Source organism: Lytechinus variegatus, chromosome 4 (assembly GCF_018143015.1).
Source record: "Lytechinus variegatus isolate NC3 chromosome 4, Lvar_3.0, whole genome shotgun sequence".
NCBI lineage: Eukaryota > Metazoa > Echinodermata > Echinoidea > Temnopleuroida > Toxopneustidae > Lytechinus > Lytechinus variegatus.
In genome coordinates, this window is record NC_054743.1 from 15,896,282 (window position 1) to 16,008,935 (window position 112,654).

Here is a 112,654-nt window from a genome sequence, read left to right on the forward strand (position 1 = left end):
TCTACCAAACATTTGGTCTAATTGACATTTAGTCCATTTATTGCTTTGTCCAATTTCTAGTTAGGTTGTACCCATTTTATCTGATATCCACTTGGTCTACCAGCATGATTAGATCAACTGTATAGGAACCAATTCTTCATTTGATAAATTGTTAAAGGGAAGTTCACCTTGACAAACAGTTTATTGTAAAAATAGCACGAAAAATAATAAAAAAATATTGCCGAAGGTTTGAGAAAAATTCATCAAGTAATTAAAAAGTTATTAGAATTTAAATTATTTGATTTGTGACGTCATATGCGAGCAGCAATCCTACATAGCGAATGGTAAAAAATTAGTGAAATGTCATTTTCTCAGAAAATTGAAAATGATTTTTTATTGTTCCCTTTGTATATCAATAGACAAATCATTTCACACCCGATCATGAATAGAAAACAAAATTAAGTCATCAGGAACCATACAAAATTTGAAATTCATGCATTTTATATTACATAACACATGGGGCAGCTGCTTGTTTCTTACTCTTTAACAGATTTTCCTCAAACCTTCACCAATATTTTTTACTATTTTTTCTGCTATTTTTACAACAAATTTTTCTTCAGTGTGAACTTACCCTTTAAGTAATGATAAAGTGGATTCTCTAGGCATTATAATAAATTAATGTTACACCAAGTGGAATTTACACCAAATGATGAGACCAACCTTATAAGACTAAGTGGGTTTAGCCATGATGGTGACTAATTATGTGAAAATTCGACCAGCTGCATGGCGGCCAAGTGAACCCCAAGTGAAAAGAATCCATTAGTCTCGGTCTCCATGTTGGCTGATTCGAAAACTAAGTCTCTACAACCCTCATAAAACTTGGAATGGGAATCTATCATTTGTTGGCTTCAAGGAATGTTGTTCGGAAATATTTTCCTTGTTTACGATTAATGAATACTTGCGTTGATGTCATTTCCAAACATTTGTCCCCTCCCAGGGTTAATACAATCAATGAGTTAATTGATTGTTGGCTGTATCACCCTAAAATCTCATTTCACTCTACGTGTTATGCCTTGTCTTATTTGTATTCTCATAAGTTTTCTGATATTGTTTTCATAATTTTGTTTGTACTTGTGAAATATGTAAAATAAAGTCAAATCAAATCAATGTAGGCTTTTGTTTAGAGTCAATACAGCCCCAACACTTACTATCATATTTCATAGGCTCAATAAGTTACTGTAAACGCTGTTATTTTCGCGGGATTAATTTTTGCGCTTGGCGGCTTCAAAACATATTCGCGGGTTCTTAATTTCGCGCTGCACACTCTACAATCACAAAGTCACTTCCTTCTTGCCTATCTGTGAATGGTTTTATCAAAATTTCATCAACAAAATTGTATTTTATGATCATAATTCTAGCTCTACGGTGGCATAATTCAGCATTGTCTTGATATAATCATGAGCTTTTGTGAAATTTAGCGCAACTTTTCTTTGCTGGGCGGACATCGGGGAAGGCAAAACGGTGGCGCTGCTACATGTAGATGCTGGCCTGGTATGGACAGCCCAGCACCGGGTAAAGACTCGGGGATTACGGCTATTCAAAGTGCATGGGATCAATCAACAAACATGGGTGATCACCCAACGTCTTCTCAAAAACTAAATGCCGCCCTCTTAAGGTCAAATTATGCAATCTCTTTGCCACAACGATACACGCGGTTCAAAACTTGCATTAAAATAGAGTTCATAAATTCACGTGTTTTTAAATTCGCGCTCGCCGATCTTGCCGCGAAATACGCGAAAAATTCCACTTTTACAGTAATTGATTGGTGAATATATCTTCCCTATTAATTGCGGGCTTAAACCAGGGTGACCAGACGTCCCGTATTTCCCAGGATTGTCCCGTATTTTGCTTCTTTGTCCCGGCGTCCCGACAAACCCTCCCCGGGACGCCTAATTGTCCCGTATTTCAGAATATTGAACAAAATGTATTTAAAAGTGACGAATTTTCAAAATAACCAACAGATGACGAAGCAGAGACAACAATAAAATCGAAATAAACTTTTGCAAGTTCTGCGGTGATTTTCTTGCTAACCCAGTACATCGCAAACGAACTGGCCTCCTGCCACTGTGTGGCAAGCTGTACTAGCTAGGCATGTAGGATCGGAGCAGATTCTCTCCACCAAACATGCCAAAATAATCACAAAATCGGCGGGAAATTTGTATAATTATATTATGGGTTCTCAGATTCCTTTTCTTTCTTTTCTATCATTCTTTCTTCATCCTTCTATCCTTCCTGCTTGCCCGTTTTTTTGTTCCATCTATCTTTATTTCCTATTTGTCAATTTCCTGATCCTTTCTCTCTCTGTGTTCATTTTTCTTTCTTTCCTCCTTTTATTACCCGTCTTCTTTATCAAATTTCCCTATTTTATTTACTTCATTCTTTCTTTCTTTAAACTTTTTTCTTCTCCCCCTCCCTTCCTGTCCTTTTTCTTTTAATTTTTTCTCTTCTTCCATTATGTTTTCACTCCCTTCGTAGGCTTCATTCTTCCTCCCTCTTTCCTCCTTTCTTTCATTCTTTATTTTATTTTTCCTTCTAATTCTTTCCCTTACTCTTTCTCTCCCCCTCCCTGAATTTCTTCCTTCCTTCCCTCCTCCCTTACTGTTTTCCTTCTTTCTTTCAAAGAATGAAGGAAACATTTTTCTTTCCTTCATTCTTTCTTTCCTCCTCCTTTTTCTTACTTTTTTTTCTTTCTCCTTTATTTTGTCTTTAACGCATGTATTTTTCTTCCATTCCTTTCTTCAATTCAAAGAATGACGGAAACTTTTTTCTCTTTTATTCTTTCTTTCATCCTTTTATTCTAATTTTCTTTATATTCTTTTTAAAATTTTCCTTCATTTTCCCCTTAATTTCGTTCTTTCATTATTTCGTTCACGGCCTCGATCCCTTCCAATTCTTTATAATTGTTCACAGGTGTAACACTGTGTAGCCTTCTTTGTTGATTTTTTTTGTCGATTGTCCCGTATTTCATTTTGTGAAATCTGGTCACCCTGGCTTAAACGCTTTAGATTCAAGTTAACACAGCCCCAACACTCCCTATCATATTTTATAGGTTCAATGAGTTAATTGATTTGTGAATATATCTTCCCTATTCACTGCAGGCTTTGGATTCTAGTCAACAGAAGCAGGTTCAAGAAGCTCTCAAGGCTTTTGTCAAGAAGGGTGAATCATTGCAGCTCAACCTCAATGTAAGTACTATATTAAGTTGACCTTCCATATTATAATTGCCTAAGTCAAAGCAGTTTTTCTGACCAGATTATGCTCAGAATGTGTCCCTTAGTTGAATTTTGCCTCAGTCAAGATTTTTTTAGTCCCAATTGGTTTGGCTGAGGCAGATTCAACCGTATGTACCCTTAGGAACAGAGTTTACTTTCTAGTCGTAGTACCACAATGAGTAGCTTGATTAATTCATAATTTTCATTCCTACTCCACTTTGTAGAACTTTTTACTTTACCCCAGTCTCAATGTATTTATCCTGTCATCTTTTCTAAATTGCCTTTTCCCATTTTCAAATTATTCCTTTATTGAGCTCAACATTGGACCTTTATGTGAGAGATAAAACATAGGCAACAGAAACCAAGTATACTCTCAAATTAAATTCTAGCATTGATCCAATTCTATTGTGGACTATATGCCTGAGTCTGGGATTCTGGAACTGGCGCGACTAGTCATATTGGTCTAACTCTGTACTAAACTTATGGGGAGCCAAAAATTCAAAATTTTGTTTATATTGTATATTTTTTATGTGTACTATTTTGTTTCATTTTGTTTTCATAACAAAGAAAAATACTTCAGTTCTCATTCCCAGACAATTATGAACAATTTGTGTGTCAAATGAGTTAATAAATTGAATGTGTACTGTAAGGGATTTGTGCTCCAATTGGCTCTCCATCACAACTTTAAACCTTAAGTTAAACCCGACTTCAGAATACGGGCCATAATGTCTCACACTAATGCCTGTTCATCGTTATTTTCTTTCGTTCCCAGGTTGACCCAGCACTGATCGGAGGTATGATCGTGGAGGTCGGCGATAAGTACGTTGACATGTCTACCGCATCAAAGGTCAGGAACCTCACAAACCTCATCAAGGAAGCAGCATAACCTTTGACCTTCGAACCCTTGTAAATGAATATTAGAGAATTTATAGTGATGAAGTGTGTATTCCAGTTACACATTGTGAGGGTGACTTTGCTTGGGGCAGAAGTTGTACTTCATGGTTTAATGGGAAACTCCGAGCAAATTGGGAACTGTATGATGTGTTCATATATACATCCTTGGTATGATAAATTTACTTGAAACCCATTCTTTAAATCACCCAGTTCCAAGTCACATGGACCATTATCAATAAGAAAAATAATTGTTTAAACCAAAATATCCATGTATATCTTACAAGAAAGATACTTGTTCAAACCCAGAAGACCCATGTATACTATACATGTATTACTTTCATTAGTATGTATTCACATACAAACTTCTTTTTAATAATCCCTTGCTGATCACTATGAGTGTTATTTGAGATGTATTTATGCCATTGAAAACACTTTGCCACTCTGATGCGATGTGGAATTTTCAGAGCTTTGCTGGAATTTGACCATATATTTGTGTATCTTTGAATAGAGAATGTAATAAATACAATGAAAATTTGACAAGTATATCGTTTCTTTTTATTGGTTTTAAGGTAGTTTCAGTGTAGGATAATTCTCAGAAAAACGTTACAATTCTTTGTTATGACCATCTTTTGACCTATAGCCTCAAAGTCTTGCACAGTATCTTATGACATTTTTGTCAGGACAATAACTGCATTTGTGCTTGGTGAACCCTGATGTTTGATCTATAAACAAGTTTGTTAAATCCATACCATCAATTGTTTGTCATCTGCTTTTATATTCAAAATGGAAGTTGGTGAGCATGGGGAGAGCAGGTGCAGTGTGTGCCTTGTCTATTTTGTATTCATTCTTGAATGGGTTTATCAGAGGCTGGGGGTCAAAGGAAAGTTGAGTTTATAAATTGAGACATTTTTTTTAATGACCATGTATTTTCTCTCTCTAAGGAATGTATTTGTAAGTACATAGGAGCATTGGCATCCAATTTAACATTTCATCAGACCACTTCTGCAGCCTGTATACAATCGGAATAATCTATTGCCCACTAAAATAGTTATTTTATAGGTTTAAAACGTGGATTTCTCACAAAGTTGAATCAATAATGTTACAGAAAGGGACAATTGCATTGCACGTTTTAAGTGGAAAGAAAATGCAAATCTTTACCATTTTATTTAAGTCTTATCAGATTATTACTATTTTTTTTTTTTGGGGGGGTGATCATTTTTGATCTGGCTCAAGTAATGCCCAATGATACTTTTGATACTGTCTTCGTGAAAATTATAAAAGTAACTAATGAAAGTAAATGTGATTTTAATGAGCCATATCTGCACTGCAGAGTGCTGAAGGCACAAATGAAAGATAAATATATACTTCGATACAATTTCATGCAACACGCCCAAAGACGATAAAGAGACAATGAAAATCATTTTTTTTATCAAGATAGCAATTTTTCATGAGACATTCTTGGACTGGGGTATAATCAGTTTGAACATATTGAAAGATTGTCATCGTTTAGATGTGTATATAAACAATCTGAACACATTTTAAAGTCAAATTGACACACACATTTCACTCTGACCAAAAGTTTATTGTTAAAATAGCAGAAAAAATCATTAAAAATATTGCCAATGCTTTGAAAAAATTCATAAAAGAATTAAAAAGTTATTAGAATTTTAATTATTTGATTAGTGATGTCATATGCGAGCAGCATTCCTACATAAGGAATGGTAGAGTCCATGAAAAGTCATTTTCTCAAAAAAGTAAAAATATTTTTTACTGTACCTTTTGTATATCAAAAGACAAATTATTTCACATCCGATCATGAATAGAAATAAAAAATAAGTCAATCACGAACCATTAAAAAATTAAATTAATGCATTTTATATTACATAACATATGGGGAAGCTTATGACGTCACAAATCCACAACTTAAAATTCTAATAACTTTCTTAATCTTGAACACATTTTCCTCAAACTACCAATATTTTTTTATCATTTTTTCTGCTCTTTTTACAAAAAAAATATCCTCAGGGCGAACTTCCCCTTTAAAGACGATTACCGGGGGGGGGGGGGGGTGGGGGTAATCAAAATGTAGAAATTAAGGAAATGTGAGTGGCAAGGGAAGGAGAAATGAAGGGGAAGTGGAGAAGAGAGAGATAAGAGGGAAGAGAAAATATGAGAGTGGGATGGAGAGAGAAAGAGGAGAGGGATTAAAAGGCAGTTAAAGGACAAGTCCACCCCAACCATAAGTTGATTTGAATAAACAGAGAAAAATCCAACAAGCATAAAAACTGAAAATTTCATCAAAAATCGGATGTAAAATAAGAAAGTTATGGCATTTTAAAGTTTCGTTTAATTTCACAGGACAGTTAGATGCACATCCTGGTCGGTATGCTAATGAAAATACTGATGACGTCATCCACTCACTATTTCTTTTGTATTTCATTATATGAAGTATTCTAATTTTCTCATTGTCAAGTGAAACAAAGATTAATTCCTCTGAAGTTCTGAACACGTGGAATTAGCATTGTTCTAATACTATAGTGATTAGTCAAGTTGGTTCTTGTCAAATCTGTAAAAAATGAAATATTGTTTAATTCAAACAATAAAAAAACAAAAGAAATAGTGAGTGATGGACACCATCGACTGGCTCATTTGCATATCAATGAGATGTGCATATAACTGTTTTGTGAAAAATAAGCGAAACTTTTAAATGTCATAACTTTTTACTTTACATCCGATTTTGAAAAAAAAATTGCGTTTTGCTAGTTTGATATTTCTCTATTCATTGAAATCATAATTTTTCTTCGGTGGACTTGACCTTTAAAAATAAATATTGACTAGTATTGTATTCACTAGAACGAAGCCAAATAGTATGTGTCTCTTATGCTTTACAATTCCAAAGTCTAACAACTTCATCGTGTTCCCTGACTGATTGTAGTGATATACAGTGCGTATCAAAAAAAAGTTTACCTGGGAATTAAAAAATATACAACACGTGGGTATTTTTTTCACATATAATCTTGGGTTTGGGTCTCATCTATCCAATGAAAGTAAAAGTTTTGACAGAATGTTACACCTGAGTGAGCACTGTCCATTTTTGTAAAGCTCGCAGAAATCTGTTTGCGCAGAAATGCTCGTTTTCAAGCTGTGTCAAAGGGAAAGGGCGAAATCAAACTTACCCTGCGAAACATTTCTCATACATATCCCTTGCACTTTAGTCAATTGAAATAAAACTGATACATTCAAGCATTTTGTAACAATTTTGCCACCCAAATTGAAATTTCAACACATAGTAAGCACAACCCTTTACCCTTTTTATGCCAGCTGGATCTGAGGACATAACTGAATCTGAACAAAAGTTTATATCAGACATCTCCAGCATTTTTCACAAAGTTTTTATCATTTAAAGTGGGTCAACGTTTCATTTTTCATCATTTAAAGTGGGTTAACGTTTCATTTTTCATTTAATACTTGTTTCTCCACACTTTTCCAAAGCTTGACAATGATGACAATGAAAAACAAAATGAAAATCAAGCCTTAGCCATTTCATGTTAATTGCAGCTCAGTGTAAAGCAAATAGCGTCACGATGTTCTCGGTGTGTGGGGGAGTGTGGTGGGGCGCAATGCACTCTTCGAAGTGTTTTGAGCAAGGAAACCAGTTAAAAGGGTAAAAGATTTCTTCAAATCAATTTTACTAGCTAAATTACACGTGTTCTTCATGATGAAGGTCTACTTTTATTCGATAATTATTTCAAAGTTCTGCGCAAATCATTTTTCACTAACCTTACAAAATTAAGTGGTGCTCACTCAAGCAGAAATATTTTTCAACAGTTATATCGTCATTTGCTTAAATGGATCTATATCAATGTTAAAATGTGGAAAAAATCTTCAGGATATTGCAAATGCATAATTTTACAGGAATTTTTCTAAGTGTAAACTTTTTTTGATACGCACTGTATAATGATCAAAGGCCAGAGGGGAATGATTCAAGATGGCAGAAGGCAAACCACGTCTAACATATTTCGCAGGTCGGGGGTTAGCTGAACCCATTCGACTGGCTCTCTCAGCAGCGGGAATCCAGGTAAGTATGGGGGCAGGACTAGGACTCAAGTTAAACACCAATCACCAAAGCGATATTTATATTTGTTTGACACCCCAAGTCGGTGTTTTATTTATGAATGGATATGAAACTTGTCAGTCATTTCCCTTCAATCTCAAAACTGCAATCTTCAAGGAGGGGGGGGGGGGGGGGTTAAATTTCTGATTTTTCTATAATCTACCATAATCAAAAATAGAAACCCCAAAGCTTATCTCTGATACCTATCATACCCATAGGCGGGGGGGGGGGGCAGGCCCCCCTAAATTTGAGGTGGGGGACGGTCCCCCGCTAAACTTTTAGTTCATAACCCTTTTTTTTTGCTTATCAAATTTTTTACCTCTCTCCATCACAAATTATCTGGAAGACAACGGTATGGGTTACACTTTTTGCAAGTTAGCAGGTGTAACAAAAAAAAGCAACAAAAAAAAAGAAAGAAAGAAAAGATTTAGTGAGTGGTTACTATTATGGGAGTGCGTTCATTATCGAGGCAGACGAAAGGGCTAGAGGCCAATAAATAAATCAATCTGTCATCTGACACTAGTGGTGGAGTGCGCAATGGAAGCATTTTGAATTTTAAAAAAGGATAGAAATTGCACCAGCTCCCATTTCCCCCACATATATAGGAAATAAAATTGCTTAAAGTTGCCAGTAGTACACTAAAGATGCAGTCATCGCGATTTTGATGTTTGTACGCAATTTTTAAATTCTCTCACTTTGAATGTCATATCATTGTTTTCACTTTTTGATCTGCATGTGTTTTGTTTTCAGTATGAAGACGTTTACCTCGAATCGAGAGATCAGTTTTTGCAGTTAAAACAAGGTAGACAAGAAAATGCTTGATAATACAAACATACCAAAACGAAGGAAAATGGAGGAGGGAGAGGAGCTGATCACTGAAAAGAAAATAACCATCAGATTGTATTTTTTTACGTGTTTATTGAAAAAAAGTGTGAATAAAACTATAGGTGGGTGAGGGGGTAGACCCCACCCTACTTTAGTGGCCCCTAGCTCTTAAACATGACATACATCGAATATACCCACCAAGATACAAAGTCGCGAGGGTTTGTTAGTTCTGGATACATGCAGTTTCATTATTTAAAATTAAGACTTTCGTTTCGTTAGTAATTGCTATTAGTCCAGTCAATCTAGCCAGAATAGGGGGGTGACCCGCCACTAATTGCAACACTTGATTTTCCACTGCAATGCTTTCCAGGAAGGTCCCCTTAACAACATACTAAAAGTCCCAAAAAATCCAAGCAGTGGAAATTTATGAAATTTGCATATTATGCAAATTAGCCATAAAAAGTTAGAAAAATAAGGAAAACAGTCCAAAAATTACAAATTAAGTGTTCAAAACAATTTAATTTGAGCGAAAAGTAATGATAAATAACTGTATTCAATGTTTTTATTCAAAAGCGCCAGCGAATCTACCTAATTTGCATAATATGCAAATAAGCATCCTTATATGGAAAAAATGTCAAGATATTGTGATTATTCTCATATAGACTGCTTGAAAACATTTCATTTATGTAGACATTTTTGCTACTATCACTAAGCATGAGAATTTATCACAATGCCTGAAAATTAATTTGCATATTATGCAAATTAGCCATTAAAAATAGAAAATAAGGAAAATAACCCAAAGATTATAAATTAAATGTCAAAAGCAAGTAATTTGAACAAAATTTCATGATGAATAAATAAGTACAATGTTTTTATTTTAAAAAGCTAGCCAATCTGCCTCATTTGCATATTATGCAAATAAGTATCCATATATGGAAAATGTCAAGAAATTTTGATTTTCTCACATTGACTGATGTTAAAATCAATATGCTGCTATCACTAAGCATGTATATTTATCCTTATATAATTTGTATTTAAGGTAAAATACTGGAAATGTGTTCTTCACGTCCTAAAGTCATGTTGTTCTCTGACAAGATGATGGGATTGGCAAGAACAAAGCACAGTATTTGAAATTGGTGAGTAGTTTGTTAGAGCTGACATCCCTTTCTTATATGGATGGGAACGACAGAAGGAAGGCCAAGAAAAGCAAACTTATGGCAGGTGAGATCTGACGAGTAGTCTCATTAAGAAGTGTAGCAGAGATTCCATCTGGCCTAGTAGCTTCATGCAGGTTGTTTTCTTTAACAATTTCTTCAGTAGTTTGGCTACACCCGCTTGACTAAAAAATATGTTTTCTGGCCATGTCTGGGTCAGAACAGGGTTCCAGGACTTGCAGAGCAGCGTCATCATCACCATGATCAGTGGTAAATACTAAGACTAAAAATCAGTTGTCTTCCAATGTAGTCATAGCGCATGATATTAAGGGCTTCCAACATGCTAGTTGTTACAGCCTGGATCATTGCCAATCCGGTCAACAAATTGTGTATTATAGGCTTGTCTACAAACCATTCTATGGTCCTAGTGTAGCAAATCTGAGCTTCAGCTAACTGATGCTTTAGGAGCTCAACATGCGCAAGCCTTCCTATAGAACTTTTCTTCCAACACAACTTATGTCAAGTGTCTAATTGAGGCATCTTGTGTCGGAGGAAGACATGGGTAATGGTTTGGTTCTTGTCAAAGTCCTCTTGATTGACATTCAATCTCCTATGCTCGACTTGTCGGATTTCAGTACAGGGAGTTGTATGATTATCCAAAGTACATCTGCATAACACTATGAATGTCAGCATTCCTCCAGACTAACATCCTTAGTCGTACCATAATTTCTGAAAGGTTTATTCCTCTGTATACCCTCACAGTATACCAATGAGTAACACAGAGTGGCAAACAAATCCTGGAATGGGTACACACTGTTTAATCAATGTTGGATGGTATTTGATGGTGATGTTAAGGGTGTTCCGTTATGTTGTGTCCTCTTGTTGGAAAGGCAATAATCTGGCTTAGTCCTTCATCTGTTAACGTCTACTAGGTTGTTCATTGTCTCACTGAGGAATTTCCATTTGCCATAGATATCAGGAAATTGATATTATTTGCATACGATTTGCTTAGAAACTATAGCTACAATATTTGGAGATAGTTGCCATCCTTAGGAGATTCATCAAAGAGGAAAGAACAGAAAATGGATGCTTCATCCTGAAGCAGCAACTGGATTCAGCAAGAACGTCTAATCATGATTCCTGTATCTGGGAAAGATGTCTATATACACTTTAAGCCTTTATAATGACTTTATGAATGACTTTCATGTCGCTTGTATATGGGCAAATACTCATTGGTACTCTTATAAACCATGCCCAGAGATCTCGTGATTCAAGCAAGTACTCATATTCACCACCAAGACAAGTGGTGTGCTACAAGGACCAAATATTCGAAGCTAACGAGCTTTTATTTGTACTGGGTGTGACATCTTGTGCTGATCACTTGACAATCAAGGAGCATGCTAGCGTGGACTATACTAGCAAGAAACGCAAAGAACTCTGAAAGACACCTGTCCTATAGAGATCTTTCAATGATCTTTCAGAGATGTTTATGCATCAAGTGATCTTTCAAAATTCTTTCCATAGACTTTGCCTGGTCTTTCAATTATCATTCGATGATCTTTCAATGATCTCTCATGAGTCTTACAGTAATCTCCGAAAAATCTTGAGAGACTGCCGAAAGATCATAGAAAGTTCATTGAAAGACCACTGAAAAATCATCAAAAAACAATTTTCCTGTAAGACCACTAAAAGACTGTTTTGAACCATTTCAAAAAGTTTTGGGACTCACGAGGAACATGAAGACCATTGAAAGATCTATCAGGAATCGTGAAAGACATCGGAGATCTTTGAAAGTTCGTTGAAAGACCCTTGAAAGATCAAGCAAGTTTTATGGTCTTACAGCAGTCTTTCAGAGGTCTTGCTCTCTGTTGAATGGGGGTTTAACTGTTTGTGTGAGAAAAATCAAAATTTCTGGGGGTTTTTTTCATACAAGGATGCTCATAATTATATATGCAAATGATGTAGATTTACTTACAATTTTTTTATTTGAAGAATTATTAAATTTGTAAAGATTACCATGAGCTTCCGTTCAGTTTATATTGTTTTCCGCACTTGATTTCCAAATTTTTGATTATTTTCCTCATTTGCAAATTATTATGGCTAATTTGCATAAAATGCAAATTTTGTGATTTTCCTATGCTTGTCTGTTTAATGACTATTAATATGGTGTTATCTTCCTGTAAGGCATTGCCATATTCCAATTTCAATAGATAATCTACTTGCAATTTTTGAGGAATGTATCACCAGCGTGTTTTCTTGAATATTTATTACATGTTGGATACTTATTTGCATAATATGCAAATGACACTACAGACATAAAGCTTAATATAAATGTATTCAACGTCCTTAGTGATATATAGGAGCATAGTAATTTCAACATTATTGAAATTTTCAAGCAGTCAATGAGAGAAAAATCACAATATTTTCCATATAAGGATGCTTATTTGCATATTATGCAAATGAGGTAGATTTGTTTGCATTTTTATTAAAAACATTGATTAAAGTTATTTATCATGAATTTTTGCTCAAGTATAATTGTTTTGGACACTTAATTTGTAATTTTTGGACCATTTTCCTTATTTTTCTTAATTTTTATGGCTAATTTGCATAATATGCAAATTTCATAAATTTCCAATGCTTGGATTTTTTGGGACTTTTAGTATGTTGTTCAGGGGACCTTCCTGGAAAGCACTGCAGTGGAATATCTTGTGTTGCAATTAGTGGCGGGTCAAACCCTATATTGACTGGACTATATAGAAACCATGCACTGAAACATTTTGGAGCTGCAATTTTATCATGTAAAAAGATATTCTCATCCCTTGTATTATGTAGGAACCTAATCTTTTGAACTCCACAGAAGCCGCGATTAAATTGAGGATTATTTATCCATATTTAACTATCACAGAAACATTTATTATATGAAAGTATGGTAGTTAACAAAATGGCAAGTTACCACAGATGAAAGTAAATTCAAGTGAACTATGGTCTTATTTTAATTCTTTTTAGATGGAAAGTTGATGTTCAAGCAGGTTCCGCTGCTTGAGGTAGATGGCCAGTGCTTGATCGGTGGTGAGGCCATTCTCAGATATGCATGTCGGGAGGGAAACTTTGAGGGAAAAACAAACGAAGACAAAACCAGGTTAGGTATTACTGTACTCTGTATTTTCATCGTTCAGAGAGGAAGTAGAAAAATGTTTTATATCTTGGGACTTAAGCTCCGCTAAATGCACAGATTATTATCACATTTAACTAACTAGGACCGCCAAAGTTAGGATGAAAAACCAATTAAATAATTAAAAGACGGAAATTTCTATCAAAGTCTGATTTGGAATAATATACATTTTGACACCCAGACGTTACGTTATAGTTTTTTGTTGTGCATGCACAATTATTTTTGTTGCACAACTTTCGCCGCAGATCCAATTTCATTATCATTTGTGGAAGAAATGTTTATTATATGACTGATAAATTTTCGTTAAGAAGATCGAATGTGTCTTTAACTTTCAGACAACATGGTTCCCTATAATCAATGCTCTGTTGTTTTTTTGTGTGTGAATTTTGTGCTATAGAGTAGACATGCTGTCGATGGGGGCGAAAGACATGGTATTCCCAAACCTGATGTCACCTACGTTTATCGAGTTAATGACATCAAAGGAAGCCGCTGATGAAGCACGTGAGAAGGGTGTCAAGGAGTCCAGAGAACGGTATCTACCAGTCTTTGAAAAGGTACTTAGAAAAAGGATGAGAGGAATGCAAGGAGGAGGAGGAGGGGAGAACATCGGAGAGGAAGAAAGGCGAATTCAATGAGGGGCTTCATTATTGGGAAGTAGGCCTATGAGTTGATTTTCATAGCTGGATATATGGATAGAAACTTGCACGTAATAGGAGAGACATGTATGTAGGAGGGAGGAAATTTCGGCCAAGGCATATTTGAGAAGGATTTCAGAGCCAATGTTGCTAAAATTGAAAGACAATTTTTTTTTATTCATGGCATATTTAATCTATTTTTAATCATTAAATTTGACGCCCCCTTGAAACTGGATGCAAAGCAAGATGAGACGAGTTTTAACGGAAGTGGTGATTTTTTTCCTCATAGATGTATAAATTCTATCGATTTCGTCACTTACTCCAATCATATAGCTTTTAGATGAGAGTACATCTGGTTTTCTAGTTGGGGATTCGATGACCATGGCTGATATCACGTTTTTTGATGCTCTTTGCTATCTTCATGAAGATCCAAAACTTAAACCAGAACTTGAGAACTTTCCTCGATGCTCGGTGAGTACACTCTTCAAGTCTGGTGCCTGTTGCATGAACGAAAAACTCTGATAATTTTTGGCCATAGTTTTTCAATGTGTCAGTGGCATAATTTTGTTTGCCAGAGTTTTGCTTATTTGCCAGATTTTTTATGTCAAAAGTTGTATGCAACAGGTCCCAGATAACCATATACTGATCGAGGTAGAGATGGGTCGGTGGCTGGTGGGGGTACCCCTAGAGGACACAATCATTTTACTTTAAAATGTAACAAAACACCCGTTGGCTCCGCTCCTGGATCCGGATTCACACCCTCCTGTCCTTTTGCTTGCAAGCTTTTTTTCTTGATAATGCCATAATTGTCTTGCCAACACGCCTCCCAAAGAAAATCACTGAATCAAGAAAAAAAAGAAAGTTTATCCCCCTCTAGGGGAAATAGCCCCTCCCCCCGAGTAGGGCCCTTTGTTTCCTTAAAGATCATTACCTGGTAACTAAAATATACATTAAAAATACCAATACATAACTTCAAATTATAAATTACGTGCACTTCAAAATTCAAATCAAATGTAGGCTACGGTACACTTAATATGTTCAATTAATTTTAAATATTTTACAATAGATGCTTCAAAAGAAACTTTTAACTACGGTTTTTGTTCTTTTATATTGAAACTTCTGTATTAAGACAATTTATCCCCTGCTTTAGGAAGTGTTACATTCTTATCAAAACGCTCTGATTTTTATTTTTATCTTTATTTTGTAGGCCTTTATTGACCATTTCTCCCAGCAGCCTGGCATCAAGGAATACCTGGCCAGCCCTCGTCGAAATCCACTGCCATACCCAGAATATGCCCAACATTGCTGTGAAGTACTCAACCTGACAGGAAATTAAAAGTCCAATGTTTGAAGTACACCGAAGTTGATTGACCCTTAAAAGATATAAAAATTCTTGATAGATGAGAGATAAACAATGTCATAAGATTTGCATGCAATTACATGTACATGTATATTGTTCTAGCATGTATGATACTGATGATTATCTATATAATGAACAAGTGTATTAGTGAGGCGGCATCATTATCATTATTGTCTTCTCCCTGATCTTCCGGGTTTTGATCCCCGGCCGCGATGCCCGTGAGCAACGTATTTAATCTTTAATGCTCTTTCATCCTGCTTTCAAATAAATGGAAATGCTATATGCATTATTGGAAACTAGGTGTGAATTTGTTTAAAAAAAATCAACACCACTACCACCACCACCACCCAAATCAGCATTATTATATACATGTATCATACAAATACATGTATATTCGTATTCAGCCACTCGATAAACACTCCCTCAAAATTCCACAATTTTAAAGGTCAAGTCCACCCAAGAAAAATGTTGATTTGAATAAATAGAGAAAAATCAATCTAGCATAATGCTGAAAATTTCATCAAAATCGGATGTAAAATGAGAAAGTTGACATTTTAAAATTTTACTTATTTTTCACAAAACAGTTACATGCACAACTAAGTGACATGCAAGTGGGACATTCGATGATGTCCCTCACTCACTATTTCTTTTGCTTTTATTGTTTGAATTATACAATATTTCATTTTTAAGGATTTGACAGCAAGGACCAACTTGACAAAACCATATATTAAAACAATGCTAACTCCAAATGTTTAAAAAGGAATAATCTTTGTTTCACTTGACAATGAGGAGAAAAATAGAAAACATTATATTTCATTTAATAAAATACAAAAGAAATAGTGAGTGAATGATGTCATCAGTCTCCTCATTTGCACACTGACCAGGATGTGCATATAAGTGTTTTGTGAAATTAAGCGAAACTTCAAAATGTCACAACTTTCTTATTTCACATCCGATTTTGATGAAATTTTTAGTGTTATGTTTGTTCAATTTTTCTCTTTTTATTCATATGAACTTATTATTGGGGTGGACTTGTCCTTAGTCTCCAAGTAAACACAAAACTGAGAGACCACAAATTATTCTAAAACAACACATGTTCTAACATAGAACTATGTTTATTCACATCGTGAACAACAAGTATTTTCTACAATAAATATATAAATGTATAACAAACATATCATGTAATTGTATTTATATCTACTCTTCCTAAAGTGGGCAAGTACATGTAACCACGTACACGTATAACCATGATAACTCTTGACTTCTTTGCAAGAAAGAAGTATTCTCGTGAGTGATTCATGAAACTTTGCGTGTTTATGACTTTAAGGCTTGGTCCCACAGTCCTTACAGATGCAGAGAGGATGTATAACGGAAAAAAATCTTGCAATCTGTTGGAAAACGTTATGTATCCGTTGCGTACTCTTTGCATACCTGTTTATACACTCTATATCCATCGAGTATTCATCCCATGTGATGTCATTGCTCGCTTATTATGCCCATTGTCTGGAGCGGATGAAAATGGATGGAGCCACCCATAAATTAACCGCTGTATCTGTTATGAATACATTTTGTGTCTGTCGGCCAGTGGGACAAGGCCTTTGATGACAATACTTTGATAACAATAAGAATGGACAACTGTAGAGTGCTTGTATCTGCTATGTTTGGATGCCGTTTGACATTACACTTAGACATTGTTATCCATGCCATATCCGTGATACAAGCTGCCAAAGTACTACCACATATGTTCTGGTAAATGTATTCATTTACACCTGGGTGGAGAGTGGCAAACATAGACATATGACGCTAGCGTCGAAGGCCATTATTGCTGTGCTGGGATTTGAACACAGGACATTCGGTTAAAAGCCCACTAATCCACAATATACCTCAGCCAATCAGATCAAAAATCGACAGTAGCTTATAACAGTTGTTTTTGAAAATCACTTCAATATTCTTCATGATAAACATGATTTCAAGGAGCTTGCCATCACTAACCGTATACTGTAGTGACAGTCAAAACCAAGGATTTCACTATCATCACTGAATGCAATTTTTTATGACATACAGATGTAAGAAATTAGATATTCATTTTTCTCAAAAAATACCACAGCAATAGATTTGAAATCAGCCTGTGAATAAAAAAATATCACAGGTAGACCTGGGCTCCAAAACACAAAGATTATAAATTAATCGTTTATTTGAAAGAACAATTATGATAGGTTCCTAGTCAGTCTACGGAGCAAATTACGCATGAAAGGATGATCTTGATTGGTCATTTCATTTGTGTTGCGGAGACCTGGGGAGCGTTTCATGAAAGGACTTGTCAGACGTTTTATCTGACATTTACCATAGTAACATTGCTTATCAGCCGATCAAAATCAAGGAAAGATGTCAGATCTGACATGTCGGACAGAAATGTTGATGAAACACTCCCCAGGTGGGATTCAAACATCCCCCAACAAATTAATTATTCCTATGATTTCATCCTGATGTAGTTCATGAAATGATGACTACAGCAAAATAAGCATCTATTTCTGTGTGATCATCGTATGGTATATCTTGAAATGGGGCATATAGTCAAGGCATGACAAAAAAAAGAAGTTGAACAAAGGGAACAAATAATATAATTCAGGAAAACAAAAATAAACTGATAGACAACACTCTATTCACCTGATTAACAATCTTTGGACTTACAATGCATGAACAAGCTGAATATAAAAATACACAACCCACAATATTGCATGTACAAGCAAAACTACACTACAAACTGAACAAATCTGCCAACATAATACAACTCATGTGTTCTCCAAAGCTGTGCATTAGCCTATTTTGTGCACCGTTCTGAAAGTGAATTGAAATAGTGATAATTGAGGTCCAAGATAATTCATGATCATATGACGTGAGAAAAACTGTGACGAGGAACTGGTATGGTGCTTCATGTCACATGACCATGGATAATGCAGATTATGTAATGTGCTATATGTTTTCTTTATAGGTCTGTCATGAATCAAGAAATAAAGACATGTTGTCATTTGGCTTTACCAACATTTCTGAATGGAAACAGAAAAAATATGAAAAAAATAGCTCTTCTTCAGAATTGTGGTCATAATGAAGTTTATTTTTTGACAAAAGGATTGTTTAATTCATCCAAGTACTTTGAAAAAAAGAGATGCTGAATTGAATTCCAGCCAAGGTACATGTAGAAACAAAACTGAAGTATACTCATCCATGATACACCATAATTCTTCTTGATGATAGCCTATTACCCTGATAAACTCTAACCTGGCAAGATAGTGACTATGTAATACTCAATGACACTTTAAACATGCTACACATATAAAGATGTGGTAGTACAAAAACTGTTTCTTGTAAAACACATAGAATACAATCACCACAATAATCTAACAAGTAATTTTTGAAATTCATGATCATACTATTCTGTTTCTTTTTAAATAAATGTGTCTAGCAATAATAAATTTGAATAAATTATGATTTTAAAAATAAGAATTTTTCAATGTTAACAATTGATTAAAAGAATATGAACAGTTGGTCCATTGATAACTCAAGTAGAACTATAAGCATTCATAACAAAAATTTATATAATTTTTTTCTGAACAGACTGATCTGAAGAAACAAAGACTGATTACACAGTTAAATCCATAATATAATCTGTTAATGGGATCATAAATAATGAGTTGTACATTGATGTAATAAAGTTACCTACAAAATTGCAATCTAGTAATCTATTAATACTGATCCAGCAGCAAAATGATCTAGTACTTACTTTCTCCAAGTAAATATAAGTTTAACATTTCTATTTCTGATTACATGTCACAGCATAATCGTTAAAAACCCAACTGAAACAATAGAATATGATTTTAAGATGAGTTTAATGATTTTCTCCATATTATATCGATGCCAGAGCTGTCAACCTGAACAAGAACATTTCATTATTTTCAAGGCTGAAAATCAGTATTTTGGTGAGGAAATTAGTATTTTCACAGGAATACCATAGGAAACCACACAAACTGAAACTTAAGAAATCAGTATTTTGCGTAAAACCATCAGTATTCTTCTCTATTTTCAGTACTAAATACGGAAAATCAGTACTACTTGGCAGCTCTGCAATGCCAATTTCCCCTTGTGGATTGTCAAAAACACACCATAAAATACAACTACTTAAAAAAAATATTCCTACAATTCATAATTCCTGTTACAATCATTCACATGGACAGTCATATACATGAGTCATGCACAAATTTTAGTAAAAATAATTTATCTGTAAAAACCAAAAAAGGAAAAATGTCTGCCTTGTAAGATGGACAGTATCAATCCTGTCATGTTTCTTCACATGCGCTTCATCAATATACTGGATGAGATAAGGATTTCCTCAAAGAAATATTTCATTTTAAAATTGATACACATGACTGCATACTATTACCCCGACTTGAGCATGGCTACTCTTATTTAGCAATCAAACATTCCAGGAATTTCTTCCTACCGGGTTTGTGATGGATTGCAAATATGAAAGAACTATTCATGAACCCAGGTCAGTTTTTTTTAACAAAATGTGTATGCCATTGCAAATATGATCTTGGTTGGCCATTGCAATTAGCAATCAAACTTTGGGTACGGGGTCGAAGTATGCACCTTGTATGGCTTCTTAACTATCTTTACTTCTATTAAATACATGTATAAACACACTGTATGGCTGCCCCTAATTACATTTGCATATTTTGTATGCATTCACTAGCAATCTCAACATTTATATTTAGCATCCCAAGTATAGTTGTAGTACTTTTTAAATAAAATTTTATGTCAAGGTAATAAAAAGAGCCGAATGTTGAGTTTGAGTAGCATATATTATTCACTGCATGAAAAGGAAATAATCGTAGAATACACTACATAACTACGATTGTACATGTCAAATTAAAAATGAGATCATGGTAGTATAATACAATTATCTTATGAAGATTGTTTTCATCTGTGTTATTAATTATCCTATCAAAGGAATGCTTTTGAATACTGTGATTATGTGAAATAATTCCAAATGTGTTCTTATTAACAAGGAAATATAGAGAATTGAATGATAAAATGAGAATGTGTAACCAGTCCCAGTGGCTTATCTCGTAAAACTTTTTGCACTGGGTAAGCACTAAAAGCAAACCCTTTTTAATATTTAACCGCAGGGTAAAGTATTGAAATCATACCCCCTTCCAATTTCAGGGGATGTAACTTCTTTGTTTGCTCATTGCAGCACTGTAGTAATAATTCACCCCAATTATCCCCTTTTTATGCCTTGCTGAAAGTGGGGCCAGGGGCCCGTTTCATGAAGCTGTTCGTAAGTTACGAATGACTTTACGCAGGACTGGTGACCATTCCTTGTGCTATATGATATATGTAGCTGCCCCTAGATTTCCTACTGTGGTCATCTGAACTATTTTAGTCACATTAGTTCATTGCTTTCAACCACACAGTTGGAAGAGATGTTGAATCACTCATCCTCGCATGTGCCAGGAGCCGTTTCATAAAGCTGTTCGTAAGTTAAGAGTGACTTTAAGAATGACTGGTGAGCCTTTCTTACACTCTAAATAATCAGCAATGAACATGTAATGGTCAATGTCATTTACCACAAGAAAGGATCACCAGTCATTCTTAAAGTTGCTCTGAACTTCCAAACAGTTTTATGAAACACCAACCAGTTTAGCGCGTAAGAAAGAATCACCAGTCGTTCTTAAAGTCACTCTTAACTTACGAACAACTTTATGAAACGGCCCCCTTAAAGTCACTCTTAACTTACGAACAGCTTTATGAAATGGCCGTCATAAAGCTGTTCGTAAGTTAAGAGTGACTTTAAGAACGACTGGTGATCCTTTCTTACGCGCTAAACCATCGCCTGTGGTGTATACCATTTACAAAAAGAAAGGATCACCAGTCGTTCTTCGAGTCGTTCTTATCTTACGAACAGTTTTATGAAACACCAACCAGGATGAATTATCCCCCTCTATTTTCAATAGAAATTCATATTTTCAATAGGGAGGATTTGAATAAACAGCAGAACGTAACAAGAATAAACCGAATCGTATCCTACCAAAGGGGATGTTTTTTAAACATGCCTTGCCATTTAGTGGACTCTGCTTCATGCATCCGTGTGTTGAGGAATGTCATCTTTACATTCAAATCAGTCATACCCTACATATTAAAATACAAATGAAATTAAAAGTCATTCGTTGATTTTGAACCAGATAGGGTACACCTGTATATTAAATACTGTCCATTAATTTCAATTTATTTTAATTTAATCAACAACAACAAAATATAAACACAACAATCATAACATACATTATTATAACATTAAAAATATGGCTTGGACGACACAAAAAAGAGCACATTGTCAAGGCATGGAAGGTTCCCTAATGGTTGAGGGGAGGGGGGAACTATTCATGGGAAATACACCATTTGTCTTTTAAACGACAGGTGGTCACTAACTAAAAGCACATTGGATTGAATCTTCCTTGGTCATATATTTACATAATACACAAGATTATAGCTGTTACCAGATTAGATGGGATTGGAATTCAAGGGATTCTTGACACCTAGTCTAGATATTCAAAGATTGAACTTGGAAATGAAATTAGATTCCAAATCTTTATCAAATTAAACAGACTACATTTTGTTTTTCATTTGAGATTTATTAAAGGCTGTGAGAAAGGACCCAAAACCCAAGAAGAGAAGCAATCTTATTAGAAAGAGTAAAATGAGAGGAACAATTTACAAAAAGTTTCATCAAAATCGGTTATGAAATAAGCAAGTTATGGACGATTAAAAAAGTATTGTTATACTTACTATGTGGATCCTCAAATTGGCAAACAAGCTTCAAAATGGCTGATTTTGTGGACAACTCTCCATTTGTTTTGTACATATTTTCAGATTTTCCCCTTTATTTTACATATTTCACAATATCTCCTCCTGACCTTGACATATATGGTGTGGATTTTATTTTCCCATGACATATGTTGTGCTCAGAAAGAAGCAAGATGCAATTTGAAAGATAATGAGGAAAATCTGAAAATTTGTGTACAAAACAAATGGAGAGTTGTCCACAAAATCAGCCATTTTGAAGCATGTTTGCCAATTTGAGGATGCCCATAGAAAGTACAACAAGAGTTTTCAAACTCCCATAACTTGCTTATTTCATAACCGATTTTGATGGAACTTTTTTAAAATTGTTCCTCTCATATTACTCTTTCCAATAAGATTACTTCTCTTCTTAGGTTTTGGTTTCCTTTAAAGGGGTAGTTCACCCTGAAGAAAACTTTGTTGTAAAAATAGCAGAAAAAATAGTAAAAAATATTGGTGAAGGTTTGAGGAAAATCCGCTAAGGGGTAAGAAAGTTATTAGAGTTCCAAATTTAGGATTTGTGACGTCATAAACGAGCAGCTGCCCCATGTGTTATAATGTATGAATTTCAAATTTTGTATGGTTCCTGATAACTTAATTTTGTTTTCTTTTCATGATCGGGTGTGAAATAATTTGTCTATTGACATACAAAAGTTACAGTGAAAACCATTTTCAATTTTCTGAGAAAATGACATTTCATTGATTTTTTACCATTCGCTATGTAGGAATGCTGCTCGCATATGACGTCACAAATCAAATAATTGAAATTCTAATAACTTTTTAGTTATTTGATGAATTTTTCTCAAACCTTCGGCAATATTTTTTATTATTTTTTCTGCTATTTTTACAATAAACTTTTTGTCAGGGTGAACTTCCCCTTTAATGAGGTAATAGAAAAGTCTGGATTACCTTTGCAATGGTGGCTTCCCTTTTGGTTTTCATTTCAGGGACAGCTTGCTCTAACTTGTCAATCTGTAAAAAGAAATATATTGATACATTTAGTTGATGGTACAGACCCAGTCAGCAATCTTTGAGCATAACTATTGTTCTGGCTTGGTCACAGTTGTTCTGGACTCGAGTGTAAATTCGAGTGTAAACCATGCTCAAAGGTTGCTGACTGCCACTGTTGTTCAACTTGAAAAGCGTGGCTACGTAAGGGGTGCAGTTGAACACCTAGACAATGCAGATTAAACAGTGAATCGTTAATAACATCAATTGCTGCACTGTATACTTGCTGAATATATGGTACTCTTGAAAAAAAAAACCCATATTGGGGCCAATTAATGAAAAATACTCTTAAAAAAAAGGTTAAAGCTCTATCAAAAGAAAAGCAATGAAACTAAAGTAATGGAATGCTCTTGGACTTGATACTCACTCTCTTAACAATCTGCTGCAGCCTTTGCTTGATAATATCATTGTAACCATTTATCTTCACTGATCGCTTCATGGGCTTTACTGTTTGGGGAAACAATACAGAAATTTGATTTCATATTGATGCGTTCACTGATTTTGATTTTTCAAAATTTACTATTTATTAGGCATTCACTCATTGAAGGCTCAGACTGACACACATTCATGTTTTCACTGTTACATACATTACTTACACACAGAGTTGTGAATCAAATTCCATGCATATTTACAACTCATTAGAGGAGAATTAGGCTTTTAAAATGTATATTCATTTTTCTCAATAATTACTTCCAATTAAATTTTTGAATTCCTTTCACATAAAATTTCCAATTTACTGTCAGCAAAAGTAATGTGATGGAAGAAGTTTGTATTACTCATCATGGACATGATACAATAATATTGATACTGCAAATTATTCTATATTAATATAGAATAATTTAAAGTTCTGCTATGATGACATACATGTAGACAATCCAGTTTGAGTTTGAAATGAAAATAGGCTTATACCTTGGTCAAATTTGCTCTACAGCAGCCGTACGGTGAGTCGAAAACAGACGTTTGATTAATTTCATATCATTCCACCGATATGTAGCTGGTACAAACAATGTTAAAACGGCTGTTTTCAACTCGCCTACGGTCTCCGTAGAGCAAATGTGACCGGGGTATTAATAGGCTAAAATAGCAAAGTACACAGATATATACCGTACCACACTACCAGTTCAAATGAATAATAGATTTACTAATGATATGAATTATAGATTTAACTTATGATAAAAAAAGAGATATATCAGATCAGATTAATACATACCATTCTGGTAACGTCTTGTAACTTCAAGGACATATGGTCTGTTGGAGAAATTGTTAGAAATAGAAAATGTTGGAAAGAAATATAGTGCCATCACACATTCTAGATAAATAAAAAATATTCAAAAACTGTTAACAAAAAGAATTACCGGTAAATATAATTGATTAGCACAGTGCATTACTGTCCAGCTAGAGATCATGTTTGATAACATGTAAATAATGTTGATTTTCACATGGTATGTGTACTGCAATTTCAATAATCTGATGTAAACCCAAAGTATTCTTATGGTGCATATAGCTTTACAAACATGAAAAGTAAAATACTTACTGAAACTTTGAATTTGGTGTGATGAATCCATTGATTGGAATGAGAGAACCACGGTTGTTACGCAGCTGTAAATAAACAGAATTCGCCTTGTTATAAAAAACCATTAAACTGATTATAATTATACTTGCTTATATAGCACTTAAAACTTACTTTGTCAGAAGTCTCTAAGCACTCTACAGTATATGCAGCATAATTACCCTGGCTTTAGCAGTGCAGCTGTTACGCGCGCTGCATTTCAAGGAATATATTCCTGCCAGGTACCCATTTACCTCACCGTGGTTGAGTGCAGCACATTGTGGATCAATTTCTTACTGAAGGAAATTACGCCATGGTTGGGATTCGAACCCACGACCCTCTGTTTCAGAGTCCGGAGACTAATCCACTGGGCCTTATATGCTCTAATGTTCAATAATTAATCCAAATCTATTCATTGAGATTAACGTTAATGAACCAAAATTGCTACAAATCTGTAAAGAAAAAACAATCAAATTATTATAAATAATGTAGATGATTGATCGAAGCACTAGGATGTAAAAGATTGTTGAAAATTGGTTATTTAAATAAAATTACAATTAAAGACTGGAATGGCTCTCAACCATTAATAGAAATCAATATACTGAGAGAGATCTACACCACTTAAAGATATAAATTTCTCTCAGAGCAGAGGCTTCCAAGTAAATCCCAATAACTTGCTTCATACATGTACTATTACACATAAAAATGTAATCACTTATGAAATCTGCATCCATTTTTCTAAGTCTCAATATTTTTTTACCTCTAAAATAAATACATTTTGAGAGATTGTCTAACCATCACATCTTAATGCAACCCCAGGATGCACTTCACATTGTAGAGACACACAACAAATACATGAATTAAACTTGAAAAATTTTGAAAAAAATTCACTTTAAAGGTAAATGCCAGTTCTGGTAACGATATCAAAATGAGTTCGTACAGAATCCAATGAAATGACCACCAAAGTGTCTGTTTGTATAAATAAAAAAATATGTGCCAAAGGATTCTAGAAAAAAATTGCTGAGAAATTAGCAAATACTAGTAAGCGCAGGATTTAGGTCAAGCGTCGGGCACGACATTCAAAGCAGTAATAATACACTGTCCCACGTGCGCTTATCTGTGTTGGTGATCTTCAGTGTGAATATATTTCAGTGTAGATTTCAAGATTTCACAAAGTTCAGTTTATGTGACTGTACCAGATCTAGATCCTTGATGATATACTGACAATCAAGCCTGGTTTTACAGACTTTCTCATGAAATCAGTGTTTACTGCAACTACTGGCATTTCTCTTTAAAAATCTGAAACCTGTTGAACTTTCTATCATTACCTTCAAAGAAAAAATTTCATCATGATTTCCGTATTTCGGAGACATGTGGACTGACAGATTTGCAACTTAATTTGCAAGAGATTAGTAATTTGAAGCCAGGCCCTGATGGACCTTTCTTACCTTCATAACCAAGTTTTCATCTTGTAATGCAAGACTAACCCTGAAGATATCTTGAATCTCTGGGGTGGGGCTCTCTTGAGGTAGAATCACACACCGTGGAACAGATTTTGATTTGTCTTCTATCTCAGCTATTTACAAAAAAAGTTTAAAAGTCATGAAAAAGAAACATTGAAGGTACTACATGTAGTAACTTGACTTGGCTCAAGCTGAAAATCGGCATTTCAGCAGAATTGCATGTCAGTAAAATGAGGAAACTGAAAGTGAAACACAGCTTGAACCTAAACCATAAGAACTGAACATTTTGGTCATGACTCATCCATGTGTGTAAAGAGGCAAAATCAGTCTAATAATTAATTCTCCTTCATTACTTGACCTTTAATGTCTTTAGTTCTAACCATAGAGTCAATAACATGCCTTCCATAAAGCATCAGAGGAATTTGTCTGCGATTTTTAGTGCAACTGTGGGTTTACTTTTGCTTTTTTTTTTACTAGCCCTTCCCCTTTATCAGATCTCAGAACCTATTTTATTATCTGCTCTCCATTATTTTCCCCACCCCTGCCAAGTTCAAATTACAGTCACAAAATATCTAGAATACATTGCATTTCACTGTCATAATTAAGCAACATGACCACTTGTTCACTGCTACCATCCTGCCTGTGGTGAATCTACAGGTAGGACTATGGTATGCCAATGTTGTACAGAGCACACACTTCAAAAAATCATTAAAATATCACTTTTGTGACCAAAATTACAAAATTACTAATTTTCATACAGTTTCAATTTATTTTTCATTAGTAACTTGGGAATAATTTTTGTATTCACCAGAGCGCTCAAAAACTTGACTTTTGGGCATATTTTGTGTACGCCCACTATTGGTGGAAAGTAATATAGCAAGAAAATTTTCATTTTTTGATCTCTATTTTTAATTAAGAAAAAAATGATTTAAAGTATCAAATTTAAATAAGAGTCAAGTTGTATAAATAATAGGTGTAATGAAAACTGTCAGTGTAAAAAAATCAAGCATTTGCCCCAAAGAAAAAGAGAAAATAAGCCAAACATTGCCACCCTTATTTTGCCACACATGGAGATATAACTGAGAACAAGGTTATATTATAACCTTGTTCATTGAATGAGTGAACATGACTAAGCTTTCATAAATATAATTTGTAATATGCGATGACATCAGCCAACATCAAATAGGTATGTTGCAAAAGCGCCCTCTAGGTGCATTCTGAATGAGGCATTGAGTGTGCTGGCTAGAATTGCAGGGCGACTGTGGAGGCATTGCTTTGTATTGTTTTTGTATGTCCAAGGAAAAGTTATTCCCCATTGCATCATTGTTTTTACGTAGTTGAATGTTTATGGCAGCTATATATACTTGAAAAAATTCTCACTTGGTAATCTTGCGACTCTGTGTGCTACTGAAACTTTGGCCTTGCTTTCAACCTCTTGCTATTCACATTTACAGGTATCATACCACTCTAAAATGTACTATTGTGGTGAAATTTGAATGAAATCTACTGACGCTAAAGATGTTTTTTAAGTCCCTGTTTCGGCGGCGTCTGTTGCTTAGGGGAGTGTTTTGGGGCACTTCCATATGCAAATGCATGCGCACTGCTGTTTTCTATTATTAGTGCACCTGTCCTTGGTCCCAGTTAAGATCACAACTTTTGGCTTAAAAAACAAAGAAATACATAAGAATTGAATAGGCGATTTATATGACCTTAAAACTGCAATAACTTTCTTATTTCTGGAGCTATTGAGATAAAAATGAGGTGTTAAATTAAAGGTCTTGATGAGCTCTAAATGATGCCATGAAGAAAACACCTTATTTCTGAGATCTATTTTTTTTTTGCAACATACCTACATCAAAGCGAACGCGTGGGGCTGGCCACATTATGTTACTCAACACTGCAGACGTCTGGCAGTAATTACGCTCGTATTACATCATTTATCTCACCAAAAATCACTTCCAAACTTCATCAACAAAATTCAAACTCACTATGAAACATCGAGAGTTGACAAAAATACTCACATGACAAATCATTGCGGTGTATGATGACCCAAACACGGTTGAGAGAGGATGCCTTCCTGTCGGTGGCCATTGTTTATATGCAATTTCGCACAATAAATAACAGGAGCAATCGCGCGCACTGCACTGTACTGCATGCTGCCCACGCAGTCAGTCCGCAGCCCGTCCAAAAGTGCTCTTTTTATTGTTTCTCTAAATGGGAAAACTTAAATATTAGACCATGTACCGGATAGGGGATGGGGGTGTTTAAGGGATGGTGTGTGTGTGTGTGTGTGTGGGGGGGGGGGGGGTAATGACAAGGGCTGAGTTTGTGTCCCAGGTTTGTGTTTGAATTTATTTGGGTGAAGAGGCCGAGGTGATGGGTTAAAAATATATATGCTGATGGCTTCAATTCGTTTAGGTTTTATTAATGATTTATTTATTTATTTTTGTATTTGGAAGATTTCTCTTATGTTTTTTATTTGACACTGGAAAAAAATCAATATGTTGGAATTTTCTGTATAAGTTTCTTCTTGATGCATATAATTATCATCAATGTTATTTATAATTATCTACTGGAAGATGTCTGACATTGTGTTTTATTGTAACATTCATGAAAATATTTATGTTTCAAAGTTCTATTTGTTATATATATTTCATTTTGTATATGAATTGAAGTTGTCAATAAAAACTACTCAATACAAAAAAATATTTTAAAGGTGCCGTGGCCGAGTGGTCTAAGGCGCCTGGCTATACATGGAAAGTCCAGGGTTCGATCCTGGCCGTGGCACCCATGAGCATGGCATTTAATCTATAATGCTCTTTTATCCTGCTTTCAAATAAATGGAAATGCTATATGCATTATTGCTAACTAGGTGTGCACTTGTTAAAAAAAAAAATTCTGAGGTGGACTTGACCTTTAATTATTTTGGGTCTTTGCCCCCAAAACGAAAATATATTCCACCGCCCCTGTGGAAGACTGTGATTTGGTAGCGGCTATAATTATGTATTTGTTTAAGATTGGTATATACAGTGCGTCCCAGAAAAAACGAAACCGAGATTTAGCGATGATTTATCATACCTTAATCATTAATAAAATAGACAAATGACCTACCAATGTAAAGCTTAGAATCTCTTCTTTCATCTGATATTACTTAGATTGTTTTTTTATTCACGCATGAGTGAGCAAAAACAATTTGAAGAGGGGATACCAAAAAGTCACTTGGCGGGCTGTATCTGAGTTTCAAAACTAAACCTCATTTTTAAAAAGTTCAATATCTGCCCTTTAATTTGATACGTCAATTACAGAAAATGGTCGAGAAATAACGAAGTTCTGGCTATTTCAAATAAGGCTTGAATTTCAATAATTTCATAAAATGAACCCAGGGGGGGGGGGCACTTACATTGAGGAGTGGATACCATGCGCGACCAAAAAAACACTTATCACGTTACGTACGTAACGTGATAAGGGTGTCAAAAACACAAAAATAATGAAAAAAAGGGTATCTATTTCGCTAGGGTAATTACGTGTTTAGGGTCTAATTTGCGGGGATGATAAAACAAATTAAAATGTTTTATAAAGGATGTCCTTTTTGCCCCAACACTTCGTGTTTAGAGTCCAATTTGCGCGAGGTGTAGAAGGTGGGGTCGTATACCAATCCAAATAAGGTCAAGCCGACGACCGAACGACCCGTAACAATAAAACATTCCTGTACTTGTTTAGGGGTTCATTTTTAGGGAATATTTGCCAAGAGTATCATTTTGTTTCCAATACTTGTTAAGGGTAGGGTTTCACACCCCAATACTTGTTAAGGGGTGCATATTCAGAATATGGAAATTACGTGTTTAGGGTGCTTTTTGAGACCCCATGGTCGCGCATGGTATCCACTCGTGAATGGAAGTGGCCCCCCCCCCAGGGAAAATGAAGAGGTTTTACCGGTTAGCGTTTAAACTCACTCGACACTCCGTTTTGTTGACGATCAACCATGCATTGAGTCTTTTGTAAACCGTGCGATAGCTTCTGTGGAAAATCGGTGAAAACATGTTTATTTGATTAAATTATGGAAATACAAGCATTGTTTTGAGGGAGCCCGGAGGAGCATAACTTTCTAACTTCTTGACCATTTTCTGCGATTAAGGTATCAAATAAAAGAGCAGATATTGAACTTTTTAGGCATGTGGTTTTCTTTTTGAAATTCAGATACCCCCCGCCAAATAAATTTTTGGTATCCTTTCTTCAAATTGTTTTTGCTCACTCATGCGTGATTGAGGAATAATCTAAGTAATATCAGATAAAAGAGGAGATTCTAAGCTTTACATTGGTAGGTCAATAAATTGTCTATTTTATTAATGATTAAGTAATGATAAATCATCGCTAAATCTCGGTTTCGTTTTTTCTGGGACTCACTGTATAGGCCTATTATAGACAATTATATATAAATGATGGGAAATTGTTTAACATTTTTGACAGTATGGTCCTAGAATGGTCTTAAACTCAAATGTGACATATTGCACCCCATATTAATACCAATGTTTATTTTATTTCTGGCACAAGGAATACAAGAAATTACATTAAAGACAAGAAAATTTAAAGACCCATCGACCGATGGCCCAAAGGACATTATAGTTCCTACTTAAAGTTATTTCATCACTGGTCAAACAAACATCATCATCATCGTATCAGTATCATCATCATCATCAGTATCATCATCATCATCTGATTCGTGGCAGGGCTTAATTTCTAGGATCACAAATATCTTCAATCTTTCCCCATTAACAAGTTATTAAAGATGACCCGCCCGTCCCACCTCTTAAACCTTTTAAGAGAAAACCTTGAGAGGGGATCGGGGATCAACACCGCGTGGACCTCGAAACCTATTACGAATAGGTCCATGCTTATACCAATCAATCAATCAATCAATTATCATTCCCACTCGCGAGCGAGCTCCCCATGCCAAGCAACAGGTCCTTTACCCCGTTGTTTGCCTATCGCGTAGCAACAGTAAACGCTCATTGGTTTTACGTGCACTGACCGCAAACCCGTGCTCTCGCGACTGAAGTAAACAATATTGTTACCTTCATTACATTAGGCAAAATATCACATGAATCATCAAAGGGATCATCCAAATATTCTTTTATCTATTGGAAAATATTGGATGCTAAATTGGAACCTGCTATTTTTGTGAGAAAACTTGTGAAATTGTCATTAGTTTCCTCGGTTGAAGCACGGAAGAGATTTTTTCTGTCAGCGGTTCACGATCAGACTTTGAGCCTGGCCTGCCGGCCTAGGTTTTCGTGGGACGCCAAGGTCAGCCTAACGCCCACTGTGCTAATGAGATTTTGAGGGTGCTTGCCTTTTAGTTTTACTAAAACTTGAAGAAGCAGCCTTGGTCTTGGACATGGCAGTTCATGTCACAACTGAAGTTGGAAAAGTCGGACGTCGTGGTATGTATTTTTTAAACTGATTATAATAGCATAGATCTAGATCTATCATACCATGAATAATGATAGACCTTCGATCTCTATTTTCTATCTCACACTGTGGGGGCAAAGTCTGGGGCTCTGTCTGTGACTCACAGACACAGAGCCCCAGACTATGCCCCCATGGCTGCCAGGGTCCATGAATATTCAAATGCCTGGCAAAAGATGAACATTTTGTCATATTTTATTTGATTGCACTGAATACACCTTTTTATGAATATTTATGGTAGTAACGGTACTTAATGATCCCTTTTCAATTCAAGTCTAAATATAAATAAGTTGTAGCAGTTGCACATGAAATGAGACTCGAGGCTCACTGAGCTTTTTTCTTTAGTGAAGTTGCTCTCTCAGCCCCTCTCTATCGTCCTCAATGGGTAGAAATTTGGTTTTTGTTTTATGATTATTTTGATGAAGAAAAATTTGTCAAGACTTTAAACTTGAGACAGTCAACAGAAAAAAAACATATGTAAATGAAAGGCAATAATTGTTTACAATGAAATACCTTTATCAACTTCTTAAGTATCAAGTTGATATATTTTCTGATCATATTATTTGGTTCATACTTTCAGATATACAACTTTTTTTTTTTATAAATCTTTCATCATGCAGAGAGAGAAAGAAGACATTTCAATGAACGTAGAGGTTATGAAGAGGACGAAGTGAGAGGAAGAAGATACATAAACCCAGGCTATGGAGATCAACCTGATTGGCATCCACATGTAACAAAACAAGAGGTCAAATATACAGAGTAAGTAGAAAATATTCTCATTATTTTCAGATAAACTGCATGGTCTGAGCTGAATGAGCTCCCATGACTGGGATATTCTGAAATTAAGTAATCTCATGGAGTAGTTCTTAATTTTTTTTTTACCAATAATAGCCAGAATGGAAAGCTAACAATCAAACAGAATAAATACTATGTAGCTTGTCAGAAGCACAAAACAAATTCAATTTTAAAATAGGTACAGAAAATAAGCAAACTAAGATATCGACCAAAAAGTACTGCCCTTTTTGTTTAAATATTGTTACTGTGTTAGTTTCTTTTATTCTGATCACTTGTAAGTATTGTAATGTGTTCTTGGATTATATAATAAATATATACAGTACCGGTAAATAAAAGAAAAAAAATTGAATGAAATTTCACAATACATAATCAGTCCCCTTTTCCTTTTTTGATAAATAAGGTGTCATTTCTTTCAACTCTGAATAGCAAATTATCTTTGATAATACCATTTCATTATTTTTTCTAACCAAAATTGGTGAAATTAATACACCAATATTTCATCTATTGCTTACACTATTTCAATAATTGATTGATAACTTAACTATTTTAAATTGGCTCATACATTTATTTTTTCATTTATGTATTCATTTATATATATACATGTATGGAATTCATCATCTATTCATAGAGCTAAAATAGCTCCATGATCTATTTGTGCATACAAATCAGATTTATTAAGATAAATTGGCCCGTATACTGAAGTCGGGTTTAAGTTAAACTCGGGTTTAAAGTTGTGGTTTAAGTATGGGAAGCCAAAAGTATAAAATTTGTTATTAAGTTGTGTGTTTCTTATGTTTACTGTGCTCTTTCCTGATTCATCGATGGTGAAGCCAATAATCTTTTTATACTTCCTAGACAATTATGAATGATTTGAGAGCCAAATGAGCTGAAGTATGACATCTCTACTGTTAGTGATTTTTGTAACAATTGGCTTGCCATACTTAAACCACAACTTTAAACCTGAGTTTAAGTTAAACCCGACATTAGAATACGGGCCTTTGGCTTTTATACACATTTTCATTCACCTATATGTAAATCAATTGTTTAATCACTATTGCCCCTTTTAAACCCAACAGTCATGGTCTTGATTGGTCATCTAGAGCAAGATTTATTCCTCCTCCTAAGACCTATACAGGAGAGTATCCAGAGGAAGTTACATTGCCAAAGTTACGCTGCTTTCCAGGTAAAAAAAAACTTGTCATTAGTAACGATATATACACTTTTATAGTCAAGTAGATTTTTATTATAAATGATTCCATATCATGATAATTTAGTGCAATTAGATGTGACGTATGATGTTCCAATCAGGGAAAAAATTAATAATTTATTTTCCGGGGCTATTTTTGAGCTCACTAGCCCAAATATCCTAATTTGTGTTAAAGTTTACATTGGACCCTATATGAATTTCAGGGGCTCCATTTTAGTTTTCCAGGGCTCTTTAGGGCATTTCGGGGGCAAAATCGCCCCGAGCCCCCATGTATTTTTTTCCCTGGTTCCAATTTTACTTTACCTTTTCATTTTTAGGTGAGGTTAAGTCATAATAATGTGTTTATATTTATATTTTTAATCATTTGATGGTATATGGATGCCAGTTTGCTCATTTCAAATAGAACCTAACCTCTTCATTATTTTATAGAAATATTTAAGCACTCTACAAAAATGTAGCCTAATTTATCTGGCTTTTCAATTTAGCAAACCAGCCATTACGTGCCCTGCAATTCAAGCTGGGAACACATTCTTCAAAGTGTCCAGTCTAATTTTCAACTCCTTCAGGTTACTCTCTATCAAGTCTCATTTTTTTAATTAATTTTTTAAAGACATTTTGAAATTGTCAGTTTACTTTATAACTTTTTCCTCTTCCATCCAGGTAAAAATTCTTCTGTGACAACAACAACAGAATGGACGGCATACCCTGAAGGCTATCATATAGGAAGGAGATGCAAGTTTGTGAAGAGCGATAAAGTAAAGCACCTAGCCAGTACGACATCAACAGCAGAAATAACTCATTCTATGATGCTAGGCAAGAATAGAAAATGTAAGACTTCTATTAAGTACAGCTATTCGGATAAAGTAACATGATCCAAAGCATTGTTAGCAAGAACAATTCCCTGCTTAATCCATGGTCATTTTTTTTTCAATGGGAGAAGTAAAAAATAAGGAATTTCTAATATATCTTAAAAAAAGGAGGGGCAGAGCCAGGGTATTTTGATGGGGGAATGGTAAGGGAGGTGGGGGGTGTTAAATTAAAGGTTACATCAATTTTCTTAATTGAATAACCGTTACTCAACCCATATCACTATTGATTTGAATTATGTGGCCTTCATCTCCCATTCATGTTTTTTTTCACTTCTTGCAAGATCCTAGGCAGTGGGGAATTTCTCGTCATTCATTTGTAATTCAAAATTAGAAAAAAGTATAATCAGAGTGTATTCATTTGAAGATCTTGCAATCAACAAAGCTAAAAAAAAATCACTCATTTCCTTTTTAAGAATCAATACTTCATCGCAGATATAGATGTAACCATTGGCAGCGTAGGCCAAAAATTTAATAAGGGGGGTCCACCTGAAATTATGATGGACACAAAGAAAAGGTTATCAACCTAAATTTTAAGGGGGACGAAAAACATTTTAGGGGGGTTCACCGGAATTTAGGGGGACGCAGGAAACAAAAACTGGAATTTAGGGGGCGCAGGAAACATAATTGAAAAGCCAAAAAAAAAAAACAAAAAGGTGATCAACTAAAAATTTAGGGGGGGAGGACCTGTCCCCCCCGTTTCTGCCACCTATGGATGTAAAACATCTATTTCATGTTGGGTAAGTGTACAAGTTGGCAATAGAATGAAAAGACTTCACTATTAATTCATCCAATTAATCTTCAATAACAAGGCATTGTATATGTAAAACATATTGTCTATTCACCATTCATTTTCAATTCAAATAAGATTTAAAATGTGCATCGAAAACAGAGGCGTTAGGGAAACTTCTCCAATCTTATTCACACTTTGTTTCTATTTGTTTGTTTCTTGCAGTGAATTCAGTATGGGAGAGAAGAGGTGAGTTTCCTGCTGCTTCTGGTGGTGATAAGAGCTACCAAGCCCCAGAATATTCTCCAAACTTCCATCATTATGGTTCTACCAGACCAGTTGTAACGTTCGGGTAAGTCTCTATAGACCAGTTCGTAGTTACTTCATGGACAATTTTGGTCAAATGACCTTTCATTTCTTTCATCATGATAGGCAGATTTCAAAGCAAGATATTACGTAAGCTTGCCTTACATAGCAGGATGAAGAAATTGAATAGACCAGGTGACTAGAATATCACACAAATGTACACTTAATGAAGGCATTTGTTGCATTCCTACTTTAAATGCATATCTTAGCATGTTGCACAATGTACTTTGCAAACTGTGAAAACCCAGTCGTTCGTGGAAGCATTGTTGTGTTTTGTGGATGTAAATGAAAATGACAATTCAAAAGAATATATGAATAATCAAGACATCAAAGTTGGTGCTTATCTCATTAGATTTTAAAGCACCATGTCACTTTAGTACAAATAACCTTCTTCTGATCATGCGTAGAATTTTTTGATCATGCGCAGAAAGGAACTACGAACTGGCTTATTAGGATTGACATCATTTTATGTAACCTCACTGTTTTAAATGCTAGAATGTACATATTGCTAAAGGGCACGGAATGGGTTTGAAAGGGGGGGGAGGTGCTGACCATGAAATAAAACATGATCAGATGGTCATTTTTAAAATATGAATTATGCTGACATTCCAATCTACAAATTCTTTTTTCAATTCCTTGATTCTTTTTTTGGAAATTGTACTTTAATTTTTTATAGTGCCCTCTCAGTAATCTTTTTATTTTTCTTAAAAAGGGCCATTCAAGTACCTATCTTACAAATTTACTGTGATAAGATATCAACAAATTTAAGTGCAAAGATAGTGTTCTAACATTTTCAGTCAATGCAATGCTTAAAGGACAAGTCCACCCCAACAAACACTTGATTTAAATAAAAAGAGAAAAATTCAGCAAGCATAACACTAAAAATTTCTTAAAAATCGGATGTAAAATAAGAAAGTTATGGCATTTTAAAGTTTCGCTTATTTTCAACAAAATAGTTATATGAACGAGCCAGTTATATAAAAATGAGAGGGTTGATGACATCACTCACTCACTATTTTTTTTGTATTTTATTACATGAAATATTTTTATTTTCTTGTCATTGTCATGTGAAATGAAGTTTCATTCCTCCCTGCACACATGGAATTCCATTATTCTAACATATTGTGCTTAAGGCAAGGAGGTCCTAATCGTCAAATTCGTAAAAATTGAAATATTGTATAATTCAAACAATAAAAAACAAAAGAAATAGTGAGTGAGTGACATCATCGACTCTCTCATTTTGGATGTAACTGGCTCGTTCATATAACTCTTTTGTTGAAAACAAGCGAAAGTTTGAAATGTCATAACTTTCTTATTTTACATCCGATTTTGATAAAATTTTCAGCATTGTGCTTGTCTGATTTTTCTCTATTGATTCAAATCAACATTTTTCTCGGGTGGACTTGACCTTTAAGTAAGTAAAAAACCAAAAACAGATATTTTACTTTGATCAGGTACCTGGTGGCATCAAAGCTAAACTGGTGTGAAAAAGAGTTAACTTATTTACCAACCTTTCTTTTGTTTACAGAGGTACTATCAAATTAAAACCGGACACATTCGTTCCACTTCAAGAGCTTCCTACAGAATACTGGTGAGTTTTGTTTCCTCGAGTCATAATGTCATAGAATCAAAACGAATAAAATATCTTATCTTATCTTAAATAAATAATCAGGAAATAGCTTTAACCATTTCAATCACTTGCATGTGAATATTATTTGTCAAGTCTCTATTGAATCTTTACAGTTTACCCTGTACTGTACTAAGTGAGATTAAAAATGAAAAAAAAAACTGCAATGGGATAAAACAATTTCCTGACATATTAAATAAAAAAATATATATTTGTTTAAAGAAATCTAGAATCTTACCTATAAAAGTAAAGTAAGAACTTTAGAGAAAAGAACAGTATATCAGAAGTGTCATTTGATGTTTGAATATGTGTTTCTCTTTGTATTTTATCATTATGTTATCTATTTGTTTTTCAGTGAGCCTTTCAATGTGAAGGAAAGGAGAAGGAAATATGACACTGAAGTAGATTCTGTTATCAGCCTTAACGACTGGAAACCAGCACCTCAACTCCTAGCAACATCCTTCTGAATGAAGAGAAATCACTATTGTGTGACAATCCAAGATGGCCGCTTCAATGCAGAGTGCTTCATTCTTTTGTTTTGTAAATGTTATGTGGGACATGTAACTAAGTTTAAAACTTGCTCGTTGTGTGTGATTAACATGTGTGAGGTACATGTATTTGTTTCAAAGTTTGATTAGTCAGTGCGTATGTGACATTTTTCCGATAAGAATCATAAAGAGTATTCTTGTAGTTTTTTGTTGCGTAAATCTTCTCATCTCTGCACAGCTTTGGTCGAATTGGATGAAAGCCAAATTATGTTACCTAAATGATACTAATTCCTGTTCCCTTCAAAATGCCTCTATTATTTAGTTAAGCCATCGATGTTTTATATTCATTGAATTTTTATGACCAAGTCTATTATGCTATTGAGCTCACATCCTGTTTGGCCCTATTGATATTAATTCCTTTTGTTATGGGGCAGATTTCTCAGGGATATTTGTTCCAATTTGTTTCAGTTTAAGTCTAATTTTTGCCTATTTATTCATTGCAATTCTTTAATTGTTCACTGATTGACAATCAAAAGTCATAAACTTCATTAGAAACTCCAGGGGTGGTATTTTGAGATCACATTTTATCTCTTAGATAAAATATGAAATTTCACATTGCAGAGTCTGAAGAAGTGAGACTAGATTCAACCATGTACACACATTGTAGGGTAAGAAGTCTAGCCTCCACTCAAGACATGGTATCATTTATTAAAGTGTCAAATTTCAGTCTCTGCTTTGCATTCATCAAAGTGTTACTGGTAATAATTACCTTAACATTCTTCACAAAGTAAACAAAAGTTTGAACATTTGGTTTCCCAGTATTGTAGTATAGAATTACCATATGTTTACTACAGCTGAAGTTCAGAATATGTTTTGTAATCTTGAATTATTTAAGGGAATTCTGACCCAAATTAAGATTGAAGGAAGCGAAAATGTTTAGGTGAAAGTTTGAACAAAAGTAGGACTGATAAAGTTATGAATAACTACCGGTATAACATTGGTGATGTCATTGTGGTGTTTGGCAAGGCCCACTGCCCCACTCCTCCATTTGATCTAGAACACAAAATACTGGAATGCCATATTTTCAAAACTTCCTCAGGATATTTGATCTTTTATGAATTTTTTTAATGATCTCAGTCTGCAAACAGTCATAATTTTCTTTTTCCTTTCAAACTTTGACAATCCTTTTTTCAACTTTTTTATGCTCTCACATTATAAGTCATTCCAAGGTAAGATTTCCCTTTAATGATAGCAGCCATTGTAATCATTTATCGGTGAGATATCAACCAAGAAAAAAAAGGTACGTGAGAATTACAAATGTTATCATTCCATGCTGATAAACAATCACAGAGAACATTCTTGAATTCTAGAAAAGACTTGGCATATTTATTACTTTTCTAATTTCATCTATTAAACACTGATATTTACATTAGCTGTGTTAAGGCAGAACCTTTTACAGATCTTCGATACATTTAGTTATTATTTCTTGTATTGAATAAAATCCATTCCAATTAGAGTATGAAATATAAATGCCTTTTGAATTTACATGCATTTATTAGTACAGTAGGAAATCTCAGACGACCTCTACATGATAAAAATTTCTGCGAGATTGCTTTGTAATTCAAACGCATCATTCTGTATTTTCTGTTACGTATTTTTATACTGAAATGTAAAATGTTTGTACTTGTAGATTAGAATATTTAAATATTGACTACATCTGAATCACCAATCAACTCTTTTTTATACATCTTTCATGATTTCATGTCATCTAAATTTTTTAATACCATCTAAATGTACATAGGTACCGTAAGCATTGCTACATTAACAAATGAATGTAACTTTTTTTACTTGTAAATATTCTCTACAGGACAACGCTGTCCTTTTTAGAAATAAATAAAACCGTATTTACAATGTGTTTTCTTGTATATGACTGCGTCCTCTTCTCCCTCTCTGTACATAACAATGTAGGTTGTCACAGATTAGATAAGAAAATGTTGTAAAATTACCAAGTACTATTTCAAAGAACAGAGTGCATCTACATATAGTCTTTATAAATCAGGAACCAGTTTAATTTTGTGACACAGATAGATTGGATGAGGATGTGAAACAATCCTTTAACCCTATCTAGACCAGCAAAACTAAATATAATCACACATTTATGAATTTTGATTGAAAAGACAATTTGCATTGACTTTGTACACAAAATCATGTTTTTGAGCAATTTTTGGTCTAACATGCACTTTACATAATGTTGCGTAATTTCAGAACTACGTACCCGGGTGACGCAAAATTGGTCTCAAAAGTTGCGCACGACTTGAAAGTAAAAAGTCGGCAAAAAATATCGCGTGATTCGTTGAGGGGGGGCCTCCGAGGCCCCCCGGCCTACATAGGGTTAAGGGCTGATAGGAAAGACCATTCTTTCCATAAATTTATTAAATACTTTGTCATTCTGATGAGAATTATACAGGTAACTGACTAAGTCGACCTTCCATAAGTTGAATTATTGCCCAAGTCGAAGCAATTTTTTACTGGATTATTGAAAACGTGTTGTACCTTTTCAGTCGATTTTCCCCAAGTCAAACAGATTCTCTGGTCCCAAAAGATTTGACTTACGCAGAGTTACCTGTATACACTGTATGACAAGTAAAATGGGCTCTCATAAGCCACAATCTGGGCCCCGTCATACAAAGAGTTATGATTGATCCAATCAATTGCAACTATGGTCGGCCAGCAATGTCAATATCTATTATGCATGTTCAAAATATTTTCTAGCTATGATGTACATTCCTGCATTGTTTTCTTGAAAATTCACTTTGCTTCTCTTTGCATACACAAAGGGCATTGTGCAAATTTTTCGCAGAATTTTTTTTTGACATTTGATGGATTTCCATAGAGTTACAACTGATCAGATCAATTGCAACTCTTTGTTATATGGGGCCCTAATTGAATCAGGAATTCCTTTATATTTAAAAAAATGAATTATGCTTCCAATATTACAATCCTTCCTTAAGCCATAAATATTCAAGTCCTTTGTTGTGGATAATTGCCATTTTAAGGCTGTTCGAGCAAAAGGCTAGGTTATATTGGAGCACCATTCATGTTTACATGGTATGTGGTAGTCATGCCTTTTTTCTTGCCAAATATAAGGACACCATTTCATGAAGTTTTCAACAATGACAAGTTGTAATCTCCTGACAGTAAAGGGATAATTTGAGATCAGTGCTTTTCCACTACTCAAAACCAACAGTTTCACTGAAATTGTCAGAGCTGATAATATTGTCAGTGCTGATGACTTTCATGTAACACCATCCTGATGTTGAAACGATGTGCAAGTTCAAACAAATGATCAATTATTCCAAAGGAGAATGACCTTTGCATTTCATTACATGTACAATCAAACTGAGGCTATGTTAATAAATCCAAAGGTAAATGTCCTCCGTCTATGGTACATACAGGAGCACTCTTAAACCTACTTCAATATGAAGAGATTCACATTTCCAATCATGATTTCATATACTTGTAGCAAATTCTCTCTTAGGTGTACGAGGGTGATTTATCAAATGGTTGCATGGATCACAAAGCAAGTGTTATAAATCTTTGAGAATATAACAGATCAAAGTCACAATAATCCACACTGAAACACAATGATCCTTTAGAGGCTTGAGACAAAAGAACCAAAGCAATACAAGCAGTAGAAGGCTTGCAGTTCTCTCCTTTATGTCTTCGACTAGTCTTGCAAGTCAAGTTGCTTCGTCACAGGAGTCACTGGGATAAGAGTTCACGCAACACATTCTCGGCTTTGTTTCAGTCAGACGAGCTTTATGGTGTTTATCCTCCTTGGAGCAGGAGCCACAGGTTTTGGAGGCATGACGATCGGCTTCGGAGGCATCTGGACCTGCTCCGCAGGACCGTCTTCCTTGACTTCCATCTCGTCTGCTTCATCGCTGTCACTCTCTGCAGTCAAATCAACCACGTCTTCATTGTCCTCATCATCATCGTAGTCATCTTCGTCATCTTCATCTGGTATAATGATGTCTTCATCTGCTTCACTGTCTTCATTGGGTACAGTGTTTATACCAGATACAGATGGAACATCATTCTGCTGGTTGCTAGGTATGGTTGTTGTCTTGACGCTGGATGATGACGATGATGATGCATGATCTTCTTTTGAGGGTTGATTTGTAGAGGAGGATGAAGAGTTTGCAGTTTGGTTGGAAGGTGGAGAGGACAATGTAGTCAACTGGATTCTCCTTGGTGGTGGCTTTGACCTGAAAAAAAATAAAGTACAAAAAAAAATTTAAATTGTATGAAAATAATAACTGAATTGAAAGCTGATTATTTCTGTGAAAAACAGACTCTACTAATAAGGATAAAACATTATCAGGATGTGAAAAAAAAGTACTCCAATAAAATCAGGAGATGGCAGAAGAAAAAAAAATCCATAATTAGTAAATAGGGTATCAAGGTAGAAGTTGGTAATACACTTATACACAGATTAAACTGAAATACTGATTTCCAAATAGAAAAGTTTGATTTCATTTCATTGGGGTGTAGAGAGTTTTTTTGCGAAAGCCTCACAAAACATTTATGAAAAATCTGTTCTTTCTAATGAGTGGGTAGCCAAAACCCTAATTCTTTCATCCTTGACTCACCCAGGTGGTCCTGATATCATTACTGGTGTGATCCTCTTGGGTTCCTTCGCTCCATTCATTCCTACAGATTTGACACTCGTAGAGGCTGGGTTATTAGGCGTCGTGCCATTAGACACCGGTTGCTGATTTGCTGGTTTTGAAATCCCTGCAGCCTGATTGGGTGATTTTGAAATCCCTGCAGTCTGGTTTGGTGACTTTGAAGTCTCAGTGACCATGTTGGTTGACTTTGAAATCCCTGTATTCTGATTGGGTGATTTTGAAATCCCTGCATTCTGATTTGCTGGTTTTGAAATCCCTGCATTCTGATTGGGTGATTTTGAAATCCCTGCATTCTGATTGGATACCTGAGATACTGCAGCAGCAGGTGCAGGAGTAGGTGAGGGTGAAGCTTTTGTAGTAACAGATGCAGCAGGAGAAGGGGTAGGGACCGGTTGAGAGACGTATGGAACCCCAAGTTCATCAGGTTCAAAGGTCACAAAGGAGCAGTAGCCGTCTGTTGATGAGACAGCTAATATCCTGCCATCGGATGACCTGTAAAGGATTTCCAAACATAGGAATGATTCAATTTAATTGGAGGATTACATGATCATTCTTGCATACAAAATGCTCCAGCAAAATTTAGGGTAGGAGAAAAAAGCAAATCAAATGGGGCTAGCACATAATACGCCTGCCTGTAATACAGAAAATGGAGTTATTGGTCAAGCAAGAAAAGTGGAAGGTAGCGACTTGACCTTTTGACCCCAAAATAAATAGGCTCTTTGGGATCCATGCCAGTATCATACACACCAAATTATGAGCCTAGGTTAAGTTAAAGTGAAGTTATATTGTGTTTACAAGGACTTCAGAAGGGTATGATGAAAACATGTCACTGTGACCTTGACCTTTGGACCTCAAAATCAATAGGCTTCCTGGGATCCATGCTAGTACTATCATACACACCAACTTATATGAGCCTATGTTACGTTAAACTGAAGTTATCACGTTTACAAGGAAAAGTTAACGGACCATAATACGTCCCGTGTAGAACGGGCATATAATAAAAAAGAACAAAGATTGGATTTCATTACATATGCAGGAAGAAAACCTTACTGATTACTTTCCATGAAACCTAATACTTTCTTTGTGATTAAAATAAAAGAAAATATAATTCACACTAAAACTACAGTCCCATGTTTTACTAACCATGTGACATCACTGAGCTGATGATAGTGGATGTTTGAGATGAGACCAAATGGAATGCTTTGCTGGGTATCATATAGGAGCAGAGAGTCCTCCGTTGCTACGGCAAACACCATCCGATAAGGTAAGCTGATGAGAATATCATAAATTAAATATCTTCGGTTGCATATATTAGGGTAATGAAGACATAATATTTACATAAAAAAACAATTTAAGTAATGAGACATAAAAAAAAAAATAAATGCTGAAACCCACACACATAAATGCACGCACACAACATTAACAAATACCAGCAAATGCACATTTGACAAATATAAATTACTTTAAGAGCTTTCTCTAAGAAGCATTTAAGATATTGCAGTATTCAATGAAAGTGCTGAAGAAAGCTGCTGGGCATTTCCATAAAACAATCAACCTTTTTATAAATAAATAAACATTAATAATATTATATACCGCAAATTCACAAAATTGCCTCTAATTGGTTAAGAGAAAGGAAAATGGAAGTATGAAGGAAATAGAAATACTTTGTACAACAAAATGTTTGACCACTGTTTTTCTTCCTTTTTTTTACTCTACAACACAAACTGCTCAAGCTAAGATAATTTAACTCAAGCTATGATAATTTAAGAGGTAAACAAATTGAAAACAGTAACAAATCATATCAGGGTGGTCCCACATATGGACGGTCAGATATAAATATTGCTGTTCTTTTAAAATCTTTACCTGCTACAGAATACTGTGCAGAATCAAGTATTAAGTTCTGTGAGGTTCTTACTCAAATAACTGTGTAGATTGGTCCTTGGTCTCAGGCTCTGATGGTTTGCTAGATGATTTATCTTGAACATCTTTACCAATATCTGATTTCTCTTGACCATCTCCATTTGATTCCTGAGAAGTGTTAGCATCGGTCTCCATTGGTTCTACGGAGGGAAGAGAAAAAGAAATATATATTTTTTTTATATAAAACTATGTCAAGTTATTTCCTTCTCATTCTTTCAATTTACCAAAATTTGAGATTCATCCCAGTTAATGTTGAAAGAGGAAAAAATCATTTAAATACTGTGATCATAAATAAACCAGGGGAATAATCGCAACTTGGGTGTATTAGGTTACTAGATAGAATGTTTACTATCATTAAGTAGATGTTTGACAGAATCACATTATCCTGTATATGTTTGCATTGCCTCACTGGATCAAATGGAATGATGCTAGACCCTTTTTAATACAATTAAAAAAGGTTATAGCTATGATGAAAAAATATATCTATTCATCTGGACTTACTTTGATTGAAACAGAGGACAGTTTCATGTCCGATCCGGGACGCTTCTTCAGCTCTTCTGAATTGGCGGGAAATCGTTGTTGTTGATTGGCGCCGAAGCACCGTCGATGTTATTGTCTTGGAGACATCAAGGAATTTTTCGGATTACAGGATTGTAAATCTGAGAGAGGTTATGTTGTAATCCTCCTCCTTTGTTGAGACAATAACATCGACGGTGCTTCGGCGCCAATCGGCAACAACGATATCCTGCCAATTCAGAAGAGCTGAAGAAGCATCCCGGATTGGACGTGAAACTGTCCTCTGTTTCAATCAAAGTAAGTCCAGATGAATAGATTTATTTTTTCCATCGTAATTTGACTTTTCCTGAATGAATCAAAACATACATCAGTTTATTAAAGGTTATAGCTGTTACAAGAAATTTTGATAGCATATTTTTACCATCTTTTTGCTCTGCTTTTTTTTCCGGTGTCGCTGTGGTAGAATCAGCCTCGCTTGATTCCTGTCTGAGTTCAAACAATACCGGGCAACATCGTACAGCGATGGTAGCCTTGGTAGGGCATGGCAAGTGTAGAACAGGCCTGGAGGAAATGTGAAAGAAATATCAAAGCAATATCAATACAAAAATTATGCATATTGGAAACTACATCTAGAACCACCATCAATCTAGGACAGGTATGTGAGAGAGGTGAAACAAGGAGGTAAATACATGATTGAGCAGGGAGGGGTGTGGGACACCCCCTCCCACATTAGGAAACTTTTGTGTGTTGAACTCGAAATTATGCATTCTGGGGCCTGTAACATAAAACTTAGCAATGATCGATTTTTCTACGATTGATTCCATTGACTACAATTTACAATCAATTGTGGAAATCAAGCGTACAATCAATCCTTGACCTTTGTGTTACGGGACTCTGGTGTTTTATGATCTGTTATGAAAAAAATATATAGCATTTATGAGGTGCCAATTATCTAGTCACCTATTAAATGGCACACTATATATAACCATGAGTTCAGCTGCAACTGCTAAAGGCACCTGGTACATTCAAGGAACTAATCCTGCCTGGTACCCATTCACCTCACCTTCGTTGAGTGCAGCACAATGTGAATCGATTTCTTGTTGAAGGAAATCATGCCATGGCTGGGATTTGAACCTCCGATCCACATGGCGATATGGATCCTTGCCAAGTCACTGGCTGAAAGCTATCATATGACCATTCGTTTATTTTCAGCTAACAGGAAAATTTGTCACTGACTGGTACAAATGACTAGTACAAACACGCCCGAGGCATAGCCTAGAAACCTTTTAAAGGTACCTTGTATGTGTAATTTTTACTAAATCCTGCAATTGTATACATAAAGACCATAAAAAGGTAAATTTTTTTCTTTAAGCAAACAAATAATTGAGACAATAGTAAACATGTCCCCTAACACCAACAAACACAACTAATACCAACATTATTGAAAGAACTTCTCTGATTGCATTTGGACTTACTTTGAGAAGGATGCTGATGAGAACACATAGGTTGTATTGAGGACACTGTCCCCTAGTTCCAGGATACCAGCAGGAGCAATAAGAAGCTCACCGTCAGGACTGAAGGTTAGTCGTCTGAAGAATGATTTCATGGTGTCATCGTGGAACATACGGTACTGCTTCGTCATACCCTATCAATGAGATATGAGGACTAAAGATACCGGGTCTAAAGAATGATTTCATGGTTCATCATGGAACATACAGTACTGCTTATACCCTATCAATGAGATATAAGGACTAAAGGTTAGGGGTCTAAAGAATGATTTCATGGTGTTATCAAGAAACATATGGTACTGCTTCATTATACCTTCTCAATGAGATATAAGGACTAAAGGTAAGGGGTCTAAAGAATGATTTCATGGTGTCATTGTGGAACATACAGTACTGCTTTGTCATACCCTATCAATTAGTTATGGGATAAAAAAAGAATAATGAAAATATCATATGTATCAACTGAATACAGAATCTTAATAATTAACCGATTATCTAGTCTTAGCTCTACAGACCTCCACAGAAAGGAACATAATTCATAGAATCTCAATTTACCATGCCTTTTTAAAGAAATACAGCAGTTATTTTTAATGTATAGTAGTGTTCTTTTATATGAGTTTATTTCTAATCAAACTGCACAGATATTTGTTCAATTATTTCTGTCTCAAGGACAGAAAATTATTTATAAAATGGAAAAAATAATAATGCATCCAGTAAGAGTAAATGTCATCAAACTACCTTGAAGTTAATCTTTATCAGCAAGTAAGAAAATAGTTAAATTTGAAAGAAATTTGAAGTTTTCTTTGGTAACTAACCTCTCCATTATTACCAGCTGCAGCCATGGTGAGTTTGTTGACATGATGAATGCATCTATTGTTGAGTAAATTGTACACTCTCATTGATCTGTGATAAAACAAAATTTTGTCGATTCAGTTAATCAAAATTGTATTCATGAGCAAATTAACAAAGAGCTTGTCCTTAGAGTGGATTTATTTAGATAGTAATGCAACATTATTACCTGTATGCATATTGGACAATTGCATTAAAATTGCTATTACTGGTATTGTAATTTCACCAATCAAAATAACTGTGATCAAAATCAATTCCTGATCAGCTCATTTCTCCCAGAGACTTGGCAATGAATTTCATTGCAACACTGATGTTTTAATTTGATAACCCCCTCCCAAAACCAACTAAAGTATTTGCAAAACAAAGCATTACTATAGATCTGTTCCCCTGGATCATGTCATGTAATTGCATGCTACATGTAACCATGGAGACAAAGGCCAAATATTTTTTCTATTTACAAAGAATGAAACATACCTATCACAGCTGATTGTAGCACAGAATCTATCCTTAGGATCCCAGGCTACTCCTTGGACAAAACTTCTATGATCCTTCAGAAGAAACAACTTCTCTCCTGAAAGATAGAGATATCATTTAGATTCTAAATGATCACTGTATTTAACATTGAAATAAGAACAAATAAAACTAAAACTTCTATTTCTAATGATAAAATAAATACCCAGATCAATCACCTTCCAGTCTAAACAGGTATTACTTTTGAATACCTTGAATAAATGGATGGTTTAACAAACTTTCACTCCATCTACAGTATATGATACATGAAAACCCCACAATTTATAAGTAGGAACCAACTTAATTGATGTACAGACATTTCTACCTCACACCAAGTACCTAATTCATGTTGCCCGTTTAGTCTGAAAAACTAAGTCACAAAAAATTTTAGAATCAGCAGGATTAGAACCTGCTATCTCTTGCAAGCCTATGTGACTCTCATATAATACTACATGCAGTGGTGTATCTAGGGGCTGCAAGGGAGGCACGTGCCTCGGGTGCCACTTTCAGGGGGTGCAAAAAAGGGGAAAGATGCTCAAATAAAGAAAACCAAAAGAAAAATGAAGAGAAAAGGCAAAGGAGTAAAGGTGCAGAAAACATACCGCTGGAGGTGATTAATACCCTCCTCCTACATATGCTATATATGCAGTTTCCTACACATTTAAAAGAGGATTTTATGTCTTTACCCAGGGATGAATAATCGTGCCAAGTTTTGATTAGTAATATACTTATTCTCATCAAGAATTCCAACAAACAGTCCTTAAAATATTCCTTTTTAACTGCAAATATCATAACTTTTCATCTCTAGCTGCGGGTATGCATTTTGATACCTTACTCTCTAGTAATTATAATAATAATAATGCTAACATTTACAGGGGGCTTTCTTACAAACAGTTCTGAAATACACATTTTTTCTGGTACAATTGTTAAAGCATTTAATCAACCACTGATTTGATAAGGGTGATGCAAATTCTCTTCATTCATTTTTACAAACAATCATTACAATATTCCTTTTAGGGGGAAAACATGAGTGTGCCTTAAAAACAGAATTGGCATTGCCTTAAAATTGTTGAAATTTAAGGCTAGTGTAAAGATTCAATCCAAAAGATTTAAATGCAAGAAAAAGTAATGTGCCAAGTATTGTATTGTATCAAAGTGTAGTATGGATTCCATCTAGTCCTTACCTTTCTGTATATCCCAGATGATAGCACTGTTATCCACAGACCCTGAGATCATTCTTGACCCATTTGAAGACCAGGAGATATCATAAACATCCTCAAGATGACCCCTGGAAAAGTACATCAAGTCGTATTTGATTGAAAACCGGATATGAGAGTTATTTTGATGAGGATGTAAGTTTCCTTTGTAATCAGGTTTCATTATCAGTAAACACTTATTGTAGATTGCAAACCTTAATTCATAACATTTATATGAACTTTGAATCCTACTGATCAATAAGTTTACATCCAAGTTGAATGCGGCAAATCAAGGAACTTCACATTTCGACATGGACAAAACACTATATGCTCAGCATCATATAACACAATCCCTATAAGAAACAGCACAGACTTTTGGTAAGGCATCTAAGATTAATAATAAGCAAACGCACTACTGCAGCAAACCCTGTTTCATTAGCAGGATTCAAAAGTCTGAGAATTATCCTTTTCCTACATGGAAAAGGGTATTTTCTATGGCTGAAAATATGTTGAAAAAGTTTGAATTCATATTTGTCTAAAAACAATGTATCCCTTCATTTGGTTAAACTATGGAGAATTATAATCTTCAATTATTATACAACATTTTCAAAATTTCAAGGATTTTTTTATATTACATCTGACTTAAAATGTAGGGTTCTTGACGATGATTTTGGGATAATATGCCTCAGGGTCAGCTATGGTAAGGGAGAACCTAAGAATTAATACCAACGATGTCGACCAACATCTCAGGTACCAACTTAATTTAGAAGCTAATGGTCACTTCAAATCATTGAAATGATTTATATCAATCAATTTTAACCCCTGCTGTCTACTGTAGTTATGGCATGGTAGGAGAGGGTAGACTCACCTAAGTGTCTTGGTGGTAGCCCAGGTTTCCTTACAGTCTTCATCTTCCTTGCCAAAGACCGGTGCTACGTTACCAACCTCCTGAAGCTTCCACAGGATTACCAGACCATCTGATACAAACAAATTGAGAATACAATAATTAATATTGATCATAGGTTTAATACATATTTCTCATTTCTCAACATGGAATTTTCTTTGGTGCAGTCCTTTCCTTGACACCATGCTAGGCTGTAATGAAGTAGAAAAACATCTGAGATAACATCCATGGAACAAAAAGTTGGACAAGTTCCTGATATTTAGATGAATTGACAAAGTTTCATAATTTGTATATTTCAGTAATCATTACCCAAAACAATTTTCGAGGGGGAGGGGGAAGTGGATGAGAAAGAAATGAAAGGAAGAAGAAATAGAGAAAGAAATATGAGAGAAAATTGTAGTCTTAGAAGGGGGGGGGGAGGGTTAATGGGTTATGTATGTGGCTCATAGGGCGGAGAAAGAAGCTTGAGTAGGAAATAGAACATGACAATTTTTTAATTGGGACAGGAAAATAATGAGGAAACTGGCATCTAACATTCCAAGACTACACACTTGTGTGGAGATCACAGACTTTCTTAAACATCTTACCATCTGCCCCTGAGGCTAAGATGTCTCCATCAGGTGAGAACCTGACCACATTAACAGCTTTGGTATGACGGGAGAGACTAGCAGCGAATGTGGGTTGAGCCTTGCCATCATTATCAACATTGACGTACCATACCTGTCAATGAATATAAAGAAAATATCTCATGAATATTCACATTTTCTTTAGAATGATCTTGAGCAGAAAATGTTCATGATCTCTGTAGATTATACAATTTCATTTATTTAAAATCTTTTGTCTTAATCATTGGTCAAAGACCATTTCTCAACCAATCCAACAGCCTATAAATAGGCACAGACTTATTATGAGTCAAGTATGAAAGTATGAATGTGAATAATGCCATGAACAAGTTGGCCTCAATAAATTTTGATTTTGTTGTAAAAGGGATCGGCATATCTTGAACCTGTATGCACTTGTATGATACACAAATTTTCTAAAGATTAGAAACCTGAACATTAAATCTGAAATTTCAAAAATGTAATAGTTTGGAGCTGCAATAGCAATTTACCATGGAATTTGGGTAACATGTAGCTAGTCACAAATTATATATCAAAAGAGATTTAAAAACAATTTTCAGTCAGATATCCTTACTGAAGACAGGGGGAAGAGGGAGGGGGGGGAGGGGGAGGGTTATGGCAAATACATTGACCATTTTCCTTCCAGTGTGCCAGAGGACAGAATGCAATTTCTGTGATGTTTGATATCAGAAACATGTGGCAGAGAAGAAAAGTAGATTAACATGTAGCTTCGCTAAATCTACTTAAATTTTGGAGGAAGAGCAAAAGCCTCCTCATACTGTAGAGCTCTGGGGACTCCCTAGTAGGGAGTATTTCATTTACAATTCTGTCAGTGATTTCCCCAGAGAGATGCTAAATGCTGAGCTACAAATCCTTGCAAGTGATTGGTCTAGAGCAAATTAGCCAGTGAAAATCACTGACAAAACTCTCCATGAAATACTCCCTTAAATTATGCAATAGACCTGGCATGCCTGCTTCAATCTGTGCTTTTAGTATATTTACCAGAATATTTGTGTCTGTGCTAGCCGTCGCTATCCTGCGTAACGACCTTTTTCCAGGTTGAAAGTCGGCACTGTAGACAGGATCACGTCCATGCCAAGAAATCTCTGGAGTTTCTACCTTCATCTGCATATTAAAAGAAAATTTTATGAACGAACATAGTGAAACCTTTGCAATGATGCATCTGATGACTTGTACATGTTCACTGCAGAGTGCAGAAATAAAATCACTCTCACTTTTGCATTTTTAAAAAATTTACAAAGGTTAGACTTAGAATTTTTATTTGAAAATAGAGATTCTAGCAATTCTAGCTGTTTCAGGAATTTTTAAAGTGATTAAAAAAAACCCTGGTCGTGGTGTGGTTTGATGGGTGTGATCTACATGTACATCATTTGAAGTAGATATAGTTAAAACAAGCAACTAGAGACTAGGCCTAGGTCTACTTCACACCATTACGTCGCATGTGCGAGGGTCTGAGCTCGGACCCTTGCGTATGCGATGTTTTGAAATCGGCAGCGAATTATTTATGAATTTTATATTTTTCCCCACAAAATCCCACCTTTGTCACTCGAAATATCAGAGCGAGTTCACGGGCTCGATGTTCGGGTAGGTGGAGTGTAGTGTAGTGGTAGTGAAGTGGAGCCTGCACGAACATCGCTTGTTGAGTATGGCCATATCTAGGCCCCTTATATTGTGTTTGTTAATGATGTATTAATTTCAGTTCGGAACTTCGGATAAACCAGGCCCAGGGAAATGGCACTTGTTCACTGCTACCATCTGGCCTGTGGAGAATCTACAGGTAGGACTATGGACTATGGTATGCCAATGCTGTATAGAGCACACACTTTAAAAAATCATTAAAATATCACTTTTGTGACCAAAATTACTAATTTCCATAGTTTTAATTTATTTATCATTAGTAATGTGGGAATAATCACCAGAGCGCTCAAAAACTTGAATTTGGGCATATTTTTGTGTACGCCCTCTATTGGTGGAAAGTAATATGCCAAGAAAATTTTCATTTTTTGATCTCTATTTTTAATTAAGAAAAAATGATATAAAGAATCAAATTTGAATAAGAGCCAAGCAGTATGAATTAACAGGTCTAATGGAAACTGTCAGTGTAAAAAAATCAAGCATTTGCCCCAAAGAAAAAGAGAAAATAAGCCAAACATTCCCACCCTTATTTTGTCACACATGGAGATATAACTGAGAACAAGGTTATATTATAACCTTGTTCATTGAATGAGTGGGAAATGGGAGTTCTTCTTCTTCTGATAAAGTCGTACTATATTAGTTGCGCGACAGACGAAGTAAGTCACTGTTTTTTCCCTTTTAAGCTTATTTTTTCACTTTTCCCGTTACTTTTGGTGCATTTCATTTCAGGCCAAAATATTTAAATGGAATTTATTTTGGCCCATTTCTTAATTTTATTTTTATTAGGGCCTATGTAACTAAGACAAAAATATTGTTTACCCCCTAGTAAGTGCGGCTGCATGATCGCGAGCCGTCTGTGTGTGTACGAGGAGAAATAAAACAGAATTGAAAATGTTGAAAAAAAAAACTCCTCGAAACAGACGGCTGCCAAGCAGTGCCAGCTGTCGACAAACTCAGAGCAGCGCTACCAGCTCGGCGGGCGCCGCTATCAACGTAGATCCTACATGTACCGAGTCCTACCGTACCGCCCGGTCGATCTCGTCTCGTGAAATGGCGAAAACATCACTCAATCAAAGCCACACAAACGACAAGTAGGGTAATTCATAAATACCAAATTTCGATCGAAAACATTAACTATGAACTGATAATCATTATTCACAGCACAAATACTAGGATTCAGCCATTTAAAGAAGAATACTTACATTGTTTTTATCATGGACAGTTTCAGCTCAGGTAATGTGCCAAAATCAAAATTTTCTCAAAAGTTCCCGCGAAATAAAATAATTATAACTCAAGAGGGCAGTAAAAGAATTGATTAGTCTTTAAGATCAGACTAATGTATTTCCACTGTGACATTTTCAAATAAAATAGATTACATTATCGTAATGTTTATGGAATATAAATACGAAATATTTCAATATCTATGAATGATTGACTTTTACTTATATTTCTTACGAAAAAACTCAGTATGATAAGTAATTAATTCTAGGAATTTACAAATGGGCTAGTAATTCAGACAACACGCAGATATCCCCTGCAACTTCCGGTACACTACAAGCTGAATGAATGAAAGACCGGTCGCTACTAGAAGTTTCTAAACAAAACTCTCGTTTTATTTTGATTTTCTCAATATATTTTCAAATATTTCTCGTGAAAGCAATCAGAAACAAAGAAACATAATGTCTGCTGTGAGCACACAAAAGCTTCAGTGTTACAACAAGGGATGTGGGCGTGTTTACTTGCTGGAGGAAGACGGTGAAGGTGAGAAGATAAAGATCGATCATTCTGAGAAGCGAGTTAATCTTTGTCAGCGGTATTTGGTAGCGTTGTTATGCGGGCCCTAGCCCGATGGTACTGAGTGAAGCCGGTGTTGGCGGTGTAGTGTGGTGTCGTGCCGTGTGGTCGTGATTTGTGCAGAATCGTTTGTGCAGTGTCTGTTGTCTGATACTTTGTTCTTGGATTTGTTTTTTGGTGTGTATGAGATTCTGGCTCGGGCATTGCATTGGCGGGATGGTTTTGAGAAATTTAGGCTGACTAAGCTAAAAATAAGTAGAGGCGCACGGCCAATATAGGGGAGACAATCTCCCACATTGATTGGAGACTTGCTTTGCAAAAGGACAAAAGAAACAACACCAACAAAAGCATGATTTTTTCCACCCAAAATTTTGTCTCATTGAGGTCAGAAGCCCATTTGTTTTGTGTGTGATTGACAACAAAAATCCTTATCAAAACAAAAGTAGACGGTGAATTTTTAAAGTAGACGGTGAAAAGGGGTAATTTGTCATGAGGAATCTGCTTATCACATCTTTATTTGCCGCCAAAGTAATCCTTTTGCCGCAAATGTAAACAAAGGAAATTAGTCTCCAAAACTGGAGACTGTCTCTGAAATTGGATACCCAAATTCTTTACAAAAGTCTCTGATATTGGAGATAATTTCCCACATTGGAGACAGTCTCCAATATTGGCCGTGCGCCTCTACTGACTAGACCTAGCTCCTAGTCCTAACAACGTAAATAAAAAAAAAATAGGGCCTTTCCTTTAGTTAGAGGATCTAGATCTAGAACCTAATTACTTAATTAGGAACCAAAAAGTAAATTTTAGAATGATTTTGATTGATGTTCATGTCATGATGTTGAGCATGTTTTTTTAAGTGGTCACAAATTGTGACGTGCACAAAAAGCATGAAAAGTGCTGTTATGGCTTTTTGGTAAGCCTTGTTGATATTTGTTTGGTGAGGTACATCTGCTGTGTAGTCTGTATTTCTGTACTACAGCACAAACAAAATGATTTACATGTAGATTGATTGATGTCTGATCCCAATTTCAGATTATTGACATTAGACTTTGATCTGTGTGCATGTGTCTCTTAGTTATTTCCAAAAACTGTTACTAGTGTTAAAAGAACTACACAATATCAGCACAAGGTTTGTTTTGCCCTCCAGGTCAAGGGATCACCAGTCACCAAGATTAAAAAAAAACTGGGAAAAACAAGTTCCTGTCAGTAGGTCAGCTGATGGTATAAGAGACTCTAATGGCATTAAAACTATTTTGACATGATGATTTTTGAAATATGAATGATTTTATTTACCAGCTTCTATAGATAGACTCTACCTTAATTTTTTAGGGGATGAAATCCAGCTTTATTCTTTATTTATGCCGCCATCTCACAAAATAAGGAAAGTAGTTGTTTAATGTCACATCAGCAGTGGCTGGATCACAAGTCAAAACATGCATGATTTTATTTCAAATTTTGTCTTTTTATTTGTGTCTTATGTATTGTGTAGAATTTTAACTTCACACAAATTTTAACTTCACACAAAAGCTTCAGTGTTACAACAAGGGATGTGGGCGTGTTTACTTGCTGGAGGAAGACGGTGAAGGTGAGAAGATCAAGATCGCTCATTCTGAGAAGCGAGTTAATCTTTGTCAGCGGTATTTGGTAGCGTTGTTATGCGGGCCCTAGCCCGATGGTACTCTGAGTGAAGCCGGTGTTGGCGGTGTAGTGTGGTGTCGTGCCGTGTGGTCGTGATTTGTGCAGAATCGTTTGTGCAGTGTCTGTTGTCTGATACTTTGTTCTTGGATTTGTTTTTTGGTGTGTATGAGATTCTGGCTCGGGCATTGCATTGGCGGGATGGTTTTGAGAAATTTAGGCTGACTAAGCTAAAAATAAGTAGAGGCCCACGGCCAATATAGGGGAGACAATCTCCCACATTGGAGACTTGCTTTGCAAAAGGACAAGAAACAACACCAACAAAAGCATGATTTTTTCCACCCAAAATTTTGTCTCATTGAGGTCAGAAGCCCATTTGTTTTGTGTGTGATTGACAACAAAAATCCTTATCAAAACAAAAGTAGACGGTGAATTTTTAAAGTAGACGGTGAAAAGGGGTAATTTGTCATGAGGAATCTGCTTATCACATTTTTATTTGCCGCCAAAGTAATCCTTTTGCCGCAAATGTAAACAAAGGAAATTAGTCTCCAAAACTGGAGACTGTCTCTGAAATTGGATACCCAAATTCTTTACAAAAGTCTCTGATATTGGAGATAATTTCCCACATTGGAGACAGTCTCCAATATTGGCCGTGCGCCTCTACTGACTAGACCTAGCTCCTAGTCCTAACAACGTAAATAAAAAAAAATAGAGCCTTTCCTTTAGTTAGAGGATCTAGATCTAGAACCTAATAACTTAATTAGGAACCAAAAAGTAAATTTTAGAATGAGTTTGATTGATGTTCATGTCATGATGTTGAGCATGTTTTTTTAAGTGGTCACAAATTGTGACGTGCACAAAAAGCATGAAAAGTGCTGTTATGGCTTTTTGGTAAGCCTTGTTGATATTTGTTTGGTGAGGTACATCTGCTGTGTAGTCTGTATTTCTGTACTACAGCACAAACAAAATGATTTACATGTAGATTGATTGATGTCTGATCCCAATTTCAGATTATTGACATTAGACTTTGATCTGTGTGCATGTGTCTCTTAGTTATTTCCAAAAACTGTTACTAGTGTTAAAAGAACTACACAATATCAGCACAAGGTTTGTTTTGCCCTCCAGGTCAAGGGATCACCAGTCACCAAGATTAAAAAAAAACTGGGAAAAACAAGTTCCTGTCAGTAGGTCAGCTGATGGTATAAGAGACTCTAATGGCATTAAAACTATTTTGACATGATGATTTTTGAAATATGAATGATTTTATTTACCAGCTTCTATAGATAGACTCTACCTTAATTTTTTAGGGGATGAAATCCAGCTTTATTCTTTATTTTTGCTGCCATCTCACAAAATAAGGAAAGTAGTTGTTTAATGTCACATCAGCAGTGGCTGGATCACAAGTCAAAACATGCATGATTTTATTTCAAATTTTGTCTTTTTATTTGTGTCTTATGTATTGTGTAGAATTTTAACTTCACACAAACTCCAAGAGGGACTAACCTCATTCTTATTCACAAGAAAGAAAAAGCAAGCAAATTAGATAAAAGGGAAAGGGTGAAAAGAACATGCAAAGGAGGAGGGGTGATGAAGAGTGAGGATAAAGAGAAGAAACGACAAAGGAAATGTGAACCATGACATTTCTTGCGTACTCTTTTGGCAAATATATAAAAAAAATAGCTGTGCTGAAAATAATGGACTTTGACTGGTTGTCATAAAAGAGGAAGAGAAGAAGAAAAAACAGGTTTGGATCAAGTACCCTTCAAGCTTTATTGTTATTATATTTGTAATCAACACTTACTTTTTCTTGGAATTGTGTCTGTATTTTTCCAGGTTGTTGTATTCACCATCCTGGGGCTCCTGTATTCCATGATGCCTTGAAAGGATGGTCATGCTGTAAGAAGAGAACCACGGATTTCACTGAATTCCTCAACATACCGGTATGTTGGAAGCTCATTCCATTCTAGATCATGAATTGCAAATAATCTGTGCACAGGAAAAAATCAAGGTTGTTTTAGAGAACAAGAGAGTGAAGAGATTTGTGATTTTTCTTTTCTTCCTTGCAACTCTCTTTTGAGTTTTTTTAATGAAAATAATATTTAGTTTTTTAATTATAAATTCTGCCATTTGAAAACATTCTTGTCATTCATAAGCCATTTTTTGAAGAAAATTGTGCTTTATTTTTCAATTAGTAGTCACTTGGTCCTTATATGTTTCTTCCAAATGATAAAATATTTTCCAAGCAGGAATGAAGTACACGTAACAGGACATGTAAGGACATGTACATGTACAGGCCTACATGTGAACTGCATTTATTGTTCGAACAATGAAAAAAAGAATTAACTACTCTACACAAGACATCCTTTATGGAATACTTGTATGCAGAGTTACAATGTAACTTTGATCAAAACTCATGTATTTGTAGTGTTTTTTTTTTGCAGAAATGTTTCTTATTTAATAGGCTTTATAATTGGTTGATGGCATGCATGTATATTAATGTATTGTGTTGATTTATTATTGATTTTTGTTTTCATGTACAGGGATGTGCAAAGTCAAAACATAATCCAGTGAAACCGGTTGAAGAGCCCAAACCAGAATCAACAAACGATGATGATGTTGTGCCTGAGGTGAGTAGTGATTGAGATCAATGTCAGAAGGCGTGTTTGGATCGGGAGGCTTGTGAGTAGAATGATCCTTCCTATAATCTTCACTGCTATTTTGAGATTGACCATTACTATATACATGTAGGAGGGAGAGCAAAAAAGTTGACTGTAGTGATGTTATAATCATGTTTATGCCGTGCAATACAATCAGTTTGATTATTAAGATCCTTTGTGTGAATTTGTAGACAGAAGAAGGAGGAGGCGGAGGTGGAGTAGGAGGTGGATGAGGAGAAGGAGGTGGAGGAGGAGGAGGAGGAGAGGAGAAAATTAAGATGAAAAAGTAAGTTTTTGTAATTCATAGTCAAGGTCACACTCACTTTCTATTCTTCAAGTATTACTGTATTTGTGGATATATACATGTATTCATCATAAAAATATATTTCCTGTCATGATGGATTTTAATATTTTTGCATTTTTGTTTCTATAGGTTGCAGTAGAACCCCCACCTCGTCGGCCAATTCAGAATGCTGATCCTGAAGAAAGACCCAGGTCTGTTACTATATGAGAACTAAGCCTGGCACGAGTAGTGATTTTACTACTCGAGGCGAGTAAAAAAAAATACTCGAGTTTTCTCGAGTACTCGAGTAGTAATTTGACCTTAAAATATCGCCATCTACGATCATTAATTACGGCCAAATTGTAATTCGGACGAAGGCAAAATGTGCAAGAGTTTTGAGTGACAACGTCCATCACGGAACGCAACAGGTGGGACCATACGATTACGAAGCCTGGGTCTATCACACAGTAACTTTTCACGTCTCAAAAGCCGATATTACCTAGATTATTCCTACAATGCTCGTATATCTGTCTTAAGTAGTTATTTTGAAGCGGAAAATTGGTCTTTATTTTCTGGTAATAATACCGTCTTCGAAGTTCGAACCAAGGTCGTAAATTTGTTTGGTATTCCATAGCCGCCGACGAACAGAACACAATCTCACTCGCAGACTCGTCGTTGACAATGATACAGCCTTTTATCAAGACGTGCGGCAGCGCATGCATGATAGCTTGGTACTTCAATGCATTACTATTTTTGGTAGCGTGATCGCGATAAGACTTGAGAAAAGGCCATACTCGTGTCAATGGCGCAAATATTCACTACTGAATGACACGCGCCGTATAAGCTAAAACAACAACAACAACAACACATTGTCTCATTTCTCTCCCATAACTGGGGTGCCCGGTGCGTAATAAATCTTGCTCAGTGAATTGGGAATTTAGTGAAGTAGTTCGTGAAATGAAAATGCCATGCTACATCTACATGTATATTCTTACTCCCGCGCTCACTCTCAGTCTCTCACCTGTCACTCAGTGATATCTTTGCCGATTTCCAAATTTATTTGTATCTTTTATCACTTGTCTTTAGGCCAGGAGGGGGGGGGGGTCTAAAATCTAATGAGAATTTGAGGGCTCCGTTGATGTCTAGATAACGGACAAAACATTGTCATCTTGTAAGTTTTCAGTCATAACTTCCGAAGTTTATTTTGCGAACATTTTTTTTTTAAACTCTAAAAACAAAACAAAACTCTGAATAGCCACTTACCGGTAGTTACAGGCTATAACTAGGAAAGGAAAAAAAAAACAACGGCAAAATAGTAATCACAAAGTTGAATCTAATCTACTAATAAGTAATAACGCTTAATTTAGAGAGTTAAAGACCGTTAAGACATGAAGTATTGTAAAAATGAGGAAATGATAAATAATTCAAGAGCTTTAAGATGTACAAATGGGCCTTAGCAAAATACGCGAAAATTAACTCTATATTATTTTTCATCTCTGTAAGTCTCCTCTCTATATGTTTCAAAGTTGTAACGGTTAGTTTGGGACGTTGGTCTTTGCCATTTGGAATACAAGACACACATAAAAAACAACAACCGTAATCACAAAGTTGAATCTAATCTACTAATAACGGCTAATTTAGAATGTTAAATACAGTAAGACATGAAGTATTGATACATGAAATGTTGAATAATGCAAGAACTTCAAGATGTACCAAGAAGCCTAATTAAAAATATGCAAAAATTAACTTCATTATTTTCCATCTCTCGAAGTCTCATATTTTATCAGTTTTAAAGTTGTCATGGTACTTAGTTTGGGACGTCGGCCTTTGCCATTTCCAAGAATCCTACAATTACGAACTTACTATTACTTGCAGAGGCGTGCTTTTGCGTCGCCGTTTCGTTTCATTTTACTTTCCTGTTTCCTCTCAAAGCATGTCCGTCATTTCCTGATTGTACAGGGCTTTTCAGTTTTCAGTGAAACAATGTACAATTAAATTCATCACTCATCAGAGAGGCATTCTTTTTTACTTTATCGCTGACATTAAAATATATCAATATTAACATGTTGTATGGGTTAAATAAAATGTGCCGAACTGCCGATGCAGTTCTAAACTTCCAATCGTACATGTATTTATGTATAAGAAAGAATCATTAATATCACGATCCTCCTTTGATTATCGTATTCGATATTATTTTTTTTTCTTCTTTATTATTGCTTATGGGACATAACTGCCTATTCGTTTCCAAGACATTAGCAATATAAACTGGAAAGATCATTGAAAATGAAATTGCCAAATTGATTTATTAATGATGTCTTATCTTATGCACATAATCTCTTGTCTCGCCATACGAAAGAAAGGAAGAAACTGTTTAGATCACCACTTTCACCAGATTTTGACCATTAATATAGATAGGCACCTGACGTGCTCTTTTAAGAATACTTATAAGTTATTACTTGCAATTAGTAGGTTAACGATCACGATTAACATAAACAACGAACTTTTTTCCTCTACCTTCTTATCTCTCTTCCCCTTCGCCCGTCTCTCTCTTTCTCACACTCTCTCCATTATCCACCCTCTCCCCCCCCCTCTCTCTCTCTCTCTCTGTTTCTATAGCTCTCGCTTCATCTCTGTCCCAGAAAAGTCAAACTCATCAAAAATGGTTTCAAAGCAGTGAGAAAGAATTGCTCTACCATACCATGTCAGTGATGTCACATTTACTCATATTCAAGCTCTCTAATTTTTATGACAATAAACTAGTAAAAAAACCTAAAAATTGTTGCGTTTTTATTGACTCAGTCGGTATGAGAAATAAATAACCGCTTTGACTAATGAACTGAACTCATGCATGAAACACGAAAGTGCAAAACTGAGATAAATCAAATTTTAAGAACACGATAAGTTTATAATCGTATTATGATAAAGGAAAGGCATTTTTGACTAGATGTACTAAAAAGAAATAATAAAAAAATATTAGTTGCACCCAGCCGACCCATGATTTTAACTAACTGGTTTTAAGAGCGTATGTATTGAATTTTAATTATATTCCTACTACTACAAGACGATAAAATCGTTTACTTTATTCATGAAACAGCGAGCAGTAAGAACTAAGAATAGAATTTAGGCTGTATATCATCTTCAAGTTCGCACTATGAGAGAATTCAAATTCAATTACTTCAAATACATTTTAAAAGCGCGCTCTAGTCTCTACTTAATGAGCTCCCTTCAGACGATTGGCAGCTGCGCAAGCGCAGTAAGGGGACTTTGATTTGAGCGCAGACTAGGCTTCCCGTCGATATGAACGACTGCAAAAACAATTTGTGGCTTATTTTGTTCATGGACGAGCTACGCGACGGGCGAACCGGAAAATAGGAGTGTAAGTTGCGATTTTGAATCTACTAATCTTACCCCCGAAAATGATTTCAACAAACGGATGAAAATAAAATACACGCATGGCTAGCTAGTAATGCGCCGCACTCGTAAGTCGCAACTGTGGAGTACTGGAGTTACGAAACAAATTAACAATGCAATTAAAGTATATTCTCGGTCAATATCATTCTGAACTTCACGAACGTACGAAGCACTGCGAACACAGCGGAGTGAGCGGACTACGCAAGCCACTCCGCTACTGGCATAAGCGCTAGCGCCTAGGTTTCCCCGGTCACATGAATTTTGAACTTGTGCCGCGCAAGCAGGACTTGTGCGCTCTGACTTCAATTCCGCCGTTAAAACATCGTGAATAAACTGTTCCACGTGAAAAAATTAAGAATTCTGTGTAAAATTATGAACAGCAAAATTCACAATTCAACACGAGTGGTCGAGTAGAGAGTCTTCTACTCGGAAGAGAGTGAGTAATCCAGCGAGTGAACGAGTGGAAAAACAGTACTCGTACATCACGCGAGTACTCGAAAAATAAAAATTCCCTACTCGTGACGCGAGTAGTAAGGCAACACTCGAGTCTACTCGAGTAGTCGAATACTCGTGCCAGGCTTAATGAGAACTCAATTTTCAAATTACCTAGCTCTAACTAAGTATTACACCCATATAAATGGGAGATCACAATCAAACTTTATTTTGATGTACATGTAGCACATATGAAACTATTCCATTGTATGTAAAGTTGTGTGTATCATATACATGTACAGCTTTTATATGAAACATGCCCTCCTCTGCCATATAAACTTAAAAATACTCTGTATCCACTAATATCCTTGTACACGTATGGATACACCCCATCTGAGTGTGGAAAAAAGAATCTGAATTTCAACGAATTCAATTTTTGGTTTTGATATGGCTATCCTATTCTTGCTACTTAATCATGGGAAATGCTATTTTTTTGCCTACAGTACATGTGTTTTATGCAATATCATCTCTACTTTTTGGTTCAGAATGTGTGGAAAATGTTTACATTATCTTAAGTTCTTTTGTTGTGAATTTTACAATTTTAGGATTTTGAATGTAATTTAAAAGAGAGCCTCATTTTGTATTCATATGTATATTGAAAATTTCCACTCAACTGTCAAAACAGAAGTTACCACAACAGAAAGTCAAGAAAAACATTTAGAGGTGAATTCGATAGTATTAGGAGAAACTAACATGTTGTGTCCATTTTACATCTTATCTTACAGCATAGATGAGCCAATGATTAAACTACCTCTATCAGTTGATCCATCATTAAAAGCTGCTCTTGAAAGAATGTCATTAAATTCCAAAACACAGCAAGGTGAGTATTCTGCATCATATCAATATCTGAACAATGTATGAAGTCTGCTATTATTTTTTTCATGAGAATTATGTTCTGATGATGATTCAGAGGATAATTTCCCTGGTATTGCTTTCCATTTTGCTTCACAAAAAGTCTTTCGTGTAGCAGATATTTTGCATAGCACTATTCAGAACGTAGCCGAGAGCTTTTCTCTTATAAACAGGATGCTACATAACTTTTTAAAAGCACTTGCCTGTCGGGTAAGTAAATTCATAAATAGTTGGAATATAATTATTCCTTGCCTAAAAATCTATTTCGCTTGCCCGAAAAAAACCCTTGAAAACACAGTTTTCAAACGAAAATATTGCAGTTTTATAAACCATTGACCTTTTTTTTCTCTCTTTTGACATGAACTGATGTACCTTGTCCTTGCATTTCTTTTTCCAAAGTGATTTTACCTTGCCTGCCAAGACCAAATTTAAGGTTGATATGATATTCGTTATTCTACTGTGAGAAATTTGCTTGCCCAATTAAGGCAAGTAGTTTGGGTCTTTAGTTCAAAACACTTGCCCGACTTTAACTTCTACTTGCCTAGGGCAATCGGGCAAGTGCTTGTGTAGCACCCTGTATAAACAAAAAAGCTCATCAAATTTGGTAGGCAATGTGATTCCCTGATGAATTATATTTTATCCATGTGATAATAGATAAAAATGTACAGTATACAGCTTTCAATAAAACCTGGAAAGTAAATGATGGTAGAAATGAAAATAATGCATCTTATAAAGTAGAGTGCTCAGAGTGCTATTTGTAATGATCACACTGACTGCTGCCCAACTACCGTCCTGGCATACAAATGTTTCAAATGACTGTTAGTTTACAGCACTACAGTGCGTATCAAAAAAAGTTTACACTTTGAAAAAGCCCTGGGAATTAAAAAATATACAACATGTGGGTAATTTTTTCACATATTATCTTGGGTTTGGGTCTCATCTATCCAATGAAAGTAAAAGTTTTGACAGAATGTTACACTTGAGTGAGCACTGTCCATTTTTGTAAAGCTCGCAGAAATCTGTTTGCGCAGAAATGCTTGTTTTCACGCTGTGTCAAGGGGAAAGGGCGAAATCAAACTCACCCTGCGAAACATTTCTCATAAATTTCCCTCGGACTTTTGGTCAATTGAAATAAAAGGGATACATTCAAGCATTTTGTAACAATTTTGCCACCCAAATTGAAATTTCAACACTTAGTAAGCACAACCTTTACCCCTTTTGTACCAGCTGGATCTGAGGACATAACTGAATCTGAATAAAAGTTTATCTCAAACATTTTCACCTTTTTTCATTAAGTTTTTATCATTAAATGTGGGTTTACATGTCATTTTTCATTTAATACTTTTTCATTTAATACATTTTCCACACTTTCCACACTTTTCCCAAGTTTGACAATGATTAACAAAATGAAAATCAAGCCTAAGTCATTTGATGTAATCCCATCTCAGTGTAAAGCACATATCGTCATGATTGCCTCGGTGTGTGGGGGAGTGGGGTGAGGCGCAATGCATTCTTCGAAGTGTTTTAGGCAAGGAAACAAGTTAAAAAGGTAAAACATATCTTCAAATCAATTTTACTAGCTAAATTTCACATGTTCTTCATGATTTAGGTTTAATTTTATTTGCATAACTATTTCAAAGTTCTGCGCAAATCATTTTTCACTAACTTTTCAAAAGTAAGTGATGCTCACTCAAGCGGAAATATTTTTTGAGAGTAATATCGTCATTTGCTTAAATGGATCTGTACCAATGTTAAAATGTTGAAAAACTTTCAGGATATTACAAATGTATAATTTTACAGGATTTTTTCTAAGTGTAAACTTTTTTTGATACGCACTGTAGAGGTGTTGGAGATGAGAAAATGTAATTGATGAATGAATTGAGCTGATGAGAGTGGTGAAGAAGTTTAACATAATTAGTAAGGAGTACAGTATTTGAGTTTTCTTTTGGCTCCCTCCCTATTTCCAGCTGTCAAATAAAATCAAGTAGGAGAAAACTTGTCCTTCTGGTTGTATTTTTGATCAGTGTGTTAAGAACAGCTGGATTTATATAGTGCTTTTTCCAGAGGACATGAAGCGCAATTTTCATCATAATGGCTTTAGCTTGAGCTGCGGCTTAATTCTTGTGCTTAGTGCATTTAAAGAATTATTCCCTCAAGGTATCGGTTGACCTCTTTTGGGTCAAGTGCAGCAAAATATAGATATCTCTCTTGCTGAAGGATATCAGTAAGGAGATTCAGTTGTTCCAATTACCCAATTTTTGAAATACTTCTCTTTAAATTTGAATAATAATAATGCGCTTTTTATATAGCGCTTGATACATCGTAACGACGTGTCCAAGCGCTTTACAGATATATTATTACCCCGGATTCAATCAATCATTCTCGCACACAATGTGTACACATCTTCCGCTCCCTGGGGAGTATTCCAGTCAGTCGCCGGTGAGGGGCACACTGTACTGGACAAGCTACAATGACTTTCACATCCTACCGGATACCCATTTATTACCTGGGTCGAGAGTGGCATTAACTCCTTGGCAATGGACGCCAGACTGTAGTGGGATTCGAACACAACCCTCTGTTTACAAGGCGAAAGTCAGAACCAGTACACCAAGGCTCCTCCACACAGGCCACTTCCTCTTTAATTCCCAATCTTACGTAATGTGCAATATGAAATGCTGCCTTTTTATTGTGAATTCAACTGGTTCCCTTATGAGTTTTTACTGGAATATAATTTTGTAACAATGTTGCTCCATGTTTTCCTTTCAGAAGCCACTCAGGGTGATGGAGAAATTAAGAAGGGGACAGTGTGCAAGAACAAGGGCTGTCGGATGGTAAGTGATTACATCAGTGCCCCTCCTAAAGTAAATTGAGAATAGGTAATAGTTCAACCATGTAGCCAGGATTTCATTTTGGAGGGGGCAGTAAATGCACGCGAAGTGCGATCCCTAGGGGGTGGGTGCACGCGAAGCGTGAAGCTTTTGGTGTTTCATAAATTAAAATGAAAAGGAGCCGTCTCTTTGTCTCTAATATCTATATCAGTTCCAAGTCAGTTGACTTTATTGTGATTTTGAACCTTGTTTTCAAAACTGATTGTGAACCCCCCCAAAAAGTGAATTGGAGGAAATTAAAATAGTAATAACCCCGCGCACAATCCCGAGGAAAGGGTATTCTCAAAGATATATAATTGGAATGATAAGATTCGATTACAAACAATTAAGCGACAGTGCATATCTTTAACTCGCAAATCAGAGGAGAAGAAGTGTATGTGCCTAATTCAATTGATTTCCTAAGATTATTGAACTTCATTCCGAGGAAAAGGATGCCTAATTTCTTTGACTTATCCTGAAGCGCTTCATTTTGAATTATAAACAAACTAGTGTCATTCAAAATTTCAAACTGAGTGCGCAAACAGGACAGGAGATAAATGTGCAGGGAAATGACATGAAATTTAATAGAATTTGATAAAAAATGTCTTATTTATTTAATATGACACAAATTTTATACCTTCCTCTTTTTGAATTAGGAACCTGTTTGCTCCCAAATTATGGTTGTTTAATAGTAATGAGCTGAAAAGCGGGAGAAGTTGACTTTATTGAGGTGACGGCAGAAAGCCGACCAGACCAGAAGTTGTGCGATCAATAAAAAAAAGATAACTGCATATACTTCGACCTAAGCTTACTCTAATTCCATGCCCTAATGTATACATTTGAACTTTAACTGGCGAGAGACACATATAGCTGAGGTGGGAAAACAGGGTTAGAGAAAGGGTATGTGGGAAACAATGGAGAACTTCAATATTGTCATTTAACCGCGCTGCGGCAGCGGGGAAGCAAAATTCATTTATAAATTTAGAGCAAGAGTGAAGGAGTTTCTCTTTTGAGAAAAAAAAAATAAAAGTACAAAAGCAAAGAAACACAAAGCTACCTTTCTTCCATTTCCTCCCTTTTCCTTTTCTCCTCTCTTTTTTCCTTTTTTTTCTTTTTGGGGACGTTTTGGGGGGCGGCCACCCCCACCGACCCCTGGCTACCCACCTGTAATAGTTACATGTAGAACAAAAAATAGAGAATAAATTATTTATTATAAATAGATAGATAGATGAAGCAATATAGATCATAGAAACAAGAAGGAATAATTAGATGAATGATTGGTTGAATGTATGAATGATATGAGTCAGATAATGAATGAATCATTTAGTGATTCAATGAATGAATAACTAGATAAATTTGATTTGAATGAAAAATGAAATATATCCAAATTACATGTTTCACAATATTTGTTCATGTTCACTTGAACTTAAAATCATGTAAAAAACTTTCAGGGCAGTTTAAAAATATTCCACATTTGTTTTCTGTCTGACCTCCATTTTTCTCTGTTTTCACTTAACATCATGAACTAATAAAGCAACAATAATTTGAGAACATTAAACTTTTTCATGTGAAGCTCAACAAGAAGACGAATCATTTCAGGGAGGTCACTTATATTGGGATCAGATCATCATTTCGCTTCAGTATTCCAAATTTACTATTATTTGAGCGTAAAACTATACTGGAACTATTTACTTGGGGTAATACACCACCGCAAAAGGTAGATTGGAAAGCTATTATTACATCAGTTATTAATTCTGCCACATTCTTTCCTTAATCCTAGCCTTATGAAGGTGAGATCAGTCTATCAGATCGATGCAGGCATCATCCTGGAGCAGCTATATTCCATGAAGGGTAAGTTTCTATTTCAAGGAATTGACTTTCTTTTGAAAAATTGCCTTTTCCTCAAGTTTTGGAAAACTGCATTTTCTATTTGGGAAATCATGAAATTTGTTTTAAATATATAGAAAAATGAGGGTTAAGAATAAAAGTTTCTCTGTGAAAGTATTGAAAATTACCTTTTCAGTTTGGAAAATTGCATTTTCTATTTGGGAAATCATGAAATATGTTTAAATATGTGGAAAAATAGTTATTCTGTTATCACAGAGATTGTAAAAATAAAGAATCATTCTTGTTCCATTGTACCATGACCTTGAAAACAAAAGAAAAGTTGGAAGTTAAAGAGCGGGCTGATACAGAGACAACTAATCTCTGTAAGATAATCTTGTAAACAAATATTGATTAAAAATTATAATTGGAAATATATCTGAAAAAAGGTTAGAAAGTGAATGAAGAATGTAAACGCTTATTTATTGACGTCAGTGTCAATGTATTGCAGATTTAATTCATACTTTATTATTGTTTATACCTCTTCACTATTTTTTTCATGCCCTACTTTTCATTGACTTGTGCCCTTCCTTTTTTCCTCCCTATCTTTCCACTTTCTCATACACAGAATGAAGTACTGGTCATGTTGTAATAGGAAGACTTCAGACTTTAATAACTTTTTAAATCAGGAAGGATGTACTGTGGGCTGTCATGTTTTTAAGAGTTCAGAGAGTGAGGAGAAGAAGCTGGTTGCATGCAGGTAAGAAGATCGGGGGGAGGGGGGTTCACAAAAGAGTTAAGTTTGACTTAGAGTCGTGCGTTAATGGTGATATGCACATGTTATTATTAAACCCTTAATCTGATTAATCAACAAGTAGCACGTGTCCTCTAAGCATGGTTTGACAAAGTCAGTGATGCCTTTTATACACTATGCAACTGGATTTAGTAGTTCGACTATAAGTCACACTTTACTCTTTGTGAATCACCTTGAGATGATTTATACTGTGACTTATAAGTTTTTGTACAATGTCTACTTAGCTTGTTGTATGCGAGCAAATGGGAGACTGAATGTCAACATTTCTACCGTTGCCCACACTACATACCATCCAAAATGTACCGTTGCACAGCTTTAGGAGGTGCCATCACAATACGATTCAATTCATTGTGCTTAGTAAAAAATGATGGTGATACGCGTATAGCCTGCTGGCTAAATGCGCAATGCTGCCTGAGGTCATGTGTGCTTGTGAGATTTTGTTTTTTCGCTTTCGATATTTTTGCTCCGGTTTCATAGATTACTGCAGGGAAAAACTCTTTGTTTTTTCACATTTTCGCTAAACTCTGAGACATTGTACAACACAAATAGTGAATATTCTTATTTGTGCAACGGTGCGAGATTGCGCATTCGGTGAAAGAAAGAGACGCTCTATTCAACTCAACTAATGTCTCATTGAATATAGCATCTTTCTTTCACGTCATGCGAAATCTCGCACCATTGCACTCATGCCTATTCAGTATTTGTATACTGTTTTCAGTAACGCTTTCATGATCGTAGAAAGGTCTCGTATGATTTCAATCATTAATGCATGACTGATCACTATTTAGAACTAGGTGCAAAACATAGGCCATACTTTATTTTTTACATGTTTTATTTATTTCAACAGGAAATGAAATATGAAAAAATGATGAAATTGGACCCATGTACAAAGGAGCCAATGAGGCAACATTAGTCAGATATCCATTTGACTAAAGTAGTTTGCAAAATGCATAATATGGATTGAAATACTAAAAATTGCATATAGAAAGAATAACTTCTCATCTCGTGTAAAAATAGGAAATAAGTCATGATCATTGAAGCATGCATTATTTCTTATTATGATTCATAATTATTCATGCATGGCTGATCACAATTTGCAACTACATGTCGGTGCAAAGCATTTTCTCTTTCATATGATATATAATTCATTATGTTCTATGATAGCTATGTAAGTTAGGGATTTTAGGTTTCAGCATAGTGCATCTTCTCATTTTGCATTGTTATATGAAATGTACAAATAATTCCTTGCGATACATTCATATGTTCATTGTGTATATTTACCAAGTGGAATTAAATTGATCTGATTAGATTTTGGGTTATAACATCATAACAAGAATGAAAGGTTTAGACATACTGTGATTATTGAATGCAGAACGTAATTGTTCTTGCAATTATTTTAAATTTTGTTTTCATTTATTTAAATTTGAGTGAAAAATGTGAAAATGAGGAAAGGTCAAAGACTACCATTTTACTTTTTACCAAATAATTTATTGTTCTTGCAGTAGCTTTAAACTCTGTTTATGACTTAATATGCATGTTTTTCAATTCCTTCTAGTTGTTAACTGATTTATAATGTTTATTAACTTGTAGGCATGACTGGCATCAAACGGGTAAAATGGCTGTCCTATCTGTGTATTGCAAGAAGTCCAATCCAAGTGCTACGGTTGTACAAGCTAACCAAGTCTCCTTAGATATACATATATCATTTGACCAAGGCAAGAGTGCATTTAGGAAAACTATCAAACTAGAAGGGGTGAGTATGAACTCACTTGGCCTAAGTCAGTCATGTGAGAAGACTGTCTCATGCAGTCAGATTCTGTTCAATGTTTTATCTGTTCCCGTGTTAACATAATAATAATAATAATGATAGTGTATATTTGTAGAGCGCACACACCGTCAGTAGACGCTCATGTTACAGATGTCAGCGGAACATTTATTGAAAAGAAATCTACCTGAGAGTAAAATCTCTGGTATTATTTTTATTTCAAATTTCTCCACAATATACAAATCAAACCAATCCTAGCGACCACCTGTATTCCGCCACAACCTGCCTATAGTTACCACTGAAACTGATTTTACTGTGGTAGAGTTTGTGTATTAGCACGTGTCTATAAAGGTCTTATTTTGTGTTTCCCTTGGATGGTCACTTTAAGTTTGGTTTTGAGTGTATACTTAATGGAAGTAGCCATATCATTTATTTATTTGCTGTATGTGAGTGCAAGCACCAGGCCGAAATAAATACATTTAAAGAAATTTTGGGCGTCCACTTTTCACATCTTATGGCCTAAATGAGCAACATTGGATAGGCTGTATCATTGCAATGAGTGGTGAGCCCCTGTGTAATCTTTTTCCTTGGCAAGCAATCTCTCTGAAAGTTGATAGTGATTTGAATTGCATGTCCAAGATAGCTTTCCATATAAAGTATTGTAAACACTGCATCAGTTTGATCTGATTGAACAAAGTCAAAGCAAGTTGTAGGTATAGTTGTGAAGAGCAAGGTAATGCCAGTGGGATCATACATGATTCTTTCACAAGTGTTTCTGTATTTATTGTCATTTTTGTTAGACTAAGCATTTAGGATGATGATAACAAAATGGAATAAGGTATAAATCAAAGATTTTGGAATTACTGAAGGAATGAAAGATGTAGGAAAGTTTTGCTGTTTATGTTCTTGACTCTTAATCAGCACTTATTTTTTTCATAAATAAAGGATGTTGTTTTATCTGATGAAATGGTGTATGCATTTTGAAGCAAACTTGATGCAATTAAACAACAAATATCTTCAATGATCAAAATCCTATTTCACTTGTTGCAATGGAATTCACATTTGATATCATGTTTGAAATATATCCTTAGCCTCAATTTGAGTTCGTTTAATATTTCTCTTCATTGTCTGAGGCGATGAAGTAGTATATGTTAGTCGATCTCCTATTTCGGCTGTTGTAATGGAATTTACATGAATTGATCCCAACTGATTTTAAGTTTGAAATATAACATCAGCCTTATTATTGAGTTAGTGTGTCTTTAGAGTGGAGGGAGGGGGCGAGGGTGATCTTTGTGAGTGCAAGGTGAATCCCCCATAGTCGGGGACCAAACTGATTTAAAATCTGGATGACTGACTGTCTGAAGTGTCTGAGGCATTTAAATGTGTGAGGATCGTGATGGAGTAGAATAATGGAATGTCTTATTATTTTCTCCTCTGCTGATACATTGCAGGTGATTGATCCAAACCGTAGCGTTGTTAACATGCTCGGAAGCAAGGTGGAGATTAAACTACACAAAGCAGAGGCAATGGCATGGAAGAAGTTTGAACTGGAATAATGAGAACTGCTGCTCTCTACTAAATGAAATAATGAATGCAACATGAAGGGGTCAGTCTCACAGGAGGAAATAATTCATAGCGTTAGGGAACTGTTGTTTTTTGAAACTGATGTAAGGCTAACAACATTGTCATCCAAAGAAACACAAAACCGGCCGACTATTGAAGTATGTAATTACTGTAGAGTGAATACAGAGAGACAAGTTGTTAACAGGTAAATTTGAGAACACATTTCTATGGATGTCGTATAAATTATGTTCTTGTGAAAGGCTTTTTTTAAAATGAAATTTTGATACATTCACCGAACAGATTGTCTTTTTCCCCACCCATGGCTATGTGAAGAAATGAGGAAGCTTAACCGAACAAATTTTGATTTGAATATACAGCCAATGCTTGTTAGTGCATACATACAGGGCCAAATAATGAACAGTGTGCAAGAAGAGCACATGGATAGACTACGATCGGGTCTGTAGGCCTGACTAGGGTGTATCCATTTGGTGAGTCGTGCACAGTATTAAATCATTATCAGGGGCTGCGGAACGGTTTTCAAAGTGGGGGGGGGGGGCTGACCATGAAAAAAAAAATCACAATCATGGTCATTTTTACATTTTTGTAAAAAGCCCCCCCCCCCACCCGGTTCCGTGGCCAGTGATTATTGCATCGGAATGCAGAAGAAAATGTTCATTGCTTGGTATTATACAACTTTCCCATTGGACTTACATACTCCTGAGGTGCCTGTGGCATTCTACAAACCATGCCTCATCCCCAATGCCAAGCCTCTATGAGAAATACAGGTAAATCTAAAAGGACCTGTTGGTTGCGAATAAGAAGGCTGTGCAATGCGATAAGTTCTTGCCAAATATCTTGATAAGGGAAGTGTAAGAAGATTTTTTAACGGTATAGTTCCTTGGATTCTAGAGGGCGCTATCTGATGGTTATGTCGCGTGCTGCACTCGACGCCATCTTCATTTAGAAGATCATCAACATAATTTGCATGCAGCTGTCAATTATCAGCCACTCGCATAGCTCATGCACACATTCACAGTACACATACGCTGAGCTGCTTTTTGCTTCATCGATGCCGCCCGACGCCACTTCACACAGCAGAAGGAGATGGAGCCAGCTTGCCAGGATCTTTGTACCTGTACAGTAGCTGAATCAAAGGCGAACTGAGAATTGTTGATTTTTTGGGGCATTCAAACCGTGGCATCTGTGTGTTATGTAGTGTAGCTGTCAATAGGCAGTTGGCACCACACGCAGCATGTACGTATGCTCAACAACGACCTTTTGAATCTCACAAATTTGTACCTGTAAGTAGTTAATGAATTTGTGCCTTGATGCTAATTAAAGCCCAATTGCACTCACATTTTACACAAATTTGTGACATATTATTTGCACGCATGTGTAAGCTTACCTCTCTCTGAGTGAAGACCATGCACTCTACTCCTAGAGATGCAAGTGTAATGCCATTTTATAGAATGGATAAGGAAATCCCTGCAATCTGATTGATTGAGAGCTATGCATGAATTTTCATTGGGCTACATGAAGGATACCGATATTCAAAACAATATACAATATATCGCGCAAAAAGGTCATTGTGATGTCATCGCGCATTTAACTTATGCTTATTTATGTCAAAATTTTGATTTTGGTGAAGGCTGGAGGAATCAAATAAAGGATACAAAATGATCTGTAAGTTCAAATAATTGTCTTATAGATTAAACTTGCATGGTGCTGGTAACTGTTCTAGATTTTAGAAGTCCATACAAATCTACTGGTGGGGAATCGGTGCACAGCTGGCAGCCACAGGCCTAATGATAATTAACAACAAGCTAGACACTGCAGGCTCAGGCAGCCATAGGCCCTGGCCTACATTAGTGAATGCAAAGCTGTATCTGGCATTTTCAGTATACAGTAATGTCTTTATGCTAACACATCAAGTTACGCATACAATTGATGTTGTCCAAGGTCATCAAGGGTCTGCATTACAATTTAAAATTTTCATGCATCCGGTAAAAAAAATCATGCGTCTGGCAAAATGAATTTACTGGGTGCATGATAATCTCATGTGTCCGGTAAACTGAATTTTATATCGAACCATGAAATTATCATGCATCTGGTAAATCATTAATTTTTGTGGTTTATTCAATAAAATTTATCCATTCTATAAAACAGTTGATGCGTGGTTTTCTTCCTTGGGTCAGTGGAATTGTGTGTATGCGGTAACTTTGGCATTACGGTCTAAACCAACTCTGCTGCGCCTCGTGGGCAAACCAAACCAAAGTTACCTTGTGCACACATTTCCTACCAACCCATTCTAACCCATCCATCATTTGCATACTGGATCCTACAATTCAATCCAATAATCTGACCACATATTAATTAGAGGACCGTTTCATGAAATCTGTCAGTGATGACAAGTTTTAATTATCTAACAGTTCCCATAGTTACCATCAAACATCTCAGCTTCTGAGTTCTCAGACAATCAAAATAAAGGATAGTTGTAAGATTTGACAATTTGTCAGATTATAAATCTTGATGGAAAGACCCCCCCCACCTTCCTGGAGCCTGTTGCATAACTTTGGTAAAAACTTAAAACTAAGGTTATTCTGATTTCTGCCATTGACTTTAACACAGGCCAAAAACTCCGGTAAAAACAACCTGAGTTTTCTCAGGTAAAAAGTTTTATGCAAGAGGCCCCAGGATTAGACTTAGATAAGATCTTATAGTCTAAAACAAAAATACAATGCTATCAGAAAATAGGATAGGGATTGGCACTGCATGTTTTTACAGATAATTGATCATATCTCGTTATTTTGTATCATTTTTCACAAGATGGCTTTTTTCATGTTAATATGTTGGTTCCACTTCACATTCACATTTTACATTACTTTTATTTCAATTCAACTGGTTAATGCAGAGTATAGAAATACAGTCACAGTGTTGACATGTAAGGTACGTTTTATTTCTCATGAACGTACACCTTGACATATGTTACACATTGGCCTAGATGCTTCAAAAATTATACACTTGTTGGAAGTTGATACAATTTCAGGCACATAGTTTTTATGTTTTATAAGTTTTTATTTTCCTTAATTTCTTTTGCTATTTCATCCTAATTTGGTTTGACAAACATGTTCAGTTTTATGCACTAACTTATTTATGATATACAGTAGTAAAGAAAAAAAAACAAGGAAACAATTCTTATCTATGAGATGTGTTTTTGATAAATGACAAGAAGATATTAGGAATGACTGTTGCAATATACATGGATATATGGTAAACTTCTAAGAAAATGTTGAGCATTATACCAAAAGAATGTTTATTGGAGGAAATAAATGTGCTCTATTTTAAGCCATATCTAATGTGCAGTTTTTGTTCAGAGTTACTGTATTTAATATTCAATAATTTGACACTAGTGTAAATCTGTTATGGTATTGTGGGTATAGTCCAGAGTGAAAACTTTATTTTCTGATAGGCTTCTTGGAAACCTTATGGCACTCTCAAAACAGATGCAAGCTTGATATTGATATCTAATTAAAAAGCCCCTATACATCAGGAATTTGAAAAACCCATTTACATTTTTGGAACATAAGAAACAAAGAATAAACAGTGTCTTTCATGTAGAATTAATGGTGAAGAAGTGTATAGATCAAATAACTATGAGACTGCTTAGCCATAGTGGAAAAGTAGGAGAATGTTAAAAAAAGAAGAAAAGATAATGAAGTACGTGTTTGTAAATGGGAAGGATTGTGTGGAGCATTAAAGAAAAAAAATATATATATCATGTATTTACCAGCAGTAAGTGCAATGATGGGGAGAGAGAGAGTGGAGGAGTAAGAAGTGAAAAGGAAAGAGAGAGGGAGCTGTATTATTGACTGAAAGAGATTAATTTTTGTATGATGAATTTTAAAAACATCGTGCCACTTTTTCTCCTTTGTATTTTTTTTCGAGGCCCTCCCATTCTACTGATGTATTCTTTACAAAAAATGAGGCTCATCTCACACATTATTTAGAGAAAAAAATCATGTGCTAGAATCTTTGACCGAGAAAGCCTGATCAATATACTGTTGAAGCGATGATGTGAAACCATCTTTTTTAACAATCATGCACTATTCATAGTTCAGACATTTGGTGTAAATCTACATTCATACATTTCTTGATAGTATTTCAATGCTTTCTCTACAATTCTGCGTACATCTGGCGTGATTCTCTGTCCGTTATACATCTCTTCTGAATAATCAACCTTTTTTCTCGATGTCGCTATAAATCCCGTGCTTTGCATCGCTCTTGTGTGGAAGTCGCAGAGAAGTCCACTCTTCATAAGTTGACCCATCGACGTATTAGCATAGTTCATCCAATCCTTGCCCGACGATGCAGGCTCCCATTTGAGAAGCGCGTCGCTGTATTCCAATCCCGTAACCTCGCAGATTTTCTTCACGCACGCCGCAGGGTGCGCGACAAGATCGTCTGAGTCAATGATGAGTGGGTTTGGATCAATATTCGCTTGTACATGGCGCCAAAACGCGTGTTGTCTGCGAAACGCCTGTCCTCCTCCGGGATAGAACTTGTCGTCCGATAGGTCGAAAGTGGTATCGTCCACCAGGCCCTCATGCTTCTTATTGAAGGCAACCACCGCTCGACGGTAGGACATCGCAGCCAGAAGCGGATCACGTATCAGGAAGACGTATTTGTATCCGGACTCGACTGAGGGGAGATATTGGTAGTAACCATCGACGGCCAGGCCGAAGTCTTTGACGATGACGAGACGACTGGATGCGTTGTCGAGACATTTCTTGACCTCTGGATATCTGCAAAGATACAAACGATGTATTTCAATCAGAAATGTAGATTAAGAACAAATCATACGAGTAACATATTACAGTCTGTTAAAATGATGGGGTTAACACAACAGTAAGATATCACTTACGACAATTGTCGTGGGTCGCTCGAAGGCTGTCGAAAGTTCGACAGATCATTGACATTGAAATCAGTTCCTTGGTTTTTCATGAAAACGAGGGCCTTCTCGAATTCTTTCTCGTTACCCTCGTATGCAATTGGTAGTTTCATTCCCGTTCGCCTTTCATATTCGATAAGTGCATGTCTGCACGTTATATACGATTCCAACCAAACTTCGTGGTCATCGTCGACCCCGCACAGACATTTCGTGAGCGTCGTTGAAACTGAACGTGGAACGCCAGCCAGAAACACACGAGACTGTGTAACAACACAGCTCTTGTCAGCCATGTTGGAACCGAACAGACCGACCCTCGATGACTAAAGCACAGTCTCAAGTTCTTTGTCATTCCTAGTTCATTATCGACCTATCACCTCTACTCAAATTTTCTAACGTACCTCTCTTCCCCTCTCGCTTTAATAGTATGCATGCCTCTCCTGTACGCTTGCTTGAACTATGGCTGGCTATTACGATAGGGTTTCCAGGCGCGCCGGAACACTTTCAGTTTTGGGGGGGGGGGGCAAAATCCCGAAGGGGGCACAATATTTTTGACAGCGTGAGATACCGATCAATTAAATTACGTAATACGCTTATATTGACTCAAAAAACCAGAAATTACATTTTTCATGCAATATCCTTTCAGAAATATTTATTTATGTACATTTGCATACACGGACGACGCGAGAGAGAACAATTATTATAAGTTTCAAGGAGTGTATTAAGCAGAAGAAGCGTAACAACAGAACCAAAATACATTCTAATCAATGTCTTTTTGAATTCAAAATGTCAAACTGTTCTGACGTGGCAGACGACGATAAGCGCTTAAATCCCCATTCTATTTAAATAATTTCTGACCTCAGCATTGGAGAGAGTCCCTGATTATCCATGCATAGGCAAAACGTTTCATATTTTGTAACTGGAGGAAAAAGAAATATGACCTGCTTAATTATTGTCCAACAGTTTAAAACTTTTCTGAAAATTTAAAACATTACTCGATTTATGTGTTTCCTTTGGCTGCAAGCACTTTTGGATGGCCCCTTCAAAATCTTCTTTTTTCTTTACATATTTTCTGGGGAAAATGTGACCTAGGAAATGATGAATATCAAATTCCAGGAAATATTCATTTGTAAATAATCATGAACTAACAAACTACGGCAGTTTATAATGTACATTATGTAACATTATTTAGAAGAAAACAATTACATTCCAACAGCGGATGTGGTTGACGGTACACCATGTGGAGTTTTCGAAAAAAAAAGTGGATAGAGGAAGAAGTAAAATTGATAGGAGGAAGTAAACAGTTGATAGTCGAGTAATTTTTTGTTCAAACGGGCGTAGTCTTGATAAAGACAGTAAACCAGAAAAGGTTGAAGAAGAGGCTTGATTAGTTTATAGATGAGTACTCCTGCTCTGCACTCCTTTCGCCGACTCGATCAAGCTAGCATCTTCTCATTTATCCAATAAGCAATTACTCAATCCTCTATAACTCTTTAAACTTTTCGGTTTTACAGCTATTTCCAGATTCCATATATTGCTCGAGTAACTAGCGTTCACGCGCGTTGGTGATATCTGGTCCGGGGAGCGTTTCATGAAAGGACTTGTAGGACGTTTTATCCGACAAGTCCTGTTTTATCCGACAGTTACTATGGTAACAATGCTTCTCAACCAATCAGAATACAGAAAAGTTGTCAGATCTTACAACTTGTCGGACGAAAATATTGATGAAACACCACCCCGGTCTGAGCGTTTCTGGGCGACCTCGCGTTTGTTAGCCGACACAGCCAGCATGCAAATTTTTTAGTCTGAAATGTATTCATTATAATAGGCCCCCCATTCCACAGAACGGAGACCATTGAAAGACCACTGAAAGACTTAAAATTGGTGAGGTCTTACAGCGGTTTTGAAGATCAATGAAATTGTTCATCTCTGTGGAATGGCTCAGAAAGACCCCTCAAAGAACTCTGAAAGACTGATGGATATTTCTTGTCGTACTGGTCTTAGACTAGTCCTCTCGAGATCTTTAATTGGTCTTTCAGAGATCTTTTAAGCAATAAGTGATCTTTCAGAATTATTGAGAGACTGCCGAAAGATCAATGAAAGACTATGAAGACCTTTGAAAGTTCATCGAAAGACCGCTGAAAGACTGCTGAAAGACCACTGAAAGACCACTGAAAGACAATATTCCTGTAAGACCGTTGTAAGACTGTTTTGAACCGTTTCAAAAAGTTTTGGAGCCCATGAAGACCACGAAGATCACTGAAAGATTGGTCAAAACTCGTGTAAGACCTCAAAGACCATTGTAGGTTCATTGAGAGACCTCTGAAAGATCAACCAAAATTCATGGTCTTTCAAAAGTATTCCAGCGGTCTTGTTCTCTGTGGAATGGGGGTATTAAAGGTTAAACGTTATCACACTGTAATTAGATGGAAAAGGGGCTTATCAAAGGTATGTTTCACAGAGGGACATGTTCGTCAAAAGACACAAGGCTTACTAAGATGTGTAATTGCCCCGTCAGGGGCGAAATTTTTTCATTTTTGACAAAAGAAATGACAATTCTTAAGCAGAAAAGTGCCTTTATCGTTTACTTTTGTCCTTAAATAATATCATTTTTCTACTTTTAGGGGGGCACATTGGGGGGGCAAAATCTCGTTTTGCCCCCCCAAAATTTTCTTTGGGGGGGCAAGTGCCCCCCCTGCCCCCCGCTTCCGGCGCCCTTGAGGGTTTCGTACCGAATTCCTCTGTTGAAAACATATCAAATATGATCCCAAAATAACAAAAAATATAATCGTTAACACGATCTATTACCATGCTTACTAATCATTCTATGTCACCTCTTACGTTTTATTCTTGGTCTTACTACATCAAGTTTTACAATTTAGAACCACTTAAAACATCTACTTTAATTTTGGGGTATCAGCAGATGAGTGTATTTTCATATATATTTGGAATAAGTGTAGATAAAGCAAAGAAGCCAATTAACTTTTAATTGCAGTGAATTACAAACGTCGACATCAAAAAAGTTTCCAGATGGGGGTAAGATTTCGAAAGCAACATTTGAAATACATTTACTTTTAAAAAATGTTTCTTACTTATAGAGCAATGTGCGGAGAAGGAATAAATCATGGTGCTGTTAGAGACGAGTCACAATTATTGCCCCCCCCCCAAAAAAACGTTCCGTTGTCTACATGACATATAATTCTAAAAATCCTCCATTGTTTTCCGTGGCCAAAGTCCGGTGCTTCGTAAACAAATCCTTCCTTTTTATCTTGTTTATATGACAAGGCGAAGAATAAGTGTGCAGTTTGCTTTTCGATATACAATGAAATGCAAATACACGATTGTTTGAAAAAAAAGAATATAGTGTGAACCTGAAACGGTCAGAAAAAATAAACCAAATCGATTACAAGTTATTGTGTACGTTATATCAGGCCTACCTCCCCTGGCCGAAATGAAAAAAAAATAAAATCCGCAGTATGTTGCTATAGGCCTACGTTTTCATAAACTGATAAATGAGAGAGAGAGAAAAAAACTGATTAAAATTTTGAAAAAGATGATATTTACCTTTTGAGCGTCTTGTAGCAAATGTAAGTTTCCCGACCTTATTACAATGAGATGACTTCTGCCACCATTCTTTACAACATTTTACAGTTGCGTAATGAGCCCAAAATTTTGGATGGCCAAGTATGGAGTATTGGAGATTTTTTTTAAATTGCGAGTAAGAGAAGCGAGCCAGCAAAAATCTTTACTCTTTTCTTACAAAATCTAATTTTGTGATAGATTTTGACATAATATTGAAAAAATGATATCATATTTCAGTCTTCTCTCTTTCTTTTTTAAAAAAAATTTCTCCTTTTTTCGGTTGTGATTTTTTTTTCGGGGGGGGGGGGGGGAGGTGGCAACGACCCCAAACCCCCATCTCTACGTCACTTAACTTTTAATTATTATAATCTTGATTGTAAGATTTTGTTAAGACCGTTTAATCCCTATTTACCTTCTAAACCGCTTTGAAATTTAGGCGGGACACCCCTTTGAACAAAAAATGAGACAATGAAAGATCGAAAACTTTGAAGCCTTTGGCCCGTAGTCTGAACTCGGGTTTAAATTAGACCCTGATTTAAAGTTGTGGTTTAAGTATGGAGAGCCAATTGGAGCACAAATACTTTATAGTACACGTTCAATATATTAATTGATATGACACCAAAATTGTTCATAATTGTCTGGGAATGATAACTGAAGTATTTTTTCCTCATGATGAAAGCAAAAGGAAACAAAATAGTAAACATAAGAAATATACAATATAAACATATTTTTTTGTATTTTTGGTTCACCTTAATTTTAGCACAGAGTTAGACAGTGGTCTAAGTTAAACCAGACTTAAGAATACGGGCCTTTGAGTATAGATGGCTGCCAATCTGCCATCAGATAAGTTAAGAAAGCAAGCGTTCTACATAAACGGTCTGAAATGGGAAATGTTTGATGGGCTAATTAGGATATCGCAGAGTTTAAATTTTAAGAAAGGGTCGTGTTCCCCTGCTGAAGCACCACTGGTGTAAATCCGGTCCAAGCAGTGGGGGGGGGGGGGGGGGGGTGGATGAAAGCAACATATTGAGCTGAAAATTAAACATTTGTGGGACACCCGTACACCTAAGCCTATGTATACAGGGTATATAACAGTGTACATGATCCGTTTATCTTTCGGTATAGGCCTCTAAGGATTTGTTCATTGGCTATAATAATGAATTTGTTGTGTTGAAGTACAGCTGAACCATAGCTGATATCAAAACGCGAGCGAGCGAAGCGAGGTAGCAAATTTTCAGTAGTTAGATTACATGATGACCAAAATCATCTTTCATGAGGTGTGATTATTGGATAATGTTACGAATGAGCATGGCGAGCGAGCAAATTTTCAGTCGGTGGAAGAAAGAGTATTGCCCCAAATCCTCTTTTAAGTTATGCAAGTGGTGTGTAATTTTCACATCAAGGGCTATATGTACAGGGGTATATAACTGCCCATAACCGAGTGCCACTAGCAGATCCAGAGGGGGGGGGGGGGGAGGGGCAAAGCTGCCCCTAACCCCACCCCCCCCTTTGAGAGGCACAATTAAAATTTGTAATGTAAAAATGCCGTTCAAACCGAAGTGTTTTTTTTTTTGGCTTGTAATTGTTTTTGTGGACGAAAGATCCTTATTTTTGGGTTGAAAACCTTTTTTTAATCTTGATTTTTTGCTTGTCAAATTTATCCTCGGGAAAATGTGCTTCCCTTTTGGAAAATCAATGAGTCCGCAGCTGCTGCGTGCATATTAATACTACTATCATTCGCTTGACATGCTAGAAGGATTATCATAATGGTGGTTATATTGTAATGGATTTGTTGTGACGTAAACCAGAGGCGTCGATCCAGGGGGGGGGGGGGGCGATCGTCCCACCAATGAAAATATTGGGAAGAGCAAACATATCGTTTGCCCCCCCATAATTCCGCATGTGCAAAAAATAAAATATGATTGTAATGTTACACAGAAATCAGCAAGCGTGATTGAGATACACAACTCGTTCTTTCAGATTCGAATATACAAATTTTCAGCTCGCACTTCGCGCTCGCATCCTTTCTGTAGCAAAAACCCATACTTTTCATGATTAAATAGATGAATACTATATCCCGTTTTCAGTTCTAAACCTCAAACCTCAAAAGAACTCGCTTCGATTCGCAATAATTCGCAATAATCTGTTCTTTATTAAAACGTCCATTAATCTCAATTTTTCAGATCGAAATATCAAAATTTTCAGCTCGAGCTTCGCGCTCGCATATATATATATATATATATTATTTTTTTTTTAGATACCCATCTTAATCATTGGTACCAAAAATGCTAGGAATATCAAGTTTTCAATCAGAATATATAAAGAAATTTCAGCTCGCTCTCGGCGCTTGCATTATTTGTGTATTATGTTTCCTCCTCATGAGTGACTTCAAGCAGTCCTAAACAGGCATCTTTCTTTCCTGTTATCAGGTCAGTATACTAAAAAATTTCAGCTCGCGCTTCGCGCTCGCATTAATTTGTTGGTATGATATGTGTGTGTATATATATAGAGGCGTAAATAATTCAAGCATTGATGCAAAAAGCTAGCCCAATAAAAGAGATACTTGGAAGCTACGTCTAGCATCAATGCTTGAATTATTTACGCCTGCATAGAACATGATGCGTTGCAATACACGTTCTGCAAAAGGCCCTCTTCCTTTGTTTATATATATATATATATATATATATATATATATATACATATATATGTGTGTGTGTGTGTATATATGTATATATCTATAGGCATATGTGTGTGCTTGAGTTTGTTTTTTGTGATCATTGGCGGGGCCATTGGAAAGTTGATTCATGATTTTGCCCCCCCCCCATCTGAAAAATGGATCGACACCCCGGACGTAAATTACTGGATTACAGGAAGTATCCAAATACGAGCGAGCGAAGCGAGCGAGCAATTTTTCCATATTTGGAAGAAACAGAATGATTATCAAATCGTCTTTCAAGGGAGCCTTACAATGGGATTGCGGCGGTGAGCGTATAGTTAGCAAGCCTACATATAAGTATCTTAAGTCGTTAAAAAATATGCATTAAATACAGAGGATGGTATTATCAATAACGTAAACCTTAGGATACAAGAAATATATAAAAAGGTCAAATAGTGATTTAAACATACTTCAACAAAGATACCAGATGACCCCTCCCATACGTTTATTAAAGGATGATTTAATTCGTTTATGATAAAAGTTGTAGTTTTGAAAGTCATCGGAATCAGATATTCATAAATGGACTTATTTTAACTAAACTCTCATGATGCAGTGGATAACCTTTGCAAGAATCCAAATGTAGGGATTTTTCACGGCCAAATTCTTGATTCATTGAAGGATTTTATTGAAAATATCCATTCTCACAGTCCAAAGACTGAATTGCAATGGTAATTGGTAATTGTAAGAATAGGTTGAATGCTGGAGCGGGGCGAGCGCACGAGAAATTTTGCACTTTTAGAATGCAAAATTAGGGCAATTTACGCACTTTGATTGCATTTAAAGATGAATCCACACAGTAGTATTAACTTTGATGATTTAAAACAAATATTTTTTCTATCTTGGAAAGTGTGTGTGTAGGGGGGGGGGGGGGGTGATTATACATCCATGCCATCCCCCCTCTCCGAAAAGTGGGGGATGTAGGCCCCCATCCGTCCAGAATTTACGCCCGTGTGAAGCACATTTTATAAAATATAATTTATTCCTTTTACATTTTGTGAATAAAAAGCTTGTGACTTACGAGAGCATTCTAGGATCACACGACGGCCCTGGAAGGTTAGACAGATCATTAACATCAATATCAACATCCTGATTCTCGATAAAAACTGCAGCTTTTTCGTACTCTTTCTCGTTCCCCTCGTAGTCGACTGGTAGCTTCTGTCCCGTCAAATTTTTATACTCGATGAGTGGAAAATAGGAGGATATGTAAGGCTCAAACCACGCAACATGGTCATCATCGACAACGCTCAGACATTTCAGCAGCGATGTCGACATCGAGCGCGGAACACAAGCTAGAAATATTCTACGTTGTAGGGGAGTCGAACCATTTTCAGCCATTTTTGATAGCGGTAGACTTTGACCTTTCAACATGATTGTATGCCAAGCGCAGTATTAATGGGTAGATGAATGAATGAATTTGTATTTAGGATTGATCTTCACTTTCGCTCTGTGATCAGGCCTAGATATTTCTGGATGTCGTAAATGAAAATAAAATATGTATTAATGTATTCGTATTAAATAAGGGCAAGGGAAGTATAGGCCTATACAATAGCCTCTTGATTTCTTACTGTGCCTCAATCTCATGTCTGACCACCAATATATGGTATCTCTCTTTCCCTGTCTCTCTCCCATAAAACCATAGACTTTGTTGAAGTTCCATGCTCACAAAGAGTCGAAATAGACCGGTCACAACGTCGGAAAGCCAGTCCACATGGGCGGAAATCTCAGGGGAAAGGGGGATGCATCCCCCTACCCAAAATAGTAGGGGGGGGGACACAAAATCAAATGTCCCCCTACTATTTTTGGCCGGATCGAAATAAAACATGAATTTTGATGACAACCTTATTTTCTGGATGACAACCTGTTTTTTTTGCTTGTCAAATTTGTTTTGGTTGAAATGACCTTACAGTTTGGTGTAATAACCCCCTCCCACCCCTTATCCCGGCCTCCTACCATGGGGAGAGATTTCAGCCCTTGCCAGTCCATAATTTGTTTCGTAATGATGTATTGTCGTAAATGCATAAATAATGGTCTTAATAGATCAGTGTGCTCAACTTCGTTTCCCGTGGAATGTCCTTCCTTTTATGAAGAATTATGACATGGATGGATGGATATCCATTGTTGAGACTCAGTGATCAGGGCCCGTTTCATAAAACGTGTTAATAACGCAGTTACAGAAATCCTTCTATCTGATTGGCTGATGCTAAATTTGTTACAACAAGCTTTTATGGGACTGTACCCTGATCAATGGATTTTTTCGTAAATAGGCAATGATTTATCATGTATACTACAATTATTTCAACACAGGTAGAATATTGTCGTAATAGTTTCCGTTGAGCCAACGGGTAGCACGTTAAGCAAACAGTAAAGTTTAGATAACACATGTGGAGCATTATTACGTATAGTAGCAAGGCAGCTAGCAAGAAGGATAAACTCCTATATTCAGTTCCCTGTCAAAATCCAGACGCTGGTCCAAGATCTAGCTAGCTTTTATACTGTCGAACAAGGTGAATATCGTCAAGTTATGGCGGATGCCAAACGATCTCGTCTCTTCTTCATTTGCATTCCAAGGTCTGGGTCGACATCAATCCTTAAATGTTTGAGCTTCATTGACGGGCTCGAGGCGTGGTTCGAGCCGTATGTCATCGCCAAGATCGCTATCCGAGAGTACAAGGCACATGCTGGGAAGGACCTACCGACTGATTGGAAAGAAGAGAACCGTGCCGAGTTCGACCACGCTGCTCAGTTAATACATAATATGAATAAACTACCTTTAGTAGAAGGAAAGGATTTTGCGTAAGTAGCATTAACTCTTTCCTTTAAAAACTTAATAGGTTTAGGCCTATAAAGTCCATAAAGTCCAATAATCAAAAGCTTTCTACATGTATAGATGTTTGAAAAAAATATGTAATGACCGAGTATATTTCAGGCTATATTTGCAAATGGCTTAATCCACTAACATTTCTCCCACTTCAAATTCAAGATGTAGGATCTATGATCGTTGTGGAATTTCAGGACCTTCAGTATCTGTCGTTGTCCTTATAGGTCTACTCGAAATGCTAGTCTTTAGATATTTAGATGAATGGCAATGGAGGAAATCATAATTCAGCAAACCGTGATAGTTTGATGCAAGAGGGTTTACATGATATTGGGTGACTCTTTTACATGTGCCTTACCATCCAACACTCAACCACTTCAGAATTTATGAACATTAATAAGAATGATTTGTGCCGAAAAGGCACACCTTTCCCGTAAATTTCCCCCAAAGACGTCGACAAAGCCATGTGCTGGAGAAAATTTTGGCGCGTTTTCTGGTCTGGCCGAGGCGCGTGAGTGACTCAGCTAGGGATTTGGCAAATACTCAACATTTACACTCCTTTTTCTGTTTGCTCATTATAGCCATGTTTATTTTCAACTGTTCTCCTTTATTTACTCGGGTGTTTTTGCTACTTTACGTTGAATTGTAATCTTTGTTTATGACATTCTCAGTTGAAAGTAATGGTCATTACTGTGTAGTGACCTCAATCAATAGAAAATCGCACTTACAATAAGAGAATTTGATACAGCTTTCTTATTACCATGACTACCAATTGCCCCAATATATACCAATCTTCTCTACCATGAGAAAATCAATTTTCAATCATATATGTTCTTTTCCTTCCTATAAAATTGAAATCGGGATCTAATCCAGTTCGCGTGGAAATTACTGCGCCAAATATCAAAATCCCATTGCTTTATACAAAAATCCCATTGCTTTATACAAAAATCCAGTAAAAGAGTAGTGTGATCCACATCATTCATGTTAATCTTAAAAACAGATAAAAAATGTCTTTGTGATAATCTTTGTGGCTACTTTCCCTCACTTATTATGCAAGAATAGGCATTTACCATTACATAATTTTAATTCAGTTCTCTGTCTACAGGCATGATTATAATGCATTATTGAGGCAAACATTGAACAAAAGAGATCCCTTGGTATTGTACTATTAAAAGTAAAATTTTGATAATGTATTTGAAGGAAAATAACACACTGTTTGAATTATAAAGAATTCGAGTTCTTCTGTATTGAGATTAATACCTTGGTCACATTTGCTGTACGACGAGGCGAACACAGCCGTATTGTTAATTTTAATTCAAACCACCGATATGTAGTTGGTAAAAAAAACACGTTAAAACGGCTGTTTTCCACTCGCCGTACTGCCGCCGTAGAGCAAATGTGACCAGAGGTATAATATACTGTATTACACCCAGACTATGGATCTTTTTCTTAAACTGTTAAATAAAATTTCAATAGCAAATTATATGTCAATCTATATATCATTTCTCTTTGCAGGTTTTCGGAAGTGAAACGACGTCTTGAGAATCTAGAGAGCGCTCAGGTCGTCGTCAAAGACATGGGCGGCTCATTCTTTGGTTCTCGAAAGCAATACCTCCCTTCTCGAGAAAGCGGCTACAAGTACGTCTTCATAATCCGAGATCCACAACTTGCTATGTCGTCCTACAGAAGAGCCACAATACAGACATCTTGCACCATGCCAGGGTACACTGCTGGCAAAACAGAAGAGGACTTTGATCTGAGAGTAGATGATCCTTACTACTACGCTGCCGGTGGCAACTACTTCAACATCCATGCAGCCTGGAAGTATGTACGAGAAAACTTTGATCCAGACCCTTTGATAGTAGATTGTGAAGACTTGATGGCCAACCCAAAGCCATACCTACAGAAGATCTGTGAGGTTGGAGGGTTGGAGTTCCACGATGGGCTCCTAAACTGGGATACTTCCACCGATATCATCAAGACCTGGAAGAATCCTGGTGGAGTGCCGAAGATGCTGGCAACTGGTCTTGGGTATTTCCATCGAACAGCCATCAACAGCTCTTGTTTTCAATTCAGTAAGAAAGAGAAACCACCACTCTCCTCTGCAACAAAAGATATTCAGAGGGCGGTTGCCGATGGGACAGAGTATTACAATGAGATGTATGAACTTCGTTTTAAGCCTTGATTGAATGGGGGTGATTATTTAAAGAATTATGTTTCGACCCTCAGTTACATCGTTTTAAGTTAAAATTTTCTTAAGTAATATCTTCATGGACCAAGCCTGTCTTTGTAGAGTTCGAACCTAGACATGTTGGATTGGTGTTATATCCCTCACATTCTGTCTAATGACACACGAATTCTCACACACAATATATTTAACCTGAATGAAATATTTTTAAATTTTCCATTTTATCATTGTACATCTTTTCAGAGTTGGATGGTTCCTATGCAATCTTCCAACGGGATTCGAATGTGCGCCATTTTTTAAAGCAGGGTAAAGGTGGTCGTAAATACACTGGTAGATTTGAAAGGGTTTTCATGGTGCTTTTCATTTGGGATCTTTTAAAGGTGCCACAACATTCTCTCCAGCGACATTTGCTCTGGTCTTTATATCTCAAAGGGGGTAGGGATAGAGTTAGGATTGTAATAGAGTTTTGGGTTCAGAACAATGTATGGTTAGCGTATACTTTTGGAGGCTAGAATTTATGTTTGGCCTGACGTGTAAATTTTCAACCAGAGAAATTGCTGCCGGAGCAAATGTCATGGACCCCTTTTAAAAACCACCCACATATTGTTTTTATGGAAAATGTAGAAACCATCAATTTTTAAACACATTTAAAAGGGTATTGCCTTGTTAAAATCAGGGTATGCGGTGATTAAAAGTGTGATGGATAAGAGTCACACAAGGGGTAAACCTGTATTGCTCGAATATTTATCAGAACCAGGAACATCCCCATATACACAGAGCTATGTGAGCGATGCTTTTTTTACTTTCCATTTTGTATATTAAGAATGGTTAATATCATTCAAATCATTGAAACCTTGCATAGAGGATACCTTTCGAAATTCAATTCAATATGGATATCGCATGCATTGTATTGACATCTGAATCGTATCTTATTTTGCTTGTACTCATAGAAACTAAGGAACCTATAAATTGCCATCGAGATTGTGAGATACCTTATCTCACCAAGTCGACATATTATAAAGTGTTGTATGCCGACTTCACTTGGCGAGATACGTAGACTCTCGCAATGTCGATATATGAAAATTGTTTGTCAACATGGCGAGATACAATATCTTGTCAAGCCGACTTATGACGACTAGGCCTTGTGGACATACCATTTTTTTCATATCTAATCGGCGAGACCGTGACGTATTTTGCCATGATTTCAAGTCGATGGTACTCAAAAGCTTCCCGACACATGTACAAGTTTGTCAAATTAATAAAAGAATTAGACGAACAATTCTTTATAGTTTATGATTTTGTTTTGTATTGAAAAGAAAATAAATTTATGAAGACAAAAATTAATTATTGAATAAACTTGCAATATTGATTATTTTGTTAAAAATTGTCGCTGAGTATTACTGAAATTGTAATTGCAATCCAAATTTCTCACAGAGCAATCATATGAGATATTCGCAAAAAAAGTGTCTAAGAAGGGGCAAGTCTTTACAGGTGCCATGTCATGGAGCAGGAAAAAAAATGAGTGAGGGAAATAAAAAACTTTGTATTCCACATCACCCATTTTTCTGTTTCCTGACAAAAAATAAGAAAAAAGAAAGACAAAGGTGAATCCCCCTGAAGTTTAATCTCACCAACAACCAATTAAGGAGATACCAAAGTCAAATATCGAATGGGATATCATTTTGTAAACTACAAAAGAAAGAAATTGGGGCTCTAACATCAGTTTACATCAGTGGCATACCGTGGGTCACGGCATGGGGGGGGGGGCACCAGCAAAAAATTTGAGTCACTTAGGGAGCGCGCTTCGCGCGCTCAGTGGTCAGGTATACTGACCTAATAGAGATATTTTATGGACATGAAGTGCCATTAAACGAATATGTATCTCACTGATTAAATAATGCGAGCGCGAAGTGCGAGCTGAAAATTTTTGATATTCAGAGCTAAAAGGGGACATTATAAGCAATTTTGTTTTAATCATGACACGTAACTGTCTCGCTAAACAAACGATGCGAGCGCGAAGCGCGAGCGAATTTTTTTTTGGGTATCTATTGACCCTAACCAGGGAAATTTTAAGGACTATATTTCAGAATCCATTAGGAGTATAAATATCTCACCATAGTCATCTAATGCTAGTGCCATCATGTGCTGATTTTATTAGAATTACATCTAAACACAGTCATAAAGCACCTTTTGTAGTAATCATGATTATCAAACGCATCTTATACTAATCAAATACTGCAAGCGCGAAGCGCTAGCTGAAACTTGGCGTTGTGGCCGGCGTGCGCCTGTAATCCAAGCTGTGGGGAAGTTACAAATTGATGCAGCGGTTCGAGGTTCGAGCCCTGGTCACGTCTTTCGGATGGTGACGTTAAAGGTCGGTCCCAGACGTAAATAATCATATCTGATTGATACACGTCTGACAAAACTAAAATACACACACGCTAGCTGAAAATTTAGGAAATTCAGAAATGAAGAGAGGCATTCTAGGCTTGTTTGTAGGAATTCCCTAAGACCGTGCATATTTCAATAACCAAATGATGCGAGCGCGAAGCGCGAGCTAAAATTTTTGTATATATTGACCCCAAACATGGATATTTTAAGGACTATGTTTTATAGGAATTCATTAAGAGCGCGAAGCGCGAGCTAAAATTTTTGTATATATTGACCCCAAACATGGATATTTTAAGGACTATGTTTTATAGGAATTCATTAAGAGTATACATAATTATCTAACCATAGTTATCTTATGCGAGTGCCAAGCACTTGCTGATTTTGTTAGAATTACATCTAAACACATGAAGTACTTTTTGAAGTAATTGTAATAATGATTATCATACGCATCTCACTAATCATATACTGCGAGAGCGAAGCGCGAGCTGAAAATTATGTAGGAAATTCAGACCTGAAGAGGGGCATTCTAAGGCTTTTTTGTAGAAATTATCTAAGACCCTACGTATTTCACTAACCAAGTGATGCGAGCGCGAGCTGAACATTTTTGATATTCAGATCAGAAAAATTGACGTTTTAAGAACTGATTTAAGTTCATGAAGAGCAGAAATCTCACCAATCTACTGATGCGAACGTTAGCACGGACAGGAAATGTTTTATATTAAGACCTTAAAATAGGGCAATCACTTTAAGTAGTCATGAAAAAGAAGAATATGTCAATACATAAAACAATAATAACTCGAATTGCGAGGAAATATATTTGTTGTATATTGATTGAAAACGGGAGGTTTTAGTACAACAGGATTATATATATAGTTAAACAGTCTATGCGAGCACCAGGAACAACGTGAACAATGAAGACACAATGAAGCAAATAATGTTTTATAAAGTTATAAAAAATGCAACATATCACATAACATAATGTAACATTATAATGAACAATAATTTCTTCTTTCCCCACTACGTTTCTCTTCCCTTTTCCCTCTTTTTCTCCTTTTCCCCGTTTTTTGGGGGCCAGCCGATGGGGGGGGGGGGCACGTGCCCCCCATGCCCCCGTAGTTACGCCACTGGTTTACATATTTGCATAAAAATTTGTAATGTTCATAAATATATCATTGTTTAAAAACAATCATGGCAAACCTCAAAGTGATATCATGTTCTTATTTCTACTCCAATTTTGACCAAGAAAAATATAATTCAGATTTTCTTATTCATCACTTCTATCAAAGAGGGTGAAGTATACCCCTTTAAAAGAGAAGACAAAGTTCAAATCCGTTGAACTGGGAAGGTATTTCATAAACGCAAACACAAAGTGTCGCAATAGTTTTTAAGAGTGGGTTATAACAATGGTCACGGCACCTGACACACGCACCGTACACAATTGACTGCTACACACAGATACGTCCGTAGCACGTTAAGCAAACAACAATCTCAATATCATATTTTTTCCAAATTTCATGTAGAGCCTACATCATACGGTTTATTCACCTTCGCGACAGCCCTGGAAATACTCCTTTCGATGGAGTTTCGACATCACCATCACTATCTGGGGAATCGAGGTGGTTAACTGAATATACATATATCACTAAGTCGTTGGACAAGTTTATTCTGTTCTGATGCTTGGGTGTTGTTCATAGTATTTGGATATTGCCAGTGGCAAAATCAATTAACCACGCTCGAAGTCATCGAGTCCGCTGCCATGTCGAAATCGGATCCGACGACGGCATCGGCAGCAGATGCCAAGCGATCCCGCCTCTTCTTCATTTGCATTCCAAGGTCTGGGTCGACATCACTCCTAAAATGTTTGAGCTTCATTGACGGGCTCGAGGCGTGGTTCGAGCCGTATGTCATCGCCAAGATCGCTCTTCAACTGTACAAGGCAGACAAGGGGAAAGAGCTACCGACGGACTGGACAGAAGAGTACCGAGCAGAGTTTGACCACGCTGCTCAATTAATACATAACATGAATAATCTTCCCTTAGTAGAAGGACAGAAATATTCGTAAGTAAATAATAAGCAAAGGGATTATGCCATTACATGTATATGTGAATAGGCTATGCTGTTTATCTTAGAGTATATGAACGATATAAAAGGATAATCAATGGCCTTTTAGAATCTCATATGTGTTAAGCTCTTCAATGTTAACAGTAACTTTCATAAGAATCCATTTTCAGAAGTCAGACTGACAACCATTGGTCAGCTACGTTGGTATTTTGAAGAAAAAAACCCAACAATGATGGGGATATCATCCAAATTAAATGCTGCTTCTTAAAAACTATCCAAAGGTAAGTTTAAACATGTTGGGGTATCATAACGTTTTCACTTTTGCCAGTTTGCTCATACAAATGTTTTCTTACAACTTTCCCCATCACAATGGCAGATTTTCGGACCTGAAAGAATGCCTTGAAAATCTTGAAAGCTCCAAGGTCGTCGTCAAAGACATGGGCGGATCATTCTGCGGTAATCGAAAACGATACCTTCCTTCCCGTGACAGTGGCTTCAGGTATGTCTTCATCATCCGAGATCCTCAACTTGCGATCTCTTCCTACAGAAGAGCCACCCTGCAAACATCTCTCACCTTACCCGGTCACCTCGTTGGCAAAACAGAAGAGAACTTTGATCTCCTCGTCGATGATCCCTACTACTTCTCTTCCGGTGGCAATTACTTCAACATCCATGCGGCCTGGAAGTATGTACGAGAAAACCTTGACCCAGACCCGTTGATCGTAGATTGTGAAGACTTGATGGCCAACCCAAAGCCATACCTACAGAAGATCTGTGAGGTTGGAGGGTTGGAGTTCCAAGATGGACTTTTAAAATGGGATGCTTCCATCGATATCATCAAGACCTGGAAGAATCCTGGGGGAGTGCCGAAGATGCTGTCAACTGGTCTTGGGTATTTCCATCGAACAGCCATCAACAGCTCTTGCTTTCATTTCAGTAAGAAGGAGAAGCCTCCACTCTCATCTGCAACTAAAGATATACAGAGGGCCGTTGCCAAAGGAACAGAGTATTACAATGAAATGTATGAACTGCGATTTAAGCCTTTATGAAAATTCAAGGTAACATGATTACAGGTAAATTATCACATTCATACAAATGAGCTCCGTGAACTTTCTTTGTTTTTAATTGTTGAAACCAATGTCTTAAGAGGTTTTGTAAAACTTATTGACTATTCATGGGTTATATTTACTTTGCTTCCCTCGAATCCTGAAAAATTATAAGTTATTATATAAAGTTTTGAAATATTTAGTAAATTAGATTAATTTAAATATTGCCATTTATGAAGATTTAACAATTTTCAGATGGACAAAGTATTGGGCCACCTCCCCCCAAACATGCCAATAAATAAGTAAAGCCTTTGAATGAGATTAAGGGGATAAATCATAATCAATCGACTTGTACTTTTTTGTAGAATCATAAGCATTCCCATATGAGACACATTACTAACAATCTGTTCTACATCTGATTTACTTTTTTTAGCATTAAAGCATGTTATAGAACAGACCAATTCAGAAATCAAAAGAGCAAGTAGAATACGATACATGTATCTGATTTTGCATTATTGATCATGGACAAATGAAGGATCGCTTACATTACAGTGAATAAACCTGTAATTACAATTATCGTTGTAAACATTATCAGATCTATTCAATGTTAATGCAATCAGGTAGCGAAATGATAATATCATAGGAAATATGAGACTTATCATTTTATATGACTTGAATGCCCCCCAAAATGGATGAAAGAAAAATTCACCTGTAGACGTTGTATAAAAACGATGATCGATGTACTTGTAACCTTTTCCCAGAAATTTCCATATCTTGCGTTCCATGGGCAAATAAAATAATATATAAATTTATATTTATGAAATAATACAGGAATATGAATGGACGTCATAACGCTTGTAAAAATAAGATCCGAAAATCAATCTGTAATTAGTTAAATAAAAAGAGAATGTAGGGTTGAGTTTATATATCATGTCTATTGTTTTAATTGCCAAAATTATGTGTCTGCAACATTTTTTTAAAATACAATATAAGAAAAAGCGCTATATCACATACTTTCTGGATTGGAATGAAAATACATGTAGTTGTGTATTAATGTGCACGTGGGTGTGTGTGCGTGTGTTTGATAAGAGAGAGATAAAAAGAAGGCAAGGGTGTGGGGGAGGGTGTGTGTGCATTGTGAATGCTATTTTGTTTACATGCGCAAAACTGAGTGTATGAGTATGTTTGTGAGTGAGGGTGAATCGGTGTGTGTGTGTGGGATTGGTAAGGCTATTGACATGCTTACATTGTGTGAGAGGGGGAGGGTTGAGTGTGTGTGTGTGTGGAGGGGGGGGCGGTCGTTCAGGTCACCCGATGAATAGTGATGGGATATATATATACCTACCCCCTGTTTTGTCTGTTATTAACGATAGATTCGTGGCCGTCCAGTGCAAATGGAAGGTTAGACTCACTGGATAACCAAGTTTCCAAAAGTTCAATTATAGAAAAGGGGAAGTTTTGATCGATTATCAAATAATTGGAATTCCTCAAAATGCTTTATAGCTTCTAATTTCAAATGTGTTAGGGCGTTTCATGAGTTGGGATATTTTATCCATATCTTTTTTTTTAACTGGCGCTCTAAAAGGTAATGGAAACCGTCACCCTATATGTTATGTTCAGGAAAACCCTCATAACGTCCCCTAACCCAGGTTAGCTGGTGACTGGTACATCTAAATCATCAAGTGCCAAATAAGGTTTAAAAATCACACCCTCCACAACGAGTAGATAAAAAGATATCAACAATAGAGGGCAATCTTGCAACGAAAGCAAGAATCGGAATTTACCACTCTCAACGATCATACTTTTCTGCAAGTGAGAGACAAAGGAAGATTAAAAGTCTTGTCATTTTCACATCACTATCGTACAGGTTCGGGGGGGGGGGGGGGGGAGGCTTGAAGGCCATGGCCCTCGAACGTTTCACGACCACAAAAAAAAAAAAGGAAAAGGTAAAATACAATATAATATTTTTAAGAGTTTGTAAAATCTACCCACAAGTCGGATTTTGTTCTTAAAATCGGCATATTTTGCTCGCTCACTTTGCTCCCTCAAAACTTTTGAGATTTTTTTTGCTACACCATGTCTGGCCCCTCAAAAAAATTAGCACATAACGCTACTGGTCTACATCCCATATAAAAAGATTATTTGATGACAAGATCTCCAATCTGGTCATGTCGAATTTATGGTCAGATTTCATGACCTAGGATCTCGTCCTATTCACATCTTGCCAGCTGAAAAGATGTACACATGACGAGATCGAAGATCTACCCATCCGATCATCTCTTTCACATGATGTAGATATGATCATCTCTTTTAAAAGATGACATGATGAGATGTTAAGGTATATATAGATATCTCATCAACCCTTTTACATTATGTCTGCAACTGGTCATTTCTCTAAGGGATGTATACAAAGAAGCTTGTCTAAACTTCTGGGTACTATCTGCATGATCTGTAAGCTATACGAAAAAAGATATATTTTTGAGTGATGGAGAGAAAGGGTAAAGGGAAGGTGGTGCCTCTTGACCTTGGTCATGAAAGTTGTTACCAATGTAGACCTGTTTACGTTTTTATGAAATAATTTTCAGCCAAAATACCACCATCCATTTATAAATAGAGATATTTGTCCCACGTTAAGGTTTAATGCTGAATATGGTATTGTTCAATGTTTGATCTGGTACTTTTATGATTCTGTAGCCATGTAGATAAAGAGGTTAAGGTCCTATATGAATCTTTGAATTCTATGTATTTTCATTAATCAACCCACGCAAACAAACTGAATACCAAGTTAAACTATTATGGAACCATAATATCAAATGTCAAGGACAAGGTCGGGAATTCAATGTCAAAAGCTCGTTCTGATGTTTGTCAGTGTTCTTGATACGATATGACGACGTAAACACAATCATAGGAAACAAACGTGCAAACCGGTGAGCTGCCTGGACGCCAATGCAAATGTACATGGGGTTCATAAATCTGTAAATTTCTGAATGAATTGCAAATTTTTGGCTTTCTTTTTAATCCTACATCATTAATCTTTGACGAACCTTACCTCATATCTCGATCCATCTGCTGCAACCATGGCTGCCAAGGATCATGTTAATGAGATGAAGGAACTTACGAGCGGCGTGACTGAATTGATTGGTGAGTTTTGGAATGGTTTAGAGGATCTGTCACCAGCGGGATCCAGCGATCCGGGTCATCTTCTTGATCAACTTCCCCTGGAAGCTCCTCAACATCCTGATAAATGGCAAGATCTATTGGATGATGTCAGGAAGATGATCATTCCAAACGTAAGTTGGCTTATGCTACCAACCCCGCTCTCTCTTCTTTTATCTTTTCTCTTCTGAATCTTACGTTTCTCATCGTATTTTTTTTCTTTTCTGAGCTCTATCTCTCTTTTATACACCCCACACATCAGGACCGCGCAGTTGGTGTAAGGTCCTCCCCTGAAAGACTACATAATAAAATCGCAGACTGTCGACCGCTGGACTTGAAAAAGTCACGTGAATTGTGTAGATTGTCAAACTTTCGAGGAGGAACATGTCCATCTATTCTACCTCCATCGTTGACAGTTTTTGTTTACGAAAATCTATTTTTAACAGTAAATCTCCCAAAAGCTGTACAGTCTTTCACCCACCCCCACACCGAAACACACGCACACCCTCACATTTTAGAAGTCAATACCGATTTTCTGAGAATACATGTAGCATTTCCATTTATTTTAATGCAGGATAAAACAGCACTGTCTATCAAATACCTTTCACAAGGGCATAGGTACCGTGGCCGGGGGTCGAACCCCGGACTTTCAAATGTCTAGTCGGCGCCTTAGACCACACTGTCCCGGAACCTCCACACTTGCACCTATCCTTACGCACACACACACACACACCCACACGCACACACACGTACACCCTCATACCATCACGCATGCACCCAAACACACACCACACTTATGAATCAAAAAGTTCACCCACAATGTATTCCCCAGAAATATTGTTCTTATATTGTGAAACAGATGGATTATTACTAATTTTAACGATAATAATTTTCATTATCGTGTGCAATTCTAAAGTATACATTTTTGCATATTTTTGTGATATTTAATGTTTTATCTTGCAAAACACCAGTTTATGTTTACATGTGATTCTAATCTAGATGATGTCTAACCTTCGATGAGTCAGATAATTAAGGTGAACGGACGAGCTTAAGTGGATTTTAACCTACTGACATTCTTAACTTCTTTTACGAATACTGATTTCTGAAATCAGTATTCGTATAAGAAGTTAAGAATACACTCCAAATTGTACGAATTTTGAAAAAATCCAGGCTGTAGCAAAGAAATCATCAATTTTTGGAAACACTGTTATTGTAATCCTAAAGATTTATTTCTATCACCAAACTACGGTCGATCAGGAATTATATTAATTCCATTAGCTAATAATTTGATTTTTTAAATCATAGATGCCTCACCTATCGAGTCCTAATTACCATGGATATGTGGAGATTGGAACATCTGCTCCGTGTGTGGCCGCAGCCCAACTTATCGCTGCTTTGACCTCGCCAACATGTACTTGGGTAAAATCTTCACCTTAATTTATCTTTTTAATACAAATAGATCAAGCTATAACGGATAGGTCAATGATCTTAACTTCTAGCGGTTTTTTTAGGTGGTCTGTCATGAATATGACAGATCACCTATTATATTCGTCAGATTTTACTTTATTTATTTTTATTGCCAAATTTTGTTCCCACATTATCTCAAAATCGGGCCTGTCAAATTTCTTGATTTTCATGTCATGTATGGATATTATTCTGGAATCGCGAAACGAAACTTTTCAAGGTCATCAAATCGTGATGACGTTATCTAGGCGCCATTTTGTAAAATTAAATTATTGATCATATCATCGCAACTAATCATCATAAATCATTCATATTTGCATCATATCAAGTTCAGATGACAGGTCATCAGGACATGTCAACAGAGGTCATGCAAAGGTCACGACGCGCACGTACGCGCGCGTCAAAATTTTAAAATCCCCCAAATCAATCGTGGTCAAATTTGGGTACGTTTCAGGCCATTTTGAGCATGTCAAAAATTTGCGCGCGCACAGGTATGCGTGCGCGTTTTTGCTCCTACCATCGGTATGCATCTTCGAGTCGTCATTTATTTTATGTCTGTCCACTGTCCATTATCTTCTGATTAATTTGATACCTCATTCAGCCTCTTACGACCAATAATACGGGAATGCGCGTCCATTCAAATTTGCATTACACGCGCGTGCAAACTCGCAAAATAAGTCATAAGTGGGCAAAAATATGCCTATATAAAATTCACTGTAGCTCTTCAAGGAGTCCGTTGACCCCCAATTTTTCCTCACTCTTGGATATAGTCAATATCTCATCTTGAGATCGCGTAAATACCACAAAATTACGTTAAAAATAAAAAATTACACATTTTTGCAACATACTTGAATGTATTTATGCATATTTGACCGTATCTTCGTTATTAGTGGTCAGTTTTTTCTCAAATTTTGATATGATGTAGTAAAAAAAATTCTCTACAAATAACGTGGAATAATTTTCACTTTTGACCACAGCATCAATGTGTTGTGACCTGTTTAAATTTTCGCAAATTTTTCTGGGCCTAATTTTTGAGAATTTTTTAAAGAAAATGTTTTATTAATCAATTTTACGGTCTTCCTGTAAATTTCAAGCCAACTGGTTTTGCGGTTTTTCACGTAGGACATTTTTCGTAGTTTTTCCGGAACTTTTTAAGAGGTAATTTTAACATTGTAAAACATCATTTATGTATTGTCTTAGTAAACGCTACAATATTGAACGTTATTGTGTTGAAAAATTTCATTCCGAACACTTTGTGGAAATTTCCGGATTTTTGCCGGATAAATATAACATATAACAAATTTTTAGATACCTTCTGTGAAATAAAAAATTATGCAATTTACTTAAATACACATTTTCCGAAATTTTGCGGGAAAATTGCCTGTATTTGAATCTTTCACCTGACTTTTTTTTAAAGTCTTTAAGAAAGAATTTTCAAGTTAATGTTAAAGCAATACACAATTAATAAATGGATATTGAAAATTCTTGACGGAAAAAATGTTAAATGTTTAAGAATTTCAGAAATTTTGCAAACATTTCTCCCCCCCAAAAAAAAACTTAATTCTTTCATCAGATACATCACTGATGAGTTTTGAAGTGAATGCTGTGAAATTGTAGCATTGTGAAATTTCTCATTAAAAATAAGTCAAATTTACCAGAAGTTTTGAACATTGTGAAAATTCTTGTTTGAAAGCTTAAAAGAAAAACTGTTGACAGAATAAAGATTTTTAAAAATTTTGCATACAAAACATGAAACTGCAGATTAAGAATTAGCTGCTCTGAAAATGAAGGCTCGATCCTTTCATAGCGCAATTTTGGAAAGCCAATTTCGGTAAATCATATCAAATTTTTGAGTTTTTAAGGCATTTTACGTGCTCGAAACTTCATGTCGTATTTACCGTATTGCATTATCATGACGGTTGTCATCACCACATTAATAATCACATTTAGCAATGGTAAAAAATTATTGCTATTATGTCTATGATCAAGATTATCAATCATGTAAAAAAATCATTTCATACAACATCAGCCGACACTGAATGAAAATCATGACAGACCACCTAATTCGTCCTCATGACGAATTAAAATCTAGTTTATATGTAATATTGTTGTCCGCAGCTATCATTTATATATGATAGCTTGTAAACACGTATTTGCCACGGAAGGGGTTCAAGGTCTCATGAAAATCTGACATTTCCGATTAAATTATATTCAATAGATTACGTGAAAAATTGTATTGTTATGGAGGTTAAATAAAAGCTGGCATTTTATTTATTTTATTTTTATTCAGACTATATTTCAATAGGGTGCCCTTTCAGCAAAAGCTGGTATAAAAAAGGGCCCTAAAAGCATAACACGTATATACAAGTAATAAAAGTATACAACGTAAAAACATATATAAATCATACATATTTGAACATAGAAAGGCATGGAAAGTTGGAGTCATTTAAATATTTGTAACACAGGAACCATCGACATTTTAACATTTGCTGGACGTAATATATGATTTGAGTCCTTTTTTTAAAACTAGAGAGAGTGGATAAGGTTTTTAAATGAAGGGGCAAGGAATTGAATATTGATATTGAAGAAATAATGAATGAGCATTTATAGCATTCAGTCATTGAATTTGGGGCATCGAGTTGTAGGTTGGAGGCAGATCTTGTATCAACGTTATGTTTTTCGGATACTACTTTAAAGTTATCATTAAAGAAATCGGAAGATAAATAATTTAAACTTTTATATACAAATATACACGGGTTTCTAAATACCGTACATTATTTATGAAATTTGAGAGGAAGCCGAAAAATCCTAATTAAAAACTACCAACTCCTTATGGTTTGTAAAAAAAATACAAATAGGTAAATATGAAATGAATACGTGAAACCATAATGTGGATGAATATCCCCACAACGTTTAAGATAAAATGACTGTATGCCTCCCAACCCGCTTTCTCATTATAATGTAAGCATTGTTTGACTCCTCCCTGAACATGTTAAATTGTCTTTGTCATGTTGTTGTAACCTGCTGTGATTAAAACAAGAATGTTTTCTTCAATACTTGTCAAACAAAATGTTGTCCTTTGACTTCATTCAATGCAGCACGTGAATGGAACTGGAACAGAGCTTGAGATGCGAATGACAGATTGGTTGGGTAGAATGCTGGGACTACCTGATCAATTTCTATTCAGTTCAGGCATAGGCAATGGCGGAGGTGTTATACAGGTAACAGAAGATAGTGTCCAGCTGACTCAAAAGGACCGTTTCATGAAAGGACTTGTCAGACATGTTATCCGACAAGTCATGTTTCTATCTGACAGTTACCATAGGAACAGTGCTTCTCAGCCAATCAAATCCAGGAAAGTTGTCAGATCTGACAACCTTTCAGATAAAAATGTTGATGAAATGCTCCTCAGATAGATGAACCCTATCTAGTATATTAACAAACTACATTGACGAATGTGAACAAGAATATATGTTCTACTATGGTCAGATGGTATCCCACTCTAAACACATTTTAGTCAGATTCGAACAGAAAGAATGTTCCCCTCGAGCACGAGCGTAACTCTAGTCAAAATTGACAAGATTGTAAAAAGAATGCTAGTCAGCGTGGACAAGGATAATAAAAAAACTCAATGCTAGTAAAAATCAACATATCATGCAAATAAAATTGATCTCTGGATTCCTGGAAAATTATGGGGGTTTTTTTGAAGGGATTCTCCGAAGTATTTTCTTTTTTTTCAATTTTCATGATTTTCCAGAATGTAAAAGATGTCTCAAAAGACTTGATCTTAGATGGCACATGTGTGTTATTGCGTAATCTAATAACAGTGATCTAGGTTTTATATTAATTTCGTAAACATAAACGGCGATGAGAATATATTGATAAAACACTTTCCACCTCAAGAGCACATTTTATGTCGAATTAACTTTTTCAAACAATCTTTTGAAAGTTCCTATTCGTCCTTTTTTTCTTATGAAGGAGAGTGCGAGTGGCAGTTGTATTTTGATGCTTGTTGCTGCAAAGAGACGTGCCCTTGACAAACTGCGTCAGACAGATAGAGATTTAGATCCATATGATGTCTCGTCTAAGTTCGTTGCTTTAATGAGCGACCAGGTAATACATTCATGAATTCTTTATCTATTAATCCATACAGTATACACGGACAAAGATTTGGATTAAGTAAAGTATAAGTAGTACAACATCAGAGTTGGCCTCCTTTAATGAGTGACCACGTAACTCATTTGATTAATATTTATTTAATACGGGCGCCGAAGTTTCTGCGACAAATAAAAAAATAAATAAAACAAATGAATGAAAAAGGGTGAAATAATTATATCATTTGTTGAAAATTATGCCAAAATCTGTCTCAAAATAAGATTTTCACCATCAAACACCATCTTCATTTTCACCATCGCTACCTCGCCACTTTTGATAATTTCCCCCATATGCCATGTCTCACCATTACGCCACAACGAACAAAGATTATGATCCAATGGGTAGTGCTCATTTTTTTAAATGAAAACAATGGAAATTAGGGGTATTACTACTCAAATGTCCAGCCCAGTCTTTCCAAGTCTCGTTCTTCGTCTTTTACCTTCTTTCATGGTCTTTCCTTCTCTTTTAATAACCACCATGATTTGTTGTAATAAGTCATATATTGTGCAGGGATCGACGCTGGAAATAAAAACCGCTCTTGCTAGATATCAAACCTTGCCAAATATCATGGAGATTCACAGTCAAAACTGCATCATGTTAGTTTAGATTAAAAGCTGTATTCTCTTGCTTGTTTAATCTCCTTTTTAGGCTCATTCTAGTATCGAACGTTCTGGGTTTGTAGCTGGGATTCGAACCCACATCCTACCAACCGATGAGACAGGATCACTCAGAGCTCAGGCTCTTCTTGATGGCATAGCTAAAGTCAAATCACTAGGAAGGATACCCATTTTTGTAAGTTGATATTTCATTAATGATATCCCAATTTTATATTTACGATCATCTTAATCTAAAACCTGATTATTTGTCTATAGGGATAGCTATAATAGGGTCGTGAAGGTAATGGTGAATATGAGTCCTAATGGAAATAGTATCATGTACATTAACTCTGAATACAAGTTGAGTGAAATTGTGTGACTGTCTTTCCATGAATTCTGGCGAATTTAGTGTTTTTGTTGGAGATTAATGCACTTTAACGGTCAAACATTGTGTTCAGATGCCCCGCGCCCTAATATAACAATCGGCATTAGAAACACAGAGCCTCAGTTATTTTATGCGGTAATAGACACATCATAACTGTCGTACCTTTTTCATAATCCATATTTCTCTCATTTTGATTCCGACAAAACTAGCTCGGTGTTACCCTAGGGTCGACAACAACTTTGGCTTTCGACGCTCTCGCAGAATTGGCTCCTATATGTGAGTGCTTTCACAAAACCTTGATTTCGTTATTCAGTAAGGACAGCCTTATCATTATCATGTATTCTTCATAAACTTCTTATTTATTCTTCATAAACGCCTGGAAGTTTAACCGGCCGTTACCATAGCAATAGTCAGAAATCTGTGCATCTCAGTCAATCAAAACCAAGGAAAGATCTGACAGATCAGACCTGTCAAGTTGTGGGCCGGTAAATGTTGATGTAACGTTCTCCGTGTCCCCATTTACCAAAATCATCATGTTGCTATGCCAGGCATACAAGCATTTTCTTCGTATTCTAAATGATCAGTTACCACGCCGTGTTTATTTGTTCTTCAGGTCATGATGAGGGAATATGGGTCCATGTAGATGCTGCCATTGCTGGCTCTGCCTTTCTTTGTCCTGAATTCAGATATCTGATGGCTGGGATTGAGGTATTTACCTTTCTCTTATTCTGGAAAAGATTTCAGAAAACATGGCCGATTTTGACATGATCCTACATCTGAAATCCGTATAATAGTCCTAAGTCCTAATAACATCATGTTTATCGTAATATCTGCTCAATCCACCATGTCCATGTTCATATTATTTGGCCTCTGTTATGAAACAAAAAATGTGTAAATAAAAATATCTGTTTCGTGCACATTCGTATGATTGGAACTTTCATTTAGAAAGGGCCCAATGGTTACTGCGAAGGAGTATGTTTATCATCAGAGTATATTTATTTTTAAAAATGAATGTTTTATCATGTCCACTCGATTCGATTCACTTTATCAAGAAACAGTTAATTAGGCATTTTAGGCCTTTTCAATCTTATTGAAACCTCAATATTTGCAGATATAATTTAATGTTCACTTAGTGTCAATAGTTGACTCTTTTCAATGAATAGAATAGAACAGAATAGAATGGAAATTGTTATTAAATAAAAATCTATTGCGGCCAGAAGACCAATTGCAGGATTTCATTCAATAAATTATGAGCATAGGCCTACATCTAAATTATGTGAAAGCCCAACATGATAACATAATGCTTATTATGCAGTTTTCGTCATCACAAGCAGTGCTCAGGACGGCGAGAATAGTTCAGGGCTATTTATATATACAGTCAGAATCCTTTGGTACATTGTCTGATTATTGTGATGAAGATATTTTGCAAGGGAGATAAAGATATAAAGTTTGGTAATTTAACACTTCGTAAAAGATTGCTTCCATTAAACCTTTTTTTAATGAATATCTTTTTTCTTTGTACTTGGAGCAGCTTGCGGATTCTTTCAACTGCGGACCGCATAAGACAATGTTAGTGACGATGAGCTGTTCAGTTCTTTGGGTCAAAGACAGAACAACTGTTGAGAGCTCACTAGCCATTGATCCTCCGTACCTTGATTATCATCCAGAAAAACCTCACGTGGATTACAGGGTAAGAGTGATACTGTATTGGTCGTAATGATGATGATGATGGTGGTGATGGTGATGATGGTGATGATGGTAATGATGATGATGGTGGTGATGGCGACAGCGACGACTATAACAATGACAAAGATGAGGGCGATATGAAACGACAAAGACAACGAGGGTGACCAAATGATTGATAATGGTTGATGATACTGGTAATGACGAGAATGATGATGAGGAGGAGGAAGGTGATGATGACGACAGCGACGATGGCGATGATGATGATGATGATATTGATGAAGGCTTCTTGGAAAAAGACGACGATGATGTTAATCGTGATGAGGCAAATGTTCTGGACCACGATGAAAAGCAAAACAAATACGTAAATAGCGTTGATGAGGATATTAACTCTTTCCAAACATTGTAAACTAAACAATCACCATGTTTTGAAATTCTCATTATAAGCACAATTCATAATTGAGATTATTTCATTTAAGCACAGGCGATTATTTTGTTTTATATACCATAGCACTGGAGTTTCAATCTCACTCGTCCGTTTCGCTCACTCAAACTATGGTTTGTTATTCGACTGTTTGGTGTGCAAGGGCTACAAGACCACATCAGGAAGGTATTTGAATTCTACATAGATTAAAATTACAATTTCCATTATTCAAAAATTTGGTCGGCCTGAACTTAATAAATGTGGTTTAATTTTTTTCCTGATAATTCATTAAATAAAAGAAATTTCTGATAACTCTAAAGTCTGAATGACATCAATCCAGTGAGAATGTAGAAATTTGTGATTCAATCCCATTTCTCACACTGTAGTATTTACGCCCTCTACGGTATCTTTGTATTTGACGAAGTCTTCGCCAACTCTGGTTCACGTCTGGGTTCGAATCCCAGTCTCAGTCGACATGAAAATGTTATAACAATTTTCCTTTGCTGAATCAAGATTAAGTTGGCACTTATTAGATAAAAGCATGTACATATCCGAGACTTAATTAATTTTTAAGTTCCAGAGAGTCGTGGGCTCGATGAGTTACGGGGACACTAAATTTTAACCCTAAAAAGACTGGGGGGGGGGGGGCTGATTCAGCTCCCCCTCGACATTTTTCGCGATAAATCCGCCGCGCGAATTTTTTTGACTGCGTGGCTCGCTGAATTTTTACTTTCAAGTCTCTTTTGAGACCAAAATTGTGACCCCCGGGTACACGGTTCCAAAATTACGCAACATTTCGTAAGTGCATGCAGACCCAAAATTACTCAAAAACGTGAATTTGTGTACAAATCCAATGCAAATAGTGTTCTTAGCTAAAATTCATAAATGATCATTATTTTTCCTTTTACTGCTTAAAATCAATTATTTTTATATTTTTTTATGGTCAAAATAAAGTCCCCGACAATTTCCATTGAAAAAACAATAAAAAACTAAAAGTAGAAAAACAAAGAAATACATAAGAAATTTAGAAAACAAGAGAATACATAAGAAAATAAATGTGATTTTGAATTTCTTTAAAAATCAATTTGATCAGATGCCTATCTAGAGTATTTGAAACAAAAATTAGCATTCATACGCATAAATTAGCATAATTAATGAGACATGAGAATTTTTTTCGCAGAATTTGATGTTATAGTTTTGTAGATAATGCCATGGGTAAGGCGTGTGCCAATTTTCGTCGCGATCGCGCGATCGACAGCCGAGATCATAAGGGGGGGGGGGGGCTGAATCAGCCCCCAGTCTTCTTAGGCGTCGAAATAGCCCAGTCTATTTAGGGTTAAACCAGGTTTTCAACAAAATATAGTTTTCATTTATATATCTATGAGGCCGGGGGGGGGGGGGGGGGGGGGGAGGGAGTGTGCGATAACATGATTGATGCCACAGTCACACTACGTAATCTGTATCCAGTTTCCCGTCTTACCAAGAATTACGATTGATCCAATCAACCTCAACTATGGAAAGCCAGCAACGTCAACAATGCATGTTTGTTGAATACATTTTCTAGATAGGCATATGACATGTATGAGGTGAAGTCAGGGTGCCTTTTCTTGCTTACAAAGGACATTGTACAAATTTCCTGGAAAAAAAATATGACATTGATGGATATCCATTTTAGGTTGATCGGATCAATCGTAACTCTTTGTAAGACAGGGCCCTGACATCACACCATCGATCTGTTTAAAGATAAATTCCAGTTTTGGTAACGATCTCAAAATGACTTTTTACAGAATCTAATATAATGACCACCCAAGTGTCTGTTTGTATGAATAAAAAATATGTGCCAAAGGATTCTGCGAGAAATTGTGTAATTGCTGAGAAATAAGCAAAATAAGCGCGGATTCGGTCACTTCCGTCGGGTCTTTATTCCAGCAATAATAATACACTGTCCCATGTGTGCCTATCTGTGTTGGGGATCTTCAGTGTGAACGTTTTTCAGCGTAGATTTCAAGATTTCACAAAGTTCAGTTTATGTAACTGTACCAGATCTAGATCCTCGATGATATACTGACAATTAAGCCTGGTTTTACAGACTTTCTCATGAAATCAGTGTTTCCTGCAACTACTGGAATTTCTCTTTAAGTTTTATTGGTGTGTCTGACATGACTGGTACTACGAATGTCGCTAATATGAGTGTTCGAAAGGAAAGGTAGTTTCCTGAATTTATGCATTAACCATTTCAGACTAATGAGGATTTTGGTTAGACCACGGATGGGGTGGCGGAGAGGGGGCGGGGTGATGTCATGCGATATTCGTGTATAACGTTGGTTTTCTTATTCAATTCTTGTTAATTGTACAATAATGTAGTAATAATGTGAGTCGGCTTTGACAGGAACGGCCTTTCCGACTCCCTACATCCGCTGCATTTTGTTCTACATTTCTACCTTTTTTTCTTATTGTATATTTTTAATCCTTCTATATATGCATTTTAAAAGGATGTTAAAAATAAATTGAATTGAATTCTCTATTTTAAGTTGGCATTGATCTATCATGTCTATTGATCACTTAACCATTGTTTCTTATCGTTTCGGATATCTCACTTCACTTTACAGCAATCTCGGCTCGTTAAAGAGTTTGCACACCTGGTGAGCACCGATGCTCGATTTGAGCTTTGTGCAGAGGCAATATACAGCCATGCGTGCTTCAGATTAAAGGTTAGTAATAACATCTTGTGAGAAGTTATTATAGGGAGGCTATGCCTCTGTTACACCGGTGTTACTGACTCCAGACCGGCCAAATTTATTACGTTATTTCCAATGACATAACTATCGGTCGGTTGGGTCGGACTTCCTTGCGTGACTAAAGCATGTCGGGATATTTCATGACAATAGACGGAAGAATGAAACCAAAAGTATAGAGCATTTTTTGTACCTATCAACACCAGCAAATTGTAATGCCATGAAAACCAGAGGGGCGGAATACGGCGAGGTTTCAGAATGTGCAAAATTAGTGTTTGGTTGGATTTATATGCTGTAACGCGCTTTGGGCCATTCTGCATGGGAAAATCGCTTTATAAAAATTGGCTATTATTATTATTGTTTAAAATGTTCATGTCAAGTACGACGGCACCACCCCTGGTAATGGTTGTGATTAGTACTAGTGTTAAGTGAGTTCCAAGGACATTTGCTCCGAAGACAACTGCTCTCCTTTAAATTCCAAACACTAATCGAATGGCCAACTTCAACCCTGGGTTTAAAACTATACCCTACTCTAAACCTACCCTAAACCTAACATAAAACTCTATTTCAACCCAAACCCTAACCCTACCTCTTAGAGACGAAATGAAGCCCGGAGCAATTATCACAGGAGCAAATGTCGTGTCGCCGTTATATGTTAATATTAATCTTTATATTCTGCTTACAAACCTATTGCAGGAATGTGGACGTAACATGAATGTCATCAATATTCATAATACAAGAGGTATCAAAGAAATGTTTAAGTATTTGATCAAATGAATTTAGAAGTCGTTTAATTTTCCATGGATAATTGGATTCGGATTAAATTAACAGTTATCGGCACTTTTGACATGTTAGACAGTTAGAGGTAATATTTTTCCTCATTGAAGTTTGGTCATTGTTTTAAGATTCATGACCGTGTAAAATAGCAGTTGATATTTTTTCCCCAACAGAACTCTGACAATGAAACAAATCGACATCTTCTGAACCAGATTAACATGACACGAAAAGTAGTCTTGACGGGATCTGTGTTCAAGGGAAAATATATTCTTCGTTTCGCTGTATCCAGTCCCTTCACTGAAAGCAAGCATGTAGAGTTTGCTTGGAAGATAATCACGGAAGCAGCGAATGAACTCAAAGGAGCAGATACTGACGGTCTAAAAGATTGAGAAATTCAAAACCAATTGGTGATATTAAGTGAAATACTGTATATTTGTGTGATAAATGTGACCGAAAACATTTTGCAAAGTGTACTTTCCTGGACCAACGCAGAATTTCTGTTGTCATTTTACACATTATTATCCTCGCCAAAGTTCCATGTTATTGATATAAGAAGAGGACAAATGGAATCATATAAGACATGTTATACTGGCAGATAAAATGAAATGAAGAGGTGAGAAAGTAGATCGTCGGAAGTAAAAGTATTATTTCTAAGAAAGGGTATAGTCCTTAATACTTCATTCATTTATTATTGGAATGAAATCTTAAATTGTAATAAAATATTGATTACACACATCTAATTTAAACGTTTTTGGAGGTAATAACTTTTATAGGAACTGTCTTCATGCATTTTTAAAATTTTATTTATTACCAGATATCACTGTCAGGTACAAGTACAAGGAATAGTACATCACATATAAACAAAATATTTGGTAATTGCATCTAACATACTAGCAAAATGCTAATCGAGGTTAGCCCCAAATAATGTCATTACCATACTTTAAACATTAATTTTCACTAAATCTCAATATTGTACATAAAAGTCAGTACTAATTCTACTTATTACTATTGCAGAAAATTTCGATAATTTTTAGTGAACACATTTACACTATATTTACAAGAAAAAAACATCTTAATTATTCACAAAATTATTGTTGGAATAAAATTTTAGTTGTTTTTTTCGTACTGAAATATTAATTACTAGTAATTTCTATAGAGTGCCAAAGCGATGACGTCAGTTGAAATGGCGGCCTGGTTCTAAACAAATGAACTCCGAGCGTGTTTCTCATAAGCACTGCGACTATGTTTAGAACAGCCGGTTCGTTGTCATGACAGTAGAGTCACACTTGGAATTTTATACAGTAACTTTTTGAATTAACATGATTAATATGTTAATACTACATGCACTTATCATTGGAATGAAATTTTCAATTGTGTGTAATAAAATATTTGATTATACACGTGTATCTTAAACCTCTTTGGAGCCAGTACAGTAACTTTTTTAAATTAATATGTTAATACTTTATTATTAGACTGAAATTTTAAATATTTAGTACTGAAACATATTGATTACGAACAGTAACTCTTTGAATTGAGGTGTCGGAGTGATACTAATGTACATGTATTTCTATTGGAATGAAATATCAGATTGTAATGAATAATTGATTATCATTTCTAGACTAGTACTCGTTTTTTTTTCTAATAAATTTCAAGTATTTTTTATATCTTTTGTCCAATGTAGGTTTTATAATGTGTGTTCTCTATTTCCCTTAATGTAAACGGGTATTCACGTTTACTGTATATAATTCTTATAAATGTAATGATGGCTTTATATGTTTAATACGGTATTTTGATATGTATTGACTTTGTGAGCAAAGCAAATTTCCAATATGGATAAATAAAGACGAACTTGAACTTAAACCAGAAAAGGTGAGATGCTTGAGTAGTTAGAGAGATTAGAGTAGACTGGTATGAGTTGGCGCATGGAGTTGTAGAGCAGGGGCGACTCGGATACCATGGATACGACGGTTCGGGCAAGTTGAGTGTTTGTTCTCAGGAAGACGGACAGTCAACTTGCCCGAACTGTCGAGTCTTCTCCTTTGCTCTCCACAGGACTCCAGAATCAATATGTTAGGATGACAGCATGCAAAACAAATTAATTTGTATCTTTCAGTGTGAATAAGACCCTCAATGTAAATGTTAAATGTTCAGACCTGTGCGTTCTTGTTTAGACCCCTCCCCCAACATGCCCAACTAAAAGAAAAAAAGAAGAAAAGATGCAAAGCAGTAAATAGGCCTACCTTGATTCTGAATAATTATTCCACTGACATCCATTTAGCAATGTTTAGATTACAATTGCTCCGCTCCCTGGTCCGTATTCTGAAGTTGGGTTTTATTTAAACTCTGGTCTAAAATTGTGGTTTAATGATAGCCAATTGTGACAGGTATCTCTCACAGAACAATATAATTTTGTCAATTCATTTGACACTAAAATTCTTTCAAAACTGACTTGGAATAATTCCTTCAATAGTAAGTTTTATTCATCATTATATTAATATGAAGGGAAATCCGAGCAAAGATTGCAAACACATCATAACGAAAATTAAATTTTGAACGTTTCGGGTTTTCCCGAATTAAAAACAGAACGACCTAAGTTTAATGTTGTTTATTCATGTTACCTTATATATTTGAAGTGTTCATGTATGAGGCTCGTTTAGCTGCAGGGCGCCTTTGTATAAAGTAGGCTATAAACTAAACAGGCCAACCCCTACATACAGCATAAAATGAATAAAACGAATTAAATTTTCTATCTGCCTGGATCTTTTGTCAGTTTCCTTTGCCTTATGTAATATTCGACACAGTATGGTAAGTTTTATTACTGCAACTGCTGTCACGCAGCTATGCTTATCAATGGAGTAGAAACCAGCAGGCATTCTCATGCAATTCTCCTTCAGTATTCTTTGCTATTTAAGTACAAAAAACGAAAACATAAGCCTAATTACTTCCCGAGAATTGTTGCCTCGATCGATGTCTTTTTGAAAAAAAGGCCTATATTACATTTTTAGCTCTTTGCAGATTTTGATGGAATTCCTGTATTCCCAGCTTTTATTCCGATGTTTATGTCGCCAATCAACCAGTTTTATACATTCCTCTACCGGTCTACAATTATCCCCCTTACAAATCCTTCAAGCATGATATTCATTTCAACCCACAATAGTTAGCCTGTGTAAAAATATTGCTCATTTTGACTGAGTGGAATGTTGCAGTGACCTTGTAAAAGTTTGATCAGTTTCTTCTTGTTGAACTCGGTTTACCTTTCTATTGGGGCGTTGCAACAAACTTGCGATCAATTCCAAGTCTGCTTTCAGTACCTAAATCGATCGTAAATTTTAAAATTATAAACG

General features: G+C 35.9%; 10 protein-coding genes and 1 long non-coding RNA gene across 12 annotated transcripts in view; 8 read left to right on the plus strand and 3 right to left on the minus strand.

Moving 5' to 3' along the window:
- LOC121413495 (ATP synthase subunit O, mitochondrial-like) overlaps positions 1-4,687 on the plus strand; it is a 12,376-nt gene extending 7,689 nt beyond the window's left edge. Inside the window, exons 6-7 of the mRNA XM_041606320.1 lie at positions 3,138-3,224; positions 4,024-4,687. Of these exons, the coding sequence (XP_041462254.1) occupies positions 3,138-3,224; positions 4,024-4,137 (201 nt within the window). The 3' untranslated portion in view covers positions 4,138-4,687. The remainder of the gene's footprint in view (positions 1-3,137; positions 3,225-4,023) is intronic.
- Positions 4,688-8,132: 3,445 nt separating this feature from the next.
- LOC121413496 (glutathione S-transferase alpha-4-like) lies at positions 8,133-15,627 on the plus strand. The gene is made up of 6 exons (XM_041606321.1): positions 8,133-8,223; positions 9,010-9,061; positions 13,245-13,377; positions 13,808-13,964; positions 14,379-14,516; positions 15,253-15,627. Exons 1-6 carry the CDS (start codon positions 8,134-8,136, stop codon positions 15,379-15,381), a joined length of 699 nt encoding a protein of 232 aa, XP_041462255.1. The 5' UTR covers position 8,133; the 3' UTR covers positions 15,382-15,627.
- Positions 15,628-21,332: 5,705 nt separating this feature from the next.
- On the minus strand, positions 21,333-28,444 carry LOC121413497. The gene is made up of 7 exons (XM_041606322.1): positions 28,344-28,444; positions 26,308-26,435; positions 24,845-24,909; positions 24,521-24,558; positions 23,678-23,757; positions 23,212-23,274; positions 21,333-21,594 (listed from the first exon to the last, which is right to left on the minus strand). The coding sequence occupies exons 1-7, from the start codon at positions 28,411-28,413 to the stop codon at positions 21,490-21,492; spliced, it is 549 nt and encodes a 182-aa protein (XP_041462256.1). The 5' UTR covers positions 28,414-28,444; the 3' UTR covers positions 21,333-21,489.
- A 2,858-nt stretch (positions 28,445-31,302) lies between these two features.
- Positions 31,303-37,848, plus strand: LOC121413498 (spermatogenesis-associated serine-rich protein 1-like). Its single transcript, XM_041606323.1, has 7 exons — positions 31,303-31,763; positions 32,409-32,547; positions 33,660-33,766; positions 34,451-34,618; positions 35,612-35,738; positions 37,281-37,343; positions 37,735-37,848. Exons 1-7 carry the CDS (start codon positions 31,718-31,720, stop codon positions 37,844-37,846), a joined length of 762 nt encoding a protein of 253 aa, XP_041462257.1. The 5' UTR covers positions 31,303-31,717; the 3' UTR covers positions 37,847-37,848.
- A 2,870-nt stretch (positions 37,849-40,718) lies between these two features.
- On the minus strand, positions 40,719-53,505 carry LOC121413500 (chromatin assembly factor 1 subunit B-like). The gene is made up of 13 exons (XM_041606324.1): positions 53,437-53,505; positions 51,581-51,703; positions 50,546-50,678; positions 49,923-50,031; positions 49,043-49,146; positions 47,823-47,919; positions 47,315-47,402; positions 46,470-46,639; positions 45,416-45,555; positions 44,474-44,618; positions 43,702-43,827; positions 42,520-43,050; positions 40,719-42,135 (listed from the first exon to the last, which is right to left on the minus strand). Exons 2-13 carry the CDS (start codon positions 51,701-51,703, stop codon positions 41,676-41,678), a joined length of 2,226 nt encoding a protein of 741 aa, XP_041462258.1. The 5' UTR covers positions 53,437-53,505; the 3' UTR covers positions 40,719-41,675.
- Positions 53,506-53,797: 292 nt separating this feature from the next.
- Positions 53,798-72,718, plus strand: LOC121413501 (cysteine and histidine-rich domain-containing protein 1-like). Its single transcript, XM_041606325.1, has 10 exons — positions 53,798-53,995; positions 57,497-57,603; positions 58,204-58,290; positions 58,754-58,815; positions 63,232-63,326; positions 66,125-66,189; positions 68,006-68,076; positions 68,678-68,809; positions 70,454-70,616; positions 72,080-72,718. Exons 1-10 carry the CDS (start codon positions 53,914-53,916, stop codon positions 72,182-72,184), a joined length of 969 nt encoding a protein of 322 aa, XP_041462259.1. The 5' UTR covers positions 53,798-53,913; the 3' UTR covers positions 72,185-72,718.
- A 3,491-nt stretch (positions 72,719-76,209) lies between these two features.
- LOC121412572 lies at positions 76,210-84,780 on the minus strand. 2 transcript variants are annotated; one of them, XM_041605360.1, is made up of 2 exons: positions 84,453-84,780; positions 76,210-76,993 (listed from the first exon to the last, which is right to left on the minus strand). In XM_041605360.1, the coding sequence occupies exons 1-2, from the start codon at positions 84,767-84,769 to the stop codon at positions 76,306-76,308; spliced, it is 1,005 nt and encodes a 334-aa protein (XP_041461294.1). In that variant the 5' UTR covers positions 84,770-84,780; the 3' UTR covers positions 76,210-76,305. The 2 variants fall into 2 exon arrangements, with proteins under 2 accessions (XP_041461294.1, XP_041461295.1); XM_041605361.1 differs by lacking the exon at positions 84,453-84,780 and adding an exon at positions 77,113-77,405.
- Positions 84,781-85,929: 1,149 nt separating this feature from the next.
- Positions 85,930-88,850, plus strand: LOC121412573. The gene is made up of 2 exons (XM_041605362.1): positions 85,930-86,227; positions 87,765-88,850. Exons 1-2 carry the CDS (start codon positions 85,956-85,958, stop codon positions 88,432-88,434), a joined length of 942 nt encoding a protein of 313 aa, XP_041461296.1. The 5' UTR covers positions 85,930-85,955; the 3' UTR covers positions 88,435-88,850.
- Positions 88,851-92,258: 3,408 nt separating this feature from the next.
- LOC121412575 lies at positions 92,259-94,125 on the plus strand. The gene is made up of 2 exons (XM_041605363.1): positions 92,259-92,886; positions 93,266-94,125. The coding sequence occupies exons 1-2, from the start codon at positions 92,585-92,587 to the stop codon at positions 93,936-93,938; spliced, it is 975 nt and encodes a 324-aa protein (XP_041461297.1). The 5' UTR covers positions 92,259-92,584; the 3' UTR covers positions 93,939-94,125.
- Positions 94,126-96,995: 2,870 nt separating this feature from the next.
- Positions 96,996-105,408, plus strand: LOC121412830 (aromatic-L-amino-acid decarboxylase-like). Its single transcript, XM_041605592.1, has 8 exons — positions 96,996-97,225; positions 98,397-98,510; positions 101,654-101,776; positions 102,534-102,668; positions 103,359-103,502; positions 103,901-103,967; positions 104,305-104,399; positions 105,223-105,408. The coding sequence occupies exons 1-8, from the start codon at positions 97,013-97,015 to the stop codon at positions 105,406-105,408; spliced, it is 1,077 nt and encodes a 358-aa protein (XP_041461526.1). The 5' UTR covers positions 96,996-97,012.
- A 552-nt stretch (positions 105,409-105,960) lies between these two features.
- On the plus strand, positions 105,961-110,994 carry LOC121412576. Its single transcript, XR_005969635.1, has 3 exons — positions 105,961-105,984; positions 108,408-108,509; positions 109,484-110,994. It is a non-coding gene; the product is annotated as an uncharacterized LOC121412576 (long non-coding RNA).
- The last annotated feature ends 1,660 nt before the right edge of the window (positions 110,995-112,654 follow it).

Excerpts from the sequence above, each read along its gene's own strand:
- LOC121413497 (XM_041606322.1), bottom strand. The coding sequence starts at position 28,413 with ATGGCCACCGACAGGAAGGCATCCTCTCTCAACCGTGTTTGGGTCATC. Across the intron at positions 24,559-24,844 it reads ACACCAAATTCAAAGTTTCA|ACCATATGTCCTTGAAGTTA; the intron begins GTAAGTATTTTA and ends TTTCTCCAACAG. Across the intron at positions 23,758-24,520 it reads TACAAGACGTTACCAGAATG|TAAAGCCCATGAAGCGATCA; the intron begins GTATGTATTAAT and ends TTCCCCAAACAG.
- LOC121413496 (XM_041606321.1), top strand. The coding sequence starts at position 8,134 with ATGGCAGAAGGCAAACCACGTCTAACATATTTCGCAGGTCGGGGGTTA. Across the intron at positions 9,062-13,244 it reads GTTTTTGCAGTTAAAACAAG|ATGGAAAGTTGATGTTCAAG; the intron begins GTAGACAAGAAA and ends AATTCTTTTTAG. Across the intron at positions 13,965-14,378 it reads ATCTACCAGTCTTTGAAAAG|CTTTTAGATGAGAGTACATC; the intron begins GTACTTAGAAAA and ends CCAATCATATAG.
- LOC121412575 (XM_041605363.1), top strand. The coding sequence starts at position 92,585 with ATGTCGAAATCGGATCCGACGACGGCATCGGCAGCAGATGCCAAGCGA. Across the intron at positions 92,887-93,265 it reads GTAGAAGGACAGAAATATTC|ATTTTCGGACCTGAAAGAAT; the intron begins GTAAGTAAATAA and ends TCACAATGGCAG.
- LOC121412830 (XM_041605592.1), top strand. The coding sequence starts at position 97,013 with ATGGCTGCCAAGGATCATGTTAATGAGATGAAGGAACTTACGAGCGGC. Across the intron at positions 98,511-101,653 it reads CCTCGCCAACATGTACTTGG|CACGTGAATGGAACTGGAAC; the intron begins GTAAAATCTTCA and ends CATTCAATGCAG. Across the intron at positions 101,777-102,533 it reads ATGGCGGAGGTGTTATACAG|GAGAGTGCGAGTGGCAGTTG; the intron begins GTAACAGAAGAT and ends TTTCTTATGAAG.
- LOC121412572 (XM_041605360.1), bottom strand. The coding sequence starts at position 84,769 with ATGGCTGAAAATGGTTCGACTCCCCTACAACGTAGAATATTTCTAGCT. Across the intron at positions 76,994-84,452 it reads TGTGATCCTAGAATGCTCTC|ATATCCAGAGGTCAAGAAAT; the intron begins GTAAGTCACAAG and ends GTATCTTTGCAG.
- LOC121412573 (XM_041605362.1), top strand. The coding sequence starts at position 85,956 with ATGGCGGATGCCAAACGATCTCGTCTCTTCTTCATTTGCATTCCAAGG. Across the intron at positions 86,228-87,764 it reads GTAGAAGGAAAGGATTTTGC|GTTTTCGGAAGTGAAACGAC; the intron begins GTAAGTAGCATT and ends TTCTCTTTGCAG.
- LOC121413501 (XM_041606325.1), top strand. The coding sequence starts at position 53,914 with ATGTCTGCTGTGAGCACACAAAAGCTTCAGTGTTACAACAAGGGATGT. Across the intron at positions 57,604-58,203 it reads CTGAATTCCTCAACATACCG|GGATGTGCAAAGTCAAAACA; the intron begins GTATGTTGGAAG and ends TTTCATGTACAG. Across the intron at positions 68,810-70,453 it reads AAGAAGCTGGTTGCATGCAG|GCATGACTGGCATCAAACGG; the intron begins GTAAGAAGATCG and ends ATTAACTTGTAG.
- LOC121413498 (XM_041606323.1), top strand. The coding sequence starts at position 31,718 with ATGGCAGTTCATGTCACAACTGAAGTTGGAAAAGTCGGACGTCGTG. Across the intron at positions 34,619-35,611 it reads GCTAGGCAAGAATAGAAAAT|TGAATTCAGTATGGGAGAGA; the intron begins GTAAGACTTCTA and ends TGTTTCTTGCAG. Across the intron at positions 35,739-37,280 it reads AGACCAGTTGTAACGTTCGG|AGGTACTATCAAATTAAAAC; the intron begins GTAAGTCTCTAT and ends TTTTGTTTACAG.
- LOC121413500 (XM_041606324.1), bottom strand. The coding sequence starts at position 51,703 with ATGAAGGTAGAAACTCCAGAGATTTCTTGGCATGGACGTGATCCTGTC. Across the intron at positions 45,556-46,469 it reads TCATCAGCATCCTTCTCAAA|GCCTGTTCTACACTTGCCAT; the intron begins GTAAGTCCAAAT and ends CATTTCCTCCAG. Across the intron at positions 43,828-44,473 it reads CAATCTACACAGTTATTTGA|CTTACCTTATCGGATGGTGT; the intron begins GTAAGAACCTCA and ends TATTCTCATCAG.